General features: G+C 44.6%; 5 protein-coding genes across 18 annotated transcripts in view; 4 read left to right on the forward strand and 1 right to left on the reverse strand.

Annotated features, from left to right (window-relative positions):
- Positions 1-7,858: 7,858 nt before the first annotated feature.
- Positions 7,859-46,240, forward strand: EFCAB14 (EF-hand calcium binding domain 14). Of its 3 annotated transcripts, XM_036065844.2 has the most exons (11): positions 7,859-9,009; positions 10,471-10,619; positions 16,126-16,271; positions 27,036-27,134; positions 30,949-31,059; positions 33,201-33,305; positions 34,277-34,468; positions 36,153-36,237; positions 38,680-38,793; positions 39,826-39,951; positions 42,816-46,240. In XM_036065844.2, exons 1-11 carry the CDS (start codon positions 8,828-8,830, stop codon positions 42,989-42,991), a joined length of 1,485 nt encoding a protein of 494 aa, XP_035921737.1. In that variant the 5' UTR covers positions 7,859-8,827; the 3' UTR covers positions 42,992-46,240. The 3 variants fall into 3 exon arrangements, with proteins under 3 accessions (XP_035921737.1, XP_035921734.1, XP_035921736.1); XM_036065841.2 differs by lacking the exon at positions 36,153-36,237 and having other exon boundaries at positions 7,860-9,009; positions 38,682-38,793; XM_036065843.2 differs by lacking the exons at positions 34,277-34,468; positions 36,153-36,237 and having other exon boundaries at positions 7,861-9,009; positions 38,682-38,793.
- Positions 46,241-48,114: 1,874 nt separating this feature from the next.
- TEX38 (testis expressed 38) lies at positions 48,115-48,516 on the reverse strand. Its single transcript, XM_078071780.1, has one exon. It carries the CDS (start codon positions 48,514-48,516, stop codon positions 48,115-48,117), a length of 402 nt encoding a protein of 133 aa, XP_077927906.1.
- A 3,587-nt stretch (positions 48,517-52,103) lies between these two features.
- Positions 52,104-81,221, forward strand: ATPAF1 (ATP synthase mitochondrial F1 complex assembly factor 1). Its single transcript, XM_036065852.2, has 9 exons — positions 52,104-52,811; positions 55,655-55,763; positions 60,609-60,659; positions 61,266-61,328; positions 64,312-64,362; positions 65,668-65,715; positions 69,131-69,226; positions 71,283-71,390; positions 78,392-81,221. Exons 1-9 carry the CDS (start codon positions 52,486-52,488, stop codon positions 78,584-78,586), a joined length of 1,047 nt encoding a protein of 348 aa, XP_035921745.1. The 5' UTR covers positions 52,104-52,485; the 3' UTR covers positions 78,587-81,221.
- Positions 81,222-95,422: 14,201 nt separating this feature from the next.
- MOB3C (MOB kinase activator 3C) lies at positions 95,423-105,567 on the forward strand. 5 transcript variants are annotated; one of them, XM_036065849.2, is made up of 4 exons: positions 95,423-95,701; positions 98,872-99,340; positions 101,451-101,612; positions 101,977-105,567. In XM_036065849.2, the coding sequence occupies exons 2-4, from the start codon at positions 98,923-98,925 to the stop codon at positions 102,204-102,206; spliced, it is 810 nt and encodes a 269-aa protein (XP_035921742.1). In that variant the 5' UTR covers positions 95,423-95,701; positions 98,872-98,922; the 3' UTR covers positions 102,207-105,567. The 5 variants fall into 5 exon arrangements, with proteins under 5 accessions (XP_035921742.1, XP_035921741.1, XP_035921743.1 ...); XM_036065848.2 differs by having other exon boundaries at positions 95,423-95,594; XM_036065850.2 differs by lacking the exon at positions 95,423-95,701 and adding an exon at positions 95,711-95,838.
- Positions 105,568-107,026: 1,459 nt separating this feature from the next.
- MKNK1 (MAPK interacting serine/threonine kinase 1) overlaps positions 107,027-142,056 on the forward strand; it is a 44,064-nt gene continuing 9,034 nt past the window's right edge. For 2 of the 8 annotated variants that reach the window (XM_078073195.1, XM_078073200.1), the window contains exons 1-9: positions 107,028-107,139; positions 117,243-117,413; positions 123,899-123,953; positions 127,393-127,494; positions 130,265-130,362; positions 133,289-133,368; positions 134,925-134,998; positions 137,581-137,685; positions 141,048-141,103. In XM_078073195.1, coding sequence (XP_077929321.1) covers positions 117,249-117,413; positions 123,899-123,953; positions 127,393-127,494; positions 130,265-130,362; positions 133,289-133,368; positions 134,925-134,998; positions 137,581-137,685; positions 141,048-141,103 — 735 coding nt within the window. In that variant the 5' untranslated portion in view covers positions 107,028-107,139; positions 117,243-117,248. Of the gene's footprint in view, positions 107,159-117,242; positions 117,414-123,882; positions 123,954-125,136; positions 125,244-127,392; positions 127,495-130,264; positions 130,363-133,288; positions 133,369-134,924; positions 134,999-137,580; positions 137,686-141,047; positions 141,104-142,056 lie in introns of those variants that run through there. The other 6 variants (XM_078073196.1, XM_078073197.1, XM_036065860.2 and 3 more) reach the window with 6 other exon arrangements.

The following is a 142,056-nucleotide window of genomic DNA, read 5'->3' on the forward strand; positions in this document are numbered from 1 at the left end:
GAGCAGGGGGAGGGGCAGAGGGAGAAGCAGACTCCCCGCTGAGCAGGGAGCCCACGCAGGACTCCATCCCAGGACCCTGGGATCATGACCTGAGCCGAAGGCAGACGCTTAACCGCCTGAGCCACCCAGGTGCCCCAGCACTTTGCTTTAAATCACCTACATTTGATCGCTCTCAGATCTATATTTCAGGCCCCAGCCTCCGCCCAGAACTCCAAATGGACACAGGCATACCTCATTTTATTGTGCTTCATGTTATTGCACTTCACAGGTAGTGCATTTTTTACAAACTGGGGTTCTGTGGCAAGCCCGAGTCAAGCAAGTCTGCCGGCACCATTTTTCCGACAGCATTTGTTCGCTTCGTGTCTCTGTCACGTTTTGGTAAGTCTCACAGTATTTCAAACTTTGTCATTATTATATTTGTTATGGTGATGGTGATCAGTGATTACAATCACTGAAAGCTCAGATGATGGTTAGCATTTTTTAGCAATAAAGTACTTTTATTTAAAGTATGTAGACTGTTTTAGACATGCTATTGCACACTTAGGAGATGTCAATATAGTGTAAACATAACTTTTTATATGCACTGAGAAACCAAAAAATTCATTTGAATCACTTTATTGAGAAATTCACTCTATTGTGGTGGTTTGGAACCGAGCCCACAATATCTCCAAGGTATGCCTAGATACCAAACAGCTCATTTGAATGTTGAATTGGCTTCTCAAGTTTACCCCAAACTGCCCTTCCCCATCTCGGTAAACAGCAATTTCCTTCTTCCATTTGTTCCATGCTAAGCCTCTGGAGTCATCTAGTATTCCTCTCTTTTTCATACCTTGTACGTAATCCATCAGCAAATATTGTTAGCTCTGTCTTCAAAAAGCCAGAGTGCTCTTTTCAAAATCTAAGCCAGAGCATGACTCCTCTTAGTTTTTAGAATCAGAAACAGAGACCAGCCTTGAAAATTCCCTGAGCAGACAAAACCAGTTTAATCATACAAACAAAGCTTCATTTAGCTTTAAGTTAGCAAGGTTAACTTGACCTGGGTTGTTTCTTGCTTGTGCCTCTGGAAATCATAAGCAAAACTTAAACTGTTTCCCAAGGTTGATAGGAGGTAACCACTGGCCAATTCCCTATCATTTAAGGAAACTCTAATATTATAACCAATCACGATGAAGAATAAACAGTCACTGCTTTCTTATATAAACTGCTTTATGATCACATAACCCTGAGCCTCATTCCAAGTTTTGGTCTGAGTGCTCCCAGTTTGCAATATGTGTTTTTGGTGTGTGCACCGTAGATTTTTACTAATTACTGCTTCGATGATCCATTGTTTTTACTTCTGTTATTTCTGAACTTTTGACGTTTCAGGTCATCAGAAGTGGGTCCCAAAGAAGACCTCCGACAATTTCAAAGCTGGTAAAGCAACAGGTGCTGGTAGCACAGAGCCCACTGGGCTCAATGCTTTCTCACTCACACTAGGGCTTGAGGGTGAGTCTGTTTTGGATCCAAGCTCCACTCTCTCTGTTTTGAGCTCTCCAACTTTACTGTACATACTGCATTTTGTTGAAGCCTCTTGGTAAGTCACCCTATTGTGTTCAAAAGTGGGGGGTGGGAAGTACATGATTCCCTGTGTTTTGGAACAACTATTGGAAAATATGGCACCTCGTAGTTAGGATGTCTTAGAGAATCTAAAGTAAAGATGATTTCCACCTGATCTATGGACCATGATCTTGTGCCATTTCAAAAAAATGGGTGAACTTTTGGAATCGTGAAAGCTTTCACTTAGATAAGTCCACCTTAAAGGGGTACCCTTAAAAGAGATGATTCCAAACCTCTCAGAGACAGTAGGATGCATTCTTTAATTGATATGTAGAAGCTTCTAAAAGACAAAGATTCCAAAAACAGCTCTAAAAGGGTTCTTATAGCATGCAAATAAAAAATCTTAAGTAAAAACTCTCTGGCCATCTGAGCAGATAGCCTTAACTTAGTCCATCTGCCAGAGACACAATTTGGATCCAACTATTCTTTTGAGTTCTGTACCTGAGACATGGCTAAAATATTTAAAACAAAAGTGGTAAGATCTGTTTGTGTCTGTCTGTATGTTCATGTATGTCCATATATGTATGTGATATTTTTCTAACTCCAGATGATATTACCAAAATTAATTTGTAGAGAGCTCTATTTAATTGGCTTAAAGAAAATTAAGCATTTAGGGGCGCCTGCGTGGCTCAGTCAGTTAAGCGTCTGCCTTTGGCTTGGGTCTTGATCCCAGGGTCCCGGGATCCAGCCCTCATCTGGGCGGTGGGGGGGGTGGGGGGTGGGGAGGCGGTTCCTGCTCAGCTGGAAGTCTGCTTCTCCTTCTCCCTCCGCAGCTCCCCCTGCTTGTGCTCTCTTGCTCCCTCTCCCTCTGTCAAATAAATAAATAAAATCTTTAAAAAATAAAATAAAAGACTGAAGATCACATATTGAGCAAGATTTTAAAAAAAGAAAATTAAACATTTATACAAATCAAGTATACTTTCAGAAATATAGAAACAAATCCAAATGTCTTTCAAGTTCATGTGATTTGAGATAATTTTGGTAAATAAAAGCTAGTTTAAATTTGTTGGTTTAATAAAAGCAGGCCTGTCCTCAAAATTTGTCAACAAGAAAAATAACAGGATGATTAGTTGTTTAATGTCTAATCCAAGCATAATTGTTAAAAGCAAGTAATTCAAATAAACATAACTAAAAGTTTATACAAAATTAAGCTAAATAATGGATATTCAGTTGAATATATAAATCATCTACAAATAAGCATTAAATGCTAAACATAAGTTTATCTACTTTTGACTTTTTAATTTTTCGGAGAGGCAAAAGATATTTATTAACCATGTTTTGTGCCACATTTAAAAATTTACTATGAGGAAGATATACTTCTAGAAGTTTATGAAATGTGTTTACAAATTTGCTAGTCCAACAATTACTTACTTCTTAATTTTCACTAGGAATTAAGGATCTAAGGGTTAAGAATTTTAATTAATATATGTAATGAAAACTGCTAGAAATAATAAGGGTTAAGAAAAAACAACCGTCTATGGAAAGCAGGCAAGGAAATTGGAAGGGTTTTTTGGATAAGGAAAGGTATGAAGGACATGGGGGTTTTTTTGGTTTGGGTTTTGGTTGTTTTGTCTTGTTAAAAGAAAAAAGAAAGTAATTTTGTCCTAAAGTAAAACTATTATTCCTGATTAAGAAAGGAAAAAGATAAGACAAAACCTGAATGGATACAGGAAGTTGTATAAGGTTTGTGGAAAAGAAATCTTGAGAAGAGAATTTTGGTCAAGCTGATTAAGATTGAAATGGATTTATTTATGTTCCAAAAAAAAAGAGTTTTAATATCAAAAGTACACTGATGCAAAATTAGAATTTAGTTTTCTCTCTGTTAAAAGGACAAAGGTTTCTTAGATTATTAGTCTGCCCTTAATAAAAAAATTATAAACAAAGGTTTTTCTTTACCTTCAATGTAATCTGCCTAGAAAAGATTCTGTGTTTTGTCTTTATCAACTCTTTGATTATTTAAAAACAAAAAACAAAAAACCTAAGTCTTCTCTATTAAAAGAGCTAAGGTTTTGTTTTTTTTTTGCAACTGTGTAACTTATGTTTTTGCTTTTTAAATCTTTTAACTGTCATTTTGGTTTAATGGATAACTAAGTATTGTTTCACCGTGATGAAACAATGAAATCCTGAATAAAGTGATAAGAGAAATGTTACTTTATTTAGGGTCATTTGAAATGTTAAATTACATGGGAAGCATTGTAAAATAAGAAGTAATGCTAAACTTTCTTTAGCTTCTACTTATATATGTTAACACAAGTGTTCCAGAGATGGTGTGAAGTTCCTAAAAATCTAGTGTTTTCTGGTGTAATGTTATCAATCATGATTTTTAAATGTATGTGACAAAAATAACCAAATTTAGTTGTCAATTTCATCACTCTCTTTGTATGTGCATGTGAACTCTCACCAGATCTTTTAAGGTCTTTTGTCACTTATAACAGTTATTGTTTTACTCTGATGCTTTTGCAAAAGTATTCCCGCAAAAATGCTTCATCTTCAAAGAGATTTATGGAAAAGACCCTGACAAGTACTCTAAAATTCAGGTTTCTGACATCTTTAAGATCATAACACAACATAAGGTAAGAATTTCTAAAGTTCCAATTGAAAACTGATTGATTCATAAAGCTGCTAACTCAGGATGAAGCAAAATACGGATTACTTACCTGACACAGAATGAACTGATGAGATGATTATAATTTTTATGATTTCATTTAAAACATTGATAGTTCTTTAATGTTTTATTTTCCATATTAAAGGGCCCCTTTTTCTCCTCTCTTTTATGCTATCTATAATTTAGAGCAATTTGGTAAAATGTCTTTGTGACAAAGGTTAAGAAATTTTTCTTCCTACCTGATCCTTCCAGTATTCAGAAACTCTTATTAGATATTCTTTTTTTTAATTATTATGTTATGTTAATCACCATACATTATATCATTAGTTTTTTCTTATTAGATATTCTTATTTTTATGATAAAATATGTATTTATATAAGTTCAATAAAAATCTGTTCTTCTGGGGCGCCTGGGTGGCTCAGTCGTTAAGCGTCTGCCTTCGGCTCTGGTCATGATCCCAGGGTCCTGGGATCAAGCCCCGCATCGGGCTCCCTGCTCCACAGGAAATCTGCTTCTACCTCTCCCACTCCCCCTGCTTGTGTCCCCTCTCTTGCTGTCTCTCTCTCTCTCTCTCTGTCAAAAAATAAGGCAGAGGGAGAGGGAGAAGCAGACTCCCCGCTGAGCAGGGAGCTCAATGCAGGGCTCCATCCCAGGACCCTGAGATCATGACCTGAGCCGAAGACAGACCTTTAACTCACCGAACCACCCAGGCACCCCTATTACTGCACTTATATAAATAATCAGGCCCAGTTTATAGAAACTACTTAATTGTAAATGAACTAGTCTTACTGTGCTTATCTTTGATAGAAATGGGGATGATTATAAAGAGAAAAATTATGTTTCAGTAATACATCTTTGGGAATATCAGATTCTAGTGCTGTTGTCTTTGAAGTTTTGTTTTCTATCTGTAAACTGGATCCTGAATTCTTCCATTTTCCTTCAATATTTGGCCAGAACCCTCCAGACTAACATTTTCAATTTTCTCCTACTCTTTTGACTTGGAATCACTATGAAACAAAAACTGCCCTTTTCCTGAAGCCATGCCACCTAAAGCAGGACGACTTGATCTAAACTTCAGACAAATCAGCACAACAGCTCATGTGTGGACAGTCTTTGTGCCTGTTCCTATGTGGCCACTCAGAAAAATCACCAGAGACATTCACACTGCAAACCAGGAAAACCCGTCTGATTGCCATGCTTGCCCTCACTCCACCTGAAAATGCTTCAAACCTGACGTCTAGAAATTTTCTCAACTGGCTCAACTGGCTCCTCTCCAAACTCAGAAACAATACTTACAATTTGCTTGAGCTATTAACCTTTGTTTTTCTTTTGTCTCCATAGAAATTAAATTATCTGATTGCTCACATTAATAGTAGCCACATTTAGGGGGAAGCTCACCTGCAACATCACCTTCTGAAATACAACACCCTCAAGTTTAACCTGTACTAACTCATCATGAGGGTATGCGTTTGCTAATACGTCATGTTGTACCTATGTAAATAAATAACTCAGAAAAAACTGAAACCCAATTGCACGTTATTCAAAAAAATGTAGATAGGCTTAAGTAAAACATGAATCTGATTATAACCCATTTGAGTTATTTAGTTGGTTAAATCTTCGCTCCTGGGAATCTCTGCTCCGGGAAATTTCTCAGTCCTTGGTTATGGTTTTCCTTACAGTCATCATATTAACCTCCCTAGCGTGTTGTATACTCTAGAGGGTTTTAAATGCCTGTCAGCAGCCACTCACATACCAAATGGTAGCCATCAGAATCAGACAACTGGATGAAATCAGCAATAATCACATAAATGATGAAGATGGGAACTACATGGCCCTCCAACCTGATGACTCAACTAGCGGAAACACAGAATGTGTGATTCTTCGGCCTGACTACATCAATGGTGGTAACAGAAAATAATGCTATACTGATTGGTCATACTCTCAGCACGCTGAGACAATGACGGAGGGGGCAGATTATTAAAATAAAAAACAAATGGGGACCAGGCTTGAAAATTCCCTGAGCAGACAAAGCCAGTTTAACATACAAACAAAGCTTCATTTAGCTTTAAGTTAGCAAGGGTAACTTGATCTAGGTTATATTTTGCTTGTGCCTCTGGAAATCATAAGCAAAACTAAGACTGTTTCCCAAGGTCGATACGAGGTAACCACTGGCCAATTCCCTATCACTTAAGAAAATTTTAATATTTATAATCAATCACTGTGAAGAATAAACAGTCACTACTTTGTCACTATTCAAGCTTCTCTATAACAATATACTCCTGAGCCTAATTCCAAGATTTGGTTTGAGTGCTCCTAGTTTGCAAACTGTCTTTTTGGTGTGTGCACAATACACTTTTACTAATTACTACCTCTATGATCCGTTGGTTTTACTTCTGTTATTTCTGAAAAAATTTTTTTAAAGATTTTATTTATTTATTTGACAGAGAGAGAGATAGCGAGAGCAGGAACACAAGCAGGGGGAGTGGAAGAGGGAAAAGCAGGCTTCCTGCCGAGCAGGGAGCCCGATGCAGGACTCGACCCCAGGACCCTGGAATCATGACCTGAGCCGAAGGCAGATGCTTAACGACTGAGCCACCCAGGCGCCCTGTTATTTCTGAAATTTTGACATAGCTTTAAGCACCAATCGTTTCCCAAAGTCTTGGCCTATGGTCTATGGTCCATAAAGCCGCACAAGATCTGGCCCCTGATGCTTGTCTGTCCTTATTTCCTACCACTCTCCTCTTTGTTCTTCAGGTCCGGCCACACCGGATCTTCCAGGTCACTTCTTCCTCAAGGCCATTACACAACTCCTTCCCTGCCTTCCTCCTGGTATCTGACTAAACATCCCCTTATCGTGAGCCACTCCCTATCCCCTTATCATATTTCAATTTTCCTCATAACATTCATCACCTCCTGACATTTGATGTATTTGCCTATTGTTGCTCTCCTCCCACTAAAGTATAAGCTGCAGAAATGGGGTTGACAGATAAAATACGGGACACCCAGTTAAATTTGAATTTTAGATTAAAAAAAAATTAACTTTTCATTATGAAGATGTCCCAGATGTTGCATGGGATATACTTATACTTTGAAAAAAAATTCGTTGTTGATCTGAAATTCAAGTTTTCCTGGTGTCCTGTATTTTTCTTTTTTTTTAATCTGGCAATCCTACGCAGAAAAGCGGATGGTTATTTAGTTCATCACTATGTCCCCAGTGTCAGAGCTGCTCCTGACAAGTAGTAAGCTCTCAATAAATATTTATGGAATGAATGAATGTATTCAGTTGGGTCATTAATCTGTACCACGCCCAAACTTTTCATAAACAGCAAGCGAGTCAGAAGGGCGGAGCTTCTAGGCTGTGTCAGCCCAGATCACAAGGAGGATCTTTCCAAGGAACTTTCCAAGCATGTCGAGCAGCTGGGTGTTTTGCCTGCCAGTACCCCTGCTCCTGGCGAAAGAAAACTCCGCCCCGGGCCAGGTGAGCCGCAGATCCCAGGTGGTCTTCCTGGGGGCGGGGCTTCCTCAACTGGTAGGCGGGACCCAGCCCCCGCCGGAGCCACGGCACCTTTAACGCCCCGCCTCCCGCCGCCACTCGCGCCCCCTGGTGTGACGTCACCCGGCGAACGGCCAATGGAAGCGCGGCTTACTGGCAGGCGGCGCCGCCGGCTGCTGCCAAAGGGGAAGTGAGCTGGGGCTGGAGCGATGGCCCGGGTTTGGAGCCCGCGGCCGCCGCCGCCGCCACCACCACCAGCAAGTTGGGAGCAGCTGCGGCTGCAGCCGGAGCGGGGGCCGGAGTCGCGGCTGGAGTGGAGGCGGCGCGTGTGAGTTGCCGAGAGTCGCCAGAACACCTCAAACTCTGGGCGGGAGCGCTTCAGGTGGGCTGAGCCGCCGTCGCCCCTCCGCACCGCCCTACCCCCCAGGCCCAGACAGCAAGGCTGGGGTCTCCCAGGTGCGGGACTGGCACTTGGCAGGCTGAGCCCTCCGAGCCGTGCTCTAGGCCTTCCTCAGTCTCGGGCTCCCTTCAAACTCAAGGCGGAGGCCGGAGAACGGTGATCACCCCAAGACCCCGTCATTTTCTTGGCGCCCAAGCTGTGTCGGGGTTGTAGCGGCTGCGAGCCCCCTTCTGCTGCCACCTCTCCAGCTAGGGAGCGACTAGCGCGTTCTCACTGTCTAGCTCTGCACCTCCCCCTCTTCTCCCATTCAAGAACAAGTTTCTTTTCGCTCTCTACTGGAAGTCCCCCGGAAGGCCAGAACACCCATCTGTGTGTCTTTCCTCAGCTCCTGGAGCACACTTAGAAATATTACATACCTATCGGAAGATAAAGGTTGCTCCCCTTGCCACCCTCTTATCTGAGACTCCATGCCCAGAGCCTTACCCATTTTTATCACCAGCTCCCTGGCCATCTCTGTGTGACTTCCCCCACCCATCTGAGTTCCACTTTCCTCTGGGCTCCAATCTCTAGCCCCCAGTGGATCTGGTCAGTCCCACCCCTGGGTGGGACTGACCCAGGGCTCTGGCCCAAATTCCCCACCCTGGAAGGCAGCTCCAAGGTAGCGAGAGAATTGGGCATCGGGTACGAACCTGGCAGCTCAGGAGTGGGTGCACCACTCACCCCACACAAAAAGATGAAGAAGCGCAAAGAGCTTAATGCATTGATCGGCTTGGCTGGGGACAGTCGGAGAAAGAAGCCCAAGAAAGGCTCAGGCCACCGCCTCCTTCGCACTGAGCCTCCTGACTCAGACTCTGAATCCAGCTCCGAGGAGGAAGAGGAATTCGGTTTAGTTGAAAATCGCTCTCGTTTTGTCAAGTGAGTGATGCAGTGGTGAGGGGTGGGATGGGGGAAAAGACATTTCCTTATACTACCAAGGGGGAAAATTGAAAGGAAGGAGAAGGGTGTACTTAGAAAGGAAAAAGGGTGTAGGTAGACCTTGGACGGCAAACAGAAAGAAAAGATGTTAGGGTGATGAGCTCGGGTTCTGAATGAAGGATAAGTTAGAGATCTGTCTGTAAGTGTAGGAAGAACTCTCAATCTAGGGTGGAGATACTGACTTGGGGAATGTGCCAAGAGCCCAGAGAGACCAAGTTGGGAGTGGCAGAAAAGCTAAGAAGAGGTACCTGGGAGCAAAGAAACTTTTGGGACTAGACCTTTTTTAAAAGTGTAGTAGAGACAGGGACTTTAAGACTTCAGGTTATTCTTTGCAGTCTTGATGAGTCCAGATCTTGAAGGTGAGGGGATATGGTGAGGAACTTAAAAAAGTATGAGCCTCGAGAGTACGTGGAGGGTAGGAAACAAAAAGAAGAGGCAACTTCTTCCCAAACCACTTTTAGATGATGCAGCTACTAGGCAAATCCAGTAGTGAGCTTTGAGGACATTGGGAATTGGGGTCCAGGGGGGCAGAAGGCTGAAGGGAATCTTGAAGGTGTCCTTGGACCCTCTCAGGGAGCACACTGAAAGAAAATATTGTGCTGAGGATGTGGAAGCAAGGGCTAGGCAGAAGGTTGGGGTGCTGAAAGAAATTAAATCCTTTGAGGTTTTTTTCTTTGTTTAGAGTGTCTTTGTTCTTTTATTTTGTTAAAGGAAGAGTTTGGTTTCTAATGAGCTTTGTCAGGTTAAGTAGTTAAGGGCAATCTTAGATTTGGGATATGAAGGTCTGATGAAATGGAACAGTTCCACAGGGATAGTTGCCCTGTTGAGTTAGTTTAGACCTTGAGTGCTAGTTGAAGTTTGGTGTGAAATCTAACCCCTTTCCGTGTTTCCTGCCTTCTAAACCAATAAGCTAGAGTGCACCAGGTGTCCACTTAAACCTACAGTTCCTATTTCTTTCATTCATTTGCAGTAAAACTTGCTCAAAAGTTTATGAAGTTTCAGTAATCTGAAACAGGCTCCCCCGGAGGGGATCCATGTTGGAAAGCAAGAAATAGATAGGTAAATTACAGTGCTGTAATTTATTGCAGAGAAGATCTGGTCTTGACACTTTCCTAACCTGAACTTGTCCCCAAAGACCTGAATCCATGATGACGGTTGTGGGCTGCAATGCCCACAAGACCTCTTTCTCTGTCATGTGAAGTTTGAAACCTTTGTATCCAAAAGATGAGCTCTTCATGGGTCATGTTATTTAGTCACTTTCAGTCTGCTCTTCAGATTTAAGAATGTGGTACCCAGTGTTCCCTTGTAAATAGCTATATGGTGACACATGTATGCTATTTCTAATACAGCTGTACTCATAATCACTCTTGTACTCCTGGTTGAATTTGTTCTTATGATCAGGGGAGACTATTTACGATGCTGCAAGATCTGTTATCCCCTCTGTGCTTTTGTCATCCTTGCCGCCTGTGTTGTGGCCTGCGTTGGCTTGGTGTGGATGCAAGTTGCCCTGAAGGAGGATCTGGATGCCCTCAAGGAAAAATTTAGAACAAGTAAGTGGTTGCCCTTTTCAGAGTGTTATCTTGTTTCCAGGTTCTAGGTCCACAAAGTGGACCATGCTGAATAGTTTTGCCCACTCTGATGAAGCAATTATATATTCCTTCCAGCCTTCTTATACTCTTTCTTAGCTGTCAGCTTGAATATGGGAACAGTTGTTTGTTTGCTAGTTTTTAAACCTACAAACAAGAAACAGTGCTTATGCACCATCAGGACAAATAGCATCTGAAATAATGGCATTGCGGTCAACACCTAAGGTGCAGAAAGGAAGTGCTAAGGTCCAGGATTCTAGAACCTTGGTTAACCTCCACCTGTTGCCACTTTATACTTCCCCAAGTATACTTCCCCAAGTATAAAGTGGCAATAGCAACATTGGGCTGTTTCCTTCCTCCTCACAGGGCCATTTGAGAAAGAATGTGGGAGTGTCTGTCAAACGACTTCCTGCTTAAGAAAAACTGTATGGAATGGACAATAATAATAGCTAGCATTTATGGGGTGCTTACTGTGTACCAAATGACAAATAAATATTTGTCTCATGAGTTTTAAAGCTTTAGAGACTTTTTAAGTTGAGGAGTTTTATAGTTTCTAAATTACAAAGTTGTATTTTGCCACATCCAAGGCACTTTATCTGAAAGGTGTGTTTGCAGAGTAGCTTCAGCCACATTTGACCTATCTTCCTTTAGCAACACTGATCTTTGGTTCTAGGTTTCAAGGGTTAATTTTCTAAGCTAAAGAACCAGTTTCAAGTTAATCACAAATGCCTTAAGTTTAGCAGCATTAACACATGGGGAAACTGACCACTAGGCTTCCTCAGTAACAAAATCTGGCCCCAGAACTGGAATTAAAGTTGTGTCCTCACTTCCCATCTTAAGCCTTAGGAGATCACAACTTCCAGGCTTTCCTTCACCCCAGCTTCTCTTTGCTGCCTGCAGTTATTCAAGTTCCGAACCTGACCTAGGGACAGCTAATCCTTAGTTACTGTGTTAATGATGTTCTTAGTAATGTTGCTTGAAAAAAATGTTTTCTTCTGATTCAAGGAAAGGAATAGGGTAAAGCACAATTCTCTGCCAGAATCATCTTGACCTATATGTTTAATCAACTGGTGGAATCGGAGTACAGTATAAGAAAGAATGAGATTTTGTATTCTAGTTAATTTTCTTCCTTAATGGTTGTCCATACCAGTATTGCAAAATGTTTTTAAGGCCATGTTTTCTTTGTAAGTGGTAATCATAACTTGGAAATGAGGTTCTCAGAAACAATGTTTAACTATAAATAATCACTAAAGACACCTGTCTGTGCCCTCATCTCTCTGTAATTAATTGGGCCTCCTAGGTTTGTGCTACAGCTTGTTTTGATCACATATAGCAATTATTTATTTATACATTTCAAAACTTTGCTCACTTCTACCCTCCAGGGATTCCTTTCCCTGACTGCTCTGTGCCTGTGTTTACAGGACACCCATGTAATTTATACCTTGGCTGAGCTTTTCAGGGAATTTCTTTTTTTAGAAATGTATATTTGAAGTGTATACAGGTAACAGACCTGGCAGTCAATCAGTCAACAAATATTTGTTGAATACTTGTTAATACCAATCCCTGGAAACACTATATTCAGGAGATGCCAGGACTTGTACCCTGAACTGTGAGACCTGCTTTCTACCACTGAGCAACAGTCCCCTGGGATCCTGATTACATTTGTCATCTAGCTGAATGAAGCAGATTTGGAATTGTCAGTCCAGCTGCTTTGTCATCTTTCGTTCGCTGCAATAGAAATGCCAGCCCTGTAATGTCTAAAGCAGGATTTCAAGGGGGTGGAGCCTGGGGCATAGTCAGTCCATTGGCTGAACCATTGTGGACCACTTGCCCAATAGCTTTTTGTGAAAACCATCATCTTGAGTAAATGAGGTCAGTCTTGTTAAGCTTAAATAGTCTTTCTTTGAATTACATTTCTACTTTAGATATATTTCAATAAGTTTATTTTTATTTGTTGTTTTTCAAGAGGACAGTGAAGTCATGGATTCAAAGAAGACCACCTGCTGGTCTGGCTTTAATACCTTTTTGAGAAATTCAGAGCCCTTGTTCTTTATTTCAAATTTTCAAGGACACTTGTCAGGAAAGGAGGCAGGATTGCTGGAATATCTGAAATAGAAAGCAAAACAGATAGACTTGGTATTTTTCCTTGTGGTCAAGGAACAACTTGATCCTTAAGCTGCAGGTACTCACTGGTCTTGAAACTTAGTATTCTTTCCAGAACCGGGTACTTCTGAAGACCTCCACAATTATTCTAAGGAAGATTCTGTTCTCAGCCATCTCTCCCTGTCACTCAACAATGAAACGCTAGAGTGGGGGAAGAGAATTTAGAAGAGAAGGAAAGAATAAGTCAGGCTGTTTCCTTTTCGGTCACACAGGCAGGGTAGCAGTTGGTCATTTAGTACAGAACTTAAAAATTGTGGTAATGAGGGCATTAGGGTGTAAGTGGCTGACAGCTGGAGTATACTAGAGAGAGTGCTGGTCCTAAGAGCAGAATGTTTGACTGTCGAATCCTGGGTTGCTCATTACTAACTGTAAAATGTGGATAAGTCACTTCTTCTTTTTGAGCCTTCATTTTCCCATCCATAAAACCCAAAGACATATTTATGCTACCAGAGCACTTTGGCATCTCTCTGTCATACCATCCATCCCACTGCGTAGTAATTCCATGGTGACACCTTGCCCCCCGCACCCCCCCCCCCCCAGACTGAGAGCCTCAGGGTCTTCAGCGTGCACTAGTGCTGAGTGCAGGGCTGGGCACATGATAGGGACTCAATAACAAGTTGAATGATTACATAAAAGTTTATTGCAAACTAAAGATGTTTAAGTTTAAAATATTGCTGTTAGCATTATATGTGTTCTGTCTAAAGAGTGTATGCAGAAATCTCTACTTCCTGGTCTTAGAGATCAGGAAAAGAACTAGGTAAGTTCTTTTGAGTATTAATATACTAGATTTTAAATGAGTTGCTTTCCATGTTGAAAGAACATAAATTATAATAAGTTGTTTGCTGCGCTTCCTCCCATTTATGTAGCCAAAGTGCCTTGACTAGGCTACTCTCTCCTAAAAAGCCCCAAGTCATGTAATGAAAATGATCCTCTCTTGGCTCATACAATCCTAAGTATCCAGAGGGTTTTCAGGACTTGTCAGCTTAATATGTTTGTTAGTTAATAACTGCAACCCAGGTTATTTATGTATTTGTCTTATTTCCTCTTCTACTTCTACCTTCTATTTCTTTCGTATAGACCGTGGGACAGAGACCCCCACCCCCACCCCCCACTTGGGACATTTGACCACCTGAGAATGGCAGATGTGTGAGATAAGTTTTACTTTACAACCTCACTGAAAATGTAAAAGAAAATCATTTTTCTTTTCTCTCTTTTCTTACTCTTACAGTATTAATTTATACTGACAAAATTCCTGCAAACCAGTGTAAACCAAATGTTGCATTAAAAGCACTGAGGGAAATCTTTCATTTATAAAGAAATCCTTTCGTGCATATTTTTGAAAAATTAATAAAAATATATATTTTTTAATAAATCTGGGGGTACCTGGATGGCTCAGTCGTTAAGCATCTGCCTTTGGCTCAGGTCATGATCCCGGGGTCCTGGGATCGAGCCCTGCATTGGGCTCTCTGCTCAGCAGGAAGCCTGCTTCTCCCTCTCCCACTCCCCCTTGTGTTCCTTCTCTCACTGTGTCTCTCTCTGTCAAATAAATAAATAAAATCTTAAAAAACAAAAAAATCTGAATTTTGAGAGAGTGGGCTTGTTTCTGGCAGGGATACCTCCACCACCCCGCCCCTGATTTTTGCAGGGATTTTTTGTTGTTGAGTTTGTTTGATTGAATTTTCTTTGTTTAACTTAATAGGACAACATTAACTCCATTTCATACCCTACAGTTATTTCCCTGGAAAGGCATTGGAGTGCTTCTGTATACCTGGCACTGTGCTGGGCCCTGGAAATACATGACAAATAAGTCCTGGTCCTTATCCTTAAGCAGCTCTTTCTCTCTCTTAGTCTGCTAAAGGAGACACATGAGTAAATCGTTACAGCACAGTGTGTTAAGTGCTAGATAGAGTTTGGAATGGTGAAGTGGTGGTGGGCGTCCAACCTGGGAGCCCAGCTATTTGTGGTGAATCTTAAAAGAAACTAACTAGGCTAAGCTAACAGAAATGGAGAAGGGGCAAGCCAAGGACATCTAGGCAGAAAGAATAGTGTGTATAGAGTCACTGAGACTTAAAAAGGTTGGTGTGTCTGGAGAATCCACTTTACCAGAAAACAGATTGAAGAGGAAGGTAAAGTGATGAGAAATGTGGTTGGGAGGTAAGCAAAGGCCAGATTTATGCAGTCAGTGATACTTATCTAGTGCCTAAAATGGCCAGGTGTATTCCAAATGCTGACCCCACAGAGAGGAACAAAAAAAATCATGGCACTTAAATTTTAGTCAGTTGTTTTGTATCTGTCCTGTATGCCAGTTTTTTTGGTTTTAAAGAAAGTATATAACAACTAATCGGGCAATCTGTAGCTTTAAAAAAAAATGATGTGGGCTTTATTCTGGAGGACCAGCCATGATCAATATTTTATTTTTCATAAAAAGGAAAAATACTTTTTAAAGACAGAGGAGAAAGCACTCTTTCAGGCCTCTGCCTTCAGGCTGGCAAATCTCTAAACCAGTCAGGAGATACTGTTTTCCAAAGGAAAGCCAAATATCAGCCTACACTTCACCTAACATGTTCCTTTATCTTCTATTTCAGTTTGAGCTTTTGGGTTGATTTAAGATCTAAGAAAACACTGTTTGCTGTTTATGAAAAAAATTTAAAATTGTAATCCTCATAATAGCACTTGAAAGGTGGTTAAGAACCCATCTTGCATTTTACCAGTTTGAGAGCAAAAAAAGTTAGATTTAATCATTTAGGGATATAACTTTGGACATCACCTTGAGCATTAATGGAGTAAGGTTTATAAATCTTCACTGACTAATCACAAAGCTCCTTAATTGCTCTGGTTAATACTTAGTATTTATTTATCACTTGTTGTATGCCTGCTTAGCCCTGTTTAGTACTTTACAACCATTCTTTCCACTTAATTCTAAAAATCCTGTAAAGTCTATTTTATCTCTGTAATACGGATGAGGCAACTGAGCTCAAAGAATTGGAGTAATTTACTCAGGATCACAGTAAATTACAGAGTCCAACTCTTTCTGCTGATACTTTGTTGTCATTTTTAGCCATCTGACTTTTAAAAGGTTATACCCCCAGTAGTGAAATAGCCCCAGTTAAAATGGTGCTTTAGTATTAAAATTATATACTTACATAAATTTGAAAAAACAGTGTAGCTGGTAGATAGGAATTCAGTCATCCTACCAGGATTGACTTCTATTAACCTGTCTTCCTTCCTACTGTAAGATCATTTTTTCATCTTGGAATCAAGGGAGTACTCTGTGGTTATTTATTATTATTCTTATTTTTGCTTTTAGTGGAATCTAATCAGAAAAGTTCATTCCAAGAAATTCCCAAACTTAATGAAGAACTACTCAGCGAACAAAAACAACTCGAGAAGATTGAATCTGGGGAGCTGGGCTTGAACAAAGTCTGGATAAACATCACAGAAATGAATAAGCAGGTAGCAAATGTGTGATTTTATTTCTGTGTAAGCTGTGAATGTTTAGTTTTGTTTAGTATGAATTTATAGGTATAGAGCACTCACCTCTGATTGTTTTACTTTTTGAGATGTTTTGCATACTGTGATCCCAGCACATTAAGGTCAGGTAAAATGGGTAATAGTATGCATTTACCAAATACATAAGGTGTTAGCCCTTTCTGCAAAGAACAGTTTTATCAAGTAGAGTAGTTTGTAGGGAGTTGGAAATTCTTGAGTCAATTTTTCCTAAGGAGCAGTGTAAGTATCAAATAAAGAGTGTCCTTCTAACCTCGAAGAAAAATGGGTAGTCTACTTATATAAGATAATGAGAGCTGACTTTGTTTAATAGAGTTCACAAACTTACAGATGCAGCCTTGGCTGTAGTGCTATACACTGTAGTAAAACTAATCTGTAAACCATCTGTAGCTAATGATAGTTATTCTAGACTAGCACAGGAGGAGGTAGCAGAGTTGGTGAAATACCTTGGCCAGGCAAGCAAGCCTAGAGCAAAAACTTTTTCAGTCCCTAAGTTGGCCAGATCTCAGTAGGCATTGATTCCAAAAGAGGGATTCTGCCAGAGGGAAAGGGCTCATGCAAAGGATGTTAATTGAGCATCTCCTGTGTATAAGGTGCTAGAGTTGTCACTAAGTACTGTAGCCTCTGTCCTCAGTTTTTGCGGTTTAGTTAGAAAAGACGTGCACTGGCAAGAAGACTCAAGTACCAAATGAATGCTACACCTGCAGAGTGCTTAAAAATAGATAAACCTCCGGGCACCTGGGTGGCTCAGTTAAGCATCTGCCTTTGGCTCAGGTCATGATCCCAGGGTCCTGGGATTGAGCCCCGCATTGGCATTGGGCTCAATGCTCAGCAGGGGGCCTGCTTCTCCCTCTCCCTCTGCCGCTCCCCGTGCTTGTGTTCTCTCACTCTCTCTCTCTGGCAAATCAATCAATCTTTAAAAAAATAGATACACCATTTTCGTGGGGCTAAGCAGATATTCTCTTCTTCAGAATGGAGTCCCAAAGTTCAGAATCAGCCATTGGCAGGGAGCACTGTGCTCGAATAAAAGTGCTTACACACATTTCCGAAGCTACCGTCAGCTCTCAGCAGCAGTGTGGGAGTGGAGGTGGGGGCGGCGGGGCAGGTCAGCACTTAAGATCAGGGATCAGGGGCTGCAACAGTGGCTTTCAGATTTTGCCCAAAACCCACAAAAAGAAATGTTTTATGTCATTACCCACTAAACACATCCCTACATACATATATGTGTAACTAAAATAAAAGTTTCTGAAAACCATAATTTACCCTTAGTATGCTTTATGATATTTTCTCTTCAGTTCTATTTCACTTTTTTAAATTACTGATGAAATAACTGATGGGCTATAGCACCCAGTATTTGCTCGTTATTATTTATCTTTGGACTCTCAGTAATTAGGGAAAAGCCAGTACTCACTCCCTTTTGTAAAAAGAATAGGATAAATTGTGGCCTTGCTTTTATTGACAGAGCAAATTAGCAGTTTGGTCAGAGATTATATCAAGTGAAAATAGACCACAGTGAAGCGCTGAGAAGTAGTTCATTAGCATCTCTCACTGGGGCAAACCGTGGATTCCCTTGAGAGAGTCTGTCATGGAGATCGCTGTTCTGAGGTAGGGATGAAATCTTTTCAAGATGAAGAGTCAATGTTAGGTCTTTCTCATCTCATTCATGTAAATCAGCATTATTGTGGGAAGAATCAAAAGGGGAAATTGGTACTCGGTGTGAGAGGACATACAGGTTTTCAAATCTTTGCTACATATTTTGGCTTTTGAATCCTCTTTAACCAGGAATCTAGCAACAAAAGAATCATTTTGTTCTTGGCTTGGCTCTTATTTTTAATGCAAGAAGGACCTGGGAAGGCAGGTATGCAGGAAAAGTTTACTCCAGCCCCAGGGCTTCATATATAAAACAGGGAGAGATTGAATTGAAACCCTTTCCATTTTAATCTCCATAGATCTTCAGAGATGAGGGGAGTGACTGCGCAGGAGGATGGTGTAGTGAAGTGAGCTTTATGTTGGTCCAAGGGGAGCTCATCGGTCTCTGAGTGATTTTCTAAAATTAATGTTATGCATATCTGACGGTCTGTTCAAGTAAAAGGCATTTGTCCTAAATCAGAATAGCTATAAAAATAAAATTGGTATTTAATTTCTATGTTTTTATGTCTAAGGGTAACTGTCAGTTAAGATGCTCTTATTGGCAAATTATTTTTTAAAAAGCAATTCAAAGTGGCTTAATAAGAAAATGGATCAGATCACTTAACAAGAACTGTCCTTATCACAATGTGAGTTGAAGTTAATGCCACCTGAAAAAAAGAAAAGCCATTAGTTTGAAGTAAGTTAAAATCAAATTTTGCATTGAAAGCCTTTAATCGTTAAAAATTTCACTCACTTTGCTGTTTTATTCATGAAACCTCTGATTTCATACCCATAGCCATTCTCAACCAGTATAGGGAGTGTCCTCCCCCTTCTTTGAAGACTGTTAATTCAACAAATGTTTAATGAGCTGCTTTTATAGAATTAGGCCTTGGATTCAAAACCAAAAACGATGATTCCTGCCCCCAAGGCTCTTATAGCCAAATGGAGGAGACAGAAAAGTAAACAATTGTAAAACAGCCTGATGAGCAATAAGAAGCAGGTCCAGGAGCTAGGGGGGCATTTTTAAGGATTTATCTAACCAGAATGGCTGGGGCCAGGCAAGGCTTCTCACATCTTAAGCTGAGTCCTGAAGGGCACATAAGAGTTGGCCAGGTGAATTCTGAAGAAAGAGAAGGGCGTCCTAGGTAAAACATTAGTAGAGTTGATCCTCATTTGCAGATTCCATATTTGTGAATTCGCCTACTTGCTAAAATTTGTTTGTAACCCCAAAATCTATACTTGTGGTGCTTTTGTAGTCCTTCACCAACTGGTATACAGTGGCAGAATAGTTGAGTCACCCAACACAGGTGTTTCCAGTTGATGTCAAACAAGGTGACATTCTGCCTTGTTTCAGCTCTCATACTGTAAACAGCTTTCCTTTTTGAACGATATTTATTGCCATGTTTTCACACTTCCTGGGGGCTTTTTGGTGATTGCACTGCTTGTAATGTCCCCCTAGTATAGTGCTGAAGTACTGTCTAGTACTCCTAAATGCAAGAAGGCTGTGATGTGTCTTTTTTTTTTTTTTTTTGGTCAGAGAGAGCACGTGAGCGCACACAAGCAGTGGGAAGCAGACTCTCTGCTGAGTAGGGAGCCCGTGCAGGACTATCCCAGGACACTGGGATCATGACCTGAGCCGAAGGCAGACGCTTAACCAACTGAGCCACCCAGGCGTCCTGAGGCTGTGATGTGTCTTACAGAGAAAATACGTGTGTTAGATAAGCTTCAGGCATGAGTTTAGCAATATATATTTAATTAATAAGATATCTTTAAACAGAAACAGCTATAAAACAAGGTTATGTATTACAATGACCAGTTGACAAAAATGTGACCAGACAGCTCTCAAGAACCTAACCCTATATTTCTCTTAGGAGCAGTGGTTCCGCATTCACTAATTCAGTGTTTGCTGCAACTTTCCAGAGCATAACCATTGTGAATAATGAGTATTTACTGTATGTCCAAAAGAATAGACAAATGAAAAACACAGTGCATTCAGGGAATTTTAGTAGTTCATTATAGCTATAGTTTGGTGCAAAGAGGCCAGAAGTAAGGATATGTCAGCAAGAGCCATATCAAGAAGGACCTTGAGTGCCCTTCTATGTACTCTCTATCTCTTGGCACTCAGTCCTGATACCTTGTATGATAGTTATTTATGTATGCATCTAATTACACTAGAAGGTTATACACTGTACTTGGAGCTTTAAGCATGATGATGGCAATGATGAGGAGAATTGAGATGATAAACTGCCATTCATTAAATGTTTTCTTTGTGCAGGCCACAGTTAGATGCACTACATGTGAGATCTCCTTTTTTGCTTCTATAGCCCTATGAAGTAGGAGGTGGTATCTCCACTTTACAGATAAGAAAACCGAGGCTCAAAGACGTTAAGTAGTTGGCTCAAGGTTGCACGGCTGTGTAGCAGTGCTCATATTAAAATATTTAAGGCCTAGGAGCCTGTTTTCTTTCCAGTTTTCCATTCTGCCTTACATCTTTATATTAAGGATGCAGTAAGTGCTCAGTAGATCAAGTTAGAAGGCTGTGATGTCGGGTCCCTGGGGCTCATCATCATTCATCATTGATGATTATCTGTTTTAGTAACTCTTTTACTTACTATTTAAAGAATCCTTAATTTTAATCCCAAAGTAAAAAAAAAAGAAGCATTTCAGACTTTATAGTAGAAAATGGTCTAATAAGCAAATGGTCTACAGTAGTTATTTTTAATGCTGCTAATGAAAAGTCATGTAATATGCATAAAAGTCATGATTCATCTTTTGGCTGGAATGGGGGTTTTTTTCTTAATGTTTTCTATTTAACTTTTCAACTTTTTAGACTCTTTGAACTATATTGTGTGACTTTTAGAGATAAATTCTATAATGCTTGAATCTGATCTGACATTCTAGAATGTCTATCAGAGACTAGAGCAGTCCCAAAGATAGTAAAAGGAGAGTGCCCCTTGTCTCTCCATTACAGTTACACATACAGCTTTGTTGTACTTTTCCAGAGATACTGACATTTCTTTGCTCTTACGAGAGGATTATGCTGAAAGATGGAATCCGGCTTTGCAGTTTATGGGAATGTAGCTGAGTCCTAGTGACCAGTGTGGGTTCAGGTCTTGTAAATGAGTAAGAAGTCCTAAGTGATGTTTGGTATTTAGAGAGTTAATGGTCCGCTCTCCAGGGCATACTCTTTCAGGAAAGCAGCTGATGCCCTAGGCCTGGGGTGTTTGGGGGATGGGGAGAAGTGGAACAGTACTTCACTTTATCCTACTTGCATTGACTTGCACCTGCTCCTCTGGTTTTGGGTGAAATGGTAGCTGCCTCCAGCCACACTGGCCATTTGGGAGGCCATACCATTCTTGAGATGCTTCTGGTTAGCCTCAGGATATTGTAGTACCTGGAAGAATAGTTTCTACCTAGATCACTCCACCCAGAACACAGCTTGTGTCTTTTAGGATCTGGCCAGTTGTCAGTGGAAGCAGTTTGTTCCCTTGGTGGCCAAAAGATAACCACACAATTGATAGGGCTTTTGGAATAACCATATTCTTGCCCATCAAGTTGGTATTGAGTCAATTGTATACATACTTTGGGGTGCTGAGTAAAACATACCTGAGGGAAGGCCTCCTTCCTCAAACTTTATGATTGAGCACTTTAAGATAGTCTTAGAAGGCCCAGTGAAGGTCATGGAAGAAAGGGCCAGCCTAGAAAATCTGTTAAATGCTTCTGGAGTCGTGATGTCTTTTTCCTATGTGTGTATTTCTTTCCCATCTTTTGTCTTTAAAATTTTATGAGTAATACGTGCATGTATTCTTATATAAGGTTTAAACAATAAAATACATAGGAACTTTTATGAAAATTCCCCTTCAACCCCCATCTCTGTATGTTCCCCCATCACACACACATTGCCGGTCTCCATAGATGTCCACTGCCATTGTCTGGGCTGCATTCTTCTAGCCCCCTTTCTATGAAAATCTTAATAGCTTTTAATAAGAATTAGCTTATGCATTAGTGTGTGTGTGTGTGTGTGTGTGTGTGTGTGTGAGTGTGTGAGAGAGACCAAATGGATGGAGTCATTCAGTGTATATTGTTCTACAATATAATATATATATGTATGTATATTCAATATAATATATTTAATATATACATGTATAATAATATATCTCCTCATCCTTAGCAATAGACATTTGGATGGTTTCTAGTGTTTTGCTATTAAAATAGGGAAGCAGTAAATACTCTTGTGCATACATCTTTGTGTACATGAGCAAGTAATGTGTAGATAGATTTCTAGAAATGAAATTGCTAAATTAAAGGATATAAACACTCAAATTTTTTATTTATTTATTTATTTATTTATTTATTTTTATTTTTTTTTTTTTAAAGATTTTATTTATTTATTCATTAGAGACAGAGAGAGAGAGAGAGAGAGGCAGAGGGAGAAGCAGGCTCCCAAGGAGCAGGGAGCCTGACGCGGGACTCGATCCCAGGACCCTGAGATCATGACCTGAGCCGAAGGCAGACGCTTAACCATCTGAGCCACCCAGGCGCCCTATTTATTTATTTTTATTTGCCAGAGAGAGAGAGAGAGAGAGAGCAAGCAAGCACAAGCAGGGGGCAGGGGAAGCCGCGGACTCTCTGCTGAGCAAGGAGTCTGATTCAGGACTCAATCCCAGGATACTGGGATTGTGACCTGAGCCGAAGGCAGATGCTTAACCGACTAAGCCACCCAGGCGTCCCTAAACACTCAAATTTTGACAGATACTCCTAGATAACCTTCTTACGGGTCTTCTCCAATTTACATTCCCATTAACAATGCATAAGAATGCCTGTTTCCTGGGGCCCCTGGATGGCTCAGTCGTTAAGCGTCTGCCTTCAGCTTAGGTCAAGATCCCAGAGTCCTGGGATCGAGCCCCATGTCCGGCTCCCGGCTCCCTGCTTGGGAAGCCTGCTTCTTCTCTCCCACTCCCCCTGCTGTGTTCCCTCTCTCGCTGTCTCTCTCTCTCTCTCTCTGTCAAAAAATAAATAAAATTAAAAAAAAGAAAGCCTGTTTCCTTTAAGTCCTTTTTTTTTTTTTTTAAGATTTTTATTTATTTATTTGACACAGAGAGACACAGTGAGAGAAGGAACACACGCAGGGGGAGTGGGAGAGGGAGAAGCAGGCTTCCCGCCAAGCAGGGAGCCCAATGTGGGGCTTGATTTCAGGACCCTGGGATCATGACCTGAGCCGAAGGCAGACGCTTAACAACTGAGCCACCCAGGCACCCCTCCTTGAAGTCCTTTTCAAACCTCAGTATTATTCATATCTTTTTAAAGGTATGGATTAAAACAATCTCCGTGATGTAATTGCTACTCTTAAGAGGTTTATAGTTTGCTGAGAGTATCTCTCTGTGGGCTGAGGTTTCTCACCCATTTTGTTTTTAAATGGATAGAGTTGGAATGTTGAAGATTTGTCTGAATATTTTGGAGCACTTGTAGAGAATGACATGTTTAAGTGCTTATTAAATTTCGCAGTTAAAGAGCTAACACTGATTTGGTGTTTTGTTTGTACCACATACTGTGCTAAGAGCTTTAGTTATACAGGTGCCTGGGTGGCTCAGTCATTAAGCATCTGCCTTCAGCTCAGGTCATGATCCCAGGGTTCCGGGATCGAGCCCCGCATCGGGCTCCCTGCTCCACAGGAAGCCTGCTTCTCCTCTCCCATTCCCCCTGCTTGTGTTCCTTCTCTTGCTGTGTCTCTGTCAAATAAATAAATAAAGTCTTAAAAAGAAAAAAAGAGAGCTTTAGTTATATATCTCATTTAATCCTCATTGCCTGTACTAGTCATCTGTCGCTGTGTTAGATTTGTCCCAAACACAACAAGCATTTATTCCCTCAGAGTTTCTGTGGGTCGGGAATTTGGGAGCTGCTTAGTTCAGTGGTTCTGGCTAGGATCTCTCTAAGGTTGCCTTTTAGATCTAGGCCAAGACTGCATCATCTGAAGACTTCCCTGGGACTGGAGGATCTTTACTCACATGGCTGTTGGCCACAGGTCTTAGTTCCTCTCAATGTGGGCTTCTCCACGGGGCTGCTTGCGTGTTCTCACAACACAGCAGCTGGCTTCCATGAGTGAGTGATCCAAAAGGGAGCAAAGAAGAAGCCCTGGTGCTTTTAACGACCTAGTTTCCAAAGTTGCCCATTGTCACTTCCACTTTATTGGCTGAAAGTGAGTCACTGGGGACAGGCCACATTCAAGGGAAGGGGATTAGGTTCCACCTGTTGAAGGGAAAGACTATCAAAAAATTTGTAGACATATTTTAAAACATTCATACATCCCTATGAGATGATTGTTGTTAAACAGTTTTTATTGTTTCAGCCATTTTACTGGTGAGAAAAATTAGTTGACTACTTATTTAGGCTTATCTCCTCCTTCCTAGCCTCTACCTTCTACTCTGCTTGGACTAGTCTTCTCACTGTCCCTCCTAGACAGATTGTTCTTTCTCAGCCACACATTCATTCAGTGAATACTTATTGATGCTTGTCTGTGTGCCAGGCATATTATGGAAAATGCTGAAATAGACATGGTCCGTGGTGTCATGGAGCTTACAGTCTAGTGGAAGAGAGAATCCTTAATCAAGTCATCACACAAATAAATAAATCACTGTCACTTTGAGAAAGGCCATGAAGAAAAGGTATTCCTAGGCCTATTCATGCTGTTGTTCCCTACCTATTTCCTAATGCCACACTTACCTATTTAACCTAGAAAGAAAACCTGCTTTATTTTTATATATAAAAGGCTTACTTCTCCATCAGAGTCTTAATTTGAGTCCCACTTCAGTGAAGCCTGTCCCTTTCAGCCTACACAAATATTCTTTTCTTTGAACTTTATTTGGTATTATCACATCTAGTAATTATTTCTTTAATGTTACCTACCTAACTCTACCCCTCTACCTCTCTCTCTACCTCCCTCCCTCCGTCTCTCCCTCTTCCTCCCCCTTTCTCACTCTGCCACCAAGCCTTCTTTCTATGCTTCAAATGTGCCAAGCTCCTCCCTATGCTGGGACATTTGTCCTAGCAATTCCCTCTGCCCTGAAATGTATTTCATTCAGTCTTTGGCTAAGTCCTTCTTGTTACTAAGATCTCAGTTCAAATTTCACTTCCTTTTTTTTTAAGATTTTACTTATTTATTTATTTGAGAGAGAGAAAGAGAGAGCAAGAATGAGATGGGGGAGGGTCAGAAGGAGAAGCAGACTCCCCGCTGAGCAGGGAGCCCAACGTGGACTCGATCCTGCGACTCTAGGATCATGACCTGAGCCAAAGGCAGTTACTCAACCAACTGAGCCACACAGGCGCCCCAAAATTTCATCTCCTTATAGAAGCCTTCTCTGACCATCTAATCTAAAGTAGCTCCCTGGTCACTAATCAGGTCACCTTATTTTAATTTTCTTCTAATGCACCCCACCATCCAGTGTTTTTCTTATATAAAATTGTCTGTCTCCTTACACTAAAATGTAAATACCACAAGATCACTGGTATGGAATAGGGCTCATTTGTTGCAGTAATGAATGAATGAAAAATGGCCTGAAGGTCGTGAACGTACGCCTCCTAAAAGGAAAGAAGGAAAGAGGCCTGAGTTCCTGAGCTCCTGGGCTTCTTACCGGACTCCGTGGTTCAGAACACGCTGCTGCTTGCTCCAGGAACTCTGTTGAAATTCTTTGCTAGTACTTAATCTGATACTTTCCCTCTTTGTTTTTCTTTCACCTTCTACTAGGGTGTAAGCTCCTTGAGAGCAAAACCTCGTGGTCTTGTTGGCCACGGTCTCCACAGTGCCTGTGGCAGTGCCCAGCACAGAGACGCCCAGCACTGGTTGGAGGGAAGAAGGGATCAGGTTTACTTTGTCTGCTACCCATCTGCTGCCTGCCACAGTGTTAGACACGTAACAGGTGCCCAGAAACTTCACTGGTTATTCTGTGAGGCCGTTCTGAATATAATTGCTATCAGTAGATCTGTGTCCTCATCCTAGACTTTGGGGGCAGGAAATCAGTTTGGAACTAAGAACCTTTTAAGAATGTTTTGAGCCACACTACAAAAGTGTTAGAATATGATCTCAGCTGCCTGAAATTATGTATTGTACAAGTTCCCCCAGTCCTCATTCAAGAGAGAAGTCCAGCTATTTAGAATTCTACCCCTACATAGCAGAAGGGAAGACACATTTTATTTTTATTCAGTTCCTATTTTAATACATGTACTGCATCAGTCAGCACGTCAGTGGGTATTTATTGAGCCCCTTCAGGTACAGAGTAGTACTTTGGTTGAGCTGTTGAGTTTGAAATATTAATCACATTGTTAAACCAAAACTGAATCCCCAAGTAGTTTAAAGTGTTGTCCAAGTTCCTGTAGACTGTATTTTGTGATGATGGGCTTTTGCTTTATAATGTATGTTCCCACTTGGTCAGGAACAAAAGTTCAGTAAATAACCAAGATGTTATTTTTTACCAAAATGAAATCTTTCAGGGGTCCTTGATCATTAGCTTTCTCCCTGTCCAGTTGTTGAGGGATTGTGTTGTAATCACTGCAACTTTTCGGTAACTTAAGATTTTGGATCTTGTAGCTGCCAGGAGTAGGGTAAAGAATAATACTTGCCTTTCCCTCTTTGGCACTAGTGTTTAAATTGGGCAGGGAGACAGGTGGCTGGGCACAGTTGGTTAAGTTTCCAATTCTTGGTTTCAGCTCAGGTTGTGATCTCAGGACCTTGAGATCGAGCCCTGCATCGGGCTCCGTGCTCAGCATGGAATCTGCTTGGGTTTCTCTCTCCCTCTTCCTCTACCCCTCTCTCCCCCCTTCTCTCCCTTCCCCTCAAATAAATAAATAAATCTTTATTTTTTTAAAAAGTGAGGGCAGGGAAGGAAGGGGTATTACTGCCTTCCAGATCTCAATTCTATCCAATATATTGTAGTTCCTGTACTCTTGTGAGCAGACAGCGTATAATGCCTGGGTCACAGAAACACATAAAAGCCAAGGGCGCCTTGATAATTATCATCGGCTACAGAGTCTGTGCAGGAAGCATTCATTCTCTAAATTTTCTTTTCATTGTTACTCTCTTCCTTTCAGATATCTCTGTTGACTTCTGCAGTAAACCACCTCAAAGCCAACATTAAGTCAGCTGCAGACTTAATTAGTCTGCCTGCCACTGTAGAGGGACTTCAGAAGGTAAGTGCTACATGTGGGCACTGAGATTAAACTATTGCTGTTGCTTCTAACAAGTTTTCTTTGAAAGCATGGCATTTGAAATCAGCTACTCCAAGAGGGCAGTAATAGAGTATATCACTGTGTTCTAAACAGTTCAGAACCTCTCTGTTTTGGTTTGGTTAGTTGGGCCTCTAATTTGCAACAGGTGAGTTTATGGATTTACACCTTTTTATTTGGCTCTCTGAATCCCGAGATTGTTCTTCTGGGGCTCTTAAAGGTTAACATACGTGAGTTTGCTTCTCATCACTTGTATTCTCAATTCATCATCCACAATGTCTTCATGAAAGCAGACCAACTGTAGAAGAAAGTTGCTCTAAATTGCTACTTTTTTTGGTTGAGAAAGAGGTTTTTAAAAAACGTAATAATGATTGGGGAAAATGCAAAAATTCGAAGTTTAGGATATGATAAGTGTTGGCAAGGATGTGGAGCAAAGGTAACTTTCAAAACACTCTTGATGGGAGTATAAATTCCTCTAAGCAATTCACTCTTATGTGCCCTAAACTCTAGGGCCTAGGCAAAAAATAATTTGGAATTCCCATTTACTTGATCCCTAGGATTCAGGCCCAGAGCAGAAGGGAGTAACCAACCAGCTGAATAATATGCAGCAATCTGTAGAGCTGGATGGGGAGAGTGGATAGGGGTAGGAAGGAAAAAAGGGTACCTGGTTGGAACACAAGCAAATCAGACCCTGCAGCAGGAAATGGAAGAAGGGATTCTGGAGCTTCAGGGAACCCTAAAGAATGGGTGTCGAATCTAAGATCTTTGACTTTTCAAAGTTAGTGTATAAGAAGTTTGATTTGACTATATGCCAGGCTCTATAAACATATAAATTGTTTCCACAAAGGAGTGAAAAGGTCATCTGCCACTTGCAGAAACAGAACTTGCTATTTTGTAACCATACCACCTGTGTGTGCTCAGTCTCCGCAGTTTGCTACTTATCCAAGATGGTCATCTGCTCACAACTTAAAAGGGGAGGGTGGGGGAAGGTGGGGAGAGAAATGTGATGAGGCGAATTCCTGCCATTTTCCCAGGAGTCAAATGGAAAAAAGGTAGGCCTCTGTGGTCTTCAATTCAGAAGCAACTCTGGCAGTCTTGCATTAGAAAATGACATTGGTTGGGCGCCTGGGTGGCTCAGTTGGTTAAGCGACTGCCTTCGGCTCAGGTCATGATCCTGGAGTCCCGGGATCGAGTCCCGCATCGGGCTCCCTGCTCGGCAGGGAGTCTGCTTCTCCCTCTGACCCTCCCCCCTCTCATGTGTTCTCTCTCATTCTCTCTCTCTCAAATAAATAAATAAAATCTTTAAAAAAAAAAAAAAAAAGAAAATGACATTGGTTTATTGCATTAATTCAATAAACATTTGTGGAGCTTCCTCCAGTTTGTGCCAGGCACTTTGCTGTGAGTGAGAATACTAGTTTCAGGGTTTTGCTCTAGAATTCACATGGCTCTGTCAGCTGCTTCCTTAAAAAAAAAAAAAAAAAATCTTAAACAAGAGCTTACTATCTTGCATCCTAATGGGCTCATACATCCAGCAAGGGAGGATGGTCTAACAGTAGATGTCTTTGAATGTCCGTAGCTTCTGTAACAACAGAGCTCACATAGAAAACACCCCAGCTTAGAGACCTTTACCCAGTGTGTTTTCTCTTTGGAAATCTGTGCTCCATAATATCACATACTACTTTTAATAAAAGTGGCTCCATTTTGAAGCAGAGGGTCATGGTTTGGTTAGTCAGATACCTGGCTTCAGTATATCTCATGATTTTTTTAAATTTTGAAAATGTCATCTCTTGGTGTTTTGGGTTCTTGGCTGTCAGTATAATAAAAACAACCTTGGTTAAAAAAAACTAATGTATTTACTATAAAACTGGGGTGCCTGGGTGACTCAGTCGGTTAAGTGTCTTACCTTCGGCTCAGGTCATGATCCCAGGGTCCTGGGATTGAGTCCTGTGTCAGGCTCCCTGCTCAGCGGGGAGCCTGCTTCTCCTTCTGCCCCTCCCCCTTTTCATCCTGTGTCTCTCTCTTTCTCAAATAAAAAAATAAAAATCTTGAAAAAAATAAAACTATAAAACTGTCAATATGTCTTAATAAGAGGACAACACCCACCAAATAGTAACACTCTTTTGGATATTCCCTTAGGACAGGCCTTTTTAAAATGATGGTTTCTGAACCATATTTCCCAAGTCCCAGTCCACTTGGGCTCCTTAAGCCTAAAGAAGACTCGCATCTCATTCCACTCAGCAGTTGCTAATGGGATTCTAAAGCAAAAAGGAACAAATGCTGCCAAATGGAATTTTTCCTTCATCTCTGCAACACTGGGTTTCCCAAAGCCAAAAAGGGTTCCACCCATTGTCATTCAAAAGTCATCATTTGCTCCTGACACGGTAGCAGTCTACAGGGTTAGCTGTGGCCTTCTGTCACCTACCACAGGGCTTCGTAAGGGCAGTTTGTGGGAGACCTTTATCTGTGGGTCCCAGATTTATGAACTAGTTTTTGTTTTTTAAGAAAAAGACTTGGTTTTTATCTAGGAAAAGTCCTTTAAATTGGGAAAATTATTTGTTATATATATATAATTTTATATATACAGGTGACCCTAGAACTATGCAGTCCACTTATGTGGAATTTTTTTTTTTTTTTTGTAAATACTGTACAATGCCATAAATGTACTTTCTCTTATGATTTCCTTAACATTTTCTTTAGCTTATTTTATGGTAAGAATATCGTGTATAATACAGTATAGAAAATATGTGTTAACTGTTTATGCTATCGGTAGGCTTCTGGTCAACAGGCTATTAGTGGTTAAGTTTTGGGGGAGTTAGAAGTTACATGTAGATTTTCAATATAAATCGAACAACTGTGTTGTTGAAGGGTCAGCTGTATATAAACATAAACGTGTAGTTTCCTGTTAATTGTGTCTGCATAAGCTACATGAAATTCAGTTTGAAGAGACTTGAAATAATTAAAAACACTGAGCTTCATTAGGTCAGTGTTTAATGTAAAATAAAATCACAGTGATAGACCACTGCATTCTTAAAAGAATGGCTAAAATGAAAAAGACTGAGGGTAGCAATATTGATGAGGATATGAAGGAACTGGAATTCTCCTACACTGCCGGTAGGAATGTAAAGTGGTATAACAATTTAGAGCACATCTTGGCAGCTTTTTTAAAAAGTTAAGCATATATCTACCATATGATCAGCCATTCACCACCTAGGCATTATGATGAAAAAGCATACAACGAAGGGAAATAAAAACGTATGCCCACATAAAGACTTGCACATGAATGTTGACAGCAGCTTTATTTGTAATAGTCAAATAGTGAAAACAACCTAAATGTCCATCAACAGGTGAGTAGTTAAACTGTGTTGTATCCATATGATGGAATGCTTCTCAGCAACAAGCTCAGTGGCCTCAGTATGGATAAATCTTAAAAGGTGAAGCTGAGTGAAAGCAGCCATACCAGAAAAACAAAACCAAAAAACCCCACATACTCATTCACTGGTCCTATTTGTACAAAATTCTAGAACATGCAAACTGATATGTAGTGGATCAGTGGCTGCCTGGGGGTGGGGGAGGGAAGAATCACAAAGGGGTCTAAGGAAACTTGGGGTGATGTTCATTATCTCGATCATGCCAATGGTTTCCCAGGTGTATATGTCAGAACTTACCACCTATACATTTTGAATATATGTGGTTCATTGTGTATCAGTTATATCTTAGTAACGCTATTAGAAATTTTAAAAAGGAAAAGACGTTGGTCTTACAACATGTTTCTGTTCAGAGTGTAGCTACCATTGGCAACACTTTGAACAGCGTCCATCTTGCTGTGGAGGCAATACAGAAGACTGTGGATGAACACAAGAAAACCATTGAGTCACTGCAGAGTGACATGGTAAGGAAATCTACAAATGCTGCGGGAAGTCAGCATTCTGCCGACCCTCTTCTGTGTAATAGGAGTGATGCCATCTTCCCTTTCATCTGAAGTGACCTTACTATGCACCTTTTTAAAAGATGTAATCTGTAAATTACGCAGTTAAGGAGGATAAAATTAAAAGCTGAGTCTTTTGCAAACATACTGGAGGAAATAACAGTAAGATACGTTCCTAGGTGGAATGGGTAGGAAGGAAAATGGAGAAGGAAAGGGAAGTGTCATAGGTATTGATTGCTACGTAACAAATCACCCTAAACTTAGTGGCTTAAAACAACACGCTATTACTTCTCACTGTTCTGTGGGTCGGGAATTTGGATGGAGCTCCCAGACTATGAAATGGTGAGAGGCCAAGTGAAGAGGACTCTAGAAATGAAAGGCCATCTGGGATGTTCTGGCTCCAGCCAGATTCCCAGTTGCATGCAGTCGTGAGTGTGCATGCGCGCGTGTGTGTATGAACGTGTGAGAGAAAGAAAGATTTCAGCCTGCACCATGTGAAACAGAAGAATACCCCCATACCCGCTGAGCCCAGTCAACCCACAGAATCATGGGAATAATAAATTGTTTTAAACCACAAAGTTCGGGGATGATTTGTTACGCAGCAGCAGATAAGTGAGACAGAAGCAAACCCCTGCAGTGCTCAGGAATTGTCTTCAAAAGTCTCTCCGTGTTGTGTGGATGTAAGTGGTCTACAGTCATTCCGAGGCCTTAATCAATCACCTAGTGAGTAGTCTGCTCCATGAAAGATTTACGAAGGGAGAAAAGGATGGCATAGCCCTCGCCGTCTTGCTGGGGAGATGAGTTATGTGTATATGAAATTAGGACTGTTCAAGGCACACAAAAGTTCCCCAGCTTTTCCACTAATTTCTAGGTCTATCCCACATGCTGTTTTCCAGCTTTGGAGTTTCGGGTTTAAACTGAGCAGTTTGTACCAAGGAGACCAGGGCTATATTAGAGCTCTAGAAGGGGATGGTTTTTCACTTCTTCAGAACAAGTACTCTTCACTGGTATTTAATGGGGCTGACCCGGAGGAACAGTTGTTGAGCTGGTGTTCAGACACTCTGGATTCCAGTTCCACCTCTGTTGCTGAGTAACTCTGGGATCCATAATAATAAACTCAATTCTTTCATTACTCTTATGTTAATATCTTGAGCATTTTCTCAGAGTAATAAATATTTTCCAAAATACATGTTCCCTAAGTCAAAAATTCATGCTTTAGAGAACCATGGGGTTTTTTTCTCCCACCTTTCTGTTTTCTTTATTGTTGCCTTTTGTTTCTTCTAAAAGCAGGGTTGATAAATGTCTAGGATTTCAAATTTCAGGGAAAACCATTTATTTTCCCTAATTGCAATCTGTTGTAATTAAATCTGCCTCTTTTAAACTTCCATGGTTGCCAGTGGTAATCCTCCCCACTGGCACATTTTATACTAAGTCATAGATATGAGCTCTGAAAGATTAAGCCATGCAGAGTTTTTCCACTAGAGGGAAAAAGTGTATATATAAATGTGTTCATTCTCTGCAAAGAGAGACTTGAGTGGTGGGAAGGGGATGGGAAGGGAAGGGTAACCTTCAGACATAAATCTTGGCATGTGCTGTTAAAACTGGAAAAATGAATAATGTGCATGCTTGGTTGTTGTACTCAGTGCCCGAGGCTAGTGGTTACGTGACTGGCTACTCTTTGAGTGCACAAACCTCTTTAGTCCTGGGAAAGTGATGACACTAGCCAGGTCCAGACTGAGTTGGCCCCTGGGAGTGATAGTGATTCTGTAGTTTCTCTGGGAGTACAGGTAATGGAGAAGAGAAGGACTGGTTTCTGGGGAGTTCATTCCATTCAGAGATGAGAAACAGACTGGGAGGATCTCAGTTCCATGATGAGTCTGGGTGCTGTTGGTCCAGTCCATGCTTCAGGCTGGCATCCCCAAGAGTACCTGGTACCCTTGGGGCCTAGCACAAGACTGGTCACACTGTAGGCTCCTGGGAAGTAATTGTTGATTAATCTGTGAATGCCCCCTCTGGGAAGCTAGAATGTTCTAGGACCATCCCAGATGGTTAAGTAGACCTGGTAATTAGTTGTTGCCTATACTAACCTCCATTTCTGTTAACAGAATCGGCACTTCTTGAAAGAGACCAGTGGAAGCAACCAGATCATTCCATCACCTTCAGCTACATCCGAATTTGACAATAAAACCCACAGTGAGAATTTGAAACAGGTACTTTCTGTCTCTGGCTTTACTCCCTGTGCCCACAGTGGACTCTGGGGGCCACCCGAATAGTTGGGCTCAGTGTTGTCATGCCTCATCCCATGCATATATTTGCGTGCCTGAGAGCTGAGCAGACAGCAATGTGTGTTGCTATCTTAGGAATCCAAGATGCCATCCTGGTTCTTCTTTGGCACTCTGCTTTTTTTCCCTGCATGTCAGTCAGTGGAGTAAATTCCTTTTCACATCTTGGAAGACATAGAATAGCCAAATTATCCTGAAACTGTTTATGAAAAATGGCAATCTGGGCAAGTTTAACATTTCTAAAATGTTGGAAAGCATATCCCTGGAAGTCAAGATTTTCTAAAGACAAGAGGAGGGAAAAGGCTATTGAGTTCAGAATCACATTAAAGAAAATAAAGGAAATCTTCACTAAGAAGAATTCCTGTCCTGAGTTTAATGCCCTCTAAAACCTATAGTCATCATTCCTTTTTAAGTAGCAATGAGTACTGGAGAATGTCAATAAAAATAATTGAATCTTGTACTAAATAATGCACTACTTGTTATGGTTTTGCTACATGAGCCAATTCAGTAATTGGTATTGTTCCTAAGGTAGTTTTGTTCTGACAAATTAGGTTAATAGGCGTTTCCGTTAATAACCCAGCAAGCTTTCCCGCCAGCAGGTGAGGTAAACATTGGGAAATCAATTCCCAAGCTCTCAGCTTTCTGGGACCAGAGAGTGAATCATGTAGGTAGTCCCCTTTCCCCTCTTGTCTAGCTGAGGTCAAACAATTCCAGAGGGAGTGAACTCGGAGCAATTTAGAGTGGAGGGACAAACCCAAGACAGACAATCAATGGTCTAAACCAGGAAAAGGAGTTTACTTCAGTAACGTGACATAGTAATAGTTGTTTAGTGCTGCTGGCCTGCTTGTCTCGTGTATGTCTTTAGCTGGATTCCACAATTTGATTTATTTCCACTCCAGGATATCCTGTACCTTCACAACTCTTTAGAGGAGGTAAACAGTGCCCTAGTGGGGTACCAGAGACAGAATGATCTTAAACTCGAGGGGATGAATGAGACAGTCAGTAACCTTACCCAGAGAGTCAACTTGATAGAAACAGATCTGGTTGCTGTGAGCAAGGTAGAAAAGCAAGCGAACCTGTCCCTCAGCATGGTAAGCCTTTTTGGATCTTTTGTGGTATGTTCTGTTTTGCAGTGTGTTTTGTCTGTACATGGATGACGCTCCACAGATTTTTCAGATCCAGTCCCCTGGCATATTTGAGAGGCTATGCATTCGTACCATGCTTCACACTAGCTTTGTGATGTGAGTGGCACAGGCAGAGTTAGCCCCGATCTGGAAGTGGCGGGGGGGGGGGGGGTGTAGAGGAGTTGGTTGCTTGCCAGGGCCTCACCCCAAGCCGTTGGCAGAAATGGCAAGCCTCCTATCATGTTACCAGTGACCCGTCTGGTAGGGAAGCTCTGGCACATATTTCCAGGGGAGGTCTTCTTGCTCTTTTTTAAGTTGGTAAGGGTGGGAGCATTGACAGTGACAATGACTAAAGAATCTTTTGCCATTTCTTTAAGTCTGAACTTGACTTTCAAATTTATCCTGCTTGGTTTGCATGTTCGGGTGAACCTTTTGCATATAATGCAGGAAAGCCATTTAAAACAGACCAGACTAGACCAGCTCCTCAACTTGAGAGATCATTGAGTCCATCCTGCCATTTTACATGAGAATACTGAGTGACCTAAGTCACTGATGCTGGCAGACCATGTGCTTTACTGGTTTTCATGTTATTGGCAATAAAACGTGTGCTTTTTAATCCCCTTCATATAGACGTTGTGCTGAGATCCCTGGGGATTATTTTTTAATAGCTACAAGCCCCACCCTTAAAGATTTCATACAACGAAGACACAGGCATATGTAAAGAAATGCAGACCTAAAACAGGAAATTATACCATAAACTGACGTAAGCAGCAGAGCTAGAAACAAGCCCACAAGTAAAGTTGAACTCCGGCCCCCAGACATCAGGGTTTGAACAGGCTCTGCCGCAGTGGAGCCTTGGCGGCTTGCTTGACGTGGCTTGGAGGGCGACAGATCAGAAGACCTGTTCCCCCTCCTGCTTTACAAGGGTGTGTAATTTACTACAAAGCTGTGAAGATTAAAGGAGCCTTATTTTAAAAAGCCCTTTTGAACTCAGCGAAGTAGGGGCTAGGAATTTGGGGTGATTTGATGAGTAGTAGGCCTTGAAGGTTTTCAAGTCTTATAGTGAAAACTTTCTGCCGCAAACTCCCCATACTGTCCCTCTCCTCTCCACTTTCTTTTCCTCCAGAAGAGGAAATTGTTAGTACCATCTGTCCTGCTGTGTCTTCCAGCAGCATCCTACGTAGCATGCTTCTGGGTATAAGTCCTCTCACTGTTCATGCTTCATAAGTTTTAAGGTTTGTGAAGCCCCAGTTTCAGCTTTGTATCTCAGCAACCTTTCTCCCTCTCCTCTCATTCTCCTACTGGAATTTCTGTTGAAAGTGCTCTGAGAGCCTTTAAAGAAGTTTGACCAATTTGTTTTAAAAGTGTTAGATGTTTAAGTTTTATTATTTTTTTTATTAAATTTTATTTATTTATTTATTTATTTGACAGAGAGAGAGACAGCAAGAAAAGGAACGCAAGCAGGGGGAGTGGGAGAGGGAGAAGCAGGCTCCCCACTGAGCAGGGAGCCCAATGCAGGGCTCAATCCCAGGACCCTGGGATCATGACCTGAGCCGAAGGCAGACGCTTAACCGGCTGAGCCACCCAGGCGTCCCGATGTTTAAGTTTTAATGTTTGCCTTTAATCTTGTTGTTTTTACCCTTTAATAAAGATGGATGATAGAGCCACCGCTCTGAAAAGAGAGTCCTTGCGTCAAGTGACCAACAGAACAGATACATTAAAAACCCAAAGCATAAAGATAAATAAGGGGGGCTTATTTTGAGGTAAAAATAATGCATCAGCACCTTTATGCTTTTGAAGGGCACCTGTCCAGCTCAGTCGATAGAGCATGAGGCTCTCAGTCTCGGGGTTGTGAGTCCAAGCCCCAAGTTGAGAGTAGAGATTACTTAAAAACAAACAAACCACAACAGCCTATTTGTGCTTATGAGCTCCTGTTTCTTTCTCAAAAGGAGCACTTTAGTCTCCATTTGTTGCAACTTCAGGACAAAGTGATTAGTAAATTAGTATATTAGTGAATAAGGGAGTACTTTATCAGGCATCTACCTTGTGCAAGGACTTGGGGTGACCACAGTGAGCAGGACAGACATGTGACCCTTATTCTGGTGGAGCTCAAAGTCAGAAAACCATTAATACATAATTGAACAGATAAGCACAAGTATGATAAGTGCTACAAAGGAAAAATAGAAGGTACGATGAGGATGTTAGCAGAGATCAGGAAAGCTTCCCTAAGGAAATGAATTTTTTTTTAGAGATTTTTTATTTATTTGTCTTAGAGAAAGAGCGTGCAGAAGCGGGGGAGGGAGAAGCAGGTTCCCTGCTGAGCAAGGAACCTGATGTGGGACTCCATTCCAGGACCCTGGGATCATGACCTGAGCCCAAGGCAGATGCTTAACTGAGCCAGCCAGGCATCCCAGGAAATGACTTTTAAGCTAAGACAATAAGTTATCTGTACTCATGACAGAGAACAGAGGCGGAGATCATCGAAAACTGGTGACTAATCAGCATTTATTTTTAGATTGCAGTCTCAGTACATATGTAGTCCATTTAAGCCCCAGCCCGTTCCTTTCACCTTGTCTCTTCCCCTGTTTTTTTAAGTTCTTCCCTGACATATTGTCAAGGTAGGACAGTCTGTGATACGCTTTGATATCCCAGGAAAGAAAGTTTATTTGCAACATTCTCTGTGATTAGAGTGTTAATATTATAAGATCTGGGCTAAGATAAAGTAAAAGCCCAGAAGATTGTGGCTGAGTGGCTAAAATACCATCTGAGACGCCCATTGTGTGTGAGGAGCTCAAGGATATGAGGTTCAGAGGAAATGCACTTGGAAATGAACCATACATAGTACAGGCAGTTTTCGATGTAATACTTTCCATCTATATTCGTTCTTCCCTAACTGTTTCATATAGTCTAGCTATATTAAGATTTTAATGCTTTGTGAGCTAGGCTTTTGTTGAGTTTTCTAACTGCTTTTGAAAAAATAAATAAATAAAAATAACCCACCTGGGGAATGACAAGAAAAACCAAAGATCCAGATACACATGTTGAACACAAAAAGTAACAGGTGGTTACTGCTGGAAATTCTTAGTGATTTCAGCAACAGTCCAGATTTTAATTGTAAACCTCAGAATCAAATGCAGCTCATGCACATTTTTTGCCTAAATTTCCTGGTTTTGTTTTCAGACCCTTTGTGTTTTAAACTGTCATCCCAGTGTGTTGGTCCCTTTGTCCTAAGCATCCTAACCGGATATAATTTCTCCCTAATTTCTTTGTAAATTCAAGTATTTAGTACCTAGCTTTAGTCACCTGTGTCCATATATTAGCTCCATAATAAACCAAGAGCAATCTTCTATATGGTAACTATAAGAGTAGAAATAAAGATTAGAGGGAAATAACTGAATAAAAGAACCATGTAATAAGTTGGTGCTGTCATTGAACATAGGATTAGGACCTTTCACACTAGGCTAAGCAGTTAGAAAAGCCTAAGCCTCATAGAAATCAGACTTCTCTTTTTTTACAATTAAATGTATTTTTTATGTGCCACTCTGGATCATCCTGGGAATGAGAAAGGGCATAGAGAAGAAACTTTTTAAAAGATATAAGTAAGTTAATGAATTAGGAATTTTGCAGTTCCTTCTGTGTGTTCCCAGCAGTTCCTGCCACCAGTTGAATCCTCACCATAGTGGGGAGAGAAGGAAAAGCCAAGGTTGGTTGCTTTTTTTTTTTTTTTTTAAAGGTGATAAGAGCGTAACACTCCCTAAATTTGTCTAGTCACAAGGTGAAGTACGATATCAGGAAAATTATTTAGTGTGAAATAGTTCCTAGAAAATAATATCTACTCATTTAGGAAATTGGTGTTGCATGGGCACCTGAGCAAGGGTACATTTCCTTTACTGCTGACACATGCATACCTTCCCCCATCAACCAAATGTTCACAGTGAATTAGGTCATCTGTTGCATAATGTTCCCTTAATGATCTAGCCTCAAATCCCGCTAGGCCCTTATCAATTCTGAGTACCAAAGGTATTTCTATAGTATTTGTTGATTCATTCTTTTATTACTTTTAATAGGGAACCTACTGGAAGTCAAGCCCTACATGCTAAATAGGCTCTAGGAATATAATGAGGAATCAGATAAGGTCTTACTTCCACCTTAAGCCTTCTGTGATCTTTGTTTTGGGCAGAAAGAAGATAGTTCAGATTCTCAAGTATCCAAGCTAAGAGAAAAACTGCAGCTGATCAGTGCTCTCACAAACAAACCTGAGAGCAACAGGCCTCCAGACACCACTAACAAAGGTGAGATACTCAGGGCTGGCTTCTGAATATTTCACGCAGGCTTGCGCAGCCTGCTTCCCACACAGGGAGTGGGGAAAGGTGTTTTAGCAAGACCGATCAAACTGAGGGAATGATGCCTGAGTGCATCGAGATGAAGCTGATACACTTTGGTTTCATTTAGAAAAAGCCCATTTTGTACATGATTTGTATTCCAGACTATTAAGGAAAGAATGGGTAATGTTTAGCTTGAAATAGACTTCTCCATGCTGTCTGCATCCAATTATAGGCAAAAATGTAACTGTCATAGTGTATATTAAACCAGCCCTAAATGTTGTTTACGGAGTCTTTTCATTACTCTAAGTGCATAAAATTTACTTAAAAATAAATGCTAGTCCTTCTGAAAAACCATTAACAAATAATGATAGATAGGATCATTGATTTGGAAAGGCCCTTGGCTCTAGGTAGGCACATACCTAATCAATATTAGCAGATGCCACAAGGATATAACCAAAGCACTGGACTGGGTTGGCTTTGACCCCTACTCCCCACAAATATTTTTTCATTTGGGGGAAAGCATTACAACCTCTCTTACTCTCTTTCGGATGGGGGCAGACTACAGTGGGAGGCTTTGTCCTAACATCATGCTGCATAATTGTATGAAAGCCCTCCTTCTGCACCAGCTGATCTGGTGGCACATACCCCAGGTCAGGCTTATAGTATGGCTCCTAGGATATCAAATATCCAATGCTGTTCTTACTTGCAGCTTAAACTCTTAGCATCTAAACCTATATAATGCTAACTGGTACGGTAAGAGCTTCCCATGGGCTTCCCACAACTTAAACCCTAATGTTATATGATACTGATTGATCTTCGCTTGCCTACACAATATATCTCAGTCCATGCCTTTAACTTCAGGTAGTCACTGTGCTGCTTAATTCTGAACTATTTCTCTTAAATTAAGTACATATGCAATTGCCCTAAAAAGTGACCTTCAGTACTGGTTTAATTTGGTGTCAGATTTGATACTACTACAATGGTATGTGTTTGTTACAGAGCAAATACAGAGTTTCACATCAAAGCCGTCGGCATTGCCAAAATTTCCACAGTCTCTTGGAGATCAAGCTGAGAAAGCTGTGCAGCTGAGACCTATTGCCCTACCAGGAATTTCTAGCATCAAAGGTAAATTTTTATACCATGGAGTAATAGGGAAAATGTTCAAAGCTCAAATTTTGTAATTTTTTTTAACTTACAAGAAAAAGAATCCTATCTAACATTGAGCACTTCCTGTGAGCCAGATACTTGATATGCTATGCATTACATCATATAATCCTGTTAACAGTCCTGGGAACATAAATATTCATGTGTTATACCCATTTTCTCGATAGGGAAACTGCCTAAGTCCACACAGCAAATAATGGACTGAGGCAGAATTTACACCAAGGCAATCTGACACCAAAGTTTGCACTCTTAACCAGTGCACTATAGAGCCTTCATTCATTGAGTGAGTGCCTAATTAGACCCAGTGCTAAGCAGTAAAAATACAGTGTAAGATACGATCTCACTTTCCTCAAGGATGTGACGGTTTAGTGGAGAAGGCAAATAAGCAACCACAATACTGTGAGATTAGCAAAATGGAAGTTGACCCTATTTGCTAAGGCCTTCCAAAAATGAGGGGTCCTTTGGCTGAAAATCAACAAGATAAACATTAGTAGGAAGGAGATGATTCCCAGTAAAACATGTTTGCCTTGCTTCCAGCAGCGTATATGCTGTTCTTCATTGTGATGTTTAGAGTCACCTGATCTTGCATTCGATAACTGCCTGTAAAATCACCCATTCCCACCCACCTACCTTTGTCTGGCTCTCCACCTTAACTTAGATACTGTTCCACCAGGAAACAATTTCTTACCTCCTAGGACTGGATTAGACGCTTCCTGTGTTTGCTGTCTTATAATATTGTATATTTGCCCGTTTAGCACATGTCACTCTGTTGTAATTTCCTGGGAAGATAGAAAATTAACTTTACTCCCAGCCCCTAGCATAGTGCCTGGTACAGGTGAATATTTGTTAAGTGAATGAGTTATCTACGGTCTATAATTAATGCTTAAAACATAGAAGACTTAAATTATATTGCCATATAAATGCAATTACTTTTTCCCCTTATCCCCAGTTTTTTTTTTCTTTCTATTTTCTGGGGAGACAGGAGAGTGTTAAATTGTTGATTGGCAATACAAGTGCCTTCTCCCACTTGCCATTTATTACATCAAAAATTGAGAATGAATGGAGGAAAGACTGTTAGAGCAGATTAAGAAATAGCTATCTTAACATTTGTACTTCAGTCTCTAACATAGGCCTTACGTACTTTGGATGACTATACTTTTGAAATGACCCAAAGCAGCAATAAGATTTTTATTTGAATACAACAATTTTATAAGCTCATGCCCTATACACACAAAAAACATTTTCCAGCTAGCCACTTGGTGGCAGGCATTGAGAACAAGCGTCCCACCTGCTTTTTCTGGCTTTCAGAGCTTTTGAGATTCTCTAGCTGCTTCACTGGATCTGTCTCAGGACTGAAAGTAGGGCCTTCTTCAAAAGCTCAAAACTCCTTGATTGACCTTGTATTGCAACTGCTTTCTGTCCCTTCAGGCCATTTCCATTCTTCCTAAGTACCAAACAGCAGGAGGCCTGTAGAATCTAGGTGTGGGGTTGACTAAATGAAGAGAGGAAAAGGATTTAGGAAGACTTCTAAAGAAACAGAAGCCTCTGACTGTCTTCTGGTATTAGAGACAAAATCTATTAAGTCATTCTGTGGGGACACAATCAAGTCCTTTTAAAACATTATGTAAGTAATCAGTCCTTTTTATTATGGGCCTTTGAGAAAATACCAGAAGAGACTGTTGATAGAAACTGTCCAATCCTTTTGGCTCAAATACTACCTTCGAAATTTGAAAAGAAGCTACAGATCAATGGGTGATACTACTCTCTCTCTCAGCTGGGAGAGAGAGAAAGAGCACACAGTGCCTGAGGCTTCATATACACTGTATGTATCACTTCGAAGAGATCTGGAGTCCTTTGCTTTTTTTTTTTAATTGAGATAAAATTAACATACCATAATATTCACCCTTTTAAAATGTATAATTAAGTGGTTTGTAGTATATTCACATGTTGTACAACCATCACCACCATCTAATTCCAGAACATTTTTTTATCATCCTGGAAAAAAATCCTGTACCCATTAAATAGTCACTTCCTATTCCCCCATGCCCTAGACCCTGGCAACCACTAATCGTTCAACCAAAATCTTTGGATTTGCCTGTTCTGGGTATTTCATATAAATGGAATCATATGATCCATGGCCTCATATCCATGCTTCTTTCAACATGCTTCTTTCACTTAGCGTAATGTTTTCAGGGTCCATCCATGTTGTAGCATGTAGTGGTATTTCGTTCCATTATATGGCCAAATAATAATCCATTGTATGGATATACTACATTTTATCCATTCATCAGTTGGTGGACATTTGGATTGTTTCTACTTTTTGGCTATTAGGAATAATGCCGCTATGAACATTCATGTACAAGTGTTGGTGTGGGGATATGTTTTCATTTCTTTTGAGTATATACCTAGGAGTGGAATTGCTGGGTGATACGGTAACTCTGACTAACAGTCTGTTTTACGGGCTCAGCTCCTATCATTAGCTCTTAAGGCCTCTCCAGTCCTTTTTACCCATTCAACATAAGAATAGAATCTGGTAAATCTAAAAGGAAAGCCTTGGACAGAGAGAATGCCAGCCCATTCATTTCTCTGTGATCATCTGTCGCTGCTTCTGTTTTGGAAGGATAGTGCCAGTGTTCCTCTCATTCTTAAAGGGTCAAGAATTGGTCTTTCTGATTTAGTGAGATAGTAAGCCTTACCTTTTGGAAACAGAGTCCGCAAAATAGCTTTTAGTACTTTGCATTCAGCTGAGGCTCCTTTTTAAACTGTTGAGTAAATTTAGCTATATGTATAGACATACTCATTTTTTTGTAATTCCTTTTTAACAGATCTTCAGGATTTATTCCACAAGACTGGCCAGGACATGGATGGGAAACTGACCTACCAGGAAATCTGGAACTCCTTAGGTTCTGCTGTGCCAGAACTAGAGACTTTGAGAGCATTTGATTCTGATGGCGATGGAAGATACTCTTTCCTGGAGCTAAGGGTAGCTTTAGGTGTCTAGCCTCATCAGGCTATTTTAGAAATGGGTATATATACCCAGGACTACCTAATATCTACTCACCTAACACAAACAGCCCATTGATCCTCCAGTCCTCCAAACTACTGTAGCAGACACATTGCCACCTTTTAACTTGTTTGAAAAAGCTATAAAGAAAAGTTATTTTTTTAAAAAAGAAGGCCATTTTACCTATATGATATTTAGAAATCTATGATTTCCTAAAACCAGTAAGATCTTAATTTCAAAATTGCCAGGAAAAAAGTCAAGCCCTCTTTTTTTTTCCTCTTTCCTTTTTTTTTTTAGGGAAAGAAACCTTATCTTTTAAAACTGGAAAGTGTGTATATAGAGAGAATAAGCCACCTTTTATATTTCACATAAATTTGCCTTAAATTAGCTGCACTTTATACAGACTCAGAAAATGTCTTTCTTTTAAGAGCTAGACCTTTTCTGTTTGTACATATTTAAAATGAAAGAAAGAATTGTGCATATTTTGTGGGAAGTCGGAAGAATGGTTTGAAACAGGCTGTGAACAAATGACTTGTTATTAAAAATCGCTAATGTTGGTAACAGCTCAAACTATGTCCATGTCTCCTTAAGGCACCTCCTTCAGGTGCTGCTGTGGGGCTTGCCTTGGAGGCTGGAGGAATAGATTTGGGGAGGTGACCCTGTAAGGACAGTGCTGCCTCCTGGCTCAGAAAAGTAAGATTCTGGCTGTTTGTTCCTGTCCCCTCAGCTGATCCCAACCTGTGAACCAGAGAAGCCTTGTTGGGGGTTTTTTCACTTTTAATCCTATTTCAGGGTTTATGAGCATAAACAGTTATGCATTGGGGAGCTACATTTTCCCCACTGAGTGAGCTCGATTATCTTCCCCCACCCACCCACTCAAACCTCTCTTAGCTGTAGCTGGCGGCCGCCTCTGGTGCAGGCTCCATTCTGAATGGCAGGGCTGCGCTCCTCGGCTCACTGTCTCCGCCCGGCTACCCAGGAGGGTCTTTAGGGGATAGCTTTGCCCCTCATCGTGACCAGGAAACTCCTTGCCGTTTTACCTGGAGGCCTACCAAGAAGAACGTAGTATGTTCCTCTGTGGGCTAAAGCCAAAGGGGTTGTGAAATGCAGCACATGAAATCCCATCAGGTTCCCTTACAGGTGTCAGCTCAGAAGTAGCTAGAGGCGTTGTGTCCAGAGGATGCCGAGCCATATCAAGTAGGCCTGGCGCAGGGGGGCATCACACGATGGCAGCAAGGTTTTTCAAATCTCTTAACAAGCAAGTGTACTACTCTTCCCTTTAAATACTTCTGTAGGCCTGGTACGAAAGGCCCCCAGACCGGAAGGAATCACACGTCCGTGTTACCTGTGTGTGCTGTGCTGTTCTTAGACGCAGGCTTTGGGCAACACGAAAGGAAGAATGTTGTGAAACTTAACTGTTCTATAGGCCAAGTCAGGGAGAAACTACAGCTTTCATGGCACAGACTTTAGTAGAGCTCGTTTCCATTTTCACTTCATCCAAGTTCCCCTGTTACCCAGGGATGCCATCGAGCACCTTTAAACATTTAAGGGCTGGTTTTTTTCTTTATGTAGTGTTCAGTTTAGTGTTGGCTAACTTTGATTTTTTTTCTGAAAGTATTAACATTTAGTTAAAGCAAGATGAAGTCTTTTCCCATGAATGTGCTTACCTCATTTGGCTTGTGCTTCTCTTTTTTTAAAAAAAAAAACATTTTTTTGCCTACCTGAGCTATTTCTCTTTCTTGGAAAGGTTAAAATATAGCATAAAGTTAGCCTGGCACTTTAGGTAACTTGAAGACAACTCTTTTTCTTCTGGCTGCCTTCCTTGCACCTCCCCCCTTTTTAAATATATATACCCTTATAGATTTTGTAACAACCAAATAAAATTCTAGCAATAAATTGAACTATACTGCTATATTTGTATATACTGTACCATAAATAGTATGTCTGTACCTGGAAGGTATTTTTTTGAGAACTGATTTATATGAAATATACTTGAGGGTAATGTAGCTTGTCCATTTTAGTTTCAAATTCTTAATTCATAGGCAGATACTCTGAGGACCGCTTACGTCTTTGTTGTCTGCACTTTTCTTTTGTATCAGATAGCTACACCTGGAGAAGGCAGTTTTGTTTTTCAGTTTCTCACCTGTTTGTCCCACCTCGAGCTCAGCTGGTTCGCATCATCCTGGAGCTAGCTGGACCGTACCACTTGCTGTCACATCAGGCAGAGGTCTTGTGGCCACACTCTCAGACTGACTACCCTTGCCATGCTGCTGCCCTAGCTTCCAGGCAGAACGAGGGCATCAGGTTGAGGAGATTCATTGGCTTAAGAGTTTGATGAGCCTATTCTTCAGTGTTAATTTGGGAGTTTTATTTGGAAGTTGTCTGAACTTCCCCAACCTGTGACTTTTGAGCTGTACTCAAGCCTCCTTGCCTCCTATCTCAGCTCTGAGAGGAAGATTGGGTTTTGGTGTTTGTTTCAAATACTTTCACCTTTTCACCCTGGCAACTTCTGCTGAGGCTTTCTTAAGTGACCCAAAGCACAGCTTCTCGGTCCTTCTTTTCTTTTGCCTGTACTGTCTGGGATAATGTTTACTTCAAGAGCCTCCCTATAAATCAGAGGACCAAAAAGGTGTTCTAGGAAGAGAAGAATCAAAGGAATAGAGAACCTGGCTTAGGGATAAGGGTAATGTCCTCTTAAGGGCAGAGAGGGACCTGGCACTTAGGACAGTACACCCTTCACCTGCTGCTGGCTACTTTTCCTGCCAGTGGTGTTTCCTCACTTTATGTTGCTTTGCTGGACGCAACTCCGTTGCCCCCACCTCCCACTGCTGGTCTTGCGGTCACAGTTGAAGACTTTGACTGTGATGGGCTCATACTCATAATGGCCTGCTGTTGAGTTGTTTTTAGTGACAGCTTTTGTTGGCTACACACCTCATTGGCTTACTTACCAACACCAGCTAGATGTGGTCCCGTCTTTCATATCCAAACCAGAACACATTTGGGTATTCCTGAGACTTTATAGAGTGTGTATTGTTTGTTATACGAACCTAACCTACCTTGTTGTTTTCTCATATTAAGAAATGTAAATCTACTTTGCTTTAGTGGAGCTATTTTGGTAATGTATGAGCAATTTTGGTTCTGTTTGGAGAGTGAATTCAAGGTCTCTATGACTTGAGCTTTGCTTATTTCATATCAGTAATACAGCTATTTTAATTTATCTAAATAAAACATTTCCTTTTTCTCCCACTGTGTCTGTGATTAAAGGTTCCCCCCTCCCCCGCCATACCTTCAGTTACTAAGAAAACAAAAATCTGCTTTGATCCCTATTTGTATAGACTCCTTTCTCCTTTTGAAAGCAAGAACTAACAGATGGTGAAGAATCTGCCTTAAGAACTGCAGCATCTAGCCTGAAAAAGTGAGGGCTGTTGCTTGGGCATCTGCAGGGTTGTGGGGGGTGGTAAGGGGAGAGGGAGTCCCTTCCCCTCTCTGTATCAGCCAAGCTCCACTTGGGTCTCCATTGGTGTTTTGCGTTTGGGGGTTTTTTTGGTTTGGTTGGTTAGTTGGGGTTTTGTTTTTTGTTTTTTGTTTTTTTGGTTCTTGGAATTTTTTTTTTAAGATTCAGTGGAAGAGCGTGTTGACAAGGAATGTTCCACTGCCTTTTTATACAGGGGGTGGGGGGGTGAAACCCATTCCAAGAGAAAGGTCATATAGGGGCTGGGGCTTTTTCACACACAGAAAAAAAAAAAAATGAGAAAAAATAACTACACGTTTGCTAGGGTTCTAGGATTACACACACATAAGCAAACATACACGATCTGGGTGGCCTCTCCCTTCAGGGAAGACATAAAGCTTAGCTCATTTACAAATATGGTCAGATGATTTCCTCATTCCCAAAGTGAAGGGGAAAATTTATATCCCGGGCTGGAACTGGGCTTTCTTTTTTTTTAAGATTTTATTTATTTGAGAGAGAGCACAAGCAGGGGGAGCAGCAGAGACAGATGGAGAAGCAGGTTCCCTGATCAGCAGGGACTCTGGGCTCAATACCAGGACTCCAGGATCGTGACCTGAGCTGAAGGCAGGCTTAACAAACTGAGCCATCCAGGCACCCCTGGGCTTTCTTATCTTCAGAGTGGGACCAAAAGCCAGTATTCTCTCTCCTTTTAGGATTGTTTCCAAAATGCACAAAAATATCCCCTATAATGGGTATTAACTTTTGGAAGGTCCATGGATCTCTTTGATAAAGATTTAAAAAAATTAATTTTCTGTGTAATTTTAGAGGGTTCAATGACCTGCCCTCCTCCTAAGCCAATTCATGGACCAAGTTAATTACGCCCTGCAGACATGCACGTGCACACACAAACACAAACATTTGCCAAGTGTTTTCTAACAAGACTTATTAGGGAAGGGACACCATCGTGTATGCTGAGAAGACCAAGAACTTTGATGCCAGGCAGATGCAAATTTGAGACCTAGCTCTGCAATATAAAAACAATATGCCCTTGGAACCTGTCTCCTCATTTATAAGTGGAGGATTGTGAGGTCCATTTGGCAGTTTTCTTGTATTAGACATAATGTAGAGACGACCATAAAAGAACTCTGCATCATCAATATTAATAAAGAATGCAATTCAGCCAGCAATGCAGTGTGGCTCACGGATCTCACAATGACTTGTTTTGCGTGTGACACGGTCACTGTGAATTGCCATGGCTCACGCACCCCCAACAGCTCTCACTCTTGTGGCAGCTGTGCTAAATGTCCCACAGAACAGCAGTGCCACTGGGTACCTGGCCCATGGTCTGGCATGCGTTTTTGTCTTAAAATACTGAATAGAGGGATGCTGAGCTCATGTTTACTGATTCTCTGTGTCTCCCCACAGCCAACCCTCTGGTTCCCATTTATGACCTTCAGCTCTTTTTGCAAAGTGCCCCCATCAAACGGGAAGGACATTGCCCTCCTAACGACAAATGAGACACAAGGGAGCCTTGGGCTTTTTTTCAGTCTTTCATAATGTGACATCCAGATGGGCTCTGGCCTCTGTGTCAATACCACCTTCCTGGGGTTAGCTCCATTTTCCTGCTCTGCCCCTGATACCTCCAGCTCCCACCCTCAGTGAGAGGAAGCTATAATTCTGAAGCAAAAGGCTTGGCACTGAAGCAGCGGTCTCCATGGGCCATAGTGGGAAGGGAATGGAAGTGGACATTCCTTTCAGGACAAGTGTCCAAAGGGTAGGAGACTGAGTGGTTCAGCATTGGGGGCAGGTTGCACAGGGAAAGGGCAAAGGGCACCTCCTGGAAGATGGGAACCGGGACTGGGGAGCTGGTGTGGGACTGCAGCATTGGCAAAGGTAGGGGCTGCAGCGGAGGTCGTAGCAGGGCAGGGGCCTCCACCTTGGGGCTGCTGTCTTGGGCGGCAGAGTTCCTGCCCGCGGGTATGTCCAAATCCCATAGAGGATCTGCATTCTGGACCTCAGTCTTGGTCTTGGTGACAGCAGGGGGAGGGCCCGTGTTGATGGCTGTGTTCATGCCATAATGCCGACGCTTGTTAATCCAGTACAACAGCGGGCTGTAGGTGAACGTGGCGGCCCTCATCACCTCCACCCACTCCTGGGCACGCTCTTCCCGCCGCAAGTTCTTCCTCCAGTGCAGAAAGAGAATGCAGCCGCCGGTTACCACAGAACACAGCCCCAGGAATCCAAAGTACAGTGAGACCCACACTGAGGCAAGAAAGAAAAAGAGGCAAGCTGGTTGATAGCTCTAACTTGGGGCCTGAGCTATTTCTCATTCCTCTCCCTATCCCATTCATCAATTATCCCATCCTCTTAACTACTTTCTCCATTTCCCCCTTCTCTCCTCATTGACTTGCCTCATCAATCTCTTATTCAGTCAACGCTAGATTTCCAGGGAGCTTAAGAGGCCACCTTTAGCCCTTTACAGATCAGGAAAGCAAGGTCTAGAGGGGCCATGACCTGCCCAGACTTGGTCAAGCCTCTTGTTCCCAACCCTGGACCCATCCAATCCATCTGATTGAGAAGCCTTACTAAAGGCAAAACCCATCAAGGAAGTAAGTTTATAGGGGACGGGGACACCAGTGTCCCATCCCATTCCACCATACCCCTTACCCATTCAGCTGTGATGGTCCTAGGGTATTCATTGTACCCCTCTCTGGTTCAGCAGAGAAACTTCTCTGCCCCCAATCCCTAGTTTTCTAGAGGAAAGTATATCCTAACTGCTTAGCACTCCTCCATACAGGCCACCACCCATCCACGTAAAACGTCTTCCCCGAGTGTCTGCCCCACACTAAGGGCACAAGGCAAGAGGCAGGGACTGGAAGGGCATTTACCACCAGGGAGGCTCAGGTCCTCCTGCTGGGAATCCATAAGGTCGAGCCTTGGTCCCCAGCTGATGGCTCTGGGGAGAGGGAGCTCACCTACCCGTCTGCCCAGCCAATAGAAGGCCCTGGAATGCTTAGTCCCATTGTTCCCTAAAGGTGAGGTCACTGGGTTCTGAGCATTAAACATTCTAGAGGCAGTGCTTGTGAAGTCTTGGGTTGATGGAAGGAAGGGACTCTATCCAATGGTGTCTCGTAGGCCTAGTGTGTCTCTGCTGCCAGGGACTGACCCACCCACTGAATTGTCTGCCCCCCACCTCTTATGGTGAACCCACAGAGAAGCCCCCAGGTCTATCCACGTTTCTGGGCTTCAAGAAACAGTTGATGGATACCTGTCGCCAGGGAGGAGTGGGGCAGGGAGCATACACAGCTTTGGGCAGCCTTGCCTTCAAGACCTTTTTTTTTAAGGTTTTATTTATTTGAAAGAGAGAGAGAGAACACAAGCCGGGGGGTGGGGGGGAGTGGCAGGCAGAGGGAGAAGCAGACTCCCCGCTAAGCAGGGAGCCCGATGCGGGGCTCCATCCCAGGACCCTGGGATCATGACCTGAACCAAAGGCAGACACTTAACTGACTGAGCCACCCAGGCGCCCCACCCTCAAGACTTCTATAACCTTTCTAACTAACAAGTGTTAGCAAGTGTTTCCTGGGCATCAGGCCCTGTAGGAGTGCCCCACCATCCAGCCCTACATCTCTTTCCAGCCTCACCGTCCTCCATATCCTTCACACACCTTGCCCTCTGACCAGGCCGGACTCTGGAACAGACCCAGCCTATTCACATCTCTAGAGTTTTGCTCACACTGCTCCTCCACCTAGGAGTGCCCTTCCCACTTCCCCTGGACTGAACAGCTACTTATCCTTCAAGGCCCAGTTCAGTTCCCCCGACTCCGTGACAGTTGTTTCTGTTGGCTTCCCCAAATCCCATCATGTCCAATTTGAAGGGACCTAGAGAGTTGTGTGGTCCAGCTCTAGTCAGATGCTTGAGCCCTGGGGGTAGATGTCCCCCACCCAGCAGCCAGCGCCGCAGGACCCACCTGAGTGTGACTTGCCACACCTCCTGGGGCAGCTCAGTTAGAAAGCCCTTCCCTAATGAAGCCCAAGTCTGCCTCCCTGAGGTTGTACCCCTGGGCCTAGCTCAGCTACTGGTGCCATTTAATTACTTCCCCCTTTATAACCCCCCCCCCCACCGATGTGAGACTGGGGACACTATTCAGCCCAGATTTCCCTCCAGGTTCCCCTTACACTCAGCTCTCCTATCTCACTTGTCCACAGTAGGGCAAGCATGCTCCTGTACCAAGGCCTTTGCACTCCCTGTTCCCTCAGTCTGGACGGCCCTTCTCCCAGATACCCAGATGATTCCCTCATTTCCATCGGCATTCTGCTCAAGGGTCCCCGAATCTCTCTCTTAGCCTGCTTTGTTTTTCGGCATAGCATATATCCTCACATAACATTACAATCGACCCTGGAACAACATGGAGATTAGGGACTATGACCCCTGCACAGGTGAAAATCCATCTGCAACTTTTGACTCCCCCAAACTTAACTACTAATAGCCTATTGTTGACCAGAAACCTTACCAATAACAGAAATTGTTGATTAACACATATTATGGGGGCGCCTGGGTGACTCAGTCGGTTAAGCATCTGCCTTTGGCTCAGGTCATTGGGATCGAGCCCCGTGTCAGGCTCTCTGCTCAGCTGGAAGCCTGCTTCTGCCTGACACTCTGCCTGCTTGTGCTTGAGTGCACTCTCTGTCAAAGAAATAAATAAAATCTTTTTAAAAAAAACCCACATACTATGCGTATATAAATTATTATATTTTTTTTAGATTTATTTATTTGAGAGAGTGCGTGCACACAAGAGGGGGGAGAGGGGCAGAGGAAGAGAGACTCAGACAGACTCCGTGCTGAGCATGGAGTCCGACAGGGGCTCAATCCCAGGACCCTGAGATCATGACCTGAGCTAAAACTAAGAGTCAGACGCTCAACCAACTGAACCACCCAGGCGCCCCCATATACCGTATTCTTACAAATTAAGTAAGCTAGAGAAAAGAAAAATGTTAAGGAAATCATAAGAGAAAACACATTAACAGTGTTGTAAAAAATCCACGTGTAAGTGGACCTGCGCAATTGAAACCAGTGTTGTTCAAGGGTCAACTGTTTGTTGTCTCTCATCCCACTAGAATGTAAGATCCATGAATTAGTAAACAAGGAAATAAATACCTAAAAATAGTCATAACTGCTATGAAGAAAATAAAATAAGGTAATGGGATAAAGAATATAAACGGATAGCACGCATCAAGAAAAGTCCCTTTGAGGTGCCGACTTATGAACTGAGCCATAAATGATGAGGAGGCCGCCACATGCAGATCCGAGCAGAGGGATCATCAGCCAGTGCAAGGATCCTGAGGCAGGTATAGGTCAGCACACTCGAAGGACTTACTAATCTCCGAGTCCACCACACTTCTAGCACAGGCCAGGGCCTAGGACCAACCGCCATGAGTGCAGGCTGGACTGAGAAGAGTTGAAGGCTCTGACCCTACCCCGGAGGAGTCCACCATTCACGAGGGGTTTCTACCAGGTAAGACCCAGACAGGAAGGACTTCCACGAAGGCAAACTGATCATGCCATTGTAGTGGGCTTGCCCCAGCGCTGGCCCTCTATGGCGGGAGAAGGTGAGACACAGAGATGTAGATGTCACTGTGTCTGACCCCAGTAATTCCCGCTTGGTTCAAGGGGATGAAGAAGATGGTGGTAGAGCATTACGAGGATCAAAAACAGCCAAAATCAAGACTTGTTAGGACAGACCCAGCTGTCTCTTTGGAGAGGTTTGGCTGGAGTTCAAGGTGGATGTCAGGAAGCAGAGGGAGTGGAGGAGACGGAGCGCAGAGGCTGCTGGACCCGAGCGGGAAGCGTGGAGCCCGGCAGGCTCGGGGGAGGAGACGGGCCGCGGCAGCCCGAGGGGCCGTGCGAGCGGCCGAACGCGCGGCTCCGGGGCCGAGCCGCGAGCCCCCCTCCTACCCGCCCCGCCTCGCCTTCCCCAGGGCCCGGAACCTTACGCGCGCGGAACCTCGGTGCCGGAGCCCGGGCGCAGCGGACCCGGAGCGCGATGGAGCAGGCGCGCGGGCCGCGGGCTGAGGCCGACGCGCCGGAGGAGGAGGAGGAGGCGGCGGCGGCCATGGCTGCCGTGGCGGCGGCGGCGGGTGGCACGGGCCCGGCCGTGTTGCAGGTGGCCGGACTGTACCGGGGGCTGTGCGCCGTGCGCAGCCGCGCCCTAGGCCTGGGGCTCGTGTCCCCCGCGCAGCTGCGCGTGTTCCCGGTGCGCCGCGGCTCTGGCGGGCCCGCGGGGGGCGCCGACGGCAGCGGGGTCGGGGCCGAGCTCGAGGCCAACCCTTTCTACGACCGCTACCGGGACAAGATCCAGCAGCTGCGCAGGTGCGGACCCCGGCCGACCGGCGGCGGGCGGGGAGGGGGGCGCGCGGCCCACGTTTCTGGTGGATCCGACGCCTTCAGGGCTTAGAACAACCCCGCGACGTGGGGCCCGGTTACTCTCCGCACTCTGTAGATGATGTGTCTGTGGGCTCAGAGAAGCAAGGTGACTTGCTAACATCACACAGTCTCAGAAATGAGTGTCTGCAAAGTCCTGCCTCTTCCCCAAGTTGTCTTTCGTTGTGCTCTAGTTCTCAAAACGCTGAGGTGGAATCCTGTGTCGGCCCTGATGAAGTAGACGCTTCCAACAGACCTGCCCTGATTACAGAAACGGGAACATAGAGCCTTCCAGAGAAGGGACTTGACTTGCTCACGGTCACATATTGAGTCACTGAGGCCTGGCCTAGAGCTCGGGTTCCTAGGCTTCTAGCTACAGCCCTGACTACAAGGAAAGGAGGTTGGGGGAGGGAGTAGGACATCAAAGACTAATGGAGTCACAGATGGATCATCCGTTGAACCAACCCTGTCATTAAGAGAAGGAAACAGAATCAGAGAGCGGCGGAGACCTGCCAGAGGTCACACAGCTGGTTGGGATTCATCTGATTTGGGATCCAGGGCTCCTAACACTACCCCTCAGCTTCCAGATAAAAGGGCTTGGAGATAAGAGGCTTGAGCTGGGTGCAAGGGGACCAAGGGAGGGTCTGAAGAGTTAAAGTGGAAAGAGCTGAAGGAGATGAAAGGTGAAAATTAGAGGGGCTTGGGAGAGAGTCTGGCAGGGTAGGCAGGCAGTTGTCTTAGAAGGGTAACCAAAAACTGCATACTGTAACTTCTTTGAGTTCTGTCTCATCCCAGTTCCATGGCCTTAATGTCCTCCTCCGGCATCTTCTGGACTCTTGCAGTCATCCTCTAGTTAGTCTTCCCCACTTCCACCCCAGTGCATCTCACTGCGGCTGTGGTGATTTTTGTTCCCTTTTTGAAAAAACTGACAGAATAAAGGAATGAGTATTTTTTGCCCTCTTTCCAGCAGCATTCAAATATACTCAAGGATTTCTCTTCTTTAAAACCTTTCCTTGACCTACATTCCCCTCCAGCCTTTTCTCATTGATCCCTTTCACAGGCTGCATCTTAGGAGAGCTGTCTACGCATACTCTGAATACTTTACAGTTGCCATTCATTCTTATTCATGAACCAACGAATGGCTGGTTTTACTCTCCTTCCCCACCAGATCATTCCCATCAATATTTACACATACTGCTGTCTCAAAGAGTGAGCGTTCCAAAGCACCCTCACTGACTCTAGATAATCTCCATATTCCTTAGTGTTCCACACAAGGTTTTCATGCTGTAGCATCTGTCAGTCTCTCTATATTCACTAAAACCTAGGCCCTTGGAGCACCAGACACAAGTTTGGTGTGAGCCAATAGCAGGACAAGGCTGTGTGCCCTCTTGACTCCTTCAGCCTAGTATCTAGATTTTTGCATCACACTTTGCATTGGTGAATTGGGAGTATTTGATCTAGCTGCAGGCCCACTATATCTAGAATGTGGACAAACTGGAGGGTGTCCAGAGAGCAGGTTTATAGTGAGGAAATACTCACAAATCACATATGAAGAGGGGCCAAAAGAACTAAGGAAATTCAACTTACAGAAAACTTTAGGGGGTGACATAATAGCAATTTCCAAGTACTCAAATAAGAGGGATTAGACATTTTTTCTTGTTCCTGAGTGTAAAAGATATAGATGGATAGAATAAAACAGAATGTTTTAATAATGAAAGATGTCCAAGGTGGGAATGCACAGACTCCAATGCCTAGGCCGCCTCGCACTCTGTCCACTCCGCATGGCAGGCGCAGGTGTGACTGTGGATGCTTGCAGCACTAACCCTGGTCCTGGCATTTGCAGCCCCAGCAGGTGCCACACCCCACAGGACAGGCCCCCTGGATTGACTCCGCACTGAGTTACTGGCCTGCTGTGGAGGGGAGGAAGAAGATCTGCCCATGTAGTGGCAGGAAGGGAGTAGTGTTTAATGTCTCCTCTGGAACTGAGTTTTATGAAAGAGGGGCCCGTACAATGTCTTGATCAGGAAGCACTCCACCCGAGAAGTGATCAGGATGTCCTTGAATCCTGCAGACTACACCTGTGACACTACAGGCCTCATGGCCCGGGAGCTGTAATCCCTGTATGATGTCTTCACCAAAGTGTACAGTGCCAAATAGCACGTCGTTGGCTACACAGCCTGAAGAGTTCTTAACAAGGATGACAGCCCCAACCTGGACTGCAGGCCTGAAGACCAGCTCATTTTGACATAAAGGACAGGTTCTGATGTTTTATCTACAGGAGCAAGTTCTTTGGAGAGAGAGTCAGGGAGAAACTGAGGTGCTAAATCTTTTCCTACAAACTATGCGGTTTAAAGCCTCTGAATCACCTGCATCTGAATAAACAGATGTTTAACCTTTTTGTGGGGTGAATAAGATGTCCAAGAACTAGATGTGTTCAAGTAAAAGCTTGACACCCACTGGGAGTGCTGTTGGATTCCTGCCTGAGTAGGACGATCAAGATGACTTCAGAGTCCCCTTCCCATCATGAGGATTTGAATTCCAAGTACCCAGAGTATAAGTACCTATGGGACCAAGGTCTGCATCACCCTAGGAAATAACATGTTACACAGGACCCTTGAAGATTAACAGTAGTTAAATAACTGGATTTCTTTTTCCACTTTCTTGATTTATAGGCAAATCCTTCAGCCTTTGAATGCCTGTGTCCTCTCTCTCTCGAAGTGCAACATGATGCTTTGTTATTTCGAAATTCAAAAAGTCCCAAGTGGTTTCACTTTTGGTTTACCTTTAATCAGGTCTGACCCAGCTGTTTTTGAATCCCGACTGGAAAAGCGCATTGAGTTTCGGAAGCAGCCGGTGGGGCACTCCAGGCAAGGTGACTTTATCAAATGTGTAGAACAGAAGGTAAGACCTGCCCCTCTTTGTGTTATTGGCTCACCAGTGTGCTGGTGAGCCCACCAGCCCTATCCTGGGAGTGGGCTCACTGATGGGTCAGCTGGATGAACTGAATGTAGCCTCTCTCTACACAGCTCAGTCTCCATCCATAAATGGTATCCTGCTCTTTCTGGCGAAGTACTGTGGTCATGGTAGAGAGATAGATGAAAAAGGCAGTCCATGCTCCTGGGGGATGCGGTAGAATGGTCAAGGCAAAGCATACCTGGCAGCGGGCTGTAGAGATCCGGGACAAAAAAGTGCTTAAAAGCTGCTCTTATCCTTAAACAAGAATCAAAGCTGGGGAAAAGCATGTTGAAATCTAATACAGTGCTTTTCAAACTTTCTGATCATGATCCACAGTGAGAAATATATTTTACACTGTAGTTCAGTACATACACGTGTATGATTATAACTGAAGCAGAGTTTTTACAAAACAATGCTTATTTTTACTACATGCAATGCACTTTTTTTTCTTTTAAAAAAAACTTTGGCCACAGTCCAGTAAATTGATTTCACAACCTGTGATTTGAAAAATACTAACCTAGGGTGGTACACAGAGCAAATTGGAGTGGGAGCGGCTAATACCAGGAAGGATATGCAGTAATCCATGTGTGGGCTGTTTGGGCCTGAAATAACATACAGTGGAAAATTGGGATTCTACATTGTGTTTAGGATGAAAGATATTTATTTAATTTGGACAGTAACTTTTTTTGCCTTGGGTATTCTAAATTTTAAGAGAATCCACTTGGTCTTTTAATCACTGTTTGAGTTCATAAGAACAAAAGCAAGTCACTGGGTTAATCATTACAAGGTTGGGGAGCAAATTCAACCTCCTATGACAAACATAGTTTACAACTTTATGTGAACAAACAAGTCTCTACTACAAATATTTTAACAAATGTAGTTTCCTATAGTAAACATTTATAGTGCCAAGGTTACAAATCAGTAGCTCTTGGAAATATTACTATATTAGAAACTTTAAGTATGACATTGGAAAGCTCTTTGCCCCCTTTTGTAAACAGACTTAGAAATTCAACTTCATGATGACAAGATGCAAACATAAGTCAGGATGGAGCTTAAATTATGACAACGCTTGGGTAAATAATGACTTACTGTCTTTCTTATCTAGCTAGATAGAAGGGGGCTAATGACTCTATTCGCAAAGCCTTTTCTTTGCTCTGAGTCATTGGCTCCCTACCACATGAGACCCAACATCTCCCCCCCTTTTTTTTAAAGGTTTTATTTATTTATTTGAGAGAGAAAGAGAGCACAAGAGCGGAATGAGGGGCAGAGGGAGAAGCAGACTCCCTGCTGAACAGGGAGCCCGACACAGGGCTTGATCCCGGGACTCGGGGATTATGACCTGTGCTGAAGTCAGAAGCTTAACTGACTAAGCCACCCAGGAGCCCTCCAACATCCCCTTTTTGTAAAAAATATTTTTTTTTTGTTTTTTTTTGTTTTTATCTTCTTGGTTGTTTGTAAAAAATATTTTTAATTCTTCATTTTGTACCCTGAAATGAAATTTAGACAATGTAACCCACTAGTAGACATAATTTCGGAGGGGGGGGCATTATAATGCCCTAGCTGTCATATAAAGGAAAGAACTTTTTTTTAAGATTTATTTATTTATTTATTTTATTAGAGCATGAGCTGGGGAGGTGCAGAGGAAGAGGGAAAAACAGACTCCCCACTGAATGCGGAGCCTGACACAGGGCTTGATCCCAGGACCCCAAGATAATGACCTCAGCTGAAGCCAGACGCTTAACTGACTGAGCCACCCAGGCACCCCAAAAGCTTTTTTAAGATTGATTTATTTATTTGAGAGAAGAGAGTGTGCACTGTGCTTGAGTGCATGTAAGAATGAAGGGAGGGGCAGAGGGAGAGAATCTTCAAGCAGACTCCCTGCTGAGCGGGGAGCCCTGATGTGGAGCTCATGCAGGGCTCAATCTCACAACCCATGAGGTCATGACCTGAGCTGAAACCAACTGAGCCACCCAGATGTCCCAAGGAAAGAACTTTTTAATAAAATACTTATTTAGTAGATGATATGAATGAAATTTCTAAAATGAATGAATGATATAAATGAAATTTTTACGAGTGAACTTTAGTATATAAGTTCTTGAGCACAACTATGCTGTGAAACCTAATGCAGTCATCAGAGTCTCTCACCTATATGTGAAATTACCATGAATACATAAGCAGCAAATACTGACTGGTATAGGGGTGTTGTATTAGTACTTTTAAAAACTCCCAGACCGTGAGCGGTATTGTTATCAGTGATCCTCATGAGATTCCACAATGTGCAGCCTTCTTTTAAGTTATATACTAGTTGCATTTCTAGAAAACTCAGTGTTTGTTAAAGCCATGTTAAAAGAAAGAAAGAAAGAGGGGCGCCTGGGTGGCTCAGTCGTTAAGTGTCTGCCTTCGGCTCAGGTCATGATCCCAGGGTCCTGGGATCGAGCCCCACATTGGGCTCCCTGCTCAGTGGGAAGCCTCCTTCTCCCTCTCCCACTCCCCCTGCTTGTGTTCCCTCTCCGCTGTCTCTCTCTGTCAAATAAATAAATAAAATCTTTAAAAAAAAAAAAAAAGAAAGGAAGGAAAAGCAAAACAGAGTCTAGACCCAGATAATTATTTTTATTTATTTATTTATTTATTTATTTTTAAGATTTTATTTATTTATTGGAGAGAGAGAGACAGCGAGAGAGGGAACACAAGAGGGGGGAGTGGGAGAGGGAGAAGCAGGCTCCCCACTGAGCAGAGAGCCCGATGTGGGGCTCGATCCCAGGACCCTGGGATCATGACCTGAGCCGAAGGCAGACACTTAACGACTGAGCCACCCAGGCGTCCCTAGACCCAAATAATTATAAACAGGTTTTTCACTTATGAGGGCATCTGGCTAGACACTAAAAAATTGTCCAGGATGAGCGAAAGTTCTTCATTATGTGGAATTCATTTACAAGATCGCAGCTCCTGGCACCGCTTCCCCTCCCATAAATACGAATGTCCTTATCCAGTCAACTGTTGTGATAACAGAAAAGTTGTCCACAGAGATTTCCAAAGCATCAATACGGGAGTAGTAAAGTACCCATTTAAATGTTTTATTAAGGGGCGCCTGGATAGCTAGTCAGTTAAAGTATCTGCCTTCAGCTCAGGTCATGATCCCAAAGTCCTGGGGTTGAGCCCCAAGTCAGTCTTCCTGCTCAGCGGAGAGTCTGCTTCTCCCTCTCCCTCTGCCACTTCCCCTGTGTGTGCGTTCTCTCTCACTCTCTAATAAATAAATTAAAAAAAAATAATAAACGCTTTATTAAGTGCTCTTGAGACTTTTGGCACATACTTTCAACTATAATTTTAATTACTGTATTTCATTGGTTCTAAAGCCCACATTTATTTTTTGCATTTTAACATCTCCAGAATTGTCTTAAAATTGATGTGATATGAAAGTATTGTGTTATTATTTAATTGGCATCATTTTCTGATACATAAAATAATGGTGTTTCTTAAGTAGTGTCTTAGGTTAAAATAAAATGCAATAAGCTTATACTTGGAACTTAAATTTGTTATTTCTATAAGTACAAGTGGAAATAAAGAATGGATTGGAGGGACATTGTGGGAAAAGAATATACTAGGCTTAGGGATTAAAAGGTGAAGTCATGGGGCGCCTGGGTGGCTCAGTCATTAAGCATCTGCCTTCGGCTCAGGTCATGATCCCAGCATCCTGAGATCGACTATCTCCAGCCTGCTTCTCCCTCTCCAGCTCCCCCGTGCTTGTGTTCCCTCTGCCGCTATCTCTCTCTGTCAAGTAAATAAATAAAATCTAAAAAATAAAAAATAAATTAAAAAAATAAAAGGTGAAGACAGCTGTGCAAATGTAGGGTTTCATTTGTTTTGTTTTCATAGTGCACCTGAAAGTGAATGGTATGAAAATGAAATCAATTCTCTTTTTTCTGGAAAGTTTACCTGTGAAGGACAGACTACATTAGGGTGCTGCCACTGTATAGGGGTATGACCAAAAAGACAAGGGTGCATCCAACAGATTTTTCTATACCAGACTTTTGTCTAATTTGTTCGTACCAGTTCTGTGGGCATCATTTATGAAAGGTTTGGATTCCTTGAGGCACAGAATAACAAAAGACAGGATTTTATGCAGACGGTGTTTTTCAGCCTCAGAATCCCAGGTATAGATTGTACTCCTGAAAGGAATGGACTTGAACTGAGAAATTGAGTGAGAGACTTAGAACCAACCCATTCCTATTATCAGAAACCTCATAATAGGATTTCTTGACTGTGGCCTTTATCCGAGATAGTAGGCTAGGAGAAGAAATAATCACTAATTTGATAGAGGGAATATTAAGATTGAGTGCTGGAAAAGACCAGCCTGGTGAGGATGCCTGCCATCAGAAGTGTGTCACAGATGAGAAGCAGCCTTTGAAAATACATTTTTCCATTGCTTACCTCCTTTATGGCTCACCAAGGAGCAGATCAGAGAGCAGAGCACAGGAAACCCAAGCAGGCCTCATTCTGGGAGGGAATCCCTCATATCCATAGTGGCAGGTATGGATATGGTCTCTAAGTACCGGTAGGTGGTAGTTACTAACAAATCTTTTCTCATCTCTGTATCTCAAAAGCTTAATCACAGAAAAGTTGTCTCACAAACAATAACTCATAGAACAGTGTGTACAGTTATTATATAGAATGGAGAAAAGTGAGTTTTCAAGTGTCTGATTATTAAATGAGTATTGTACACTTCACTAGTATGGTGGTCTTTTTCTTATGAGTAAGGTACAGATAAATGTCCTGTCTCATCATGTATTTCAGACAGACACCCTGGGGAAACAGCCTGTGAGCAGAGGATTCACTAAGGACAAGGTAGGTTTCTAATTAAAGATCTAAGTCTGAAGTCATATGGAACATCTATAATAAGAGGCAGCAAATTTGAACATACTGTGGTTCTGTGATTTTGTGATTTTTTTTCCAACTATGGAGATGAAAAATATTTCTATGAATTTTTATGTCCTTGATATAACCTCTAGCATAGTGTGGGTCCTGGGGCTGCTGGAGGAAATATGAGGGAAATCCTGGTGATATGCTTTCTTTCTATAGGAAGTAGTTTTAAAAAATCAAAGCATGTTTACTCATTTAATTTGCAAATAAGGAGCTATCCCTAGTAGAATAGCAGTTAAAGGTGACAACCAGATTTTCTCTTCTTACCAGCTGCAAAATGCTGCAGTGCTCATTAGTGAGGGTAAAGCATTTAGAAAGTACTTTTAGATACTCCCCAGGAATAGCACTGTGAAAACCTGCCTGGGCTTAGGGGTTCACTTCTCTGAGCATACAGGTTTTATACATGTTCTGTACTTATTGAAGATCTGCTCCACTGTCCTGACCTGTTGCTTCCCACAAGGCTTACAGATAGTTAAGCTGTTGTATTTTTCTTAATTGTGGATGTTAATTGCCTTTTATTTTCTCATTCAGACTCTCAGTTCAATCTTTAACATTGAGATGGTGAAAGACAAAACTGCAGAAGAAATAAGACAGGTAATAAATGAAAATGGGCTGGCATACTTTATGAAAACATGTGCTCTGTGAGCCAAATCTGAAAGTAGAAAGGAGCATACATTTCTTGATACCTCTTTTTAGCCAAAATGAAAGGTGGTTACAGAAAGCAAAAGTGATCAGTTACATGAAACATAATGGCATGAGAAAGCTTGTCTTTCTTGATTTTACTCCTATATGTCTAATCAACTCACATTACCCCCTTCTGTTTCATTCCTGTTGCCCACGTCTTATTTAAAATCATCAGTACTATGTTCTGGCTTACTGTACTACCTAAGTAGGTTTCCCTGCTCTCATTCCTCCCTGCTCCTCCACCTCTCATAGCCTTACCAGTTGAATCCTCTTAAAGTTCTGCTTTCATTATGAAAAAGCATAGTGTATTCGTTAAGAACACAGACTCTAGGGTGCCTGGGTGGCTCAGTCGGTTGAGCGTTTGCCTTCGGCTCAGGTCATGATCCCAGGGTGCTGGGATCGAGCCCCGAGTCGGGCTCCCTGCTCAGTGGGGAGCCTGCTTCTTCCTCTCCCGCTTGCTGTGCTTGTGTTCTCTCTCTGTTTCTGTCAAATAAATAAATTAAATCTTTAAAAAATAAAAAAAAAGAACACGGACTCTAGAGCCAAGCCACCAGTTTTAAGTCCTAGCTCTGCCACTTACTGTGTGAATGACTTTGATAAGTTAGTTAACCTCTCTGAGCCTTAGTTTCCCTCTCTGTAAAGTGGAGATAATAATACTAATAGTAGTATTAATAGTACTTATCTCATAGTAGTAATAACAGTACTTATAGAGTTCTTTGGGGAATTAAATGAGTTCATATTTGTAAAGCACATAGAACAGTGCCTGGCACAGAGTAAGTGCTACATTTGTGTTTTTAAAGAAATGAATAGAAATAAATATTTTGTCAGTGACCTGCTTGCAAATGTTCAGTGACTTCCTGTATTCCTTTGCTTGCCATTCAGAGTCCTCTGTTATTATAGGACCTTCTTCTGGAAGCTTTCTGGACACCTTCCTTCAGAGCACTCATGATCTATCCTACCTGTTTGGTCATTCCATACACCTTGATTTGCATTGCTATTTACATTTTCATGTCAGTGATTCTTTTCTCTCTAATTAGACTATAATAAGCTATTTATTGACATTTCTTATAATTCCGTGAATTATTTTAGGTATATTGAGAAAATCAAAATAATAATAAAAGCAGTAGACTATATGTCAGGTACTGTACTTAGTGCTTCACATGCACTATTTCATTAAATTCTCATAACTACCTTGAAGTGTAGGTGCTATTATTTCCAATTTACAACTGAGGAAACTGTAATTTCAAGAGATTAAGTAACTTAGGGTAGAGCTGGAACTCAAACCCATGTCTGTTTGACTCTGCATCCTGTTCCCTTATGGGAAGTTGTGCCAATTGCCATGAGTTTCCTTTGGGTGCTGTATCATTTGTTTCAGCAAAAGCATTTATTAAATACCTATTAAATGTCAGGTTGTATGCAAGACATGGAAATAAATGAGAGAATCCCCTACTCTCAAGGAGTTTTAGCCTAGTAGAAGGACAGACACAGACACAGACGAGAACAGCACAAGGTTCTAACTTGTGTTAATAGAGGCTTATGCAAAGTCTCTAGGAGACCTCAAACTGTGTCTTTGGGAAGAGATGCCAATAGAAAGCAGACACCAAGCATACTCTTTAGGGGAGAGAGAAGCCAGGCCCAGGAGGCTTGATATTCATATGATGAATATCATTTAGACCTATAATTTTAGACATAAATTTGTGTTTGTTAAAATAATTTGAGTAACCAAGGTCAATTATGTTAAGAAACATCTATCTGTCTATAAATTTCAGTGTTGATTCATGAACTATCTACTAGTATAGATTAAATAAAAATAGCAGGATATGCTGTCGTTAAAATGAAAAGACCGTGTCTGACATTAAAAAAAAAAAGAAAAGGCAAAGCAACCTTGGGCTGCATTGATAATGATTTGCCCAGGTCCTGGGAGGTAATAGTCCTTCTGTACCCTGTGTTAGTTAGATTATACTTTGATTAGTATCTTCAGTTAGGGGGCCCCCCTCCATTCTTAATGAAAATGTTAACAAAGCAGAGCATCTCTAAAGGAGGGTGGCCCTGTTCTTCAAAAGCTCGCTCAGGTGTCACCTTGGCTGTGATGCCTTCCCTGCATTCTATGCCTTTGCTAATGCTGTCATTCTCTGCTTAGAATGTGTCTCTTCTATCCTACCTGTTTATCTTCCTAGCCTCCTTGTTCACCTGGCTAACTCCTGATCATTCTTCAGGATACAGTTCAAGTATCCCCTCGTCTGGCACTCATTCCCTAACTTGGGTTAAGTGCCTCTTTGTTCCCCTCAGAGCACCTTGGCTCTGGTTTGTATTGTAATTCTCTTGTGCTAGGCACAAACCTATATTTCAACTAGTCCTCACTATAATCCTGTTAGGTTGATATTATTGCTATTTTACTGATGATTATATTGGTGTTATTTAGTGATTTTCAGTAATTTGCCCCAAGTAGCATGGTCAGCAAATGATTGGAGCTGGAATTTGCATCCAGGTCCACCTGACTCCAGACACTGGATTCTGAATGACTGATGTCCTGGCTGTCTGAGAAGCCCACAGTTGGCTGAGGAATATGGGTTTTGGGAAGGAAAAGAGAAGGTATGAGAAAAGAACATGTCTGTTGCATACAGGCACATCTTGAGAGAAATGATTCACAAGGTCATGGAATCCATTTGTCTGACAGGAATTTGTTATTAAGAGTTACAGTTTAATCATCTAGAAGAGTAGATGGTATTAAATCTTTTTTGTAATCATGTGCTAGTAATAAAAGCATTACATTGCGTTTTCTTCCTTGTTATCAAATAGCATGTTACTCTGAGCAATAAAAGCTGTCACCATTTCTTGGTGCAGGTTCAAAAGATTACCCACATGTCACAGACACCCTCTCTTTTTCGTACAGATTTGGCAGCAGTATTTTGCAGCAAAAGATACAGTCTACGCAGTTATTCCTGTAAGTAGCTTGGAGGGGGAAATGGAAGTGTTATGGCATGAAGGTCAGGGCTCTAACCTTAGCAGGCAGTTACCTTTACTTTTTCTATGTTTATTGCCTCTTGAGAACTTACATTTATAACTCTGAGAGTTTTTATTATGCCCTAAGCACCAAAGATTGGAAGCTCCATATGATATATTTATGGCGCTTGTTTTCCCTCTTTCTGGTTTAGCAATGTCTCTTTTACTCAAGTCTCTGACAAGGGAGCATGGTGTAAGTCATGTTGCTGAGCAATTTCCAAATGTGTTTTACTTCTTTTTGGTGTTTTCCAACCATACAGTTGGAATTTCAGACAGGGCCTCTAGCATAGCTTTCTTCCCCTTTTGTCTATAAGTGACCTATTACTGAGCTGACTTAGAGCTTCCTCCTAGGCTTTTTCTGGCATTTTCCCTTAGTAAGTGGCATTTTCTGTCTTGGAGATAGTCATTGGCCACTCTTGACCATTGAGGTTTGTGACTGGGAAGGGGTGCTGCTGGCTTCTTCTAGTTCAATGTCCTCACACTGACTTCTGCATAAGAAAGCATTTGATGTACTGGGTTATCAGCTAGTTCTTTAATTGTTCTTCTTCCCTGAAGAGAAAGCCATTTAGGTTACGTTTACATCAAGCACTGAGTTTGCATGTGTGAGTTTAAGATTAAGGAGGAAAACTCAGAGACAGAAAAGTCAAGCCGGGTCTTTTGCTTGCCCTGAGAGTACTGCTACCCCACCTGGTACACACATCGACCCTTGCCCTTGAAGAGTTCAACGGCCAAAAGGATCTGCACCTTTTTGCCGTTGAACTCTGCTTTTTTTTGCCGTTGATATTCTGCTTGTGTGTGCCTAAGGAATGATGAATTTGTTGGAGTCATGAGCTGCCAGAAGACCCAAGCGAAAGGGAATTGGTGAGGTGGACCAGCTGACTTGGTGTCAGTAATAATTTCTAATAATTTCTAGAAATACAGATATTTTAGATCTGTAATACCGACTCATTGTTTAAACAGGCCTTCTTGGCTTTCCCTTAGACAGCCTCAGTGGCCTGAAGTCTCTGACACTTGGCAGAGTCCCTTGCAGAGTTTGGAGTATCCACTCTTCACATCTAATTCTGACATTGAGCAGCCAAACACACACCCGGTTTTTCTCTCTGTCGTAAGAGGGAGTTGTAAATGATAGAATATAAGAGATATTTTTGGTTGTATTTTAGTCCTAGAGTTCAGTCTTGGTGAATTTAAATATGATTGCAGCCTCAAGTTTTCTTGGTTTTGAATTTTATTCTTTTCTAACCTACAGAAGGAGAAGTTTGACTTGATCTGGACCCGGGCTCAGTCCTGTCCAACAGTAAGTTTCCAGTGACCAGATGAGGATTGCTTATCAGTGCTGCCAAACAAGGATGTTTTCTAACCTATCTCTTCATACTCCATACTATCTCATGTGTTATAGCGCTCTGTTTATTTAACAAAGGTGCTTATGTGTTGACTGTACTGATAAGTGAGATTTTCAGCCGTAAGGAATCATGTGGGTTTGTCCCAGTAAGTGTGTCAGGCCCTTTAGCTTTCTGACATGGTGCAGCCCTTTCTGATTTGGATCTCTGTCAGTACAAGTGAACATGGGAGGCAACACCTGAACCCTTCACATTTTCACCCTCCTTTAAGTTACCGTTTTATTGCCAGTTTCTTTTCCATTTTGGCCATGCTATTCTGCTTGTGTGTGCCTAAGGAATGATGAATTTGTTGGAGTCATGAGCTGCCAGAAGACCCAAGCGAAAGGGAATTGGTGAGGTGGACCAGCTGACTTGGTGTCAGTAATAATTTCTAATAATTTCTAGAATTTTCAAAAAGATTTTCCAAACATTGCTGAGACAAAATAAAAAGCATCTAAGTAAATGGAGAGATGGACTGTGATCATGGATTGGATGACTCGGTATTGTCATCATTTCTCCCCAAGTTGATCTCTAGAGTAAATATCATCCTAGTCAAAATCCCAGTGGGCCTTTTTTTTCCTTTAAAGAAATTGACAAGCCAATTAAAAAAAATTATTTGGATATCCAAAGGACCTAGAATAACAAAACAGGTTTGTTTTTGTTTTCGGTGGTCAGCAAAGCAAGGTTTATTGAGTGAGAGTACAAAGCTCCCAAAGAGAGGGGGCTCGAGACGGTTGCCCCAAAACAGTTCTGGAAAAAAAAAGAACAAAGTTAGAGCACTTGCATTTCATGATTTCAAGGCTTATTATAAAGCTATAATAATGAAGACAATGTGATATTGGCATATAGATAGACATATAGATAAATAGAAGAGAGAATCCAGAAATAGACCAACATGTGTGGTCAGTTATTTGTTAGCAAAGGTGCCAAGGTAATTAAATGGGGAAAGGATAATCCCTTCAGTTTGGATATCCATATGCAAAAAATGAACCTCTACTCTTACCTCACACTGTATCCAAAAATTAACTCAAAATAGATCGTAGATATAAATGTAACTTCTACAAAATACAATCTTAGGTTGAATGTTAGTGATCTTGGGTTTGGCAAAGATTTCTTAAGTGTATCACAAAAAACACAAACTATATAAGAAAAAAATCAAAATCAGTAAATTAGATTTTATCAAAATTAAAATTTTCTATTTGTATTCTCATGTTTATAGCAGCATTAGTCACAATAGCCAAAAGATGGAAGCAACCTGAGTATCCACTGATAGATGAATAAACAAAATGTGGTATATACACCCAATGGAATATTCATCCTTAAAAAGGAAGGAAAATCTGACATATGCTACAACATGGATGAACCTTGAAGACATTATACTAAGTGAAATAAGCCAGTCACGAAAGGACAAATACTGTATGATTCCACTTACGTATCTAGACTAGGTGTAGGTACATAGAATAGTCAAATTCATGGACAGAAAGTAGAATGATGGCTGCCAGGGGATGGGGGAAAGGGGAATGAGTTCTCATTTAATGGGTATGGAGTTTCAGTTTGGGAAGATTAAAAAGTTTTGGAGATGGATGATGGTGATGTTTGCACAACAGTGTGAATGTACTTAATGCCACTGAATTGTATATTTAAGAATAGTTAAAATGGTAACTTTTATGTTATGTGTATTTTACCACAATAAATAAAAAATAAAATTTTCTACTTTTCAAAAGACATTGTTATGAAAATGAAAAGACAACCCACAGACTGGGAGAAGATATTTACAAGACACATATTGACGCGTGACTTGTATCTAGAATATATTAAAAACTCTTACAACTTAAGAAGACAGGCAACACAATTAAAAAATGGGCAAAAGATTCAGACAAAGTGGAATGGCAGATAAGCACCTGAAAAGATGCTCAATATTATTAGTCATAATGCGAATTGCAAATTAAAACCACAGTGAGATACCACGAAAATGACTAGAATTAAAAAGACTGACCATACCACGTGTTGGTGAGGGTATGGAAGAACCGGAACTCTCATATACTGCTGATATAATAATGTAAAACAGTACAGGTACCTTAGAATGACAGTTTCTTTAAAAGTTAAGCATATACCTGCCATACCACCCAGTTATTCTACTCCCTAGTTATTTTCCCAAGAATTGAAAGCATATGTTCATACAACACAAATGTTCACAGCAGCTTTATTTGTAATAACCAAATCCTAAAAGATACCTATCACCGGTATATAAAGATAGTGTGGGGGAGAGGGATTGTGTGTACATATACATCTACAGTGGAATAATATTCAGCAATAAGAAGAATGAACTATTGATAGATACATGTAACAACATAGATAGATCACGAAACAATTACACTAAATGAAAGAAATCATACCCAAAAGAAGTATAGATTCTTTGGTTCCATTTATACAAACTTCTAGAAAATGCACGGTGACCAGGAGTGACAGAAATCAAATCAGTTACCTGTTAGCTAGGCACTGAGGTTATGTCAGCTAAGAAAAATGAAATAGAGCCTGAGCGGTTGGCCATAAGGAGATAGTTCCATGACTAACGCATACTGGACTGATTATACTTTGTTTTCTCCTAACATCAGTCTCTTCACCACTCATCCCTAATTCTAAACATCTTAAGCATAAAACTAATCATTTCTTTGTGTTTACAACCATGTTCCAGTATCAGCTTCAGATGATAGAATAGGAAGTGATTATAATAATTGGAACAAAATTTAACTCAGCAGCATTAGAAAGTTTAGAAATTGAAAAACTCAAATGTTCATCAATAGAAGAATAGATAAATTGTGGTAAATATCTATAGTGGAATTCCATACAACAATGAAAATAAATGAATTAGAGTTGTATTTATCAACATAGATGAATCTCAAAAGTGTAACGTGAAGTGAAAAAAGCAAGTTGCAAAATGGGCATATAGTTTGATCAAAGATTTAAGTTTTTAAACATGCAGCAAGTTTTTAAACATAGTATTTCTTGTTTATGGATATGCATATGTGTGTGCGCATTTAAAGAATAAAAACCTGAAAGGGAATGATAGACACCAAATGCAAGATAAATGTTACTCTGGAATGGGATTGGAATGGGTTACAGAGAAAGCTTTAGTTGGATCTCTAATGCTTTCTTTCTTAGTTGGGTTGGAAAGTATATGAGAATTTGTTAAATTATCACTTAATGAATTTCATAATTGTAAAAACTGTTTAAAAACCAGACAGTGAAAAAATGGAGTAAATGATTAGGCACTTGGACATGGAGCAAATGATTGTATTTATTCATCTATCTCTTCATGTATTTGTTTCCCAGTTTCTCTGTGCACTACCAAGAAGGGAAGGTTATGAGTTCTTTGTAGGACAATGGACAGGTACTGAACTCCACTTCACTGCACTTATAAATATTCAGGTAGGTGGCTTGTGCTCATCCCCTAGAAGAAAGAGGCCTACTCCTGTGAGCCCTTGCTGAGGCTTGAGGACACAGAGTATCTACTAATTCTCAGCAGTATTTGCTTCAGCGTTGATGAATTGTTTTGCTTCAGCGTTGATGAATTGTTACACTTTGCATATTGGGCTAGCTTTCTAAGCCCTACTCAATACCTAGAAATTGGAAAAGACCCCAAAACATATTCTCTGACTACATTTGGTCTCTCCCATCTCTTCCCCATACCTCTATAACGTTTACTGCTTGTGTCTCACTTAACTAACATGGGTGAGTTGTGATGGTTATCTTTTAACTCTAAGGTAGACTGCATGTCTTACTTGTATTTTATTAACAGAGTCAGCACTTTCCAAGATGCAAGATGCATAGTTTCCATTCCATAGATGTTGTTTTGTTTGTTTCCTTCCTTCCTTTTTTCTTTGTTTTATTCCCAAATATTGGATTAAGACGTTCAATCCAAAACATTTGAAGCTCTTAAAAATGAAGTCAGTATTTTAAATCAGATTGTAACTGGGATTGACATTCTGTATTTGGAGGCCAAATTGCCAAAAAACAAGCCTGTGTTACAATGGCTTTGAAGGTTGGGGTAAAGGAAATGCAAAATAGAATGAGAGTTTGCTCATGATTGTATCCTAAAATTGTATTATGTTTTTAAAAAAGGGGGGATTAGAAAAAAAGAAACGAAAAAGCAGAATGAAGGGGCAGTTTTTACCTTGATTTTTTTTTTTTTTTTTTTAAACAGCGAGAGAGGGAACACAAGCATGGGGAGTGTGAGAGGGAGAAGCAGGCTTCCCGCCGAGCAGGGAGCCTGATGCGGGGCTCGATCCCAGGACCCTGGGACCATGACCTGAGCCGAAGGCAGACGCTTAACGACTGAGCCACCCAGGCGCCCAGTTTTTACCTTGATTATTGGATGAATTATAAAATAACATTTATTGCACATCCTATAATCAATATTCGATGTACTTACTATGTGCCAGGTGTTTTATATATATTATGTCATTTCATCCTCACAAAAGTCCCATGAGATAGTTACAGATATTATTTCTATTTATAGAGAAGAGCATGGGCTCAGAGAAGTTAGTCCCTAGTGTGGATGAGTGTGGTAATAGGTAGCAGATCTGGATTTGATTGATTCCAGTCTGTGAACTGAACCGTTATGCTGCTGTGTTAGAGACCTGTGAGACAAGGTCCCTGCCCTACTGAAGCTCATAGACGAGTATGGGAAGAAGATCCAGAAACATAATTATGATCAAAATGATCAGTATATTTGAAGTAAATGGGGGAGAACTGAGAGGCTGAACCCTAGCACTAGGTAGGTATTAATAATTAGAAGGACTCCTGCTGAAATTTAGAGATGAAACCCAGACATCTTTTTTGAATGTATAGTTGTTTCCTCCTACATATAAGGGCTTTAACTTTGAACCCAACCTCTCTTCCTAGTCTGGACTGAGGTCTGATAACCACTGCCCTGTCCATTCTTCATAAAATTATGATGTTCCCGTTCTCCTTTCCCCCCTATCTCCCACCTAGATTATATTTTAAAAGGGCACATTACAAATCTGGCCCGTGTGCAAACTCTCCAGCTGTTTGCTACAGCTTAAAAGAGCTCAGTCTTCAGAGCCAGCCAAGGGGAGTAGATTTCAACTGTGAAATGCACTAGTCCATAAAAGTGGCAATTACACAGGCATATTGCTTTCTTTAGAACTTGATTTGGTAGTTGCTTGTGCCATTTTGTTTTTAAATATATGGCCATGATGAAGGATTCACTGCCTACTGTAAACATTTTCTGGGAAAAAAGCCAAACCTTTTTCAATTGAAGACACAAATAACACTGTGCAAACTGTCAGTTTCACTGCGCCTTGGCAAGCCTGACCATCCCCCCACCTACCAGTCCTCTGACTCACTAGCCACTCAAGGGGCTGTTAGGAGCCCGAATTTCCTCTAGACTCTCTATTGCTCTGAAATTGCAGTTTTGTGTGGTGGTACCTTATTGAGCCTTGATAAGTGTTTCTCCTTACAGACCCGAGGGGATGCTGCAGCCAGCCAGCTGGTTTTATATCACTACCCTGAACTTAAGGAAGAAAAGGGCATAGTGCTGATGACAGCAGAAATGGATCCCACATTTCTGGTAAGAATTAATTTTTACCTCCTGAGCGGTAAGATTCTAGAGACCTACAGGTACTTATTTCTTAAAGTTGACAGTAATTTTGTCTTGCACAAGCTCTTCCAAGTTGAAGTTAGTACAATCACTAACTCAATCACTTATTCACAATTTTGAAGTCCAAAAGCTCTGAAAACAAAGTTTTGTCATAATACATTTGGTCACAAGACCTTATCTGACTTGAACTTACTTGGTAGCTAAATCTTCATTTAAACTGATATAAGGCCACTTGTAGTCCTTATTAATCCCACTTGGTATGGAATATTCATGCATTTTACTAAGGAAATATTAATGTATTTGATCATGGGGAGTTACATTATGTACCTATTGCCTTTCTAGAATACAGTAATTCTGACTCCAAAACACATCTGGCCCTAGGGGTTTCAAGTAAGAGACTGTGGACAAACAAATGGTTTCTTAAGTGTCAGGACATGTTCAAAGTCTGGAATAGTTCTCAATCTTTTCTCTTCCCCCACACTGCTCACATGTATTACATTCAGCGTACATAATGATTTCCCTTCCTCCTTTTCCCATTCCTTGGGATAGAGCATTGACCATATGTCCATAGATAATGATGCCCACTGTGTTTGTTTTCTCTGTATATCCAGGGTCAGGAGCAGTTTTATGGTTATTATACAGCCAGTTTGTCTAGTCCTTGCTCATTTCTGCCTCATTTATCTGGCAGGATTTAAGTTCAGGATGTCAAGATAGTGAACACTGTAGTGCTTCTTCCCCCTTAATTTCTTCATTACAATACCCACTTATTTTTCCTCTCTCTCTTAGCAGCTACTTACAGGGAAGGAAAAAGTGATGACACTCAGCTACTATCTCACAATAGCAGTAAGCCCCAAGTCTGGAATTGGAACTCTTCTTTCCACCATCACGCTCAAATGGAAGTCACCCAAAATCCTATCCAAAAGAATGGAGTTGCCATTTGTTTTAAAGATTTTTTTTATTTATTTATTCATTAGAGACAGAGAGAGAGAAGCAGAGGGAGAAGCAGGCTCCCAAGGAGCAGGGAGCCCGATGCGGGACTCGATCCCAGGACCCTGAGTTCATGACCTGAGCCGAAGGCAGACGCTTAACCATCTGAGCCACCCAGGCGCCCGCCATTTGTTTTAAATATGTTATTTATTTGTATGAGAGAGAGAGAGCATGAGCAGGGGAGAGGCAGAGGCAGAGGGAGAAGCAAGACCCCCCCAGCTGAGCAGGAAGCCCGATGTGGGGCTTGATCCCAGGACCCGGAGACCATGACCTGAGCCAAAGGCAGATGCTCAACCGACTGAGCCACTCAGGTGCCCCTGGAGTTGCCATTAATTGAGCTAGACAAGATTGCGGGAGGAACAGATTTGGGAGGAAGATCGGGAGCTCAATTTTGGACATGTTAAATCTGAGATAGCTATTACATACCCAAGTAGTAGGCAGTTAGATGTATGAGCCTGGAGGTCAGGGGAGAGGTCCAGGCTGGAGATACAAATATTGAGAGTTGTCAGCATACAGATTATTATTTAAAACCATGAGACTAAATGAAATCACTAAGGAAGCAAATGAAGATAAAAAGAAAAGAGGTCTAAGAACTGAGCCTGGAGACATGAGGAAGCATCACCAAAGAAGATTAAAAAGGAATAGTTAGTGAGATATGAGGAAAACTAAGATGGGAAAGTGCCCTGAAAGCTAAGATAAAATGTTTCAAGGAATTGGGAGTGCTCAACTGGCCAAGTCTCACTTGCTGGTAAGGCAAATGAGATGAAGACTGAGAATTTACTAGATGTTACAACATGGAAGTCATAGCGAGATTTTTAAGGACAGTTTCAGAGGAGTGGTAGGACAGAAGCATCATTGGAGTACATTTAAAAGAGGCTGGGAAGAAAAATTGTAAGGAGTAAGCATAAACAAGTCTTCCAAGGATGTTTCTGTGAAGGGAAGGAGAGAATGGGGCACTAGCTGGAGGGGGAGAAGTGGAGACAAGAATGTGTTTTGTTTTGTTTTAAATATGAGAGAAATAACATTATATTTGTATACAGATGGAAAGATTCAGTAGAGAGGGAAATAGTGATAATGCAGGAGAAAGAGGAGAGAATTTTTGAAGTATTTTTGAGTGGTTAAGTCTGGAAATGAGGGATTGATCTTTGCCAGAAATGTAATAATAGGAGAGAGAAGCCAAAATATAAGGACACAAATACAGTTAAATGGAGAGAGGTGGTGGTATCTTGTAGAAATTCTCTCCAGATTGCTTAGTGAAAAGACTAAGACTTTATCTCAATGAAAGGTCATCAGATGAGAGTGAAGATGGAAGAATAGGTGTTGGATAATTGAGTGGGAAAGAAAGAGAAAGTGTGAAATGATTTTCTAGGACAGAGTCAGCCAACCATGGCCTGTGGGCCAAATCCAATCCATTATCTGTTTTTAGAAGGCCCATGAGTTAAAAATGTGTTCTACATCCTTAAATGGTTGGAGGGGGGAGGGACGGAACTAAAGAAGAATATTATTTCATGGCCTGTGAAAAGTGTTTGAAATTCAAATTTCAGTGTCTGTAAATAAAGTTTTATTGGAACACGGCCATGCTTATTATTTACATATTATCTGTGGCTGCTTTAGGTCCACACCAGAGTTAAGTAGTTGCAACAGAGACTGTAGGGCCAGCAGAACCTAAAATATTAACTGTCTGTCCCTTTACAGAAAGTGTCGACATGTGGTCTAGGAAACTGGAAGAGAGAATGGCTGTGTGGGTACAGGCACAAAGAGAGGGCTGAGATTTGGGTTTAACTGGAGTTATGGTTCAGCCAAGTGATCTAATGAAGTAAGCAGGGACCAGAAAGTTAAAGATTTTTGAGTGCGAAAGAATGATGGTAATTACTGACCATGGAATGCAAGCTGGATAAAGAGGGAAGTGAAAACATAAGGAAGGTTAGAGACTGTAAGAACTGTGAGTCCTGGTGGAGTTAAAGGATTTTTGAAGTTGGGAGATAGGAAATATATGGGGTGCCTGGGTAGCTCAGTTGGTTAAGTGTCTGACTCTTGATCTCAAGGTCATGATCTCAGGGTCGTGAATTCAAGCCCCTATCATTAACTAATTAATTAATTAGGAAATAGTAATAGACCGAGCGTGGCTGTTTGAAATTGAGATTTGGAGGGGATATAGTTACCAATAATGACAAGGTTTAAGATTGGCCCACAAGAAGGAGGGAGTGACACAGAGACTTTAGTTTCTGGTCTTCAGTAAAGCCCAGCATCTAACCATATTGAAAGTGGACTCTGGAGGTGACAGGAGGTCCTTCTCTGCTCTGGCATTTTTACCACCTCACTCTGGTGGTCTCAAACTGCTACACACGCCTCATCAACGTCAAAATTTGCTTTCTGGCCTTATAATACTGGACAATGTACCAAACAACATAGATTTGCCTTGTAGAAATCAATTTGGCTCTGAGCTTCTTATGTAGTACAGAACTAGAGATGTTAGAATTTATTGTAGGGGTACACGATTCAGAGATGGGAAACAGAAATGTAATATATGATCCCTTGCTACTCAGGCATGAATTTGCACTTTGGCATAGTACTTCCAAATACAGTAAAGCAAATGAATAGAAATATACAGAAACTAGAGGTTTCTTCTGAACTAATAGCCTTAATGCTGAAATTTAGGAGAATATTTGAAAACCTCATTTGGTTCCACCTCTGTGTCAGTAGATGCTTTCATCGGAATGCAGCCAGTGCTCAGATGGAGTGCTAGGATGCTCATGCAGGGGATGTTCCCTGGCTCAGAAAGAGGAAGAAGAGAGGTCCTAGAGATGACACCTGGGCTGAATCTCAAAGATGAGCAGGAGTTTAGCCAGATAAAGAAAGGGGGGAGGGGAAGAGGAATGTTCCAAATAGAGGGAATAGCATAAGTACATGTTAGGACACATAAAATGACTTGAGGTATTATAAACAGTTTGGTATCATTAATATATTAAAAAGGTTTGGTGGGTTGTGTTTAGAGGTTTGGCTTTATCCTGAGGACATGAAAGTGTCATGAAAGGGTTTTATTTTTTTTTTATTTTTTTTTTAAAGATTTTATTTATTTATTTATCAGAGAGAGAGAGCACAAGCAGGGGGGAGCGGCAGGCAGAGGGAGAAGCAGGCTCCCTCCTGAGCAGGGAGCCCGATGCGGGACTTGATCCCAGGACCCTGAGATCATGACCTGAGCCGAAGGCAGAGGCTTAACCAACTGAGCCACCCAGGCGTCCCTCATGAAAGGGTTTTGAACAGGGAGTAACATGTAAAGTGTTAGACTTCAATGCTATTAATCTCAATTATTTGCTTCCTAAATATTTTTTAGTTCTGTCCCAATCAGTGTGATCATTTAAAAGACAGTTGCAGTAGTGTGAGCAAGAGATAGTGAAGACGTGAAGTAGAATAGTAAGGATGGTGGAGAGAGAATGACCCCAGAAATATATAGGGAGTAAAATGGACAGGACTTGGTAAGGTGATAGTATCTATGAAGATTGAAAGAAAGGGAGGAATCAGGTTTGTTAGTATACCTTCTTATTGAGCAACATAGGAATTAATATGTTTATCTTCTCAGGTCCTCGAAAAGTAGGAGACTACTGCTTCATGGTGAGAACTAAGGCAGTGGGGAGAGGGCTTTCCATAACCCTCCATGAGAGATAAATACACATGTCTCCTTACCCACCATACTAGTGGTCTTAAACTAGTGGTCAGAAACCTTTATCAAAACAAAATCTTATTTTTTTTAAGATTTATTTATTTATTTGAGAGAGAACAAGAAAGCCAGGGGGTGGGGTGGGGGGGCGCAGAGGGAGAGGGAAAGAGTCTACTGATGCAGGGCTTGAGATCATGACCTGAGCCAAAATCAAGAGTCAGACATTTAACCAACTGAGCCACCCAGGCGCCCCCAGACAAGATCTTATTATGTGAAACCTCTGATACAACAGCTAAAACAGAGGTGAAGGGACTTGAGGCACCTCCACAGAGCCTCTAGAACTCTGCAGTGTGAACAGCACTGTTCTAGAATGAATACAGCCGAAACTACTCCTACCTCCACTATCCTGAGCCTCAAGTTAAAGTCAGTTATCAGAGGTCCCTACAGTTCATGGGCCCAGAAAGTAGTGGTATCTACCTCCAAGAATGGCAGTGTGCTTGCTTTAGAAACAGTTTACTCTTGAGGCATGTTTGAGTATAGGAAAGGTAAAATTGATGAATTAGGGTTATCAACCTTGATCAGTCTTAATTATCTTGCCCCACCAGGAACAGTATCAGGATGAAGTAGAGGGAATACCAGTCTAGGAGTCCAGAAGTTTGCCACTTGCTAGCCATATGACCTTGGGCCCATCCCTGAACCTCATCTCCTTTGGTTTCCTGGCCTACTAAATGAAAACTGGGTGATCTCTGAGGCCCCTTCTAGCTCTGAAATTCTATTAATTTGAAATAGCCAGCGTTTTGGAGAAAGGCTTTTGATTGAAAATCCAGTCTCAGAGATTAGTCCCTGCCTATGAGAAATGACCTGAAAGCCCTATGGGAGGGAGTGGAGGTAAAGGAGCCTATGGTATTTATAAATCCATTTTCATCATTCTGTAGCTAGACATAGCACACTTTTGATAGTTTTAGTGGGAATTTTCCAGTATTTTGGGGGGTTGGGTTTGGCCATACGAACACAGTGATGGTGAATAAGTGCCTCTGGCCAGCTAGGACGAGTGAGATGTATAGGAAGCAAAAGTAATAGTAGTTGGAGGACATTGCTTTATAAGGTTTTGAGAGTAGAGTCTAGCTGTGTCCTGACCCCACCTCTGTCACACAGCGTGCACCATTTCTCTGCCACTGAGCTTTATAAAGAAAGAAGGTGGACCCTCTGCTTCCCTGGAGCTTTGCTGGCAGAGTAGTTAGAGGGAGCTGCATAGCAGATTACTGCTAAACTTAGTGGCTTAAAACACACACACACACACACACACACACACACACACACACACACACACCCCATTTATTACCTCCCAGTTTCTATGGGTCAGGAATTCAGGAGCAGCATAGCTGGGTGGCTCTGGCATAGAGTCTCTCATGAAGTTGCTGCCAAGATGTTGGCTCAGGCCATAGTCATCTGAAGAAGGTTGATTGGGCTCAAGGATCTACTTCCAAGCCCACTCACATGGCTGTCAGCAAGAAGCCTCATTCCCTTGCCACATCAGCTTCTTCGTCGGGCTACTTGAATGTCCTCATGACTTTGGCAGCTGACTTTCCCCAGAGTAAGTAATTCAAGAGAGATAGCAGGACACAAGCTGCGGTGTCTAATGTGACTTCATAGCAGAGGGCATTCTTGCATCGTTTCACCATGGTCCATTTGGAAGAAGGAAGTCAGTAAGTACAGCCTACACTCAGGAAAGGGAACTAGGCTCCCTCAAAGAGAGAAGGGTCATAGAATTGGGGGACAAACTATAGAACTACACAGCTGGCTTTGGCACTACTTTTCTGACTGAGGTGGTATCAGGAACAGGTTTTAGTCAAGAGTATGTCTCGTTAGTTAAGAACTCAGTAGTGACTCGCAAACTGGTTCTAGAAGCTGAGTAACTATTGCTCTTCCCCAACCCCCTTGAAGATATACTTAATAGTTATTAAGGAACTGAATGAAGAGGGACATTTCAAACATATGTGTTACTTTATTCAGCAAATATTGGCTAGATATGACCATGTGCAGGGATGTAAAGCAAACATATACTTTGAGGAATTCATACGAGGGAAGATGGACAAAAAAGCAAAAGAGAAAAGGACAGATACAATGTAGTATGACACATACTATGGTAGAGGTCAGCATGGGGTAATTTGGGTGCATAGACAAGGGGCACCTTACCAAGACTTGGATGTCAGGGAGTCAGAGAAGTTTTCTGAAAACAGTGACTCCTGGGTAAGGCCCCTCCACTTGCCACAGAGTTTTATGGCCCTGTGCAGGGAATGACCTCACTATTCTTTTTACCTTACAGAATGTTGCTGAGGCACAGTGCATTGCCAACCAAGTTCAGCTCTTCTATGCCACTGACCGGAAGGAGACCTATGGGTTAGTGGAGACCTTTAACTTCAGACCAAATGAGTTCAAATATATGTCTGTCATCGCTGAATTGGAGCAAAGTGGACTTGGAGCAGAACTGAAATGTGCCCAGAACCAGGATAAGACTTAGAGCTGTGAGGGTTGGCTTAGAGTCTGCTTAGCCCTGGGGTAGTTTTCTACAGCCCACCTGCCCCTTGAACTTTTGGGAGCTTAGGAGCTATAAGGAGCAGTCTCTAACGGGTTGTCCTGTGTGCTTATTGCAAGAAGTAATCGTGGAGGTGAGCCCTATTACTTGACATTCAGGAACAGAGGTACCCAAACATTCTGATAATTATCTCCCAGCATACTTAAGCTTTCCTTTTAAAGTGTTTGAGGTCATAACCAGAGAGAGCTAAGGATCCACAGGATGGCAACTTGACTTTACACAGTATAATAGTGCTATGTATCTCCTTTTGACCACACAGCTCCCAGATGATTAGTTCTTCATATTTATAAACTTGTGACAGGATGGTAAGCTTGAAGACCTGTAGTTAGATGTGGGCTTTGCATACTCTTCCTATGTGCCCCTTGGCTGGCCAAAGGTATAGCGCAAATACCCTGTTTAGACTCTAGAACGACCAGATATTGGCATCAGGATGCAGACTTCATCTAGATGTCCCCAGAGTTGCCTCTAGTGTAGCTGGTTTGCAGGGTCAGTAGACCTCGGGTTCAGTGAAGCACACAAGTACGGTGCCGGCGTACTTTTAAACCACGGTTTGTTACACCTGCCCCCTAACTCTGCCTGTTAGAAGCCGTGTATTTGGAGAGGGCGAATCAGTGCAGTGTAAGTAAATCACCACTTTCGTAAGGAGAGGGTCCATCCTGATTTGCATGTTTTGTTTTATTTCGTTTTTTTTTGAACAACTCTAAGCCATGCCAGTACTATATGAAAAAGTAGGTGGAAGCAAATGTTCCCAAACTGGGTATGGGGGAAATGTAGCAATAAGATAAAGTCTGGCTTACAGTCTTTTTACACTGAGCAGTGAAATCTAACCTGTGTGCTGTCCTTGGTGTCAGGGCAAATCTCATCTTTGGACTCAGCATTTGCTTGAAACGCCAAAAATAAGAAAGGTGTTCTCCGGCCCTGGAAGCTCACATTTGGTTTGTAGTGTCACTGCCGTGGCTCCAAGCTCAGTGCTAGAAGAGGGCAGTGGTTACACACCAGCCTTCTGAATCTGAGGTCCCAGGGCCCCCGGTAGTGTTGTGGACCCCCTTTACTATGCCTTTCCTTTTCTTGATCTGGTGTGCTCCGCTTTGCTACCCCTGCCTGAGGCCTGCTCGTGTGACACTGAGTTGGTAAGTGGGAAGGTAACCGGTAGTTGCAGTTGGTGTGTTTGTGTATTTTCTTTATTATGGAAGTTGGTTTATAGGTTGGACCTGTCCCCAGGCTCTTTAGATGGGATTGGACTTCGTGTTATTTTCTGGGCTGTGTCTCTTTTGTCGTACTTCTGAGTCTGTGTGTAGAAAGAGGTAGTGTTTGTTAAACCTGGAATTGCTGCTAGCCTTTCACAGTTTCTCTAAAGGTTGAGCTGTTTCCTAATGCAAATTCTGGACCTGCCTCTGGTTCTGACAGTTCCTTTTTTGAGAAACTTGAGTCTGGATGTTTTGAGTCCCAGGAATCTTTGACATCAGGTGGAGTTGCCTCCGTGGGTATCCGGTTATGTTTGCTTTTCCCTTCAGATGGACCCAGTTCTTGGCCATTGTACATTTTCATAACGCCTCCACCAGAGGGTGAAAAGATGATGGGAGAAGAAATAAGAATTGGCTGCTCGTTCCTCCCAGCTTTGCCCTAAATCCCCACTTGCCGGAAGGGGATGTATACATAGACAGTTACATTGGACATGATCAAAATGCCATCTGGCTATTCTTTATATTTACCTGGTACGATCTGGCAAAGAACCAAAAGAAAATTTTAAGTCAGTAAATTTGTACCCAGGTGCAACATGGTGTTATAGAAGGTGGACAAGCTTTAGAGTTAGATGAATCTGGGTTCAGATTCATTAGCTCTATGCTGTTGAACAAATTACTTAAACCCTCTGATTCTATTTCTCTGTAAAATGTGGATGATAATAATAATAATAATATCTACCTCATAGGATTATTGTGAGAATTAAATAGGCTTATATATAGACTATGGTAGAGCTTAATAAATGTCAACACCCTTCCTCTTTTCTAATTCCCCCTTCTCTTTAAAGACCAACACAAATTACCATTTCAGACATGCAGATCATTCTTCATTGCGGTATAAAAAATAAACCTTATCTCAGAAGTTCTCAAACCTTAAGTTGCAATAGAATTACCTAGAGCACTTTAAAATGCAGATTCTCAGGTCCCCCAACCCTGCTGGATCATAATCTTTGCAGGAAGTGCTGGGAGTCTGCATTTAATATGTGCTCCAAATGATTTGGATGTAGGTCATTAACCAGTTACACTTTGAGAACCATTGCCTTATCTGTTCTTCACAAAAAAACACCCATTAGCGAGATCTTTCTTTCCTGCGGACATTAAACTTAGGATTGGTTCCTTTGCTCTTGCCCCCCATAGTGGTCTCCCTTTGCATACTTTACAGTGTAAGTATGTATGTATGTATCTTTTTTCCCCACTAGACTGTGAGCTCCTTGAGGGCCAGGGTTTATCTCTATTCCCAGTGCCAAGGACATGGCCTGGAACATAGAAGATACTCAGTTGTTTGTTGAATAAATAAATGACATGGATTTTAGCCAAAACATTATCTTGTTATGTATATGTACCTATAATCAAATACTCTGAATTTAAGAGACTCTCAACATGCATAGATTGGAACTTACTAAGTAGTAATATTTGCAAGCCAAGATGCCAAGCTTATGCACCGTCTCTGTATCTCATCAATCCTCTGGTATGACCTTGGCGGGCTGTGGGCTCCGGGCAATTCAGCAGTCCCTCACAGAGCACTTACTCCAACCGCCATGTTAGGTGTGCCGACACAGGAAGATGAGGAGGATGATCCCTGCTCTCCAGGTCTGTTCTGGCCACTGTCCATGTCTCTCTTCCCTCGGGCCTCACATCTAGCACCTCGTCGTAGTTTGCCTTGTCCTGTTCTCAGGATGTTTATGCTGCTACTTCTTTCCTCAAACAGTTTGGAAGCAGGAACTACGTGTTCTGGGTTTCTTTGCAGTCTCCACAATACCGATGTCTTGTTCAGTCTTGGAGAAGAGGTATAAACGCCCACCCCAGTCATTTGATTTAGCATTGAGTCAGCAGTCATTAATATTTATTGAGCACCTATTCTGTGCCAAGCATAGTTACAGGAAACTGGGGAATACAGCAACAAATAGGACAAATAAGGCCCCTGTTTTCATGGAGTTTATATCCTTGTGGAGAAGACAAATGAATAAACCAATAAGATTATTTCAAATACTGGTAGTGCTATGAAAATTAAAAAAAAAAAATAGTGTGCTAGAATGTGGAGTGGAAGCAATAACCTAGTGGTCAGGAGAGCCATCTCTGCAGAGGAGAGAGCTGATACGTGAGTTGAGGGAAAGTAGCAGGTTGAGAGAACGGCAAGTGGTGAGGCCTTTGCAGCAGGGCCGGGCTAAGCATGAGTGTTTCTGGGCAGATTTCAGGGTTCATTCCTTGCCCTCAAGGAGCTCACAGTTGAGCAAGCAAGACACTGACATGAATAATCAAAATATAAGGCAAATGGCCCAATGCTATCCCAGAAAAGGGGCAAGGAGGGCTCGAGAGCGCTACTGGGTACGGTGGGGATGCACATCTTCCCCGACCATGGCCCCCACCACGAAGTGCTTATGGTTTTAAAAGAGAATAACAGGTAGACGATATCACAGTCTCAAAGAATATGTGCTCCGTGCAGAGAGGTCCGGTGAGCTCAGAGCTGGCCTCACAATTTATACACATTAACGGTAACCACTAGCATGGGTTACTGGAAGCTCACTATGTGCCAGGTGCTGAGCAAGCCCTTTGTATGTATCAGCTCTGCCCTTCTCACAAGCCTGTGAGGTCAGCAGGAACCTGCTGGTTGGTGAGACATGTGGCTGCTCTCTGTGCACCAGCCCTGTCCTCCCCTACTTCCAGCTCAGAGGAGACGGCAGCCTCCCAGCAGCCAGCCCAGGCCCCGAGAAGTCATGGGTGGCTCCGGAATCAGCCCTTGCTCTGAGACACAGGTATGCCACTTCTCCTGCTGTCATCTAAAGAACAAAATGCATGTGTTGACATTTCTGATTTCTCCAAACCCTATTTCAAAAGGCATTGTGTCCCAACTAAGGAGAACTTGTTTTGTGCTGCCCGGATCACTTTGGTCTTGGCAGTTCTCCTAATGTGGCAGGTTGGTGGCAGCATTTCTTCCGTGTTCTGCTGAAGGAGAGACCTGGTGTACGAAAAGGGAAGAGATGACTGAAAGGTCGCTGCCGGCATCAGGAGCCAAGCCAGGAATAGAAGGCGACTGTCCACGCTCCAGACTTAACGGTGTCATTTGTAACATCCAGTGAGCAGACTCATCTCTCACTTTCATAGGACCACCTCTGAGCTCTAAGGACCTCAGGAGCTGAAAGGGCTGCGAGAAAAATTGGTTCAAACCATTAGGAATCTTCCCAGGCTCCCCCAAGCTTTCAGAACCAAGTCCCTTTCGATCAGCTCACAGGACACAGGAACTTCAGGATCTGGTCAGCTTCTCCAGGCCCCTCTCGGGCTAGGCCCCCACCCACTCCCTTAGCTCCAGTCATTCTGGATGAGCAGCAGTTCCCAGAATAACCTGTGAGCTTCTCACCTCTGTGCTGGTCTTTTAGGATATGTCTGCCTGCCTCAAATGCCATTCCCCCTTCATCAGGTTAATTCTTACATGCCTTTCAAAGCTCCACGGAAGCATCTGGAGCCTTGCCTGACATCTGCCCGCCTCCCTGATGCCCATCACGTGCTCCTCTGTGCTTCCCCAGCATTTTGTGCCCCACCTGTACAAGGCTGTCGCTCCCTTAGACTGGACACTTTTTGGAGACAGGGATCATATCTTACTGGACATTATCTTCCCAGGGTCCAGCATGAAGCCTACACAGAGAGATAAGATACCCAGCGAATGTGGAATAAATTCCTCTTTGATGACTGCTCAACTCAGACCACCTGTGTCTATAAACATCCCTTGCACAATGAGATCCAGCCCTGGCAAAACATATTGTGATAATGTCCCAGCCCAAGCAGTGCGCATTTTGCTTGCTCTTATTACGGAGGCTGCATGTGGAAAAAAAACCATGGGGCCATCAGAGGAGGCAACCAGGTTCAGGGTATATAAGCAGGAAAAACTGAGAGACAATGTCCAAACTTTTGGAGCAAGATCATTATTTTAACGCATGTTCAAGCTCCTGTCTTGGCTTACCAAATCTTAACATTAAAAAAGACCTCGGAGACTGTCCAGTCGCTAGTTTTCCACTATGCTTCAGGGAATGCCAACAGTTCCTTAGAGGTAGGGATCCTGGGAGCCTGGTCCTTATTACCCCTAACTCAACCAGAGAAGCAGGGTTTTATTTACTGGGCTTCCCCTAAGCTGTCATTTGAAGAAACAGTTTCTCCAAGAAAGATTGAAAAACCGTGGTCTAGTTGAACCTCCCGCCATGACAGCAGCCCTCTCTACAGCATCCCCTAGCCCCTGGGCAACTATCTGAAAACTTCCAGAGCCTGGGAGCTGTCCCCCCTGCTAGCTGACCTGGGCCCTGCTGAGACAGCTCTGAGTGATGACAAGTTCTTCCCCACCCTGCACTGAGACCTAGCCACCCCTCACTTCTCATCTCACTGGGCTTCATTCTGCACACCATTGCTGGAGCCTTCCAGAAAAGTCTGTTCACTTTACTACCACCACAGCAGCTCTCAAGTTGCCTTGAAGTCTTTGCAGCAGATGAAACCACCTTCTGTCTTTCCTTCTATGACTCAAAACCCCAGCCCCTGCTTATGGAAAGTCTAACCCACCAGTGTCTGCCTCACACTGGGGCCTAGAGCTGAGCCTAAGATGACTTTGTGGGGTAACCAGAGTGGATGTAGGGTGGCGGTCCTTTGGGAGTTGCCATGGCCCACCTGGCAGTCATCTCCCCACACTGCTGCCCCTCACTGAGGTCACCTGACTCACCCCTCCACCTTGTCCTTTCCTCACTTTTGTCCCACTCCCACCCTCTGTTGTCTCCCAATGATCTGCTGTCAAACATGGTTTTTCCTATCCAGAAGTCTTGACTTCGAGGCTTCTATACATATCCCGGTTTCTCATCTGGCTGGTTGCAGGCCAGTGTGCCCATCACATCTTGACTTGAACCTTGACTCTGTTGCCCAGCACCTGTGTCCCTCTCAACGTGTGGTACTCACTTTTCCTTGGTCTTCTACTTCTGTCATGGCAGTGATCAGAGATAAGTGGTATCCCCTCAAGTGTTTCACTTAACCACTCCCCTCCAAAAAAAAAGCCCTGCTTTGGTTTGCAATTTCACTACTGGGCCATTTTTGACTTTTGGTCCACTGTGATCCCCAGATCACTTTTGCTGGAGTCGTTATTATTCCCACATTTACGATGTGGCAGGAATCCCCGCCTTGCACTCATATTTCTTCAACCCACATTTATTCTCCCATGTTGACCTCCCTCTGGTATGGTGGGAAGTAGCTGACAGATCTTATATTTTGCAGGGGAAGGGAGGGAGCAGAGAGGTACTTTGCTGAGCCTCACTTGGTACGTGACTCCCAGGAGATTCTGAGATGTTTGCTTCCACTACTTAAGTTTCTTCCATTTGATCTTTTTCAGCAATACCGTGAGGATATTACTCCCATTTTACAAATGAGGACACTGGGAAGACAGCATCAGAGGTGTTAAGAGTAAGGTGTAAATTAGAATCCCAGGTCTACCTTTGGACAAGTTACCCAGTCTCTCTGAGCCTTTGTGTTCTCATCTGTAAATTAAAAAAAAAAAGTCCTATCTCAAAAGAAAAGGATTAAATGATATGACATATATACAGTGTTTAGCACTATGCTTCACACATAATAAAAGTGCAAAACAGCTGTTAGGTTTTGTTTTTTTTTTAAGATTTTATTTATTTATTTGACAGACACAGAGAGAGAGGGAACACAAGCAGGGGGAGTGGCAGAGGGAAAAGCAGGCTTCCCACTGAGCGGGGAGCCCGACTCAGGGCTCCATCCCAGGACCCCGGGACCATGACCTGAGCCAGAGGCAGATGCTTAACGACTGAGCCACCCACGCACCCAGAGTAGCTGCTAGATTAAGTACTTCATCTTTTCAAAGCACACATCTCCTATAGGGAGGAGGTGGGATCTTCTGCTTTGAGAACGTGGATCTACTTCTAGAACATAGACTTACTTTTATTTATTTATTTATTTTTTAAAGATTTTATTTATTTATTTGAGAGAGAGAATGAGATAGAGAGCATGAGAGGGGGGAAGGGTCAGGGGGAGAAGCAGACTCCCTGCTGAGCAGGGAGCCCGATGTGGGACTCGATCCCAGGACTCCAGGATCATGACCTGAGCCGAAGGCAGTCACTCAACCAACTGAGCCATCCAGGTGCCCAACATAGACTTACTTTTAAACACAAGTTTCTGTCGTGCCATTCTTCCTGCACTATGTTGTCATTTCTAAAAATTCTCTTCCAGGAATAGAAAGAGGCTTGAGCAACAGGTATCATGTCAGAAAGCATGGCAGTAGGAATATCATGCCAGAGAGCATGGCAGTAGGAATTTGGGGATCTCAAGGCTGGATTCACAAACTAGCAGGTGGGAGGGAGCAAGGAGGGGAAGGCTGGGTTAAGCCCAGACCAGAGCATACAGGTTGGAATGAGCACTGTTTATCTCTTCTGATCACCAGCTGGCTAGACCCAGGGCCCATACCTAGGACAGGGTCAGGAACCAGGTGACACTTGGAGTTTCGGGCCAAGGTGCAGGGCCTGCCTGATTATTGGTGGATGGCTTATCTGAGACCAAGTTCCTCCAGATTACAGACCTCTGCTTTCTTAGCTCATTAGACATAACAGTTTACAGCGTAGAGTCTAAAGCCTGTAATTTTCCCACCTGGTTGAGCATCAAAAACACCTGAACAGCTTATCAAAGATATTGATTCTTAGGCCCCACTATGAAAATATGGATTCTTTTGGTCTGGGGTAAGGCCTGGGAAACCATTTATTAAAAAAAAAAAAAGTCTCCAGGTAATTCTGAGGCTCAGTCTGGTTTGGGAACTCCTGCAATAAGTTAATGATTTTACACCTGAAGAAAAAGGCCCCAAACCAAGCGAAATGATTTTCCCAATGTCACACAGTGTGTTGGTAGCAACATTCCTTCTCTCTCCTTGTTGTGTATTTTCTCTGCACTTCGGTTCCAGGCAGCCCATCTGTAAAATATCCGAAAAACAAGAGTTTGTTTATCATCTTCCTTTAGGAAAGATTTTTGGGATGAGACTAGCTCTTCCTAGCATGTCCCAGGTAAGGACTTTGAAGGATAACAGAGGAAAGTAGAGGCCTTCCCAGTCTCTTGGAGTCCAGATGGCTTCCCTGTCTGATTGTAAGTGCTGAGAATTCCCCAGCTCATGACCCCTGGAGCCAAATGCTGGATTATCTGTGCCTGGCCCCTGCAGCTGCAAGGAGAATTGTGTGTTGCCTGCACGGGCTGAAGCTCTCCATCCATCCTGTGCACATTTGCTCTCGCCTGTGGTGAGGGAGCAGAGGGGGATGATGTATGGAAGCTGGGCAGGCATGGGGGATGGATGGGAACTCAGCTACGGAGCTCGGCTGGGAGACACACGCCCCATTGGAGCTGGGATTGATTGGCTGGAACTTTCTCGCCCTTCTCAGTTTGTCTCAGGCCAGCAGCCTGCACTGTGTCCTCTGGTTACCCCTGTGGAGAGGGAATTGCTGTCAAGGTCAGGGAAGCTCTGGGTATCTCAGTGGTGGTCTACCATGTACCTTCTTCCCAGAGGCGGAGACCCTCCACTCTAAAAACCAAGTGACCCTCAGATAGCCTTCTGTTCCTGAACCCCTTCTCGCTGTGTTTGGGCTCCTTGTGTCTTCCTCCTTTTCTCCTTTTCTACCTGCAGCTCACCCTAACGACTTTCTCTCTTGGGTGCTATCTGTAGAATGTATGAAATATGACCTGCACTGGCAGATTTTGTAAGGGTATCAAAAGAGTGAGCGAGAAATCTAACGTGGTGTCAAGGTTACTGAGGATGGTGGATGAACTTAATGCTATTAAGTGCTTTGACATGGATCCAGGTACAAATGTCTGTGTTATCATCTACTTTCCCAGGAGACCATTTTTAGAAAAGTGTCTAGCTCCCTTTCTAAGCTGATTTGTTCTCCTTTTCCCTGACTTAACTGGGTGGGTCATATGAGATAGCTCTTAAACCGTGCGTCCGCTAAGCACTCAGTGTGTATGTGGGGGGGGGGGCATGATTGGAGTTAGGAGGCCTGGGTTTGAGTCCCAGCTCTGCCATTTTCAGGCTCTGCCTCTTGGCCAAGTCATTTCACCTTCTGGAGCTAGTCCTTGCCTCCCGGGGTTGTTACAGGACTCAAAAATGACCGGAGTGGTGAAAGCATTTTGTAAACCAAAAAGTTCCTTACAACTGTCAGTTGTTGCTACAGGGTGTCAGGGAAGGAGGTAAAATAAGTAACAGCCCACTTTTCAGGGTTTCCTGTCCAAAGGGGAAGACAATCTCATGGGCCTCACCAGGGAGCCCATCTGCGGAGCGCTAAGAACTTCCCGTGCCAAGGGCTCCCCCGTGAGGAGGATTGGTTCCAGGCAGCTGGTGTAATGGAAGGAAACTCCCTGGAAGAGGAGAGCACACCCTTATTTCCCTTTGCCTTGGGCAAAGCTGTGCTCCTCCAGCTGCTTCTAGAAAAAGCCCTAAGCACAGCACCGCCCCCCGCTCGCACCCCGCCCCGATGAGCTGGAGGACAACTGTGGGAAGTCACAAGCCGTCACAAGCTGCGCTGGCTGGTGGTGGAATTCAGGCTGCTCAGAAGCGGGCCCCCACCTACCGCCTGACCGCTGCTTTCTGGCTGGGAGGGGATGCAGTGTTCCCTCCTCCGGGAGATGAAGCCAAGATGGGACCTCGGGATTCTCCCAGAGAAAACTGTAGGGCAGAGTGTGGGGTGTCATCCTAACATGTCCAATGCCTTCTTCCCCCTTGGTGTAACTTCTTTTTCTCTTGGCCACCCCTCCATCCCTCCCTCCCAGGGTCAATGAGAGGAAGGAATGAGAAAATGTGTCTCAAGCACGGTACATAAAAGGTTCACTGAATGGCTTTTATTGTCCTTATTTATCTTTGGGCCCATCCCTTTCACTCCCTGTGCCTCATTTTCCCCATTTACTCTCAGGAAGTTAAAAGAAGTGATGATAATCACTGGGCCCTTCCCCTTTAAGAGCCAACCCTTTTATGACCTGTTGCATATAATGATCTTCTGTAGCCTCAGGTTTTTGTTTTCTTTTGTTTTGTTTCAAAGTAAGCTCTATGCCTAGAGTAGGGCTTGAACTCACCACCCTGAGATCAAGAGTCATGTGCTCTACCAACTGAGCCAGCCAGGAGCCTCAGTGCAGCCTCAGTTTTATGAGCTGTGAAATGGGACACCTAGGCCTGGTGGAAAATCCTTAGAAGACTGAGGCTTTTGTTATCACCCACAAAGCAAGGGCAAGGTCTGCGTGGGGGCCACGTACAGTGCCTGCCATCTAGTAAGCCCTCAGTAAATACTTACAGAATAGAGTAAATGAACAAATGAACAAATGAACCACATGGGCATACTGTTTTCACTCCACCATACTGTTTCCATAAGGTGTTAAAGCTGTACTAATTTACTACCATTATTACTAGAAGACATCACGCCGCCCTCTTAGAGGCCCTCCAGCTTTACCCCGCCCCACAGGTGATACAGGGAACAGGAAGAGGTTGTCTTAGTCTGTTTGGGTTGCTGTAACAGAATGCCATAGACTGGGTGGCTTAAAAACAACAGACATTTATTTTCGACAGTTCTGGAGGCTGGGCAGTCCAAAGTCAAGGCATCCATGGTTTCAGTGTCTGGTGAGGACTTGCTTCCTCGTTCACAGACGGCCACCTTTTTGCTGTGTCCACACGTGGTAAAAGAAGCAAGGGTATTCTGTGGGGTGTCTTTTTGTAAGGGCACTAATCTCATTCCTGAGGGTTCCATCCTCATGACCTCATCACCTCCCAAAGGCCCCACCTCCAAATACCATCACACTGGGCATTAGGTTTCAACATACGGATTTGCAGGGGAGGGATGTAAGCATTCAGTCTGTACCAGATGTTCTCAAACCTCAGTGTTCTGAATAAACATCACTGCGGAGCTTGCTAAGCAGCAGATTCCGAGACCCACCCCAGAGATCCTGAAACAAAATTGCTATGAGAGAGGCCCAGAAATCTGCCCTCGTGTGGTTCCTTTTTTAAACTTACTGTTAATAACTTTACTTATTACTGTTAATAAGTCAATACTTATTATTTATTTAAAATACTTATTAAGTAATACTAATTAAGTTTACTTATTAATAAGTTTCAACTTATTATTGAAATATTAAAATGTATACATAAGTAGAGCCAATAGTGTAACATGTAATAAATCCCAAGTCCCTACGACTCCGCATAAAAAATTTTTAACACATAACAATCTGGTTTCATATATACCCTCACCCACTTTCCCTCCAAATCCTGGACATCATATTGTTTCATCCATACATACATCTGTTTATATTTCTAAAAGACAAGTACTTTTAAAAAATCCTAAAGTAAATAACAACAATTCCTTAATATTATCAAAAGTGCAATCATTCAAATTTACCCAGTTGTTTCATAAAATGTTTTATAGTTTATTTGTTCAAATCAGGATCCAGAGAAGATTTGCAACTGATATATCTTTTGGTCAGTTTTTTTTTTAAACTTATTTTTTAATAATTTTGGACTCACATAGGAGTTGCAAAAATGAGAGAGTTCCCATGTACCCCTCCCTCAGTTTCCCCCAGTGACAACATCTTACATAACCACACTAAGGGTCACAACCAGGAAACTGACATTAGTATAATGCTATTAAAACTATAGACTTTAGGGGGGCCTGGGTGGGTAGTCAGTTAAGCGGCGGACTCTTTGTTTTGCCTCAGGTCATGATCTCAGGATCCTGGGATCAAGCCCTATGTCTGGCTCCATGCCTAGCATGGAGTCTGCTTGAGATTCTCTCCCTCTGCCTCCCCCGCCCCCGTCAAATAAAATAAATAAAATCTTTTTTAAAAAAACAAACTATAGGGCGCCTGAGTGGCTCAGTTGGTTAAGCGACTGCCTTCGGCTCAGGTCATGATCCTGGAGTCCCGGGATCGAGTCCCGCATCGGGCTCCCTGCTCGGCAGGGGGTCTGCTTCTCCCTCTGCCCCTCCCCCCTCTCATGTGCTCTCTCTCTCTCATTCTCTCTGTCTCAAATAAATAAATAAAATCTTTAAAAAAAAAAAAAAAAAAAAAAAAAAACAAACTATAGGGGGGTGCCTGGGTGGCTCAGTCGTTAAGCGTCTGCCTTCGGTTCAGGTCATGATCCCGGGGTCCTGGGATTGAGCCCCGCATCGGGCTCCCGGCTCCGCGGGAGGCCTGCTTCTCCCTCTCCCGCTCCCCCTGCTTGTGTTCCCTCTCTCGCTATGTCTGTCTCTGTCAAATAAATAAAATCTTAAAAAAAAAAACAAAACTATAGGGCGCCTGAGTGGCTCAGTCGGTTAAGCGTCTGCCTTTGGCTCAGGTCATGATCCCAGGGTCCTGGGATCGAGTCCCACATCAGGCTCCCTGCTCTGCAAGAAGCCTGCTTCTCCCTCTCCCACTCCCCCTGCTTGTGTTCCCTCTCTCACTGTGTCTCTCTCTGTCAAATAAATAAATAAAATCTTTAAAAAAAACAAACAAAAAACAAACTACAGACTTTATTTGGATTTCACCAGTTTTTATATCCCCTCATTTTTCTTTTTTTTTTTTGTATATAGTTCTATGAAATTTTACAACATGTACAGGTTTATGGACTTACAATCAGGATGCAGACCTGTGACGCAGAGAAAGTCCCTTGTGCTACATCTTTGTAGTCACACTCTCCTCCCCAACCCTAACTCTAGCAACCACTGGTCTATTCTCCATCACAGGTAGGGATGGACAGAACTTCCTGTGCCAGCTTTGTGGTGGGCTCTATGGAAGGCTGAGCCTGGGACACTGGTGAACACCACCCCCCCTTTACTATCACCTCCCCTGGGAACTAACTGGGAACTCACCCCAGTGGTTGGAGGGTGTGCACTTAGGGGAGGGGGCAGTGTCTACCAGAGCCATGTTGGGGGTCAGGGCAGAGGGTGGTGACATTGTCCTAGGGCCCTTATGCACACACTCTGCCTCCCACTGCAAGGGTGGGTGGGTACCCTGGAGGGATGAGCACCTTGGAGCACAGGCAGGCTATGTGGCTGGACAGCTCCGATGTGTCTCCTGTTGCCTGGGTCTCTGCCCCCTGGCTTCCAGGACCACGGGGACCAGTGCAATCCCTCTTCTACACATACGCCTGCTGGATGCTTGAAGGCAGCACCCCCCGAAAGACTGGCTACAGCTTTCTGCAGTTTACAAGGACTATCACATCCGACCCTCACAGCTCTTCTGTGGGGCACATATTATTATTGTTGTTTCTATTTTACAGAAGGAGAAATAGACTCGGAGAGAATAAACGCATTGTCCAAAGTCACACAGAATTTTAACGTAAATCCTTTTCGACCTTGTCTTCCCCTGTCACATTCCCTTGAACCTTGTCTTCCTCAAGCTAAAGGCAGTCAGCTCAATTCCTCTTACTGCCATGACGTATCCCTCACTTTTTCCTCACTGCCAGGATGAAAGACTCAGGATGAGAGATCCTGCCTTCTGGGCAGGGAGGGGCAGAAGCTGAAATAGAAACCTTTTCTTGGGAGAGTGAAGGGAAGATGGGCGCCATCAGGCTATAGATGCTGCCAGATACCCGGGTGGGGTGAGCTGGGGGTACTGTAGTTCATTCTGGGAGGAGTGTGCAAATGAGGGGGGCTTTCCTGGCACAGGAGGGCTGGGGAGTCCCCAGGGAGAGGTCACTCTGTATCAGTGGAGTCACCGGGTCCAGGCCTATGGGGGCAGGAGCGGGAAGTTGGTCCTGAAAAGGCATTTGGAATGGTGTGGCTGGAAGATACTTCTGTGGTACAAATGGGGAAAGGAGACTTTCCCAGAGACACACAGAGAGGGGCAGAGACTTTCCCAGACACACACAGCAGGGCAGGGGCCCAGGTCTAGCCACAGCCCAGCGGCCCCCTGGAGCTCTCGTAGAGGAGTCATGTGCTCAGGCCGTGCGGTGCAAGAGAGTACGTCCTCAACTAGGTCCTCGATGGCTCCCGCCAAGCTTTAGAGACAGGGCCTTATTTGAGCCACTTCTACTCAGGACACAGTGGCACAGACCAGTGCCTGTCCTATAGGGTTCCAGCATGCCATCAGAGAGGGCAGGAGTAACCTAAGGTCACACAGCTAATACGTGGTATAGCCAGGACCTTGTTCTCCAGGGTCTGGGTCTTAGTCCCAGAAGAGCCTCCTGGAAGAACACAGTCTCTCTAGCCCAGACTGAGAGCCATAGGAAGAGGGTACAGGTGTTTGAGGGATTTGGGGTCATCTCTGGCTTCTCCCAACCCTTCCATCTGCCTCCCATCCCACCTGTCAGCCTGTCAGCTTGTATTAAGGCAGACACCAGGGAGCTCTGAGGATGAGCTGGGAATTATGAAGTGCCTTCAAAATGGATCATTTATATTTCCCACAACATAAGATTCTGTGCTTTTCACTTTTCACCAGGCAAACTCCTGCCCATCCTAGAAAACCCAGCTCGGAGGTACAGCAAATAACCATGTACAAAGCCACAGAGGGAGTCACATCACATTCCAAAGAATCTTACAGACCATGATCTCCGACCACAATGCATGATAATTAGAAGTCAACAAGAAAAATATAAACCTCCCACAGGCTGAGAAACTAAAACCATACTTCTAAATCATCCATGAGTTAAAGAGGAAATGACAATGAAATTTCGAAATATTTAGAACTGAATGATAAGGAAAGCATAAGCAGTTTCTGTTTCCTTTGTGAAGTCACAGTCTCTGGGCCCATGTGCCAAGCATTTATCTTCCGTTGCCTCTCCGGCTACACTCTGCACCCTCCTCCCTCCAGCTCTAGGCTCCGGAGTGCCCACCTCTATGGGCTGCATAGACATTCCATTGTCCAGGGCTTCCGTAGGATTTACCCCCAGTCCTTTGCACCATGATTGCTCTGAGCTGGGTATGCCTGTCATGCTTAGGCCGCAGCTCCTGTCAGTAGCCCCCTCCTCATAGTTCCTACTTTCACCACTCCCTCCCAGCACCCCTTCAGCTTGGGGCGACAGCTTCGGCCTAGGGTAGATAGCAAAAGGCTGCTCTTGCTAGCCCTTCAGTGATATGCCACCCTGTGGTTTCCCTGCACCCCGACTACACCTCTAAATAGTGCTTTCCTTAAACTCTCCTCAAAGGGCCCAATTTGAGTGTTCCATGTGCTTCCTGTGGATAACCCCATGCTTTTAAAGTGCTCGCCAGCAGTCCCTAACCGTGTTCTCACTTCTGGATGACTGAGCTCTGACCTTGTATTATCCCTCTCTGGGTTGTCCCTACTGCTAACTTGTCAGCACCTGAGGTCAGCAACAGGGTCAGCTTCATCACCTGGTCTACTCTCAGGGCACAGAAAGGGTATTGATTAGGATATCAAACAAATGAAGGACTAAATTAGAATTCCTTCTGCATACACGAGAGCATGCGATTGTTTGCTTGTAGGGGATTTGGGACAGAGTGAAGACTCAGACATCAAGAAAAAAAAGAACTTTAGACTTTAGACTGGGGCAAAAATAGGTGCTTAACAAAAGAATGAATCTTCAGTTCTATGAGCTGGGATTCTTAAGGATTCAGTCTGTTGTCCTGCCATCAAGCAAACAGAAAATCCAGACACGAGGAGAGCCCAGTGGGGCATCAGTGCAGTAGTAAATGCCTACCCCCCCCACCTGCTCATCTTCTGCACCCCTCCAGAGTGACTTCTGTAGCCCATCTCTCGGCCTTGGTCCTCCCATCCTAGAAGGTCTCCAACCTTCCCTCCCATCCCAGAACAGAGTCAGCCAACTGATCTCTGGGCCTGGGGGCCATAGTGCCTTGAGTACTGCTATGGGGTATCTGCCCTCAGGGGAGGAACCTAAGCTGAAAAGCAGAGAGAGCACATCAGGTCTTAAAGGTTTGGATTTGGCTGGAAGAAAGGAGGTAAAGAAGATATTCCAAACTGGGCGGAGCTGGAACAAAGGTCTTGTGGGGGGAAATGGGGTGACTTTGGGTGAGGAGTGAGGAGAATCTGCCCAGCCTGAGCAAAGACCCCAGCCTTGGTCGGTCGGGGAGGTGAACATCTGTCACCTGAGCATTCCTCAGGGCCAGTCCTTTCAGTGCTGGGTGAGGGACTCAGCTTGTGTTTCCCAAAGCATTCATTTACCCAGAAAATGGGCATTAAGTGTCTGCTATGTGCCGGGCACTTTGCCAGGAACTTGGGGTACGAGAGTGGAGAGGGCAGCCCCATCCCTGATTGAGCTCAGGGACAAGTGGGACACAGATGATCCCAGGAGGGCAAGGAAACCACGATTACCTAGCAGCCCCTTTGTTTCTGCTCCACACAGAGGCTGGGTCTGTCCCCATTTCACAGTCGAGGAAGCTGAGGCTGCCTCTGTGGCGAAGCCCAAGGACTTTGCTGCCAGGGCCAGCTGCTCAGTCAGTCCTCTGCCCAGAGGGAAGCTGGGAGCGCGCTTCGGACTTTCCGGAAAGGCGGAGTGCGTCTGTGCACTGGGAGGGGGTCCCCTTTCCCCGCCCCTTCCCCGCCCGGAGGCCGCGGCGCGGCGGGGCCCGCGAGGGCGGGGGCGGAGCTGGCGACGCCGCGGGGGCGAAGGGCGACCGCGGACCGGCCGGGCGGGCGCACAAGCGAGAGAACCGGCCCAGCCGGAGGACCGGAGCAGGAGGCGACCCGGCGCGCCGGGGATGTGACCCTGCGGCCAGAGGAGGACCGAGGCGGTCCCCGTGAGTGAGCGCCCGCGCCCCCCCGGCGCACGGCCCAGCCTCGCTGCCACTTTCATTTCTGCGGCTGTCCCGGCGTGGCTCCGTCCGGAGGCGACCTCCGCCCCAAGGCAGGCTGGCCGCAGCGCTCCGTCCGGAGTCCGAGGCTCCGAGCTGCGAAAGTCGGGGTTCGGGGGTGGCGGTGTTAGAGGGGGGCGTGTCTTCAGGCGCGGAAACGTCAGGCCTGCGCCTCTGGGTCCTACGACCGGTGTGTCCCGGCAGCTGGGCGAGTGGGGTTAGGGGGTCCGGGGGCGGCCTAGGGGTGGACACGGGGGACCGAGCGCCGCTGGGCAGAGTCCCGCCTTTACTTTTCTCTTGGATCTCTGCCTTCAGGGTGCCCGCGCGCGCGCACACACAGACACACACACTTCGCCCAGGCAGAGGCAGCATTCTGGTTTCAAACTGGGGCCAGCCTCCTGCCAAGATCCTGGGCCAGGCTTGGGGAGTGGCAGGTGTGGCCCTGGCAGGGGGCTAAATGTCAGAAACAGGCAGGGCCACTCTGTGGTCTTCATTTGGGAAGCCCAGATGCCCACCCAGGGAGTGAGCCATCACTGGGCACTTTAGGAGTAAAAGGACACCCAGAGTTAGGAAAGGGGGGCTAAGAGGCAGAAATGGCCATAGTTCCAGGAGGGGACAGAGGTTCTGTGAGGCAAGGAGACCCAATAAGGGCATGGGAGTGGAAAGGGAAGAGACAAGTGACAAGTGGCTTGTATAGATTCTCCCCTGCCCTTCCTGAAGCTTACATTTTCCTGGGAAAAGACCCAGGTCTTGAAATATCCAGACGATGGGAGTCTAGCTCACTGGTCAGGACACTCAAGGTGCTGTGGGGGAACGGGGGAGGTCCAGCATGTTGGGGGAACAGGAATTAGGTTGGTCTGATTGGTGGGAACATGCTTCCCCTCTCCCTCCACTTCCCCCTTTTCCCCTTACCTCCACCAGAACAGTGACCAGCCAGCACAAGAAAATGGCCCTTTACTCATTGTGATGGGCTGAGCCCCACCTTATCCCAGTTCCCAGTTCTGCCTTTGGAGATCCCCTGTCAGTAACTTGCTGTGTGAATGGCGGCTCCTCAGAAAGAGGGCCTCAGTTTCCCCATCTGTGCAAGAAGTGGGTTGGTCAGTTGATTTCTCAGGGCTCTTGAAACTCTAAGCTTTACTTAAAGCCTGAGCATCAGTTATGTGCCAGGCCCTGCCCTAGGCAGGGGGAGGGGCGGGGGGACTGGGGAGGGGGGAACAACAGTGGCCAAAGAGCAGCCTTCCCCCCACCCAGGAGAAAGACATCTGGGTTCAGTAGAGGGGGCTGTGGGAGGAGATCGCATTCAACCTGACCATGTATAGTCAGACAAAGAGACTGGTGTGAGAAAACACACAGAGGCAGGAGGGTGGGGATAGGTTCAGGGATCACACAGCAGTGCCGAGATTGGGGGGGCGGGGATGGCAGAGGGAAGTGGGCAGGAAAGATAGGGTGAGGTGATGGATGTTGGTAACTGTCAGTAAAGGGGGCTGTGCAAAGGAGGAGAACCAGGAACCCCACCTAACTGCAGTAGGAATGATTTTGGAAGCACGTGCCCCGAGCAGAGTGTGGAATACAGGTGGCGTGTGAAGTGTGGAAATTCCTCCTCTGGGATCAGGAAACCCAGGATCCACACTTCTCTGGGTAGAAGTCGAGGATCAAGGAATGGATGAGATGACTTTCCACATCTTTGAGGGTTTTTTCAAGAGGACAAGGTCCTGCTGGGAGACCTGCCCCTACTCCCCAAATGCCTGTCATTGACTTGACAGTCCCCATCCTGGCCTGCTTGTTGTGGGTACAAGGAAGAATCGTTGTTCCAGACTTTACTAGCCTGACTTGTTGTCTGACATGCACCTCCCTCCATCTGTCGCCTCGTTCCTTCCCCCATCCCGCCCCAGCATCATGAGAGATGTGAGAAGGTTAAGTGCTCCTGTGTCAGCTCTGAGGTTAAGGCGAGGCTTTGTTTGTGGCTGTAGCCAGCCTCAGTCTAGGGCTAGAGTCAGGACTCAGATTGGCCGGGGTCAGGGCCAGGTCAGAGGTCAGCCGGGAGCCACAGCTCCGTGCTTAGCCTACGCTCAGCCTTAGCCCTCCGTCTGTGGCTAAATTCTGGACTCAGCAGGTACCTGGGTCCACGTTTCCCGAGGACTCACACACCCCTAGGGGAGGTGAAATGACTACCACGTGAGTCCCAGACACCTGGCCTATACCTGTGGGACCCAGGACATTGTATGGGTCACACTCGTGCTTGCTCTGGCGGTCACCAGCCATGGTGGAGCTGAAACTAGAATCCAGGACTCCTGCCCCCAAGCCTGGGGCTCTGCTGTCCCAAAGTCTGTTCTGAGTCTGGGATCCCTCCATTTGAGAGGCAAAGCAAATTTGTCTGAGTTCTAGAAAGGCCCAGCTGGGTAGACCTGACTGCATTCTCCTGCCTCCCGGTGCCAGGCACGTAGTTGGTACTCGCAGAACACGTATGTCGGGTACAGGGGGAGAGGCCAGTGGCTTGTTCTGCTTTGGGGCAGGAGGAGGCTGGCTCGGCGGGGGAAGGATCTCTAGCCACTGTCAGAGGAAGTGGCCCCCATCCGGACCCGCCACATCCCCCTCTCCTCCAGCGCCTGCAGCCACACTCAGAGGTCACCCAGCTGGCCATATGAGGGCCCTGTCCCCTTCCAGGGTAATAAAAGGAAAGTACATTTTAGGTAGAAAAGTCCCTCCTGCTCCCTGGGAATCCCCGGTGGCCGGATGGACTACGGGATATCCCAGAGGAAGCCGAAGGCGGGGCCTTGCCCCTACCCTGACCCCCAGCACAATGCAGCCAGGCTCTCCCACGCTGCACCCGGCTGGCCCACGGGGCGCCCCCGAGGTCATTTCATCCAGGCTCCTGCCTCCTGGCGAGCCTGCAGGAAGCCTCCGCCACCTCTCTAATGGTCAACAAGAAGTCAGATGAGCACCTTTTTGGAGCCCAAGCCCAGAGCTCTGTGAGACGCAGTGAGAGGGGAGAGGAAACAAAATGAGATAGGAGGGCTGAGGCTGCTTGGCCGGGGGAGCGAGGGTAGCCTGGAGACTGGGCAGGGGCCCTGGCCCTAGGGGATGCGGGGGATTTAGACTCCAGGCGAAGGCTGCAGAGGCTGGCCAAAAGCTGAGGGTGTGAGGGAAATGATGTGTTGGGAAGTCAAAGCCTTTTGGTGAGGACCTGACCACCACGCTCCCTCCGTGCCCTTGGCCCTGGCAGGGCATCCACAGGTCCTGCCCCTGGACACCTGGCCCTCCGCCCAGCCCAGCCATGGCGCTGTGCCTGAAGCAGGTGTTCGCCAAGGACAAGACGTTTCGGCCTCGGAAGCGCTTCGAGCCAGGCACACAGCGCTTCGAGCTGTATAAGAAGGCGCAAGCATCGCTCAAGTCGGGCCTGGACCTGCGCAGCGTGGTGAGGCTGCCGCCGGGGGAGAACATCGACGACTGGATCGCCGTGCACGTGGTGGACTTCTTCAATCGCATCAACCTCATCTACGGCACCATGGCCGAGCGCTGCAGCGAGACCAGCTGCCCGGTCATGGCCGGCGGGCCCCGCTATGAGTACCGCTGGCAGGATGAGCGCCGGTACCGGCGGCCCGCCAAGCTCTCGGCCCCGCGCTACATGGCCTTGCTCATGGACTGGATTGAGGGCCTCATCAATGACGAGGACGTCTTTCCCACTCGTGTTGGTGAGTGCCTCCCGGCAGGCGAGTCGCACCCGGCTGGGGAGGGAGGGAGCCGCCAGAGCCCATTCTGTAGATGGGCGTTTAGTTTGGCATAGCAGTTCTGTAAGGGGTTGGGGTTGGGGGCGGGGGGCGGCGGGACATGATTTTCATCCCCATTTTGTAGAAGAGGAAACTGAGGCCCAGAAAGTTTAAGTGTCTGCCAAGATCAGGCATCTAGAGCTAGGACTGCCTCACTCTCAGCTTGGGACTCTTTCTTATCTGAAGCTTAAATGTCCCTCCAGGAGCCACCCTGGCAAGACCACTGTGATTTTCGGAACCTTCTTGAAGAGAATGCCTCTAGGTGCTCCTAGCCCGTCACCCTGCCTGGGCTGACTGACTTGCAGCCGCCTGTTACTTCTGACTCTTCCCTTCAGGAAAGGGAAGGGGGTGGGGATTGGGAGGGCCAGATTGTATCTGTACCTCAGAGGGGTCTAAGGGCAGAATTCTCCCTTGTCAGGCCCAAGCTCTGGGGCCTTTTCTTATCTCAGCTGGGCAGCCTGGTGAGGGTGGCGAGAGGAGATGAGTGAAGTCACACTGGCCCTGCTTCCCCACCCAAGGGCAGCAAGAGCGGGTGTTGGCCCAGGAGCCAAGCAAGCATGACACTGTATTCATCACAGCATCACCACCCCCACCTGGCCTGCTGTTCTCCACGTTAAGGCTATGGGAACCAGAGATGGGTGGGACAGGGTGGGCAAGCCCAGAGGGGAGAAGTCTGAATACTGAGGGAGGCTGGGCACTGAGTCACAATTCAGGGCTCACGGCCCCTCCCCATCTGGGGGCCTGTCATTTCCTGCATTATCATGCCCAGCAGTGGGCATCTGCATTTCACATAGGAGGAACTGAAGCCAACAGAGAGGGACAGTGCACTGAATCAGAGATTCAGAACTGCACCTCAGGTCTCTTGGGGTCCAGGCCCCCAAGTCTAGATGGGCAGGACAAGTCTGAGGAACCTGGGCTGGGCCTGCAAGGGCTCACAAGGAGGCAGGCTCCACCCCACCTGAGAGCCATGAGGACCCGGATGGAGCAGGGTGGACCAGTATGGGCCCATGTCTGAGCTCTTATTCCCTTCTAGGCTTAACCCCCAGGCCTGGGACACCCCAGTGTCTGTGCCTTAACCCTGGGGATGGCTCTGCCACAGCGGGGAAGAAGGCGTAGTCGCCAAGATCTCTGCCCTCAGCGCGGGGGACTGTGCCGAAATTACACCTTTTTTACAGGTGCCGGAGCCTCTCTCAGGCAGGGGGTGTGGCGTTTCTCTCTGCAGGTCGCTGCAGGGCGCTGCCCACAGGTTTGAATCCTGCCTCCAGTCTGTACTCATTGCTAGCATCGCCTTGGGCGAGTGGGGTCGCCATCACGCACCTCTACTTTATCAGGTCTAGAAGGGCTACCGTACCCATATCATAGGGGGCAAAAGGTGCAGAGGACCCAGCACGGGGCCCAGCTCAAAGATGGAAGGTTCTTTGTGTTATTGAATAGTTGAAGCGATGAGAGGTATCTGAACTAGTTCTTGAGGATTTTGTAATTCTCAGGATGCAGGATCTGGGGCCTGCTGTGTGAATGTTATGAAGAGGAAGGAGTTGGGGTGGGGCTGGCGAAGGAGGTTGGGGTCAGATCATGAAAGGCTTTGAGCAGGCACCATGCTGCGAAGTTAGAACTTAATCCCGAAGACCTGTGTTTTTAAAAATGGACTAGAGCTGTTGATAAACTCACCTTGGAATTACATACAAGATATCACGGGGCAATACCTGCACACACACACATATTTCTGCGGGAATCTGGGCGTAACTTCCATCGTAGTCGAAGAAGGGTTGATCAGTGGCCCCAGCATGGGTGCAGTCTGGCTCTGGGTGATGGGGAAATGTGGGAGATGATTCGTAGTTCAGCAGGGGAGAGGCACAGTGAGATCTGTGCTTTGTTTAAAGGGGAAGTGGGGAAAAAGCGGGCCCTGGTCTCTCCATCCCCTGCAAGGAAGTGGCCATCCCGGGTGAAGGCTGCCTGTGGCGGGGAGGGCAGGGTTGGGCAGCGGTTGATCCCCAGACTGCTGATCCCCCCACTTCTGCCCATCCCCGCCCGCTAGGAGTTCCCTTCCCCAAGAACTTCCAGCAGGTCTGCACCAAGATCCTGACTCGCCTCTTCCGGGTCTTCGTCCATGTCTACATCCACCACTTCGACAGCATCCTCAGCATGGGGGCTGAAGCACACGTCAACACCTGCTACAAACACTTCTACTACTTCATCCGTGAGTTCAGCCTGGTGGACCAGCGGGAGTTGGAGCCGCTGGTGAGGCCAGGCCCCTGCCGCCCTCCCCTCCCAGGGCTAGCCTCGGAGTTTTCAGATCCAAAGGCTACCTACTTTCAGAAAATCCAATCCCCACGTGGATAAATTAGGGGAAGGCAATTCATTGAACAGTGGATTCTGTACTTTGATAGAGAATTCATTCTAGTCTCAGTTTATAGACTCAGATCTACAGCCTGGAGTTGGGGTGGGGGGGTGCGGAAAGGGGCCAGATTCAGGCAGAAGAACAGCCAGGCCCCGTGGTTTGGGAAGGGGCTGCCTGGTAGGTTGAGCTCTGACTGACCCCTACCTACCTTCTTTCTCTGCAGAGGGAGATGACAGAGCGCATCTGTCACTGAGCCCAAGCCTAGAGCTGTTCCTGTCAGGTGGACCATCTGAACACAGAGTGGCTGGGGAGAAGACCCTCAGGAATCTGGTGGCAGAGGAACCTAAAGTCCCTGGGACCCCTCCACACACACAAAGCCCCTGGACTTGTGGTTCTCAAGAGTCTGCCCACATGCCCCCTGACTGCTTATCAATGGAGAAGGGGAGAGCTTAAAAGTGGGCAAACAGAAGGAAAGAAGGAGCTACATCTTCACATGAAGTCTAGGGTGGGATAGGCTAGGTTTCTGCTCCAGTCCTTGACCCTTCCATGGTGGTTCCTGTGCCCATGTGGGGAATGTGGATGTGGCTGAGTGATGGCGAGAAAGGTACAAGAGTGTAAGCAAGCTGTGTGTGAAAAAGCAGAGATGACTCTGCGTGAGTGTGTGTGAGTGTGTGATTTTCACTGTGGGGTGTGTCTGTAAGAGCTAGCTGCCTTAGACACTCCCTGGCACATAGAAGACCCTCCATAAATGCTAGGTAAATGAATGAACAGAAGGAAGGAGGGAAGGAAGTAGGGATTGGGACCACCAGACCATGACCCCTGGGGGAGTGATGACAGGTCAGTGGTCTAACCATGTGTGTAAGTGCACAAAATATGACTGTAGATGTAGTTCTTTATTTGAACCTTCAGGCTACCAGCTTCCATAAGCATGAGTTCTGGGGAGCCGTAGGGACTTAAGAAGGGAGTCGCCCTGAGTACCTAAACCCTTGGCCCACCACAGACACAGATTCTGATCTGCTCAGCCAGAGATGCCCAGGAACTGTCATTTCACTCATCCCTCTGCCTCTAGGAAAGCCTGATTATAGACAGCCTCCTGAGGGCTGGGAGCAATCCCTCATGTCCACAAAGGTCCTCTGGTCCTTAAATGGGGAATCATACACTCCAGTCTAGCTCCCAGAATCTATAGACTTGGCTCTCAGGATCTGAAGCCCAGTGCAAGATAATCCTCCAACCCAAGGAGCTAGTGGAACTTGAATTCAGAAACTCCGGAGACTCGTTTCCCATCCCCGGCCAGTGAAGACTATTGCTAGTGAATGGAGTCTTCCAGGCTTGGAAAGCCCCCATCCTGCAAGGACCTGCCTCCTGCCCAGCCATCCGTGAGACATTCCAGCTGGTTGGATAGCTATCCACAGAGAACCTGGGATGTTCATTCGACACTCCATTACTCTGTACCGCCATGCCTAGCCCTGTGCCCAGACCCACCGGTGGGGAAGCCGAGGCAGGGACAGGGCCCTCCCTCCCAGAGCCTCTACACTGGGAGGCCAGGATGGAGAGCCAGAAAGGGCCTGAGGATCATCCAGTCTCCCAGAATCATCTACGTACGTAGGAGGAAGCTGAAGCCAGGAAGAAAGGAGAGAGAAACTGTCCAAGGCCTCACAGAGAGGCTTTTGTGGAGCTAGACTAGCAAACAGGGGTCCTGACTCCCACCCCAAGGCCTGTGGATTGCTACATAGGGAGATGAGTTGCATGTGGAAAGAGGGTTTGACAGCCCCTCTTTAGAGCACAATTGTTCCTGCTTTGAGCAAGGATTTCTAGTGAATGCCAGAGTGCCCACTGCCTCGCAGGTCTGCTGGGGCTGTATGCTGAGCCAAGCCTCCAAAATTATGCCCCTCTCCGTGGCCCAGCAGCTGCCTGATCTCTGAGAAAGCAGATGGGGCTCCTGGGGCCCCCATCTGGACCCCAGACCGCTGCCTCTGGAGAAGTTCCCGAGGGAAACACTGACCCAGCAGCTTTGCCAGAGGCTCTGGGGTGGGGTGAGGTCCGGGGGCATCAGAGATTCCCTCAGGGAGGACTGTGGATTGGAAGATGGGTTCTAGGCTGTGGCCAGTGCTGACTGTGGAGGGGGTGGGGAGACGGGAAATCTATTTTTGTGAAACAGAGGGAAGAGTTTATTATTGTTATTTTTGGTAAAATAAAGGAGGCAAACTAAAGCGGCACTGGTGGGAAACTGTGGTCTGGGTGCCACATGGCTCCTGGGCAGGCTATGGAGGGAACTGGGCCAGAATGGAGAAGGGAGGGCTTTTTGTCCTGAGATCCCAGGCCATGTGGAGGGCTGGCTAGTGTGGTCATGTCTGGCCTAGCTCTCTAGGGTGGAGACACCAAGGTTTTCCCAGGGCTCTAGGAATTCTGGACCCAGAATTTCTGGCCTAGTCCAGGAGTAGGGAGGGCTGGCCCTTGCCTTCGGGAAATTCAGTCTCTTGGGAGTCTTTCCTTGTTTCAGCTCAGGTTCCCTGGCATGGCTATTCTCATCCCACCCCCTTAGTCTGTGTGGTTTATTGGAGCGAATGGGTCAAGGGACAGAGCAGAACTATAGTCCTAACCCTAATGACAGCAAAGGAAGCCTTTCTCAAGAAAAGGCTGTTTGTTGGGTGCTGGCTAGAGCTCAAAGTGGGGGTGGCAAGACATGAGGCTGACTTCTGAGCTTATTCCTCAGGATACATCTGAGCCCCTTAGCGCAGGTCTTGCTATGATTCCACTATCCCTTACCCACCAGCTGCCCAGACAAGAGTCAGCAAAGGGCCACCTAGAGCTCTTTCCTCTCCCTGAGAAGGAGACAGGCTGGCTTTGTGCAGTGGCTCTCCTGGGAGGTAGAGTCCTGAGGTCTAGTCCCAGCCCAGCCCCTAAGGTACAATGGTGCGCCTCTTTCCCCTCTAGACCTCGATTTCCCAGTCCGTTTCATGAGCAGGTGTGGGAGCGAGGGACTGACTTATCTCTGAGCTCCTTCATTACTCACAGTCTGTGGATCATTCACAATCACAACAGTAATAGCTAATACTCACTGAGTGTCAGGCACAGTTCTAAATGCTTGACATGTAATAGCTTACCAAATCAGGTTTGTCTTTGGCTGGCTGCCTGGCTCCCTTCCTAGTGCCCAGTATTCCTGCTTTCACTGCTTTAATATCTGGAAGGCCTTCCACTCTGCTGTTCCTTCTTCAGGCTCACCAGAGGAAGCCCAGCCCAGCATCCTAAAAGGTGGCCCTGCTTGCATACCTCCTATGACAGGTCACCACTACCTCCTCAATGACTGGACAGCTCAGACTCAAAGTTCAGGCTCTGCGTTCATAGTTGTTTTGGAATATACTGCAGCAGAGAAGGTAAATTTATCTCAGAACTGTGTGGCCTTAACATGGGAATGTCTGATTACATCAGGAAGACATCACAAAACTGCTTTGAGAAATTCAGAGAGGAAAAAAAATTCAGAGAGGGATTCTCAGAGAAGACTGAGCAGAGGTAAAGAAAAAGGATATAGAAGAGAGAGCTAGGGCTTCAGCAAGCCAGAGGAAAGCAAGCAGCATTTCCCCCATCCCATAGGGCAAAACTTGGCAGGAGAAGGTCCTGTGAGGGGCAATGTGTTGGGGGTAGAGGGACAGTTTGGTTGGGCAGTCACTGCAGAAGGCTTTGTTTTCCTGTTTGTTCAAGATCCATAAAAATATTTAGAGCAGGGAATGAGGTGGAAGCAAGGCACTCTCCCCATTTTGGGGCAGAGCATCTACCTTTGAATAAAGGATACCCCACTACCCTTGGCCCTGGTGAACATTGTAGCTTCTTTGAGGTTTCCTGTTGCCATTCCCACTCTCCCACCCCCAGAAGCTGTATGTAGTGCATGGTGAAGGGAGCCAAAGTACAGCTGGAGGTCCACCTGATTTGGGGGAGCCCTCCTGGAGCCCTTCCTTCTCTGAATCCTCCAGAGCCCTCATCTAGTATTAACTGAACCATGTACATAGAGACATAACAATTTTGAGAACCTGGATTGAAACATGGGCCTGAGAGACTCAGGACCAGCTGGCTATTTAGATATTCAGGGAACAGAGAGAGGAACAGGCCAGCGTGGGCACTGAAGACATGAAGTTTGAGTGGGCCTAGAAGGTGAGGGGTGGGAAAGGTCAGGATATACAGGGGCCTTCGGGTTGGACTGAGGGATTCTGTAAGTGACTCAACACAGAAGCTTGGGAGAAGGCCCCCTCTCCAGCCTTCACCCAGACTGAGAAATGTAGCAAATCCCTGAATGTTCTCTCAGGTTCCAGACCTTCTTCCATCATACAGATGAGAAGACTGAGCCCAGAAGGGGAAAAGAACAAACATTCATCAGGATGGTGGGATGGAAGTCTAAGAGGCTCTTAACTAGCAGTGCTCACCAGACTCACACAACAATCTTGAGACAGACAGGGAAGGGATATTTTACTTCCATTTCACCAAGGAGGAAACACACTCAAAGTCAGGACCTGAATTAAACCCAAGTCAGCACTCCCATTCCCTCATTACACTTGCAGGCTTCGACCGCCAGGAAGTAGGCCGCCAAGCAGCGGCAGGGGTCTGGTTGAAATATTAATTTAAACGCAGCTGGTTTTCTCCAAGAAATGAACTTTTAACTGTTTAATTTTGAACTACTGGGGGTAACGCTTTGCATAAGGAAAACTCTTAGGGTAAAATGATAGGTACACAAACAGGGCGCCTGGGTGGCTCAGTCGGTTAAGCGGCTGCCTTCGGCTCAGGTCATGATCCCAGGGTCCTGGGATCGAGCCCCGCATCGGGCTCCCTGCTCAGCAGAGAGCCTGCTTCTCCCTTTCCCTCTGCCTGCCGCGCTCTGCCTACTTGTGCTATCTCTCTGTCAAATAAATAAATAAAAAAAAAAAAATTAAATTAAAAAAAAAAAGATAGGTACGCAAACGTCTGAGGAAATTTGACGGAATTAGCCCTCGTTTTAGAAAAGACTGGCAGGATTTCCCCATATGCAAAAGGCACTTTAAAAATTCCATCCTGGCACACGGAAGCTCTCAGAAACTTTCGGTAAAGGGTAATTACACCTGCCGCCGCTTGGCCGCCTCCCTCCTGGCCCTTCCCCGACTTCCCGACCTTCACTCGGAAAACAAACAGCGTGGAGAGAAACTAAGCTCCACCCCCCGCCCCAGCAATCTTCCCGCCCCTCTCTAGCGCGTCTTCTCAGTTTACTTAGCTCGCCCCCACCCTTTCTCGCGGCGTAGCCATCAGGACGCATGCGCAACTCCGCCCCTCTCCGGTGGGGCCCGCCCCTCGAGTCTAGTACCGCCTCTTCCGCGTTCTCGGAGCGACCTGCTGGTGGGTGCGCGCGACCGGTCCCGCAGCTGAGGTAAAGGCGACGCAGCGAGGTATCCCTCCGAGCAGAATGGGGCGGGGGTCTGTGAACGAGTCGGTGTGCCCGGGACAGGGCAGTCAGGGCCTTCAGAGTGGCCCGAGGTCACGATCCGATCGTGCTGCGGAGTGACCGTCGAAGGGAATGCTTCTTTAGGGCTCTCCTCAGGGACCCCGTCTGTGACCTGGCGGGGTTCCGTCTGTGGCGAGCTCAGGACGCGGCGCGATGCCCCCGGCCGGGGCTCAGCCGGTACCTGGGGTCAGGATTAGGTTGTGACAGGTGTCCGAGGTCGGAGCTCAGTCAGTGGCCAGTGTGAAACTCAGTCCCTACCACGCTGTATGGCTGGGCTCAAGGCTCACAAAGTCCAACATCGCGAATAGATTTTCACATGAGGAGTTTATCATCTATGTGCACTACCTTATTTTAAAGTTAACTGTTTTCATCCAAAAGCTCTTGACATGTGTGGGTTTGCTGTACAGTGAGGAGAGATGATGCTGGGCGTATTCTCTTCTTAGGGAGTTTCCAGGCTACCTGTCAGATGGTCAGTGGCAGATCAGAGCCCTGCGCAGGTGACACGAATGAAATGAAATGTTGGACGTGCTTGACTTTGGGTTAGGTAGTCCCGGGTTTAGCTCACCTCTGCCACTTCCTAGCTGTGTGCCCTTGAGTCATTTCCCCTCTCAGAGCTTCGGTTTGTCTTGTATAAAAAGGGCATAATAAGGTCATTGTGAAGGTTGACTAGGATTACATGGGTCACCTAGTATGGCACCCATCACAAAATGGGTGTCAAAGACATGGCAGGTGTGATTTCTAGGAACTAGGTCATTTTGGATGGGAGTACTTAGAGAGGCCCCTGGGGAAGAGTTGAGGTGCCCTAAGTCTTGAAGCCTCCTTGGACTTTATAGTTGGAACTTACCTTGCAGAATGGGAAGGGAACTAGTGCTTATTGCCCATGGCTCATGTGCCAAGCACTGCACTGGCCCGTTGATGTGTACTGTCGCACTGGATCCTCAGCCATCGGCCATCGGCCTCAGCACCAGCCATCGGCCTGGTGCTTTCAGTCTCACTGCCCTTTGCTTCAGCCCCTCTGAAAAGAACGAGGCTGGAAGTGATGTAGAGGAGACCCAGGATTGGGTTTTCATATGGAGCTGAACCAAGCTGGAGACTTTGGCGTCCCCTTTCCCAGTTTCTCCCACCTCAGCTCTTCCCTTTCTGTGATCCCAGAGTCACTTGGATTCTTGACTTTGGGAAACCTGTTACTCTTGTGCTGTAGCAGATTTTGATGGTTAGAGGGCTGGCAAGAGAGCACCTCTTAAACTTAGATTGCATGAAGCTGAACCTTGGCAGAGAGAAGCTCTGTGAACAGGACCTGTTGGATTCCAGCACACGCTTAGGAAGTGTATGTGGTCTCCTGTTATGTGGTCTCATAGTAATCTAGTAATTTGGTTCCTTTTGCATCCTTTTCATGGGTGCCCATGTGATCTTCCTTAGACAATGTTCTCATCATGTTATGTCTCTGCTAGAAACCTTGGCAGGCTTCCTTGCCTACTATATAGAGTCTGGACTCCTCAGCCGCATAGACAAGTTCCCCCATAATCTGTTCCCAGACATCTCTCCTGCCTTGTTTCCCTTTGTTCTCCCAAACCTGCCCTGTGCCTCAGTCAAAATAAACCAGTTTTTGTTCCTTAAACACTCCCTCCATGTTCCTTTGTTTGCACTCTCTTCCTGACATTCCCTCTTCCTTCTCGTCTTTCAAGGTCAGTGTCTCATGTGACCTTCTCAGTGAAGCTTCTCTGATCCCCTTGCTGGATTAGTTACCCTCCATCCCATCTTCTGTAGGGGGGGCTGAACTTCGAATATAGCTCTGATGACTGTCTACCTTGGGGTAGGTTACCCCATGTGTACTCTGAGTACACTGGCTAAGGGACCATGTCTGTTTCATCCCCCCTCTTCCTGGCACATAGTAGGCCTTTGCAGTGTTTGTGGTTGAATGAGTCATTAACATTTTTTATTTACTCGCTTTGGTCTTTGTTTTATGAGCTTTCAGGTTCAGAGTGGGCCTTTGTGTTTTTCCTTCTCTTTGTGCCTAAGGAGAGCCCTAGTTTAGATTGATGATGCCCTGATTACAGGCATCAAAGGCAAGAAAGTGCAGGAATTCTGTACAAGGCAAGATTCTTCATTGCTGTTATTCTTCTCTTGCCTTTGCTGTGAGTTTTGTTGGAAGGAAGGTTGTGCTCTGTTCAAGGGCCTGAACTGAGTGTGATACAGTTCATGCAGGGGAAGACTCACAGGTGGTTTATTAATCTGTTGTTCTGCCTTTGGCCTTGGTATTGGCCCTGGTCCTTCTCATTTGGGAACCTGCAACTACGAATTCACATTTTTCCTTGCCAACAGCTTCAGCATGTGGAACAGAAGGTTCTTTGATGATCATAGAGAAATACACATCGTTGATAGTAGAAGGAGCTTGGGAACCATCTGGTTCTACCTCTGATTTTACAGATGGGGAGAGGCCCCAAGAGGGGAAGGACTTGATTAAGACTGCCCAAGGAATCAGTCAATGGTGGAGATAGTACTAAAAGTGAGATAGTACTAAAAGTGAAAGTCCTGACTGTTTTTTCCAGTCCACTACCTTTTTAATATAATATCTAACATTTATTGAGCACTTCCTATACAGCAGATGCTGTTTTCATGCTTTATATGTAACACCTTAAAACTCTGTTTGTAGACTTGGAAACTGAGGCAGATAGAAATCATTCAGATCTACTTTCTGATTCCACAACTCTGATTTTTAATATGGTGGATATGGCAGTCATCTCCTAACCAGTGGGTGGGAACAGTTCTCCAAAGAGCTTGCTCCCAGATCATGCTACCTCTGTGAGTGAGAGATGTCCTCCTGGCAATGTCCCCCTGTAACCTGGGGAGATGTCTTGAGAGGAATCCGGAGTGCGTTGAAAGAATGGATGAAAAAAATGAAGCAAGCCAGTGAGTATTAGTTTATCGTGTTTATCAAATGCAGTTTTAGAATAAACTTAGTCCAGGATCTTTCTGTAAAGATTCCCAGTCAAGGGTGACAAGATTCAATTCAATAAACACATATTGAGCTCTTGGTATGTACAAAACCCTGGTATTGAGAAATATACACAGAGGAAAACAACACATTTCCTGCCCTCCAATAAGTAAGTGTCTTCTCAGAGCCTTCTCCCTCCAGTGTAGTTGGGAAGATAGAGAAGCACATAAATAAGTGAAATCAGACTGACTGTAGTAAGGAATATAAACAAAGTGGGAGTTTGGGAAAAGGAGAAATCAATCCCAGCATGACCAAAGGGAGTCTAGAAAAGGATTCCTGAAGATGGAAATTTTGCTGGGCTTTGGAAGAAGCTCATTCCTATGAGAAGCTGCAGTCTGAGCAGTGGTCTAGAGGTGGAAAGGAGCAGGTGTGTGTGTGTGTGTGTGTGTGTGTGTGTGTGTGTGTGTGTGTGTGTGTGTGTAATGGACTTGGTAAGGAGAGGAAATAAGCTGAAATGGTAGGTTGTGGCCAAAATGTAGAGGGGGGTTGGGAGGAAAACATTAACATTTATTGAGGGTCTGCTCTGCATTGTGGCTTACAATATGTTAGATGCTTTGCACACTACTGTGTGTGTGTGTAATGGACTTGGTAAGGAGAGGAAATAAGTTGAAATGGTAGGTTGTGGCCAAAATGTAGAGGGGGGTTGGGAGGAAAACATTAACATTTATTGAGGGTCTGCTCTGCATTGTGGCTTACAATATGTTAGATGCTTTGCACACTACGATTTATTTAATCCTTCCTATCCCACAATATGGGGATATTTTTCCCCGATTTAAAGATGAAGAAGCCAGACCTCAGCAAGATTAAAGTGACTTGCCCAAGGTCAGGTGGTAAGTAAGTGGCAGAGCTTGGTCCAAACTTAGGGGTGTTGGATTTCAAAGACCTATGTTCTTTCCATTATGCTGCAAGGCTCCTAATACCATGACTAGGACTCTGTTTACTCTGGCTGCATAATGGAGGCCAGTCTGGAGCAAAAAAGTCCCAGAAGGAGGACATCAACGAGGAAGCTGTTGGAATAGTCCAGTTCAGGCTTAAACTGTGAACCACCAGCCTAATATGGAAGCTGCCTGGCCCAGGTGTGCTTGATTGGTTTAATGTGCGAGCATTTTTGGCAGCTGCTGTAGCACCATCAACCAAGTGCATTGCCATCTTTTGCTAGTAGAATTTCAGAATCAATTTACAGAGGCTGCTGGCATCCTTGTGTTTCAGGCATAAGTTCTAATCGAGATTAGCAGTTCATTACAGAAGGGTCTGGGGAAGGAACTCATTTGGTAGATACCATTCCTTCATTTTCTCACCCTCAAATTCAACAAGAATCTATAATTGAGGAAGGAGATCCACACTTGGAGTTACTAGGCTGGTTCATTCAAGTCCTGGTTCTAATCATTATCATCTGTGAGTCCTGATCTCCGTTTCTTTCTCTGTAATATTAGGTCTATATGGGTTCACTTCTGAGATCTCTTCTCTTGCTAATGTCATGTGTTGCTTTGCTCTTCCTGGCTTGGGGTAGTGTAAGGAAGTGGCTGGGAATATGCACCTTGGATTCTGAGAGATTAGGCTTTAAATTCCAGCCTCTCATCCTTCTTCTGGATTGACAGTAGCTAGGTTATATATAGACTCCAGAGTTGGACTGGCTAGGTTTGAGTCCTGGCTCTACCACTTGCTAGCTGTGTGATTGGGGCAAGTTATTTAACCTTCCTGGGTCTCAGTTTCTTTATCTGTACAATGGGGGTACAAATATTACCTACCGCATAGCGTTGTTATGAGAATTGATATAACTTATGTCAAACACTTAGCACAGGGCCCAGCACAAAGTAGGTGCTCAATGAAAGTTAGCTTTAATAGTAATCATATTAACAATTATTATTAATGCCCCATTAGCTGTTGTTTTTATAGAAGGTATATTTATTTGGGCAGTTTTCCCTACTGTCTTACTCTATCACTGCCTTCTCTTGCCTTCCATTGCTTTATCAGGAAACTTTGAAATAATACATTGTTCTATCACAGAGCTGCAAAGTAACATGACAGAAAGTGCCTGCAGGAAAAGGGTCAGTTAAGAGTCAGTGGCTCATTAGAAAATCTTACCTGACTTGTGTTTTCACCCACCTCTCTCCATAGTAAACAGGAACAGAGCAGCATACTTAATTCCCTTTTGCACAGCCTTCAACAAAAGTGCTAAGTAAGACCCCTCCAATTCACTTGCCAAAAAGTACAATAACAGTATCTCTGGAAAAATGGTGCCTAATTTGGTTCTTCTTTCTCTCCAGCTTAAACCCCTCTGACCTTAACTTAAGCCATTTCTTCTTGTTCCATTTTCCATGAATATGGAAAATTTCCTTCTGATTATAAAGGCAGGATGAGATCAAGATTTTCTCATGAGAACCTTTTGTGTACTTAAAGCCAGAATCGAGTTAGGCCTCCTCTTCTCTTCTCCAGGCTAAACAGCCTTGGTTTCTTTTACCTCACTCTTAAAACCTATTTTCCATTGCTTGGATCACATTGGTCATGCTTCTTTTCTTTCTTTTTGGTTTTTCTATTTCTTGGCAGTGACCCAGACTGCTTAGTCTGCTAATAAGAGTCCAGCTAAAACAGTTTAAGGGAAGAATAACTTCAGGTGTTTTCATTCATTCATTAACATTTATTGAGTGTTTGCCCCGTGCCAGGCCCTGTGCTAGGTGTAAGGTACCCAGAGAGGAATCAGACATAGTCTGATCTCCCCGGCTCATAGGCTAAGGGGAGATGTGCAATCACATGTTACAGATGCTGTGATTGGACTATGCACAAGTGTGGAGAGCTGGAAATTGTCGAGGGCAATTAGGTAGAAACAGATCATCCATTCGGCCTGGACTGTAGGTCAGGATTTCTGTAGAGGAATGGTAGGACATAATGCAGGAGGGGTAATCTGGGGCAAGGTTGTGGAGGCCCTGAATGATAGCATAGGGGCTTGGTTATTCCAGGGGAGTGAACACCTATTAGAAATGTTGGAGCAAGGCAGTGACAGGCTTTTTTGGACCAAGGACAGAGATACCACAAGCCTTAGTCTTATCTGCCCTTCACGGATATTTTCATATTATTTGAAAATAATATGATGGATCCCTTGTTTGTATACAGGCTTTTTTGCTCTAAAACTTCTATAGAAAAACTAGTTCTTGAACTCTGGAAAAATTTCATTCCATATACAGGCAGGAAGTTCAGAAGAAATGAGAGGAAACTGGGTGCCCAGCCTATATAAGGCCCAGTGGCAGGCCGCTCTGTGTAGGTGTGGTCTGGCCACATTCATCCTTTCCCAGCTGTATCCCAGGAAGAGGTCCAGGAAGGAGAAGAGGGCTCCAGTGCTCATTGGGGTATTTGGTAAGCAATGCTGAGAAGATTTAGGCAGTGTGAGAGTCAGAAGTTCTTTCTAAGGAGGAAAACAGACCCAGAGGAATTTGAAATGGTACCAGAAGGAATCAGGGCCAACCAGGCACTTAGAATCCTGGGTCATGAATCTGAAAACCTCCAAATTCTATCTCTCTGCCTTTGTACTTTGCTGTCAGTTTATTCCTTCTGGTGCCCAGTTTTGGTTTATAGAGTGCGTTCCAGGGCCACAGCTGATCTGGGGAAGCCATATCTCAAGCTAGAGTCATAATTGCTATTTATTGAGTGCCTACTCTATGTGCCATTGTGCCATGAACTTGGAATACATTAGCTCATTTAATTCTCACAATAACCCTGCAGCATAGGTGTTCTTGCCCCCATTTTATAGATGATGATGGTGAAGCAGAGCAGTTAAGTATTATGTCCAAGACAACCTCATTAGTGAATAGGAAGGCCAGAATCTGATTCTAGGCCCTCATGGCTCAAAATCCCATGCACTTTCTACCTCCCCAGCCCTTGAGTAGTTCCAAACAACAGAATAACACAAAATCCATAAATAAATTCTGAAGGTTATTTTTACTACAGGCCTGCTAGAGGTGGAAGTGAACAGAGGTGTGTTCGTGTGTGTATGTTCATGGAGTTGGTGAGGAGGGGAAATAATCTGGGTTGGCCTACAGGCTGTATCTGGCTTACCACCTGTTTTGTGTGAACTGCAAGCTAAGAATACTTCTTACATTTCTAAATGGTTGGGGGGGAAATTCAAGAGAAGATTAATATTTGTGATGGGAAAATTATCTAAAATCCAAATTCCAGGAGCGCCTGGGTGGCTCAGTTGGTTAAGCATCCAAGTCTTGCTTTCAGCTCAGGTCATGATCTCAGGGTCCTGAGATTGAGCCCCTCATTGAGCTGCATGCTCAGCAGGGAGTCTGCTTGAGATCCTCTCCCTCTCCCTCTGCCCCTCCCCCCCTCATGTGCTTGCTCTCTTTTCTCTCTCTCTCTAATTAATTAAAGGGGCGCCTGGGTGGCTCAGTCTGTTAAGCATCCGACTCTTGATTTTGGCTCAGGTCATGATCTCAGTGTTGTGGGATCAAGCCCTGTGGTTGCAGCGTGGAGTCTGCTTGTCTCTCTCCCTCTGTTCCTCACCCCACTCGTGCTGTCTCTTTCTGTCCCTAAAGCAAATAAATAAAATCTTTAAAAATAAATAAATAAAATCCATATAGAAACATAGCCACAATCATTCATTTACATATTGTCTATGGCTGCTTTCACTCTACAAAGGCAAAATTAAGTAGTCACAATAGAGATCATGCAACATAGAAAGCCTAAAATATTTACTATCAGGCTCTTTGTAGGAAAAAAAAATTGGCCAACTCCTACTATAGGCAATAAGAAGGAACCTGTGGCAAGACTAAAGGCAAAGAGTTAAAGCTCAAAGGTGTTCAAGGTTGTCCCTGGAGATGTGGCCATAAGGAGAGGGAGTGTAACCTGAGCTTCTTTGGGCCCTGGAAATAGTTCCATTGGGCCACAGAGATTTGTTGGCGAATAAAAAGCACGATAGGAAAAATAATTGTGTTTGCTAACACTCTCTATTGGACAATAAAGAAACATTTTATGGATGAAGTAATGTAGTCAGATATCTACTAGAGCCCTTTTTGAGCCAGATACTGTTAGATACTAGAAATACAAACATGAAAAAGATCCGTCCCTGCCTTTGAGGAGTTTACGGCCTAGTGGACAAGCCACGTATGTGTGTGAATACCCAGCTCTGTGTATTATCATAGCATGCCGTGGATGTGATGAAATGCTGGGTGAAGTAGAAAAAAGTCAAGGACTGCTGTAATTTGTGGGATCACTTTCAGTAATTCGTGAGGGGCCCTGAAGGATGAATAGGTGTTCTTTGCAAGAAGCAGCATACCAGGCTGAGGGAAAGCCAGACCGTGTAAGCATTTGGAACGACGAGGTTGGAGGAGAAAGAGACAGTGGAAATGATTCAAACCACCTGTGGCTGGGCCCCTGGCAGGGTGATATAATCTGATGGAGAAGAAGGGAAAGGAGGAAGGATGAGGGTTGGGACAAGTCGAGTTTGGGACACATGATTTGAGGTTATGGTGAAACATATCCGGCTTCCAGTTAGAAAACCAGTTTAGAAATGTTAGCACAGGGCGCCTGGGTGGCTCAGTTGGTTAAGTGACTGCCTTCGGCTCAGGTCATGATCCTGGAGTCCTGGGATCGAGTCCCGCATCGGGCTCCCTGCTGAGCAGGGAGTCTGCTTCTCCCTCTGACCCTCCTCCCTCTCATGCTCTCTCTATCTCATTCTCTCTCTCGCAAATAAATAAAATCTTAAAAAAAAAAAAAAGAAAGAAATGTTAGCACAAGGGCCCAGAATTCAGATTTTTTTTTTTTCAAGATTTTATTTATTCATTTGAGAGAGAGACAGAAAGAGCACGAGCAGGGGGAGGGGCAGAGGGAGAGGGACAAGCAGATTCCCCGCTGAGCATGGACATGGGGCTTCATCCCAGGACCCTGAGATCATGACCTGACCTGAGCCAAAGTCAGATGCTTAACTGATTGAGCCACCCAGGTGCTCCAGAACTCAGATTTAAACTGCATGTTCAGAGCTTTTCCACTGGGGAAAGGAGAAATAGGTACTCCTTTTGTAGGGAAATTGGCAAATCACCTTTGACATATGATAGCTAGAGTCGAAAGATTGAACATTACAGTGGACATATAGAAAATGAAGTTATCACATGGAAAACTAGCAATAATTATGCATTGGGCCTAAAACCTTGTTCGTGTTTATACCACCTGCTGTTCTTAGCATCTACTTTATCTTTCTGGCTCTGTTGCCTCCTGCCTGTGAGACCTGGACCTGGCCACTAAGAGATGGAGCCAGAGTTCATTCATCTCTAAAAACATGGATGACAGGGGTGCCTGGGTGGCTCAGTCGGATAAGCGTCTGCCTTCTGCTCAGGTCATGATCCCAGGGTCCTGGGATTGAGCCCTGCGTCGGGCTCCCTGCTCAGTGGGGAGCCTGCTTCTCCTTCTCCCTCCGCCCCTCCCCCTGCTTATGTGCACACACTCTCTCTCAAATAAATAAAATCTTTATTTTTTTTAAAGATTTTATTTATTTATTTGACAGAGAGAGACACAGCGAGAGAGGGAACACAAGCAGGGGGAGCGGGAGAGGGAGAAGTAGGCTCTCCATGGAGCAGGGAGCCCAATGTGGGACTCGATCCCAGGACCCTGGGACCATGACCTGAGCCGAAGGCAGATGCTTAACGACTGAGCCACCCAGGCGCCCATAAATAAAATCTTAAAAAAAAATAAAATAAAAATGTCGATGACAGAGAATGTCAGCTTTTACCTTCCGCAGGACACTCCTCAGTGAACAGAGCTGTCCAGATCTGTCCTCCAGGTCCAAGTCTGGACTCCCACAGCGGAAACAGAATCTGAAAACTTTTACTCAGACCCTCGTTAAATCTTCAGATGCTTAGTATCAGCATTTTCAAATGCTCAAATACCTGATTTTAAAGACGGGAAATCTGTGATGGTCTTGTGTATATCTACTTACTGGTGTGACATATAGGTTTGGGGGACATGTAGGGTGATCTTTACCTTCGCTGGTCATTTTAAAGACATCAGATTTTTGTATCTTTTCTATTTCTGCTTTTTAAAGATTTTCATGCCAGATGAAGCAACAGCCAGTGGGGAAGTGAAGAATGCCTGCTACCTCCAGAGACTATTGAAACACTTCCTGGAGCTGGAAGACAGCAGCCCTCCGACAGGAGCATTATCTCATTATTTCATTTCAGTTTACGGAGGATTTATTTCTCAGAAGTTGGGCAAGGTAAGATTGGATGCATATTTTGTTTAACGTTTTAGATTGCTTTGGGTTGAAATTATCTGATACTTCCAGAGGAAAGGGTGGGTGGGAGATTTCGGTATTCAGTAGGCAGCTAGGATTAGCTGGGCTGCCTGGTGTGCCTAAGACAGTTACGTAGTAGGGATGAGCACATTTCTACCAGAACACAATGGGAGAGAAGGTCATAAGGGAAACCGTGCAGTAAGTAAAACATGTATATTTACTTGTAATTATAAAAGTAAAACAGCTGTGCCATAAATAACAAAATCAAATACAACAGAGGTATGAAAAGTATAATTCTGTACCTACCAAGTTTCGTTCTCCCAAAGTAACCATTGTTAATAATGGCTTGAGATGTATCTTTCCAGGTTTTTTTTTAACTTGTCGTATTTGTGACATATATGATGCTCTTTTGAAGTGTTCTTGAATGCCTGAGGCTCCATCATGCCTGGCAGGTTAGAAATAATGCCTTAGTTGTAGGTTGGGTCAGATGAGGGTTGGGCGAGGATGGTTTGAGTCTGATCTGTGAGCTTTTTTACTCCTTTGCTGCTGTGTGTCACCCTTCTTCATTTGAAGCTTCCCAGTGACACACCATCTTCCCCCCTCCCCATTCCTAACTAGCTCCCCTTCCTGAATTCTCCCCTTCTTTGATTTTAGTTCATAAACATATATTGAGGTCCCCCTCTGTGCTGGCTCCCTGCTGGGCAGAGGGGACAGAGAGATAATAGGCCCCGTCCCTGCCTTCAAAGAAGATGGACATCTCTGACTCCTCCACCATCTCCAGTCGCTCAGCAGGACTAAGACCAGTTCTGCCTCTGCGCCTTCATCCCCTCATCTCTTTCTCTTCCTTCCCATCCCTGCCTTAGTTACAGGCCTTCCTTGCCTTCCTCCCAGCCAGAGCAGCCTCTCCTTGCTCTCCCAGTCCCCAGCCAGCTGCCCATTGGTTCTGCCCATCACAGCCGGTTTCACGGCCTAGGCCCTCCCCACTGTCTAGAATGGTGGTTCACAAGTGGGCTGTGCGGACCTTGGGGGTCCTTGAAACCTTTTCAGGGTATCTACCAGGTCAAAACTGTTTTTGTAACAGCACTAAGATGTTATTTGTTGTTGCAGAGCAATAGTGAGTAGAACTGCTGGTGCCTTAGCATGAATCAAGGCAGTGGCCTGGAACTGTCCTTGCAGTCATTGTATTCCTCATTGCTATACTCTTAGTTTTTTGTGTTTTTTTTTTTTAAAGAAGGTCCTTATGAAGCAGTAAAAATTGCTAATTTTAGTGAATCTCAACCCTTGAGTACACATCTTTTTTATATTCTGTGTGACAAAGTGGAAATGCTCATAAAGCACTTGTGTGCATACTGAGGTACAATGGTTGTCTCAACGAAAAGCGTTTGTGGGATTGTTTGAATTACAAGCTGAACTAGCCACTCTTCATTTTTACTTGAAATAATGACTGAGGCTTGGTGAGGCTGCAGAGCAGATAGGGACCAGATGTTGGAGGGCCTTGTGGCCACATTAATAAGGTTGGGTGATCTGACTTCAGCCTGCCTTTTTCATCTTTTTATACTGTCCTGCTCACACAAATACAGTCCTTCCCTCTTGCTTGCTCTTTCTAAAGCACATACTTCTTTACCCGCTCTGTCCTTCCTCTGATCATTCCTTCCGCCAGGAGATGTGCTGACAGCTCTGAAGAGTCAGAACAGAGGAAGAAGATGGGCCTGACTCCAGACTTTTTCCCTCTGGAAATCTTGCTATCCCAGCCCTGTCTGAGGCCTGTTGTGAATCACCACCCTGCCGGCATCCTTGTGAGCCTCAGACTGCCAACTCTCACTGTAGCTGTGTGAGATACTGCAGTCTGCCTCATTCTGGCTAGCCTGCCTACACACAGGACTCTTGGGAAAAACCTGTGAAATAGCTTAGCCCCCTGGAATCACACTCACAGACTGTCCTTTGAGTGAGCTGATTGCACAGGTGGCTCCTTTCATCCATCATGCCTTAAAGTTGACTAGCTTCTGTTTGAGTATACTTTTTCCTTGACCTTGTCCCCTACGTAGTAATGATACCATCAGAAACGACACCAACCAACCAATAGGTCAGATAGAAGAAGAATGTAGCCTTGTACCTGATACCAGAACTGCCGTGAAATAATGTAGTTGGACTGGTTTGTAGCTCATCCTCCATAATATGCCAAAACACAAAATACAAAGTTATCTCCAAGTAAGACAAAGAAACTTCTGATAAATCAGATTTCAGATTAATATAATAATGGTAATGTGGTGATAATGCCTTTGTATTTGTGTAAGCTAGAGCAGGGCTGCCCAGCCTTCTTGACATCATAGCACACACAGAAAATTATATTCTTCAGCCCCATGAGGGGATCAGTATCTCATTCACAGCACATCAGTAGGGAAACTCTGTGCTGAGGCTTCTAAATAAAAGCATTCTTTTTGGTGCCTGGCTAATTCTGACTGGCTACCCCTCCTGCCTTTCAGCATGAATGCCTCAATATAATATTAATAATAGTTGATATATGAAATAATATTAAATATACTACTAGTAACGTAATAGTTAAAAGCTTGAATTTTAAGCCAGTCTGTCTAGATTTAAATCCTAGCTCTGCCACTAACTAGCTTTGTGACCCTGGGCAAATTAATTACTTAATCTCTTTGTACCTCAATTTCTTCATCTGTAAAATGTAAAAATATCTCATAGGGTTGTGAAGATGAAAGAAGTTAGGATATGTAAAATGTGTTTGTAGGGGCGCCTGGATGGCTGAGTCGTTAAGCGTCTGCCTTCGGCTCAGGTCATGATCCCAGGGTCCTGGGATCGAGCCCCGCACTGGGCTCCCTGCTCCGCGGGAAGCCTGCTTCTCCCTCTCCTGCTCCCCCTGCTTGTGTTTCCTCTCTCGCTGTGTCTCTCTCTGTGTCAAATAAATTAAAAAAAAAAACTTAAAAAAAAAATGTGTTTGTCAAATGCTTGGGACATTGGCATCTGGTGAGCACTGTGTGTGTGTGCTGGAGCTGGTAGCACTGTGCACTGCGGCTGTTGGTACTGCTCCTTCAGAGAAGTAAATGTCTATTTGTTGCCATTCTAACTGGTGTAAGGTGGTATCTCAGTGTGGTTTTGATTTGAATTTCCCTGGTGGCTAATGATGTTGAACATTTTTTCATGTGTCTGTTAACCATTTGTATGTCTTCTTTGGAGAAGTGTCTGTTCGTGTCTTCTGCCCATTTTTTGACTTATTTGTTTTTTGGGTGTTGAGTTTGAGAAGTTCTTCATAGATCTTGGATACCAGCCCTTTATCTGTAGTGTCATTTGCAAATATCTTCTCCCATTCTGTGGGTTGCCTCTTTGTTTTGTTGACTGTTTCCTTTGCTGTGCAGAAGCTTTTTATCTTGAAGTCCCAAAAGTTCATTTTCGCTTTTGTTTCCCTTGTCAAATTGACAAGGCAAGAAACAACAAATGTTGGAGAGGATGTGGAGAAAGGGGAACCCTCTTAAACTGTTGGTGGGAATGCAAGTTGGTACAGCCATTTTGGAAAACAGTATGGAGGTTCCTCAAAAAGTTAAAAATAGAGCTACCCTATGACCCAGCAATTGCACTACTGGGTATTTACCCCAAAGACACAGATGTAGTGAAAAGAAGGGCCACATACACCCCAATGTTCAAAGCAGCAATGTCCACAATAGCCAAACTGTGGAAGGAGCCCAGATGCCCTTTAACAGACGAATCAATAAAGAAGATGTGGTCCATATATACAATGGAATATTACTTAGCCATCAGAAAGGATGAATGCCCACAATTTGTATTGACATGAATGGAACTGGAGGGGATTATGCTAAGTGAAATAAGTCAAGCAGAGAAAGACAATTATCATATGGTTTCACTTATATGTGGAACATAAGGAATAGCATGGAGGACATTAGGAGAAGGAAGGGAAAAATGAAGGGGGAGAATCAGAGGGGGAGACGAACCATGAGAAACTCTGGACTTGGGGAAACAAACTGAGGGTTTTAGAGGGGAGGAGAGTGGGGGGATGGGTTAGCCTGGTGATGGGTACTAAGGAGGGCACATATTGCATGGAGCATTGGGTGTTATATGCAAACAATGAATCATGGAACACTATATCAAAACCTAATGATATACTGTATGGTGACTAACATAATAAAATTTTAAAGAAAAGAGAAGTAAATGTCTGGGCTCCGTCTTCCCAGGCCCCTCCTCATTGCCTCCTCCTCAGCCTCCCATTTCTCAGTCTTGGCTCTTCCTTAAGAGTGTCTGCCCCCTTCCTTTGATTTTGTCAGGTCTCCATTGTTTGGGGGCCTCCACCAGCTGGCAACTGAGGAGGTGACACAACAGATAATTGTACTCCTTAGGTTGTTCTCACCACTCTTCCTTCTCTGGAAAGCCCTTGTGACTGAGGGAAATAACTCTTATAGGTTGGGAAAAGGAGTGAACCATAGACTTTGAAAAGAACTCTCGAGGACTCGGGAGAGGAGCATGAAGTACATTTGCTGAGCTGAGTTAGCCAGCAAAGTTGTGTTCTTAGGGGGAAAATGATCATCTTGGGTATCACATGCCAGATGCAGGAGCTGCTCAGTTCTCTATAGGCTCCACCAAAACATGGAGAACAGATCTGCTGCTTTGGGGGGCAGTGTGGTTCATAAGACTTTTTGGAGAAGTGACAGTTCTTTCAGAGGTGGGCCTTGGGGTCACCGGTGGGGAGAACAGTGGATGAAGGGTACTTAACGTGTTGGGAATATCTGTTGCTATTGCAGTCCCACTGCGATAGGTGAGACTCCTCGGCCCCTCCTCAACGGCTCTGGGAGTTCTCTCGAATTCACACTGACCGGCCATGCTGCCTCTCTTCAGCCTTAGCACACGCTCTTTCTCTGTCCTTCTCCCCAGGCCTCGCCCTGGCCAGTTCCCACTCATCCTTCAGATGGCAGCTTAGCTGTCCCTTCCTCTAGTTACTAAACTGAATTTGATGCCTGTCTTCTGCTCCACAGCACCTGGTACTTGCCGGTCACAAGGCACTTGTCCCACTCTACTGAAATTGTTTTATATGTCAGTGGATTTAAATTCCTAAGGGCAGAGAGACTGTCTTCTCTTGTATTCTTACTGTCTAGCACTGGACAATCCATAGATGCCAATAAATACAGTATCTGTTGAATGAGTAACTCATCAGTGCTTTCACATCATGTCTTCTTTGACCCTCACCACAGCCTCATGGTGCAGGCAGCCCAGGCCTCTGACCTCTTTTGGTATATCAAGAAACTGATACTTAGAGAAGCTAAGCAAGCCGCCAGAGTGCACACAGTGGTGGGGAGCCAGGATTTAAACTGGTATCTTGCAGGCTCAAATGCTCATTACATCATTTTGGTTTTTTTACAAAGTTTTTCCTTTAAAAAAAATAGCATTTAAAAAAATTAAAATTAAAATAGTGTTTGTTGTTTTCAAGGCACCAATATTCCTGAAATGTTTTTTCCTCACTGATCATTGGATTTCAGTAGAGAGAAATCTAGATATGATTTTAAATACTGTATATTCAGATTCTAAATTCCAGTGTGTTGGAGAAAAATTATTGTGTATTTTATTGAAAATAAAACTTGGCTAAAATAATAATAGCATTAAAAAGTAACACATTTCATTGTATCAAATTTGGAGAATGCTGAAAAATATAAAGCAGAAAATAAAAATCACCCCATCACATGGAGAAAACTACTATAGATTAGAAATGTCCTGGATGCAAAAGGTAGCATTGAGCTTGAATCCCAGTTAAACCACTGGCACTAACCAGATGTTTGGTGTTTAGTAGATTGTTTAACCTCTGAGCCTCGGTTTCCTCACCTGAAATATAACAAAATATTTACCTTGTGGGATTATTGTAAGAATTAGAATTATTATAATGTATGTAAAATACGTAGCATGGTGCCTGGCATATATTAGGCACTCTTTCAAGTTGTAGTAGTATTAACATTTTTGTGTATTTCTGTCTAGTATGTCTACATACCTGTGCATACTCGTAATTTTTAAGATGTATTCATTTATTTTAGGGAGAGCAAGTGAGTAGGGTGGGGAGGGGCAGAGGGAGAGGGAGAAAGAGGATCCCCAGCAAACTCGCCGCTGAGCGTGGAACCCAATGCGGGGCTCAGTCTCACGACCCTGAGATCATGATCTGAGCTAAAATCAAGAGTGGGACGCTTAACCAACAGAGACACCCAGGTGACCCATACATATATGTTTCTCCTGCACATTTATATCAGGTGTGTCATTGGGTCCTCACAGGGTTGCTGAAAAGGGCGGATATTATTTTAAAACCTGTTCTGTAGATGAGAAGGCTGAGACTCTAAGAGGCAAAGTAACTTGGCATAGCCTTGGTGCTATGTCTGCTAATATCTGAGGCAGGATTTTCACTTTGGTCTCCTGTTGCCAAGCTCATGTCCTTCCCTGTCAACAGTGTGCTTCCTTTCCAGCTCCACCTCCACCAGTACACGGATGGTAGACCACCGAGTCCTGACCAAGGGGAAGGTAAGGGCTAGAGGCAGTAGAAGTACTGGGAACCTGCACACCAGCTGGAGTCTGTCTGAAAACTTAAAAGAAGTGCTCGTTTCCTCCTCTGAAATCACAAACACATTGCCCAATTCTATAGCAGAGACCAGGCTTCTGGCTAGAAAGTCAAGGGCCACAGGGCTTTTTCTTAGGAAGAGTTTGTCAGAGAACTCAGAGAACAGAATAGCCTCACTCTGCAGTCTGTAGGGCAGAGGTGGACCCACATTTCTTTTGGTGCATGCACTTGTTACTTAAAGGGCCTGGGTGACATGCCCTGCAACTAACACTAAGTATGTGCAGCATTTCCTATCATTTCATTTCAGTGCACATTTTCTGAGGGTTGGTATGTATCTGACACTGTGCCATGGCTTATAGGAGATGCAGAGATGAACAGGCAACAGTCCTGGCCTTTAGGAACACTGGGGAGAGAGAGCTCAAGGCCAGATCCCACCAGTGCTCTAATGGTACTTCTAGCAGGGTGTTTAGGAGCAGAGGAGGAGCACTATTAGTTCTGTGCAGTGAAGCCATCTATTTGCCTAGTACCTAACTGATTTCCAAAGTGTTTGTACAAACTGAACTCGTTCAAAGGGGTGGAGACTGGGGGTGGGGGAGCAGAGACTTTTGAGCTGGGTTGTAGTGGTTGCAGTGAGAAGAAGTCTCTGGCCAAGGGAAGGAGGTGAGCCGAGGACCAGCTTGATTGTGGAGCCTTATGCCCCGAGGAAGCCTTTTTTTTTTTTTAAGATTTTATTTATTTATTTGACAGAGAGACAGCGAGAGAGGGAACACAAGCAGGGGGAGTGGGAGAGGGAGAAGCAGGCTTCCCGCGGAGCAGGGAGCCCGAAGCGGGACTCGATCCTGGGACTCTGGGATCATGACCTGAGCCGAAGGCAGACGCTTAACGACTGAGCCACCCAGGCACCCCCTGAGGAAGCTTTCATCCAGTGTTTGCATGCTTAATAAATTAAGGTCCCACAGACCCTGCCAGTGGACTGTCTGCGATAGAATAGAGATTATGGACAGGCTCCAGATGGGGAACCTATCAACCCCTTGGTAAGATTATGACACCGCTCCCTCTCCCCTCCCCCCATGTAAACAGGGAAGTTAAGCATGGTTGTTTTTTTTTTTTCCACTTCACTGCCTTCCTACATTTTTTTCTTCCTAGTTTCAAAAACAACTCTCCTTCAACAAGTTCTGTTTCCAAGGAAAATCTTAACCATTTGTCCCTTCTGGCGTACCCTCTTCCATTGAAATCCATGCAGAATAGACCAGGTACTCTATTTTTTTGTGTGTGAAGCCATAAAATCTGATATTGAATATGCGGCGGTGCTCAGAGGTATGATTCTTCCACAAGAGGCTCCCTCAGCCCTGCTGTGGTAAAAACCAAGTATAAATTGCCTCTAACAGGGTTTCCTAGCTAGAGTCGTAAGTATGTCTGAGCATCCCCTGTGAATTATGATGCTTCCAGCCCTCTTGCTGCTCCTCTGCATTGCCTGCCTTTTGGCTGTTTTGCTTGTCCTTAGGCCCTCCGTCTGAGTGCAGGCAGAGGAAGGAGAAAGAGAAGGGAATCCAGAATCGGTCCAGTCTGCACTTGCCTCGCAGCACTGAGAAGAAAACGGATTGGCACTGGACTGTACACAAGGGCAGGGCGAGAGGGACAGTGGCCCCTCCTCCTCAGCCTGCTGTCCCAGTGGCCAGTGCCCCTCCCTGGGCTCCTGAAGAGCCCCCTGGGTTTCATTTCTGTAGAATTTCTCACTGTGTTGGGCAGCTTTTTCCCTTTAACTTACCTTAGTGAGGGTGGATATTGGGTGCTGATATTTAAGTTGGATTCTTTGAATTCATAGTGTGTTGCCATCCCCAGATAGATCTTGTGCTTGAAACTGTTGGCCAGAGTAATATTTTGAGATCCTCTGTGGATTCCTTTTATCCACGTGCTTATTTGTTCTCTAAAGTATAATTGAAAATCTGCTGTCATCAGATCCAAAAATGAGAGGAAGAATGCACCTAAACTGAGCTGTCAGACACTTGGCTGCCTAACCATACTTTCCGGATTATGGTGCGGAAAGTGCCATCGTTCTGTGTGCTCTCTCCTAATGGATGTTGTGTACTTGCTTCTGAGAACAATATAGAGACGTGCTTCGGCCCTAATCAATCTTCCCGAGCAGACTTGCCATTTTTCTGACCGTGTTCAGCCAGAGTCTTCTGAGAAGAAAGTGGGCCTTTCCCCTTGATGGGCAAAGAGCCAGCTTCCATTTCAAAATCTCTCAGAAAAAAAAAAAAAAATCCAACAAGCCAGAGCCTGTGTTTATTGAAGGTTGGTCTAAAAGTCTCTCACACTGCATGCCCCACCAGCACCCGAGTGCCTCTATTTTAGAAGGATGTAAAGGTTTAATCACCCTGGTGGGGATTTAGACCCAGAGACTTCAGAGAAATCTTATTATTTCTAACTGCAGGCAAAGAGTATTAAGGCTCACTCTGGATCAGGGGCATGACATGTTCTATAAGTAATTTATCTTTAACAGGGGAAGGCCCTTACTAGAGTGTCTTAGAAACAGTGCCCTGATTGGGCCCTGGTTCCCTGTTCCTCCTTTCTCTTTCCCCCTCTCAGTCTCCTGTTTATTCTTTCCATTCCTACCCTTTCCTGCTTGGTGTGCCCAGTGTCGAAATGTCTGCCTCACAAATCTGCCCTTTAACATGGGGAGCCTCCCTTTAACCTGCTGGCCAGTGAGAGATAGTAATGTTTTTGCAATAAATGACCTTATCCAGCAGCCCGGGGTAGACCTGTCAACTGCAGACTTCTCAGACTTCTGAATAGACCCTAACTGCATCCTCTCAAATAAGAGGATGCTCGGGCTTCCACAGGTACTCAGGTCTGTGTTCCTAGACCCTAATTTAGGGCCATCCTCAAAGCCATCCCCTGCCCTGTTGTACCTCCACCAAAGGCCTGTGAATCCCTGTGCACATCCACTCGGATGTCCCTGAGCATATGATTTCATTTGCATGGGCCCCTCCCAAGCCCATGCCCTTGCTTAGCTCCCTGGGTCTTGCCTTTCTGGTGCTGAGGCAGGAGGACGTCACAGGTGCGATTCTGCTTATGGCTTCATTGTTTTTGTTGGGAACTACAGTTTGACTGGTGGCAGATCTAAATCCATATACTAATGAGCTTGGTTAAAGCAGGCTCTGCTATCCTCTTTTAATCTAGCCTGTCTGTCTGAGTTCCTTTCCACAGTTAATGATCTCCAATAATGGCTTTGCCTTTAGTTTTGCCTCCTGGGTCAAACAAATCAATAGTTCTCACAGATATTTAAAAACCATCAGTGTAAAGCTCCTGGGTCCCCCCTCCCCCCCTTTTTTTCCCTTCTGGGTGAACTTATGACTTGACCGATATAGTGATATTTCCCTTATATCTCTTTTTCCCCAGAGATGGGCAGCAGTGAACCCCTTCCCATTGCAGAGGGTGACAAGAGGAAAAAGAAGAAGCGGAAGGCCCGGGCCACTGACTCCTTACCAGGGAAGTTTGAAGGTTGGTTACACGACTCCTCAGATCTGGGCCTGTGGCTCCCCGAGCATGGGAGGACCATCCAGGTGGCCCATAGGTCTAGATCAGAGCATGCGTCATCTGAGAGTCAGCTTGTGCTTATCTGTGTGACAGAGATGAAAGGTGGGATGACAGAGCTCTCGGATGGTGCACTCTGAATGGTTTCAGCACTTCACCAGGGGATAGAAAGACCAATCCGTCAGACTTGGATATGGAGTGAGATTGCTTGGTGCAGTTCGGCCCTTTTCTGATGTGATCTTTGTCCCGGCTGTTCCTGGAGGAGCTGCTGAGAGGTAGAACCACTGTGTAAAAGGATGAGAGAACACCAAGGGCCACGGCTCCAAGTGAAAGTTAAATCTTCTAGAAACAGAGGAGTTGACTCCTAGAGATCACAGCTACTTGTGCTGTATGCGTTTGACTCCATTTTTTTTTTTTTTTTAAAGATTTTATTTATTTATTTGACAGAGAGACACAGCGAAAGAGGGAACACGAGCAGGGGGAGTGGGAGAGGGAGAAGCAGGCCTCCCGCAGAGCAGGGAGCCCGACGCGGGGCTCGACCCCACAACCCCGGGACCACGAACCGAGCCGAAGGCAGACGCCCAGCGACTGAGCCACCCAGGAGTCCCTCCATTTTTTTTTTTTTTTTTAAAGATTTTATTTATTTATTTGACAGAAAGAGACACAGCTAGAGAGGGAACACAACAGGGGGAGTGGGAGAGGGAGAAGCAGGCTTCCCGCCGAGCAGGGAGCCCGACGCGGGGCTCGATCCCAGGACCCTGGGATCATGACCTGAGCAGAAGGCAGACGCTCAGCGACTGAGCCACCCAGGCGCCCCTTGACCCCATTTTAAGAGCACGTGCTGTGTTCAGGGGATACGGTGTTGGGTCATCAAAGATTTTGAACACTGTGTGAGGCACAGGCTCAGTGCTGGTCCTGTCATCGCTGGGCATGCGATGGCATGAGGTGAATCATTGTACACTTTTGCAAAGGACTGGAGGGTCAGTAGCTACTCCAGGAGTGACGTGCCCCCTTCACCTATTATGTTTCTTTCATTGTGAGACCTGAAATAGCTTCCCCTCATGGTCCCTCTTTCCAACATGGCAGATAGACTAGTGAATCGATTGTTTTGTAGAGTGGTTCTAATAACAAGCCCTTTATGAATCAGGGATATTGGACTTCCAACGACCAACCTATCCTGACATGCACGAAAGGCTAATACCAACGTATCCTTTGTGAGAGAAGCATGTCATTTAAAATACTTAGAAACAACAGTGTGCATGCTTATAAACAGCTGCAAGACCATGCCGTGTTGGACCGGAGAAAGTACTTAGTGTAGGGTTTGTCTATTTGTTTGTCTTTAACTAAACTGTAGATATATGTGTAAAGGGGTGGGGTGGACAAAAGTCTCGAGGTTTTTAGAATAGTTTCCAAATCAACAGGTCTTGTTCTTTCTGTGAACACAAGAGTATTTCCGTTATTCGAGGATGGCTTGTACAATTATAGGCCTCTCATGCTAGGAGTGATAAAATCTAATTTCATGGTTTAAAAGTGTTTTGCTCACCCTGTGGGTTTAAATGCTGGGCTGCCTCAAGAAGAAAAAACTGAAGAATGGAGGTCAAGGGAGGAGGAGGTCAGCTCAGCAGAGGCCATGATGGAGCTGTGGCTTCCTTTGAAAGGGGCTCAAAGAGTCTGTGCTATTTGTGAGCTTGGGCAGGTCACCTAAATGTTCTTTCACCCCAGGCCTATTACTCTGTTAGAACCGCCCTGAGTCAGCACCCTAAAAACCTCAAGGCGTTCGTTTGCATCCTACTTCTGTCTCCTGTTTCCTGTGAGTGACTTCTGGAAACTTCTCAGAAACCTCCAGTGACTTCTGTGTGTGGTATACAGTAAAACAGTGCTTCATTCCCCTTTGTATCACCAGTGCCTAGCGCAGCGCTGGGCACAGAGCAGGTGCTCAACAAATAAGTAAATGAATGAATGATGTCCACTGAAATCACACTCCTTCTCTGAGGATCCCCTAGTTTCCCTACACAGATTTAACCTTTCCCTCCCCCTGCTTTTTTTTTTTTTTTAAACTGTGTCTTGTCCTTTTATGATAGTACTTACTAGTGCCTGGTTTATTCTGGAGTCACTTGTCTGCATGTCTGTCTTCCCCACTGGACTGTGACCCTCAAAGGGCAGGGACTATATTTTATTCCTCACTCTGTCCCTATTATGAATTTAATATGTTGTGTGGCACATAGTAGGTACTCAGGAAGCATGGGCCGAATTGAAACTCTTTCACTGACCTCATCTTTAAAATGAGGAATGGGGGGTGCCTGGGTGGCTCAGTTGGTTAAGCGACTGCCTTCGGCTCAGGTCATGATCCCAGGGTCCTGGGATCGAGCCCCGCATCGGGCTCCCTGCTCGGCGGGAAGCCTGCTTCTCCCTCTCCCACTCCCCCTACTTGTGTTCCCTCTCTCACTGTCTCCCTCTCTCTCTGTCAATTAAATAAATAAATAAAATATTAAAAAAATAAAAAATAAAAAATAAAATAAAATGAGGAATGGGATGCCTTTGATGTGGTCTGGTTGTTGAGAAACTGAGTCCTGCAATGGCTGGAGAGTTAATGGTCTTCCCTGCCACTGAGCACTACAGAGTCCCTGTGTGTGCCTGTGCTGTCACACCAGGGAAGCGGAGTGACAGAAGCTCTTCCTCCATCTGAACTTGCAAAGGCGTGACTTATCGTTATTCCTCTCACCCATTTTACCTCTAGATATGTACAAGCTGACCTCTGAATTGCTTGGAGAGGGAGCCTATGCCAAAGTTCAAGGTGCTGTGAGCCTGCAGAATGGCAAAGAGTATGCGGTCAAAGTGAGTGTCTCATCTGGATGCCAGACTTGACTTCGCATGCAGTCAGTCCTAGCTGGGCCTAAGCCAGATACATTTCATATTCTGCAGTATGGCAACTCCAAAGCAGGACTCACTGGATTCAACTCTTTGTTTCTCTACTTACTTGCCGTGTAACATTAGGCAAGTTACTTAACACTTCTCTCCTTTGGTTTCCATCTCTGTAAAATGGGTGTAATCATGGAAACTATAGAGTATTGATGTGGGGATAGAATATGTGTAAAGTGCTTAGAACAATGTCTAGCTGCTGCTTCTTATTCTGAAAAATGGAGCAAACTTCAGGGAGTAGACAACCAGATTTGGAATTAGAAGGCCAATCCGAATCTCTGTTTTACCAAACTACTACTTGACTTTGGGCAAGTCGCTGAACCTCCTTTAGCCTCAGTTCCCACATCTCTAAAATGAGGATAACAACACCTGGCCTTCCTGTCTCAACGGAGTGGTTATGAAGATGAAAATTAAAATGAGCTGGAAGTAGAAACACTACCAATTACACAATGCTGTAAAGTGATGCATGGTATCATCATAATGAGGACTGAGCACTCAGCTCTGGGGCAGGAGAGATGGCTCCTTGCTACATGACCTTGCGGTGACTCACCCTACCCCTCGGTGCTTCCATTTGCCAGCTCTAGATGGAAGAAGGGATGGATCTGGAGCATTGGTTCTCAAAGTGTAGTTCCTGCATGAGCAGTATCAGCATTGCCTGGGTACTTGTCAGAAATACAAATTATCTGGCCCTATCCCAGACCTACTAAGTCAGAAACCAGGGGTGGGCCCAGCAATATGATTTTAGCCAGGTCTCCAAGTGGTTCTGATACTTGCTGAAGTTTGGAAAGCCCTGATATAGGGCTGTTTTACATTCAGTGTGGAGCAGAATCATCTGGAGAGCGAATAGCACAGAGACCCAGTTTTCTTGGTAGAGGATAGGGCCTGGGTCTTTGTATTTTTTACCCCGTTCCCCAGGTGATTCTTATACCCACCAGAGTTTGGGAACCACGGATCTAGAAACAAGGTCTCATTAAATCCAAGGGGGCAATTCAGATGTATTTCACATCATCCACCTGAGCCCTCAGGTCTAAGTGCTGCCTCATACAGGCAAACCCAGCCAAATTGGCTCCTGAGAGAAGTGTTTCTTCCTGTGACCAACTGGCCATAGTCCCAGCTGCGGGTTAATAAAGGGGAACACTTCTGCTTAAGCCACATTCCCTTTTGTTGGAGTGTTGCTTCATATGGTAACAAAAGTACTACCTCAATTCCTTTTTGGAAACATCAGTATAAATTACAAGTAATTTTTTAAAAATATGCTTAAGTGTGGTAATAAGCCACAAATATAAGTTGATTTTCAAAGGTTTGGGGACATTTATGCATCCATCCAGACCTTTTTCTTCAGGGTTGGATCATAAAGAGGAAAACCTGGCCCTCTGTGCCTCGGGGCATCTTTGGTGCAAACACTGAACCCTGGCTTGGTAATTCTTTGGTTTGAGCAGTTCGACCCACATCTCATATCTCTCCTGTCCTTTGGAAGCTCCCTAGAGATGGGCTACTTCTCCCAGCATGGCCCCACAAACATTGGGTTTTATTAGGGCTTCCCTGTAGGCATCCTAATGATGAATCCTAGAGTCTCAGGGTTGAAACGGAGTTTCAGGATAATCTGGTCCTGAATTTCTTCCATAACTCCTCAAATAATTGTCCATGTTCTGCGCCCTAACCTCTGATAGCAGGAACCCGTTACTTCTGCAGACAAAATAATACCATTGCTGAATAGCTTGCTGCTAGAAGATTCTTCCTGACTTTGATCTGAAATGCTAGGTAAATGAGTGAGTTAAATAGCTTCTGTGCCCCAGCACTGCACCTCTCTGACTGCTTAGAATGTGGGCCCACTGTGGTTTACTACCAGATGTGGACTTGTATAGAATATTACACCTGGTCCTGGGTGTTTGTGCTATAACACACGGGAGTGGTTTGAAGTATTCTACGCAGCGGTCTGGGAATGAAGGAGCAGGGTGTTACCATCTGTGCTGCCCACTCCATATGTGGGACCGTAAGGCAGAGCCAGCTCTGCAGAAGGCTTTCCCCCAGGCTCTACTCGCAATGGTTTGGGGCTCTTGATGGGTCTGTGGAGATGTTCAGAGTTAGCCAGTCCCTGCTTAAACCACCTGCTCATCTATTGGCTCACCCATGCCTTCAGTTCCTGCTTGCCAAGCATCTCCAGGTATAGGTGGGAGAGACAGTGTCTCTAGGTTCCTTGAGAGAAACTGCATGGGACATAGACAGGGATAGGATAGCAAGGGCTTTGGAGGCAGCTCTGGACTTGAGTGCCAACACTTTTACCACTTACCAGAGCTGTGGACAAAATGTTTGACCTCTTCCTGTCTTTTGGGATTGCGCTGTAAGAACTAACGGAGACTGTGTACCTGAGTTACTGCCAAAGGGCACGTTCTCCACAGAACTGCAGGTGTAGAGTCTGAGCTGGGCCTTGGAGCTTTAGTTCCTCTCCACTGCGTCCTCCAGCCCCCTTGCTCTTCCTCCAACCCTGGAAGATCCTTCAGTGGAGGTTGTAAATCTCACCCTTAAGACAGGAAGAGATGCCCTTGAGGTAGGACCTGGGTAGAGGTAGCTCTTTATCTTCTTGCTGGCTGCCTCAGTGTCCCCATAGGCTTCCACAGTATTTGCTTGGCCAGAGTCAAAATAGGCCCCAGCCAGGCTGGAAAGCTTGGGCCGGTCTCGTGTGTTGCTGGCGGAGTCACGGTGCCTGTGTCACCAAGACCTACTCCACGCTTGCGCTTGAAACTGGATGTGGGCTGAATTGGACCTTGCATTCTCCCAGAGGGCTCCTGCCGAGAGGTGTTTCAAGGTCAGGTGGGTATGACAGATTTTATTCTTTCCATAGATCATCGAAAAACAAGCAGGGCATAGCCGGAGTAGGGTATTTCGAGAGGTGGAGACGCTCTATCAGTGTCAAGGAAACAAGTGAGTACAGTCTTGGGCTACTTGCTGCTTCTCTTGGGAGGATGCTTAGCTGTAGAAAAGGTCATTTCTTACCACCTCCTGACCCCAGCATTTAGCTCACATGCCTTGGCCACAACTGCAGAGGATTCCTTCTGCCTTTCCGTGTTTAAGAGAGGGAGGGGAGAGGGGACGCGGCAGGAGCCTTTGCTTCTGTTCAGGCTGAAGTACTATAAATAACAACCCAGGCAAGCTGGAAGAGAGAGCGATCCGAATGAGGGGCTGGGAGAAGATGGGGTTCCCTCCTTCAAGTGCCTGTGGGAACAAGGCTGACCGAGTGTCACCCGGCACACACCGTGAGGGCCCAGCTTTCATGACTAGATGAGGACAATGAGAGCTAGTACGAATACCACCGTGTTCCGTACCCAGCATGTTAGCGTGTGTGCGGCCGCCACTCAGGCGCCGGGCGCCCGCCTAGCACTCTGCGGGCCAGCTGGGCCAAGGTGGTCTCCGCCCCCGCCTCAGCCGGCTCACCACCAGCTCCAAATGAGTGCTTCTCCCGCGGTGGCTTTAAATCAGGGTCACCTCTAAGACTCTGCTTCCCCCCTCTTCCCTGCACAGCAGGGTCAATGGGGAGCCAGCGACCAGGTATTGATGGCTTTGTCATTAAGCTTGGAGGATGGGGGCTGCTGTTGATTTAACTCCAGGCGCTGCTTCTACAATCTTCTTTCAAATCAGGCCATTTTAGTCATCTTATTTAGAAGCCTTCACACTAGTGAAAGCCTGGTGTCTCCCAAAGTGGTCAGCATTTTTTTATGAGGGACAGATTTTTATTTTCAGCCCTGCAGCTTCTGAGTTCAGCATTAGAGCCTCTACTTGGTTTATTTCATTCTTTAAAAGAAAAAAAGCCCCCAACACGTCCAATATCCAGGCCGCCGGCTTTCCTCCTGAGTTCCGAGACGACCTTGTTGGTGGCGGGGTAATGCTCAGGCCGACAGAGAGTGCTCACCGGGGAAGGCCACAAGTGCTACGGTGGCCGGGAACGCGGCCGTTTCATTAAGCAGCGCTTAGCAGTTAGGGTCTAGCGGTGCCCACGTTAGGCCCCAAGTCTATTTGACAGATGTTTCCATTTTCTCCAGGCAATGTAAATACTGCCCTGTGATTTATGGGCAAGAGGGAGGGCAAGTAATTATTTGCTGCTTGCCTCCAGGACACACACCTACTATTCAGTGTTATTAGCCGCAATTGCTTCCAGTCGGCTGCAGATTTTATTCAGTTTAATGTGACCGGGACTTTTTTATAACTCTACCTAGTGGGTTTTAGGGTTGGGGTTTGACAGCACAGACTTGGTGAAAACACCAGAGACTGAACATTATGGAAAGATAAGGTGACCTGAGTCTTGCTAACACCATTGGCTACTTCTCAGACATGAGTCTTTAATAAGCATTCTGATTTCAGGTTGATTTCTGCCCTGCTACAGGGCATATGTATATTTTTTTCATTGTATATTTGTAAGTGGGCTTTAATATATAATACCATTTCCCTTTTTTTCCCTTTCCTCCTGTTTTTTCCTATTTAAGGAACATTTTGGAGCTGATTGAGTTCTTTGAAGATGACACAAGGTTTTACTTGGTCTTTGAGAAATTGCAAGGAGGTACTTACTGTTGAGTATGTGTTTGGACTTCTGATTAAGACCCAGGGTGGTGATCATCCATCATGAATCCCAGAGACTTCTAAAATGAGTCAAGCTAATAAAAAGGATGAAGGACTTAAAACTGCCCTTGATTTGGGAGAAGGGAGGCCGGAGGGAAGGATGTTAATTAGCATTTTGCAGAGCCTAGAATGTCACCTGTGTGGACATTCTATAAATGCCTTCTCATTGTAATAGGACTCATGTATAGATACATTTAGGCATCAATTTATCAATCCATTGTTTTGATGTGTTCACTATTTAAACTAATTATGGGGTGGAAACTTTTGCATACGTTGTGAAGTCCAGAAAGGCTCACCAGAGGAGAGGAGGATCCCATGGCTTAGGAAGTAGACCCAGGATAGAGAGGAGGCCTGAGGATCTGTATCCTTCAGATGGAAAGATGCCACTCTTGACCGTCACCACTGCTGCCATCACCCACACCCACACCCACAATCACTGGAACGTGTACTCAGGTTGCTTTTCTGACATAGAGAATGGGATAGAGCAGCCCTTGCCCTCACCATCACTCACCCAGCCTGAGGACAGATTTGCAGGGTGCAGGTTAGGGAGGATATCTGGAGCTGAGTGGGGGGCCATGTGGAGGGGTTTGGTGGTTAAGGGAGCATGCTCTAGACCCAGCAAAGCTGGATTTAAGTGTAGCTCCATCACTTACTAGCTGTGTGACTTTGGGCAAGTCACATAACCTTTCTAAACAGTGTTCTCATCTGTAAAATAGGGACTATGACAGCACTTACCTCTTTCAGTAGCTCTGAAGATGCAGTGAGATCATTCATGTGACATGCTTGGCACAGTGCCCTATGGGCACTAAGGGTCCAATAAATGTCAGCTATTAATATTATTAAAACAATTGGGTATGCCGAAGGCTATCTTAGGAGTGGGTAGCATATTACTGTCTATCTGCCCTTTTAACAAATTTGGAAGCAAGAGACTCACTACAGTAGAGCAAATATGAGACTAGCCAGGAGCCAGTTATCTGGGAATGTTCCCTAGCATGCCGGGATCCTTTCATTGTTTAATCTGACAAGTGAAAGATCTTTTATCCCTTCCCTATGCCAAAAACCAGCAATAAGTAAATATGTGCCATTTTTAAAAAAGATTTATTTATTTGAGAGAGAGAGAGCAGGGGGAGGGGCAGAGGGAGAGGAAGAGAGACAGAATCTCAAGCAGACTCCACGCTGGGCACAGAGCTCCATCTCAGAACCCTGAAATCATGACCTGAGCCAAAATCAAGAGTTGGATGCTCAACCGACTGAGCCACCCAGGCGCCCCTGTGCCATTTTTAAGATGCAGAGATAACCCCTCCAGCCCAGAAATACTGACTTCCAGTCATGAGCACAGAGCGCATGGAGCCAGGCCATGTGCTCATGCCTGTGCCATATGTTCATGCCCTTGCCCTGCTCAGCACCACCAAGACATTACATTTAAAATGCTGGGGATCATCTGTAAATGTATTGCTTAGAGTGCAGCCCTGCTGAGGCCAGAGCCACTGCAGTAGGTAAGGAGACTGGTTGATTCAGGGTAGCCCATGCCCCCAGCAGTCAGACGACACATCCAGTTGAGGGGCAGTCTATACAGGTTCTAAGGCCAGACTTACTGGGCTTAAGTCCTGATGCCTCCACTTACTGGTGTGTCATCTTGAGCAAGTTGCTTAGCCATTCTTGGCTTCAGGTTCCCCATCTATAGAACGGAGATAACTATATTTTGTACAATTTGCACAGTTGTGGTTAAGGCTAAGATAATCTATTTGAAGACTACTACATAGTGCCTGGCACATAGTAACTACTCAATAAATGTTAGCCGTTGCCAACAAAAAATAATATTATTAATAATAAATAGGAAAGTCAGAGGGAAAGCACTTTTCCCCCTTTTTCTAGACTTTCTAGACCTTTACATATCTGTTGAGGGTGTGGCGTTTCTGTTTGAAGGCTTGTGCTCTTGTTTGGATCTGAGATCAGATGCAGAGGAGGAAATGTTCCTATGGAGAGGCCCCCCAACCTCATGTGGATTCACTTTTAATTCTTTCTTATTTCAGAAGCCAGATCTGCCTCAATGGCATTAATATTTTTGGTCATACAAATAGTTGTTTTCTCTCCCTTCTGTGCTCATCATGGGCAGGCACAGAAGATGGCAGTCCAGTTCTGTTCAGTCTTTTTTTAAGATTTTATTTATTTATTTGACACAGAGAGATAGAGAGCACAAGCAGGGGGAGCGGCAGGCAGAGGGAGAGGGAGAAGCAGGCTTCCCGCTGAGCAGGGAGCCCAATGTGGGGCTCGATCCCAGGACCCTGGGATCACGACCTAAGCCGAAGGCAGTTGCTTAACCAACTGAGCCACCCAGGCGCCCCATGTTCAGTCCAGTTTTGTGCTGGTACCTCCTCTGTGCCAAGTACCACACTTGGTGCTGGACATTTAGTGATGAATAAGGCTATGTCCCCACCCCAAACTTGTGCAGACTTGACCTCTGAGAACTTATACTTCCTAGGGCCCGAAACGTCATACCTGTGTGTCTCTTCTGCTCCCCAGGCTCCATCCTGGCCCACATCCAGAAGCAGAAGCACTTCAATGAGCGAGAAGCCAGCCGAGTGGTACAGGATGTGGCCGCTGCGCTTGACTTCCTGCACACCAAAGGTGAACCAGGCCTTTGCCTCGGTGATTGGGTTGGACCGGCCAGCCTCTGGGGACGGAAGGGGAGGGGCAGATCAGGCAGAGAACTAGGCCAGGAGCTAGTGCAGCTCACAGCCCCACGCATGAGGGTGAGGGAGTGAGCCAGGATGGTGCTGGGCTTCGGATTTGGATGGCAGGCAGATGTGGTGCTATTAAGAAGGGTAGAGACACGGGAGAAAGAACGGGGGAAAAAAGAGTAAATTTCATGACGAATAAGATGTATGAGTGTGTGGGTATGGATGATCTCCTTTTCCTGTCCTAGAAGGATGCAAGCCTCATCATAATACTATTCTAGTATAAATATTTGGGTGTTTTCTAGTTTTTGTTTTTAAAGATTTTATTTATTTATTTGACACAGAGACAGCGAGAGAGGGAACACAAGCAGGGGGAGTGGGAAAGGGAGAATCAGGCTTCCTGCCGAGCAGGGAGCCCGATGTGGGGCTCGATCCCAGGACCCTGAGATCATGACCTGAGCCGAAGGCAGTCGCTTAACCAACTGAGCCACCCAGGTGCCCCTTCTCGTTTTGTTTTTTGTTTTTTGTTTTTTTTTTAACTCAGGACCCTGTGATTAAGATCTGAGCTGAGATCACTTAACCAATTAAGCCACCCAGGCACACCCTTCTAGTCTTTTAAAATATGTCACCTGTATCTCTCTTTTCAAAATCAGCACGATAGTATATATCTAGTTTTATATCTTGTTCACGATAAATGGAAAATGCATTTTTCTACTAACGTGGTTAAGTTTGAGGTATCTGTTGAACATGATGGTAAATTGCAGGTTGCTGTTGTCTGAATTACACTTCAGTTTACAGTCCCTTATCTAGGACTGATTGTTTAAGAACTTTTATAGTGAATTAAATCTTTTTACAAATTGTTTTTATATTTCCATAAATATGTCTGATGGTTACATTTTTAAAACGTGCCTAACAGCAGTGCCATGGAAAAACGAATTCTAGCATTACCTTTTTACCAGCTATGTGCTCTCTCAGTAATGATGTCTTCCCGCAGAATTACAGTGAGAAGAGAGGTAATTACTTCATCAACAGTAGTTAAACGCTGCTCTGGTTAGCGTGCGGCACTATTCTCGCTCGCTTACAGAGCGGTGTGGGCCTGTGTCTGAATCGTGTATGTATAACACAGTTGGGGCACAGTGCCCGGCATGTAGTAGTTCTGCAAGAGTGTTCCTTCCTCCACCCTGATCTGCCGCCAGACAGAAAGCATTTTCATTCCTAATATTAATTCCTTTAAAATAAAGCCATCTGTCTGGTGACAGGAGGGGGTGGATTGAATAGTTGGTAACTTAGCTCTGCTCCCTTCCCCATTGTGGATATTGGCCGGCCACATAGGTTGTGAGAGCCCCAGGCCACTTCTAGGCGCTCTGGGCACACATCCCACCTTGTGCCAGCAGCTCAGTGCATGCTGGGGGCATGTGTGCAGGGAGTTCAGCCTCACTGGTCCTACCTCGTTTCCTCCCGTGGCTGAAGGGAGATCTCCACGCTGACAGTGGCCACGTTGGACGCCTGACTGGCACATGGGACGCAAGTTCCTAGAAGGGGTGTCTGTACTTTCCCCAGCATGATGAATAGCACTAGTTCTGTTTCTGAGAGCCGGGATGCATGTAGGTAACACCTGCTTGACAAAGATTTACAACTGTTCCCCGAGCTGCCTCTGCAGATTGCAAAACTGGGTCACGCTTTTTGCAAGACCCATACCTTAGAGGGGGGCAGAGGCGGTTTTATTTTTTATTTATTTATTTTGTAGAAGAAGGCAGTAAAGGGAACAGAGTTGGTGTGGTGGTAGGAGTTCTGAAGTGCTTGCTAACATCTAGCGGACCAGCTGCCCATGTGACTTGAAGTTGGGATGAAAAACAATTTCTAGCTGAACTTGGCTGTTTTCTAAATAACTTCACACTGGGAAGATGGATTGGGCAGGAATGGGTCAGCCCGGAAACAAGTTCCGCACTTTTAAATACTGGACATGCTGCAGCTTAACCTCTGGGAAATGAAGCAGAGCAGCTCGATGGCCGGCGTGTTCACAGAGGCAGGCCCATTATTCCGGCATGGCGCTCAGTTCTCAGGCTGGGGGACAACCGGGGCCTTCGGCACCTATTTGGAGAGCAAGGCTCCGTGTGTGGCTCGTGATCCTTCTGTGGGAGCACTTGCTGTAATGGAAAATATCTTTCACTTTTAGTGCAGCAAGCTGTAGCCCGACTCAATTTGTGCAGCCTGGACTGAGTTGCTCTGGGTTCTCATTCAATTAGGTGACTGATGAAGTTACTTAGCCTGCTGGAGCTCAGGTTTTCCCTCCCTGGTGAAGTGCCTCGGGTGGGCTGGGCCTCTGCCTCCTAGCGGGAAATCGGAGGGCGGCCTGAGAAGTTGGTCATCAAGGGAGTTTTAGGAAAGCAGATTCTGCTTTTTCCTATGATTCCGTGAATCCTCTGCTACTTTCCAGTACTTCTGAGCACCAGCTGTTTGGCTCTTGCTCAACCTTCCAGCCCTTCTGTCTCTGCATTGTGCATTCTGCAGAAGGAAAGAGAGATGGAGTTTCTGTGTCCACCACGCCCTATGAGTTGGTTCTCTGTCCCTGTCTTTGGTCAGAAGGTGGTTTTTCCCCACGTGCCTCCTTGGCCAGGTCAGCAGCTTTTAACCCTTCATGGAGTAAGCTGCTGCCTGTGTCTCCTTCAGGAAGTCTCATCAAAATGCAGAGGAGGGAGGTGTCTCTTAAGAACAGTACCCTCGAGCCAAAGCAGTCCTTGCTGTGCTTCCGACAGGACTGTCTTGGACATGCAGAGCAGGTGAGAAGGGGATTGGACAAGCTTTGGAAGATTTGTTAACTAACACTTGGTCCTCTGAACATGCAGGGAGTCCCAGCTAGGGAATCATTTTTTTTTTTTTAAGTCGGCCACACAAGAAGAAATGAGGTAGAGCAGCTTCAGCCCCCTGAGATGCTCTTAAACAAGGCAATGATTATTTCTGCATTGTGGTTTCAAGCATGGCCATTTGCAGGGCTCTTTGCTCTGCTTCATATTAGGCTTCTTATTCTTGGTTGTCACTGCAGTGCTGAGAGGTAGGCTAGCTGGGATTCATTTAGCCCCCTTCTTATCCCTGCCCGACTTCTAAAGCTTCGGCTTCAAAAGAACTTGCAGAATCAACTGTGCTTTTGGTTCGTCTCTGGTTACTTCTGCCTCCTGCAGCTCGTTGATTTTTTAATGTACCATAATTGGGAATTAATCTGCGAACAACAGCATTTGGAAAAAATTAATTGTGTGTGGAATGTTTGATAATTATGTGCATATGTTAACCATTTCTTTGCTCTTGTCATTTCAGGCATCGCTCACCGCGATCTGAAGCCGGAAAATATTCTGTGTGAGTCTCCAGAAAAGGTACTTAGGGCTGACTTGTTGGGGGTCACAGTTTACACTGAAGTGGGGAAGCCACCTCTATTTTCAGTTGGGTCGTTAGCAGTTCTCTCAGCCTCAGGTACCAACCTGCACTGATTACTATGGACACATGAGAATGTTAGACCAAATGTGTAGTGTTTCTGCATTCTAAATTGGCTTAATCCCTGTCTCTTCTTTGCTCTTTATCAACAGTGTGATTGGCTTACACCTGAGAGTTTGTAAAACTCTGCACGAAATGAATGTTTTCTAGCCCAGTGCACCTGTCTTTAGAGCAGCTGGTGTGAGCCATAAACAACTCAATCTTCTGTGAAGCCAATCTTTGCCTAGAAAGGATGTTTATGCTACGGTGTATGCCAGCTAGTGCCCACCACTTGAAGTACTAATTAGGAAGCAAGTTCCTGAAAAGGGTTTCTGTTTCCATTTTTATTTCCAAAGATGCCCATTAAAAAGCAAACATATAGATTGGGTGTTGAACAGATGCATCCTATTTTAAACTTTACCTTAACCTACCAGTAAATGGAAGTGTTTGCACTTCCGTAAGCATGTAAGAATTTGACAGATTCTGTGTTTGTTTGGAGGGATTGAGGCCCTGGTGGTTTTGCTGGCACACATTCATGGCTCTGTGTGTATGTATATGGGTGCATATGTATGAACACACATTGTCAGTCTGAATTAAGGGATAGCCCATAAACAGAAACGGCTGCAAGAGAATGTGGTGAGTGTAAGCTGCTCCTTACAGCTCTTCTGTGGGGAGTAGTAATACATTACCTCAAATAAGATCTTGTGATTTCCTGTCAGTGGCTCTGGCATAAGACTTTATAATTTGTCACCATTATCATTATGATTATTAATAATAATTATAGTTAACATTTCTTGAGTACTTACATTGTGCCAGGCACTTATTAAGTATTTGTAAAATCTCATGAGGTGTAGGT

Source organism: Halichoerus grypus, chromosome 5, assembly GCF_964656455.1.
Source record: "Halichoerus grypus chromosome 5, mHalGry1.hap1.1, whole genome shotgun sequence".
Lineage (NCBI taxonomy): Eukaryota > Metazoa > Chordata > Mammalia > Carnivora > Phocidae > Halichoerus > Halichoerus grypus.

Coding starts and splice junctions, on each gene's coding strand:
- TEX38 (XM_078071780.1), bottom strand. CDS start 48,516: ATGAACACAGCCATCAACACGGGCCCTCCCCCTGCTGTCACCAAGACC.
- EFCAB14 (XM_036065844.2), top strand. CDS start 8,828: ATGAAGAAGCGCAAAGAGCTTAATGCATTGATCGGCTTGGCTGGGGAC. Junction 27,135..30,948: donor CTGTAGAGGGACTTCAGAAG/GTAAGTGCTACA, acceptor GTTTCTGTTCAG/AGTGTAGCTACCATTGGCAA. Junction 39,952..42,815: donor AGGAATTTCTAGCATCAAAG/GTAAATTTTTAT, acceptor CCTTTTTAACAG/ATCTTCAGGATTTATTCCAC.
- ATPAF1 (XM_036065852.2), top strand. CDS start 52,486: ATGGAGCAGGCGCGCGGGCCGCGGGCTGAGGCCGACGCGCCGGAGGAG. Junction 65,716..69,130: donor GGGCTCAGTCCTGTCCAACA/GTAAGTTTCCAG, acceptor TTTGTTTCCCAG/TTTCTCTGTGCACTACCAAG. Junction 69,227..71,282: donor CTGCACTTATAAATATTCAG/GTAGGTGGCTTG, acceptor TTCTCCTTACAG/ACCCGAGGGGATGCTGCAGC.
- MOB3C (XM_036065846.2), top strand. CDS start 98,564: ATGGTCAACAAGAAGTCAGATGAGCACCTTTTTGGAGCCCAAGCCCAG. Junction 99,341..101,450: donor CGTCTTTCCCACTCGTGTTG/GTGAGTGCCTCC, acceptor CCCGCCCGCTAG/GAGTTCCCTTCCCCAAGAAC. Junction 101,613..101,976: donor ACACTTCTACTACTTCATCC/GTGAGTTCAGCC, acceptor CTTTCTCTGCAG/AGGGAGATGACAGAGCGCAT.